This window comes from Numida meleagris, chromosome Z (assembly GCF_002078875.1).
Source record: "Numida meleagris isolate 19003 breed g44 Domestic line chromosome Z, NumMel1.0, whole genome shotgun sequence".
In the NCBI taxonomy this organism is placed as follows: Eukaryota; Metazoa; Chordata; class Aves; order Galliformes; family Numididae; genus Numida; species Numida meleagris.
Window position 1 is genome coordinate 17,626,371 of NC_034438.1, and position 131,368 is coordinate 17,757,738.

The 131,368-nt window shown below is 39.6% G+C and overlaps 4 protein-coding genes across 17 annotated transcripts in view; 3 read left to right on the top strand and 1 right to left on the bottom strand.

The window, feature by feature from the left end:
- MAP3K1 (mitogen-activated protein kinase kinase kinase 1) lies at positions 21,462-80,085 on the top strand. Of its 3 annotated transcripts, none has more exons than XM_021381656.1 (20): positions 21,462-21,673; positions 56,023-56,173; positions 57,891-58,094; positions 60,104-60,304; positions 61,207-61,323; positions 61,857-62,002; positions 64,319-64,440; positions 65,214-65,295; positions 65,423-65,600; positions 67,468-67,758; positions 68,183-68,304; positions 69,774-69,865; positions 70,105-70,294; positions 70,614-71,889; positions 72,870-73,022; positions 73,901-74,063; positions 75,193-75,324; positions 76,309-76,451; positions 76,892-77,023; positions 78,347-80,085. In XM_021381656.1, exons 2-20 carry the CDS (start codon positions 56,030-56,032, stop codon positions 78,494-78,496), a joined length of 4,038 nt encoding a protein of 1,345 aa, XP_021237331.1. In that variant the 5' UTR covers positions 21,462-21,673; positions 56,023-56,029; the 3' UTR covers positions 78,497-80,085. The 3 variants fall into 3 exon arrangements, with proteins under 3 accessions (XP_021237331.1, XP_021237329.1, XP_021237330.1); XM_021381654.1 differs by lacking the exon at positions 21,462-21,673 and adding an exon at positions 22,058-22,692 and having other exon boundaries at positions 78,347-80,083; XM_021381655.1 differs by lacking the exon at positions 21,462-21,673 and adding an exon at positions 42,169-42,206.
- Positions 81,028-88,321, top strand: SETD9 (SET domain containing 9). Of its 2 annotated transcripts, XM_021381667.1 has the most exons (6): positions 81,028-82,408; positions 82,607-82,971; positions 83,828-83,951; positions 84,852-84,967; positions 86,170-86,275; positions 88,187-88,321. In XM_021381667.1, exons 1-6 carry the CDS (start codon positions 82,266-82,268, stop codon positions 88,272-88,274), a joined length of 942 nt encoding a protein of 313 aa, XP_021237342.1. In that variant the 5' UTR covers positions 81,028-82,265; the 3' UTR covers positions 88,275-88,321. The 2 variants fall into 2 exon arrangements, with proteins under 2 accessions (XP_021237342.1, XP_021237344.1); XM_021381669.1 differs by lacking the exon at positions 86,170-86,275.
- Positions 92,732-116,544, bottom strand: MIER3 (MIER family member 3). Of its 9 annotated transcripts, none has more exons than XM_021381666.1 (14): positions 116,377-116,543; positions 115,581-115,605; positions 113,854-113,919; positions 113,221-113,345; positions 111,200-111,334; positions 109,260-109,380; positions 106,962-107,047; positions 106,685-106,757; positions 101,725-101,876; positions 101,213-101,294; positions 99,147-99,241; positions 97,016-97,143; positions 96,690-96,835; positions 92,732-96,603 (listed from the first exon to the last, which is right to left on the bottom strand). In XM_021381666.1, the coding sequence occupies exons 4-14, from the start codon at positions 113,317-113,319 to the stop codon at positions 96,146-96,148; spliced, it is 1,575 nt and encodes a 524-aa protein (XP_021237341.1). In that variant the 5' UTR covers positions 113,320-113,345; positions 113,854-113,919; positions 115,581-115,605; positions 116,377-116,543; the 3' UTR covers positions 92,732-96,145. The 9 variants fall into 9 exon arrangements, with proteins under 9 accessions (XP_021237341.1, XP_021237340.1, XP_021237334.1 ...); XM_021381665.1 differs by having other exon boundaries at positions 113,221-113,366; XM_021381659.1 differs by lacking the exon at positions 113,854-113,919 and having other exon boundaries at positions 99,147-99,238; positions 113,221-113,366; positions 116,377-116,544.
- The window catches only part of LOC110389670, a 3,607-nt gene continuing 1,134 nt past the window's right edge, over positions 128,896-131,368 (top strand). Inside the window, exons 1-3 of one of the 3 annotated variants that reach the window (XM_021380496.1) lie at positions 128,896-128,998; positions 130,279-130,461; positions 130,629-130,769. In XM_021380496.1, the coding sequence (XP_021236171.1) occupies positions 130,407-130,461; positions 130,629-130,769 (196 nt within the window). In that variant the 5' untranslated portion in view covers positions 128,896-128,998; positions 130,279-130,406. Of the gene's footprint in view, positions 128,999-130,278; positions 130,462-130,628; positions 130,770-130,837; positions 131,357-131,368 lie in introns of those variants that run through there. The other 2 variants (XM_021380494.1, XM_021380495.1) reach the window with 2 other exon arrangements.

Below are 131,368 nucleotides of genomic sequence, written 5' to 3' on the forward strand. Positions count from 1 at the left end.
AATTCAGAGTTACAAAGCCAGTTTTTCTCAAATCATAAATCCAAAAGATAGAAAAAGATGTTTGCTGTTGGGTGCATCTCAGTGACAATTTCCAGTTGTCAGAACATCTTCTAGCTGTTGTCTGAAAAAGTGCTGTTAACTAAAAGGCAAAGATGATGCCTTTCTGAGCTAATTTAAAATTTTCAATATTTTTCTGTGGGTGGGGAATTGAAGATGAAGATGAATTGAAGATTTTGAAAGCCAAACAAATGTATCTGTTTTTCATCCTGTAAAAGCTGGAATGTTGCTTTTTGAAGTGTACAAAATAGTAACTCATGGTGACTTTTCAGCAACATGTCATTTCTATTACTGGTCAAGCAGCATTATTTTATCCCATTTGCTTTTCAAGCACTTGATTTAAGTACTGACAGCTCAGTATGAGTGTGAACGCTGTTTCATGTTTCATAGCACACAAATACTCTTAAAGAAGAGAAACACAAGACTGTCTCCATTTTGTGGGGTAAGTTAGCTTGTAGACTTAAAAAATGGTTTTAAGTTATAGTTTCTGTTATTATAGAGTTATTACTGCAGTTCTTGTAGCATCAGTGGTCTCTGAATTACTGTAAAGATGCAGAAAGTCTGGCTTGAGAAAACTCAGGTATGTACCTAAAATTGCCACTGCCAGTCACTGCAACAGGACAAAATTCCCCCCTAAAATATTTAGACTGTAGAATTTCTTGCTGTAAGTAGATCATTCCTGTCAAAGAAGCTGGATTTCAGTGAAAAGAACAAGCATAAAAGTCTTTCATGTTTTGATGTCCTTGGTAGATTATGTTGTTTTCTTATACAATACCACATTTATAATTAATCATAAGAATTGCTCATGGTACGTTTTGTAGCTCTTAAGGCTTTTCCTGAAGGAGCTCTATATGAAAAGTTTCTGACAGCACTTCTGTGAGTTCTGACCAGTTTGAAATAATGTTCAATGCTCAATCTTTCTACTCAATTCAGAGAGAAAGTGTTTAACAGTTTTAAATGCATTCTCTGACCAATAAAAGATACAAACCTACAAGGGATGTGAATAGAATACATTACATACATCACCATCACTTTTCTGTTTTGTTAGAGTTCAAATTTGCTCTCCAAAACATGGGCAGGAACATCTCGAATTTTGTAAACTTGTGTTTGTGATCACAGCAAACTGGTTCAAAACATGAAGAAGTAATTCATGTACTCTTATGAAAAATAAGAATCAGACCTTTAGTCTGCCTGCCTTCTGTCTCCAACTGTGTATTTTTGTTTAACTATCTTGGTATTTTGTCATCTCAAATCTGTGTTATTTGTGCTGTGTTCTCTCCTTTCTCCCCTAAGTTTTGATTTGGCTGAATGGCTTAGGGTGTTGAAGGCCTGGAGGTAACTTCTTGTCTAAAGGCAGTGTAAGATGAATACCAGCACTCAGCACAGTCACACAATCCTGCTCTGGTTTGGAGGGCTATCCTATTTTGTCTGTGATTGGTGCACAACATCCTACCAGTTGAGCATGGTGCTCTTGCTGCAACCTTGCATCTACAACAGCACACAAGTTTAGAATATTGCACATCTTGCATCAGATTTTCTTGTGTTCAGGTTCACAATTTCACAAGAATTTAATCCAAAGTGTAATTTTGTAGTAGATCTAATCAAATCTGCTTCCAGATAATTTTTCATTGGAGACATTAGGGTTTTACTCCAAGTGAAATAAAGGGTTAATAATGTTTCATCATGCATGCGCATGAGGTAGGTTGGAGACCCTGAGGGCAACTCTGCTCCTCTTGGCTTACAGCTGCTAAGGCGCCTGTTACACATGGGGGCATATGAAGCCTTAAGCTGTGCTTTCAGTGGAGCAGCTTCAATCTGATGGGAGTGATGAGTTTCCTGAAAGATAAAATAGCTTTGAAATTCCAGCTAATCAAACAGCCTTTAAATCAAGTTAAAGAAATCCAAATATAATGCACTCTGTTAATAAAAAAACTAATCCTTCAGGATATGAAGATCTAAGTCCTATCACAGATTCATAGGCAATCATAAAGATTTTTCAGGGTAGAGTTCAACTCTGCATACACTTACGTGTTAACTACTTCCTGAGTAACTGTGACGGGAATTTTCACAGCCAGCCGAGTTCCCCACACAACAGGACATCAGGCGGCATTCAAGTACAGATATCACTATCAGCACCAGCTGCTTTAGCTACTTGCAACAAAACAAGTCAGTGATGAAACATAGTGTAAACTACCTTCAGTATTTTACAAAAGACACCTTGGCCAAAAGTCAGATTCTGACCTTTATATCCTCTTTTTCAATCAAGCAAGGTATGTTAGACTTTGAACAATCATATTAGTATGAAAAAGTCTTTATTTAGATTAAACTCCTCTGCTTTCCTCTATGTTTATACACATGCCTCTATATCTATACCCATGCATTCCTTATGTTTTTGAAGGAAAATTACCCTCCCTTTGCCTTTAATATGTGCCATAAGAATATATTTTCACACTTGTTCCAATGCATATTTTATTCCAAACTTTGTAATGAAGATGAATATTACCTTACTCTCTGCCTATGCCCCAAGAGTATCTGGTATATTGTGGAAGAGTAGGGCTGAAGCCAATATAGTCCAACAATAGCATTCAGACAAGGCACCCCATGCTGCGCAGCAGCAATATGCTGTAAGAACAGTCTGATCTTATATAAATTGTAAATTCCTTTCCCTGAACATAATGCTTTTCTGTTCATTAAACTGCCGCAAAAAGAAAGTGTTTTTGAGGGTTGTTCTGGGGGAAAAAAAAGTCTTTCTTTGATTATTTTATTTTTCTAGACATGAAGATAATTATTCCCACAGTTTCTGTTGGGATAATTGTTACAATAAGAAACAAGTTGAGAAGAGACAGGCATTAAGCCTGAAACATCCTCTGCTATGCCAAAAAGCCATACATGGTTTGGCAGAAAATAAACCACTTAAATTAGGTTCTGAGTCTCTTTTTCATAAAGTTGTTTCAGCCTTTAATAAAAGTACTCTGTTGATATTACAACTGAAGCAACTATGGCACTCCTTTATCTAAGTGTTACATCACAGTTTCTGAATACAGTGCTACTGATGAAACCCTTTTCTGCCCTAACGTCCCATATAGAAAGACTTTCTCTGCTCATGACCATTCCTTGGCCTCAGTCTGTCAGCTGTGTAGCAGCAGAGTTGTAGATATTTATCACTCAAGAAATTGAAGATGTTGGGCATTTAGAAATCCCAGAAATTAGTTACTACTGTGGTCTAATCAGAGCCGAACACAAAATTCTTCTATTAACCTGATCTAGTTGTCTGCAAAAGGTTCAATATCTTTACTTTGTATTTTCAGAAATAGTCAGTTGTCACCAACTTTGCTCTAAAGGTTTACTTAATTGACCATCTCTGTATGAAGCTATAAAAGAACATCAATAGTAATTCAAATGAATCTATAGAATGCTTTTCAATAATTTCCCTGCTTTTCTTACAAGTGTTGGAAAGCATGTCTCTTTCATAGTTTCTGAATAGGACATAAAAATGTACAGAGCCTTGAATGCTGAAAATAAGCAAAATCAAAAGAAAACTCACCATTTGTGTCAATAATCTTTCCTTTGGTTTTAGAGAAATGTGATGCTACAGACATATTTTGATCACTGGCACAGGTTTTCTGGAGAGATGGATGAACCCTGTGCCTACCAAGAGGCATTAATTTGCTCAGCCTTAGGTGAGCAGGTAGCTGGATCTGGTGATCTATTCTATTCCTATTCTATTCTATTCTATTCTATTCTATTCTATTCTATTCTATTCTATTCTATTCTATTCTATTCTACTCCACTCTACTCCACTCTACTCCACTCTACTCCACTCTACTCCACTCTACTCTACACTATTCTTTTTCATACCATTCCATTCCATTCCATTCCATTCCGTTCCATTCCGTTCCATTCCATTCCGTTCCATTCCATTCCATTCCATCCCATTCCATTCCACTGAGCTTGAATACAAAAACAAAGGATGTTTTCTTCACGTATTACTTGCAAGATACTAGCTGTTCTAGGGAAATGTAATAAATACATACACCCTGTCAGAACTTTGAATTCTGATAATCAAAAATGGTTTTGATGGAACCGTTCTTATGTTACAGATTCTTAAAATACATTAATGCATCATAACTGAAGGAATAATTAAACTCCGAATGTCCACTTTGCATTTACAAAACACACATCTTTCAGTACTAGGTATGCATAGCACTGTATCTGTATGATTGTGATCCATCTTCGCTGTCTTCCTCAGCTGCTAAATCTCTGCCAAGTTTCTCTGCTGGCAGTTTTACATAGTAAAAAGATTTGAAATCTGTTTGTGGTTGGCAATAATCACAGAAATAAGTTAAAAGATCCCAGTGTGTTATTTATTTTTAAAGTGTCTGGACAGCTTTCTTTCTCAAGTCAGTAGCACAAATCACTCTTTTTGTGTTTTGGGCTGAGCTTCATCCAACTGCTCTTTCATAACTACAGTTTCACAACACTAAGGGAACAGACAAAGTAGTCTGCCTTGGTGACAGCTGTTGCTATCAGTTTACATTTCCTTTTAAATATTGCTGGAAAATTAGGGTGGAGGGAGTTTGCTACAAAAAAATTACATTTTAGTATAATTAGTGTTGAATTAGAGAGGAGACTAACTGATAATATTGCAAGAACTTGAGACAAGTCACAATGGATAAAGCTTGATGGTGTTTTAAATGTCTCAGCATTTTCTCAGCAAGTGCAGGAGATTGCCTTGTGGGTGGCAGGCAGGATAGTTGAGGTGATGAGCGCAAGCTTAGCTGACAGTGGCCACATCATTATACAAAATCCCAAAGAAAGGCATGTGCTGCTGGAAAACACATATCCTCTGACTGTTGTGTCTGCCCTGGAAGTAGCTGCATTTGTTTCATGGCTTTCAGGAGCAGAAGAAGGCCTCCTCCTGAAGTGGAGAGGTCACCTGTGATGTCTATAGGTCCACATATCAGTGTGTATGCAAATGAAAGGATTTGTCCATCGTCTGCCTTTGCCCTGCTGTGAGCTATGCCGGCTAGTGGTCATGCTTCTTCTAAGGACAGATGATTCCCTGTCTCCCCACAGCAAGCAGGTATGATGATTTGTCTACAGACATTAAACTGGCTGCTTTCTCATTCTTTTTATTTACAGATAGCAGCATTTTAAGTCACAGATATGAACAAAGCTTTGGTGACAATCATCTGCATTGCCTTCCTCAAATCTTTTTGATGTTTCAGACTCAGATAAATTAATTTCCTCTGTGCAACGTCTTCAAGTCAGTAAGACTTTGAACTATATTTAAATGCACATAGTTACAGCATTTATTTACATGGTTCAGATGACAAGGAAGAAGCAACACTTCTTTTTGTATGCTCTGGCACTGTACCACTGAAACTCTGTATATACAGTGTGTATGTGACTGGTTCATAAAATGCAAGCAGATTCTGATTCTTGGTTTCTTAATCCTGTTTACTGGATCTTCTGGTGGGCAGAAGTAGGTTTAGAAGAGGCTTGTGCAGAAATGAGGTAATGCCTCAGTGTTCCACTGCTCTCTTGTAGGGTGGGCTGGGCCCAGACCTTCTTCTGCCAGCCTGTGTTGGTTTATGTTTCTACAGAGGCAATAGACCCGGCTTCTTAATGTGCTCCATGCCAGCACACCCTGCCCACCCAAATTTCCATGGCTTGGCACCCACAGCTGACAGAGCTGGGAACCAACATTTTGGGGTACAGTCTCCCCTGGGAGCATGAAGGCTCACCCCGATGATTTCCTACTGGGCTCCACTGGAACATGGTTGTGCCAAGGTCTCCTGCATGTATGCCATCCTTTGCATACATGTGCTGTGGGGCCGCAACAAGGCTTTCATTGGGAAGATTTGCCCTGGAGGGTGGGAATGCTTTGTAGGGCCCATCTGTCTGAAGGTGACATAATCAGAGTTAGGACAACAGGGCATATCTCCTGTAGATAGCAATGACTGAGCATGCATACTGGCAGTAAGTGGACCAAATGCAGTTGTTGTATTAGAGTGGAGCTGTGGCCATACATCAGGACCTTGTCAAGAGAGAATGTGGCTTTAGAGGTTATCAGGCAATGTCCCGTTGTTGCTGCCTCCTGGGCTAGAAACTGCTATCTCCTCTGTCATGCCAGTAGCTGTTGCTGCAGTTGCTTTTTAAAACCAACATGCTTATGATCTTACCCCAAAACAGCAAAGAAGTCAAAAGAATGACCTTTAGAAAAGGTTCTGATTCAAGAAGGGAAAAGGCATGCCTAAGGACAGCTGACAAGATGACTACTGACAATTTTATCTGTTCACTCCCCAGATGCAGGAATGGCTGAGATGTACGATGAGGTGCTAAACCAATGCAGTTTACAGCAAAACGTGAAAGTAAATGTTACAGTGTGATCTGCAGTTCGTCAGCAACTGACCTGTGAGCAGCTCAGCTTCTGTGCATGGAAAGCAGTGCCCTGAGTCACAAGCCTCAGTCATGCCATGTCTGCTAGAGTGTCAGCATTTTGGCAGAAGCTGTAAGGATTATAAGCAGGGTCACTGTACAGCTTTGATTTAGACAAACCACAGAAGAGATGGAATAGACACACAACTGTGGGGACAGAAACTTTTTGGATATCAAGACCAAGCTGCTTGGCTCAGAAGTTTGGCATTGTCTTGAATGGATCTGCTCCCAGCAGTGTAGTCTTCTGTAATGCGAATCCAGTTTGGACACAGAGAGTGCAGGATCTGAATGTGACACAGTCTGCAACTCTGAAAGATAAAAAAGGAAAATATATGTATTCTCCAGTGCCAGTGTTTGGATGTTTATTCTCCCCAAATGTTCTGTGGGGTTTTTTTGTTTTTTTTTGGGGGGGGTTGTTTTTTTAATGCAGTGAAAAAAAAAATCACTGTTCATAAAAAAAAAAAAAAAGAAAACCTAAAAACAACTAATAAGAAACCTAAGTTTGTTTAACCTAAGATGAAACAACAGAAGATCTTTGTTCGTACACCAGCACTTAAGGAAATACTAGATGCCAACAGTTATAAATCTCCAGCCTATTCCTGTACATATTCCTTTATGGTATGTTCTTCTTAAAGTTTATTTTCATTTCTGGTACAGCATTCTTCTTTAAATAGACATTGTCACAATCTATACATCTTTATCCCTTCTGAAATTATTTTGAAGTATGTTTCAGAATAAGAAAAATAAGATTATTGAACTTGAAACAACATGATTTCTTGCATATCATTTTTTTTCTGGAAGCATCAAGATGCAAGAACTGACAGTTTGCCAGCTGTTCTTCATTTGAGAGTACTACGTGCAGTTACAAAAATCAGTAGGACCATTAGGTCCTACTACTACTGAAAGCTGAAATGCCTAATATGTATCTGTTGCTAGATACATAATTTTATTTTTCAGCACAAAAATCCCAGAATTTTGAATATGTTCTCATATTAGCATCTTGCTACTCTTCTGTATCTGAAGTAATAACTTTTAGAGCTGTAAAATAACCTTAATGACTCCATGCTTAAGAAGAACAGCAAAGTGGGCAAGTTGAGGCTGCCTACTTGTGACTTTCTGTTGATGTATGCATATTTTTTCTAGTAAGATATTATTCTGTGAATGAGCTTATCAGGAGACACTGAATAAATACTACTGGCTTTCACTCTAAGCAAAATAACTTTGATAGCTTTGATAAATGTCTATCCTAATTTGGCTTTATTTTTGTTCCAGAAACTGTTCATCATGCTGACTAACTGCTCTGGGAAAATTGAGCAACACACAAAGATTGTTTGCAGTTGTATAGCAACAGATAGAAATGTTTCAACCCCAATATATTTGGGGTGTTTCCAAATAAGTGCGTTATTTGCTTAAAAAATAATTTTGCCCAAATGTTACAGCTATGTTCAAAGTAAAAAATCCCAATGACTTAAAGGTTGATGAAATTTCTCTTGACTGTAGGTGATCTCCAGATGTTTGAGGATGTAACAGACCTGAGCAAAGGAACTCTGTCTGCAGAAGGGTTTATTTCTTCACTTCAAAATCAGGCTCCCTTTTGACTTAATCTTTTTTAATACTCCAAGTGAAAAATCTAAGAAAAAATTCAGCTGAAATCAACACAAGGATTTTGTTCAGATGAGATGTTTCATTTCAAGAGTAATTGCCATGTGATAAGTTTATGTACTATATAATAACATAATTCAAAATGCACTGAAAAAAAATCAGAAAACAGTAGAACAGGACATTTAGACCTTATCAGAACCCATAAAGAGCTGCTCTACTCAAACAAAAATTCAGTTAAATATCTATATGCCAAACACTGATTTGAATATGATTATACTTCTGGGTAGAAAATGGTTCCCTTAATTCTTTCTGCCTGGCTCTAATTAGCATTAATGCATGGTATATATGTAAAAATAGTAGCATCGTATTAGCCATGCTCTACATAGTATCTAACATGGACGTTTGTACATTCTCTTGCTCTAGCTTTTCCCCATGACAAAAAAAGTAAGTGTCTTCCCAGTTCCAGTAAAGGTATTGATAATAAAATGAGTCAGAGGTTTCTTTCTCATCTCAGGCTCCAGTTAGTACTCTTCAAAAGTCCTGGACAAAAAAGATAAAGAGTTATAGATCACAGTGCCTGTACTGATCTGCAATTTCCCCACAGTTTTCTTTTTCCTAAGGGAAAGAAGAATGCCAAAATCCAGAAAGGGACTAACTATCATTTGTAACAAGAACACAAATTGTTCATCTGTAAAACTGGGTTAATGACTGTGACCTATTCATGAACTGCTTCAGCATCTCCTTCTACATAATACTGGAGTTAGCAAATATGAAAAACAGAATAATTCCTCTCCTAATATAACAGACAGCAAACTGTAATAAATCAAGCATTTCTATTTTGCCAAGATCAAGAATTTTACTAACTTGGCAATCATGCAGGATCTCATCCATTCTCAGTCTTTTTCAGACACCAGAAGCCAATCCAAATGTAACACCCATTGCGTACAGACCAAGTTTAACATCGCAGGACTGCTGGGCTGTTGTTTGGAAGGCCTCTCTTGAGGTTTTCTCATCCAATCCCTTGCTCACAGCAGGATACTTGCCAGCATTAAGCCAGGTCAGCTCTGGTGCTGTCTAGTTTGCTGTCCTCAAGGATGGAAATTTCACTGGACTGTGTCCTGTTTCAGTGACAGAAAAGAAAGGTTTAACAGAAAAAAAAACCTGCTAGAAGCCCACTGTCTGATAGTTCAGAGTTAGGGCAGCCTCGCTGAAAATGTAAGCTAAACCTGTCTCTGGATGGAAAGTGACATGACGTTCCTGTACAATCATATTTATTGTTTCTTGTTAAATTTCATTAAATTTGTTGTATGCTCATTCTTTTGCTGATTTATATTCTGTTACAGCACTATATTTTGTCTGTTAGATGGTTTATTTATCATCTGAACATCACTTCAGGGTGAATTTTCTGTAGCCGGAACGTGGCATGGGGGAGAGGCTCTGGACAAATGCATCCAATACTTGCTGTTACCTTGGCAAAAAGTAAGTTCTGAGAGATGGAGGCTTTATTAGGAATCATTGTATAAAAATACTTAAAAGTCCACAAGATAAGACTTATTATTTTGTGTGTAGCTTTTTATTTTCCAAGTTGATTCTGACTACTATGAAATTTCTGGTACATCATTACAAGGTTAGCAGAAATGTGATCCTCAAAGCACACCCACAGCAGGGAAGCTTGGAAACCCCATGTGGCTTTGTGGCTGAAGCACTGAAGTGGGCAGACACAGGTCTTTATTCCCTGCTTTTGCCCACAGTAGGCAAACTATTTCATCTGTTCCCCATCTGCAAACCAGAGTAAATGACAGTGACCTACTTTATAAAGTGCTTTGAGATCCATTGATGAAAAAAAAAATAAGAGACTTTGCAAATGCTAAATAAAAGAGCTTATTTCTGGGAAATTCTTTGTGCTCCAAGTGTTCACAGAAGAGATTGCTCTGATTTAAATATGTCCCTTTAGAAGCTGATTCAGTTAAATCAGTGCAATTTCTGGATACAGACAAGCCCGAAGAAAAAGCCTGAAGCATTAAGTACAGGCGAAAGGGAATGTACTCGTAGGCAGGTCCTGCAGAACAGAGTAAAATCCTCCAAAGCAAGCATTTAGGTTACGCTGGCTTTGACCAGCTCCCAGTTTAACATGGGATCATGCTGTACAAATGAGTGGAATAGCAAATGAGAGCCAGCATTTTTACATGGAGCTCACCCCCATTATCCCGCGCTATACTTGCAACTTTCTATACATTGTGTGGCCATGGAGAACAAATAACAAGAACTAAGGAACAACCTGTGCCAGACAAGGACTTCCTAGCATATTTTGAAGTAGGGATGATTCATTTTGGCAGCAGTCCAAAGCCTGCAGGGAACTCGGCCTGAAGGATGGTGTTGTTGCTGTCATCCTTCCTCATAGTTCCGTCTGGAACAGCTTAAGAGCCTTTTCAGCAGAGCATGCTGAATCAACTCATTCTTGGCCAGTTCAGTTTGGTTTTTGCTGAGCCCAGTGCTGGCAGAGGAGGGTGTGACCACTGCTGCCTCTTTATTCTGCAGGCTTCCTACCTACCCCCTTTGTCATGGTTTCTACTACCTGGATCCAGCAAAAATTGAACTATAACCATTCTCCAATGTGTATTGTACTGGATCTGTAATTTCTGTGTGTTCTTGTAAGCTATGTGATTCACTGTGACACAGTCACAAAACTCCTTCTATAATCATGCTATCAAAAATTATTAGAGCTTAAAACAGGAAGTAAGTTAAGTAGAACACGATGGCCTAGATGAATTAATTCAGTCCTGGGTGATTTTCTATTAATATTGGGGGAAAGTACATGTGTTTGCAGCAAAGAGAGTTAAACACACTCTGCGTTATATAAGTCTATAAAAATTTCAGCAAGATTGTCTCAGTGCTTGACTCCAAGAGAAAATGTATTTAGCCAACCTATCTTAATTGTAATCAATGGCATTTTGACTAAAAAGCACTAACTAAAACATTAGATCTCTCTCGTCAGAACACTCATCAGTGAGGCAAAGAGGCAGCCCAAGCCATGACATGGAAGCCCCATAGCTCATTTCTCTCCATTCAAGGAGATGTACTTGTGTCTGATGACCAGAGCAGAAAGTCTCACGCTATAATGAGCTTAGGCCAAGAGTTTTCTGTGTACTAGTAAGTTGTCTTGTTTGGTTGTGCTTTAGGAATTGTCACTGTCCACATAAAGTCGCAATATTCAAAGAATAACAGTGTTAAAGTTGTGTGGCAACCTCAAGGCTTTTCCTTAAGATGAATAATTTGCTTCAGTAGGTTTTCACATCAGTATTAATATGTAGGCTGCTCTGAAAGTAATGCCTCCTATTTTATTATGCTGGCCCACAACGTCAAAGGCAGATGTTGGTGGTATGACAGTAGAGGCTGAACCCTCCCACCAATATTCCATGACATTTTGTTGCCGTGTGACAGATGGCAGTAGACAGGTAGTCTGACAGAAAAGTGTCTGAAATAGAAGACAATCTGAAGCAAAGGTGTGTCATGGAATTCTGAAAAAATGGCACCCACTGACATTCATCAACACTTGCTGAACATTGATGGAGCCCAAACAGTGGATGTGAGCACAGTGAGGTGGTGGGTGTTGTGTTTCTGCAGTGGTTACAGTGATGTGAAAGACAAGCCACACTCCAGACAGCCATGCAGATTTTTCGCAAGTGCGGCGTGAAGGCTGATGTTCATCACTGGCAAAAATGCATAGCTAATGGTGGTGACTATGCTGAAAAAGAGTGTTTTGTAGCTGAAATTTTGCTCTATCAAATAGTGTTATTGTGTTCTCTGTATCTGTTGTAGTTTCCATGGAAGTAAGGCGTTACATTCAAAGCAAATGAGATACAATATGCCACGTGCCCCTCACATATTCCTTCAACATGGGATGAAACACAGTATTTTGAGTTATCCAGGTCTCACTAGGAAAAATAACTTCCATTTTTGAAAAGGCTTTTCTAAACTTGAACTTACCAAAGGGACAAGATCCAGAGCACTTAAATCTGGGGTCTGGGGAAGAGAGGACTTTAGGCAGATGTTGCTCTCAGTGGTCCCAGGGACTTCAGCAACAAATTAACAGCACTCTTCCCCAAGCATCTGCACCATCAGCTTAGCTGATGGACAAAAGCTTACATGAATGCTAAGGAGAAGTGGACAGATGCAATTTCTCCTCTGCAATTTCAGGCCTTTCATCTGTCCTCCTTTAGACCAATGAATGTCAAAATAAATCATACAGCAAACTTAGGCTTACTACCAAAATTTTCATTCATGCTTTCCCATCTTCTGTAGCTAGACTAGAATGTGAGACATCAGTGGAATTCAGACCTATGACCTTCTGAATATTCACAATAAAGCTGCTTTGAAAGCATCATACACTTCAATCTCAGGACAGCTTTTGTTGTCTTTGCACAGTTACTAAAATAATGTGATTGGAATGTCCTTCCATGTGCCATCATAGACCACAAATGCCCTCACATCATTCTGTAGATTTGACAGCAAACCTACTTTTGGCTATAGTTTTAATATAAAATAATTCACGGGTTTGTAAAGGTAGTCTAAGTTTCATACATAAATCTTTATTATTCCAAATAGCAGCAGCTTACCTCATGCTTTTTTAGGAGCCAGGGAAATGGAAAGGTTTGCTTTTCAGAACTACAGCTCTGGCTTTCATAACATCATCAAATGAAATTTAGCTTCTCTTCTTTCAGTACTTTAAAAAAAGAGGGAAGGAGGAAGAAGGCTTGAGTATATGTTACATGCTATTCTAATATGTCATCAATAGTAATTGTTTTAGAATGAAAAATAAAAAATAAAGACAATTTTAAGGCAAAAAAATACAAAGATACTGCTCATACAAGTTAGAGAAATACATGTTTTATTTTTGTTGCTTTATACCCACTCATATTAGGGTATATGCTAGGTTTAAAAAATAGGACCTTCATCTTCTGCAGCCACTTCCAACTGGTCACGCTTTTCCTTTGTAATTTTTCTGAAGTGATACTTTTCTGCAGCTTTCTTCATACACTGAATAACTTAGGATGAAGAAAAGATCGTCTGTGATGTTCTTGGATATATTTATTATGCAAACCTTTTGTTTGCATAACCAGCTTCATGTGGACACATATAGTGTACTGCAGAAGCATACATCTGCCTGTTGTGTTTGTGGCTGAAGATTTTCCTAACTAAAGTTTAGGACTGAAAATATCAGGAGATTTTTGGAAGTGAGGAAAAGAATTGACACTCTACTAGTCAGGGAGCTAAGAGAAATGGCTGTTGATTAATGATGCAGTGAGTAGCAATCTATTAAAATCTAACTGGTATAATGAAAGAGTAAAGGATTAAACTGAACTATGAGGCTATTCTAACATACAAAGATAAAAGTACCTTTTATTAGGATATAGGGAGTTTACTGTCTGCCTATAGTTTAACGGATATGGAGAGCTAAGCCTTCCTGACACTGAAATAAAATATTACCACAATTATAGGTGAATGCTTTCACTGGACAAAAACCAAATAAATCCTAGTTATCTGCAGTAAAAGGGAGAAGGAATGTCTGCTGCTACAGTTCATAGTAAACATAAGGAGTTAGTTATAATATACTAAGGAATCTGGGAATAAATCAGAAAGTCTCTGTTTTAGGAAGCTGAAAATAAGAAGAAATGCTACTTTAACTTCTTCACCCCATCTTTTATTTTTACAATTGGCATTTTTCCATTTTTAAAATGCACATTGTGTTGAAGTTTTGGAAGTTATTTGAAAAGAGCTTGCAGTGGTTCTCACTGTAGGCTAAAAGGTATGTTATTGTCATAACAAGGATCATCTTTTCTGGTTAAAGGAAAGCAATTTTAGAAATTAAAAGGCAGATAGTTCATGCACCTTTATGATTGAGGTGTTAGAGACTACATCACAAAGTTAGTATAACAAAATTGGTGTCAACATTTGTAAATAAAATCACCTCCAAATCTCATGTTTAGGGGATGAGAACCTAAAAGCGGCAGTTCACTTGTGTTCATTTGCTAAAAAAACTCAAGAGAAAGTAGTGTTATGTATTTTTGAAATGATCTGACTCACACTGTCAGTACCATGCATGATAAACTTGATTAGGGCACCATTCTTGAAAAGCTGTTACACAACTCACAGGAAGTGGTCTGCATACTCAATACATTCAACAGTAAAACGTTAGTTATGTTCTTGAGATTTGCAAGCTTATGCTCATAATTTGAAAAGTTTTGGTTTAAACCACAAGGAATGAGGAAGAGAGGCAATGAGTAAAAGATATATCCCACCATGGCATGAGCTAAATTAATGCCCTCCCCAAATTCACACAAACAGCATCTATCAAGGTCATTCTGTGCTTTTCAAGGCCTTTCATAGACAAAACATACAGCAAGTGAAGTCAGCTCAGTTTTATACCCTGCCAGTGTTCTTAGGTTTAATCAGCAGGATGAAATGAAATGAGCAAAATTAAAACTGCAAAGTATAAAATAATCTTTTAGACAAGAAGTATATATTGTACATATATTTTTACAGACATACAAATACATATATATACATATATTTACAATATGTATATGTATTTCCCTTATATGCCAATTGCCTTTTCAGATGTCAAAGACGATCAACTAGTACAACATCTATTTTCTGTGATTTCAATATCTAACAGGAGGAAGGCATGTATGTAGAAAGCAAAGTGGATTTATTTACTTATGATTTATTGAGAGGTGAAATTCATTAGTTCCTATAAACGTTATAAAAAATGTACACGAACGGAGTGTAACAAAGGAAGCTATAGTATAGAACAGTAGGAGCCCAACCTGGTAAATAAATCCTCTGAACAGCAAAAAAATTCAGAAAGTAGGTTTAAGCTGTGGAATCACTGAATCATAGAGTGGCTTAGGTTGTAATACACAGTATATTTTTTGAACTTTTTATCAATAAATCAGATCTCAAGATGGGTAAGTCATTTGTCCTATTATATTTCATTTTGTTATTTTTATTTTGGAGGTAGCTGCTCTTTCAATAAAGAAGTTAAGATGTTTAGTTTTAATATCAATGAAACAAATTCCTCAAAATTCTTCAGTGAATACTTCTTCTTCCAGAAACTTCCCGGGAAATTTTTCATGACTTCTAGGCTGTTATTACATGCACTTATGCATTCACAGAAAAGGTAACTGTCAAAGCAGTATAGCATTTTGCTTTAGAACAGGCAAATGCCTACTACTCATGTCCAGATATCTTTGGCTTTAGTGGATTTTTAATATAGATAACAGCTTGGAACATGCAATAAAGTAGTGTTGAAAGCATTACTCTCATGGGCTGCACCTGGCACAAAAGCCTGAAAGTAGTTTTGGACCTACTATAATTGCTGGAGAGAATAACTTATTTAAGAGCTTAAGATAAATATCAAGCTGCCTTTTCTAAAAGGAGGCAATAATAAAGATTTGGCTGTTCAAACATAAAAGATCCCATAACTATTTTTAAGGTCTGTGGACTCCCTGACACCATTAAAGCAAAAGGCTGTTTGATTTGATTTTGCCATAGTGCCAGAAAATGGACAGGCTTGGCATGAAGGGATCACACAGTGAACGAGGCAGTAGTGTCACTGCTGAGTTTTGTTATTCTCTCTGACAGCTCTGAGGGCCTTGGCAAAGCATGCTTGCTGGATGTAAGAGGAACAGTGTTGCCATCATGCTAGCCATCATGAATGCATACAGACAGCATTACTAGAGGGGCTGGGGGGAATGGGCAGAAATAAATAGGAGGAAAATAATGTGTCAGGCAGGATACCATTCCTGCACCCAGAAATGATTATTCAAGTTATGCCCTGGCTCTGGAGAAAGCAAGTAAGGTACTCTCTGTTCTTGGTGTTCTTGCCAATTCCTTCCCTGTCTAGTGATTATTAAAGGAGGCAAATATCCAGACAGAAGGTAGCTGTCAAGCTGTGTCTCTCTAGTCTGCCTCTCTTCTACAGGATCCTTGTACAGCTTCTGTGGTATGTGCTGAATATAGCCATCATGATAGACTGCTGATTTGCAGCCCACATTCTGCGACACATCAGTAAGACGTGGCCTCATTTCTGTTTTTGTCGATGGTTGGATGTTTTTCCTGTTGTCATGTTACTGTCCTTTAGTAACTGCAGTTTATGGTTGGTGCTGTACGATTATGCTGTTGGCAGAAGAAAGATGAAAGAGTAGCAGGCAGAGAGGAAGATTAACTGTGGGGTCCTCCTTGGTGGGAGTGAGGAAGAGGTCCTTCTTCCATATTGACCCTGCACACTCCCTTTCAGTAGGTGAAAGGGAGTTTCATATATTCATATATATTCATATATTGTTCTTACAGAACAAACAAGAGTGAAGCTCTTGCATCTATTCCCTTATAATTTGGAAATCTATAGCTTCCAATAGAGAACAGCTTCTTTGGTGTATTAGCAGCTGTGTTTATTCTCTGTGCCTTTGCATTACAGAATAGAACAATAAGCAACTACACTGGAAGAGATGTAACCACCAGTAGTAGCAGCAGAGTAAAGGAAAACTAAGCTACTGCCAGTCTCCTGAGTCTGAAATGGTAGATTTGCTTTCCTCTGGAGAGGGAACTGATAGTGGTGCTTAAAAGAGATGTAAGCGCTGATCAGGGTGAGAGCTATGTTGTCAATTTAATAGTAGGGAAGAATATAAGAAAAGGAGCTGATGGCTGCAGTAATTTTGGTAGCTCTACTCAAGTGATATATGAGGTTTAACAGGTGTTGCCTATTTCATTGCTATACTTCCTTTGAGCAAAGAATCACCTGGAAACTCTATAATATCAAATCCCTCAGCCTTTTGCCAGATAGATGAATGTTTTTGTTAGCCTGTTATAGTTGGGAAAAAATGGCCATTAAAGAATGATGATTTAAGGTCAGAAAAATACTCAGTAGCACAACCAGGAAGAATATCCAAATCAGATGTCAAATTGTTAATATTTTGAAAACTATCTGAGATGACAAATTTTGGTAGTTTTGGTTTTTTGGGGGGATTTTGGTAGTTAAAGCAAAAGGTACCAACTAGTGACAAAAAAATATAAGGCAACAAGGCAAGGCTATGGCTGCACAAAGACTGCAATCTAGCTTGCTAATTACTCCATTTCTTGTCTGCCTTTCATACTTAAATTGAACACTCTTTATGAACAGTTCTTTTTACTTTGGACAGTATGGTACATAAAGTGCACTTGATCATGACTACATACTAGAGGAAGAAAATCAATAACTGTGATGAATGTGACTAGACACTACCGAGCAAAATATCCTTATTAGTTCATCAAAAGAAACACAGAACTGTGAATACATACTTTGGCAGAAAAGGGAGGCTGTATGTAGAGCTATTTTCTTATATGATGTGTCTGGCACCTAGGTCAAGATATAATCTTAAGCTTTGTGGATCCAAAGTACATTTTTAACAGGAGTTCAGTTGTATGTGAGCTGAAATGTGACACAAGAAATCTTTAAACACCTTTTTGCACAGAAATCAATGTGGAAATTAATAGGTAAACTACACAGAAAAATAAATAACAGTAAGGCTAAACAATCTCATTGTCCTAAATAAAGCCAGGCTTGCCTGTAACAGATTCTGTTTCTCTGCAGCTTTCTCTCACTTGAAAAGTGATATAGCGTCCTGATCTTCTGAGGTAGAATTACTTCTAAAAAGAACACCTCTCACACTGTGAAGTAAAAGCTGAGCATCAGCAAGATGGCAAAGCATTTCTAAGCGCAACAGAGATGCCAGCAGATTCTCAGCAGGTCCATGGAAACAATGGAAAGGACCTCAGGCTCTGTGTCCTCCTTTAGTTCCTTGACTTCTCCATTACACATAGAAGTAAACAGAAAAGGATTGTAGCTTAGGAGAAGGTTTGCTTTTCCTTTCTTGCAATGGGAAGAATGAATGGAAGATTGAGGTAGGGATATGTTTTTCTAAACAGAAAAATAAAGCAGGGAGAATCTGTATTATGTATACAGGTACTACAGCACTTTTTGCATGTTTAGTCAAGACCAGAAGCTATGGACTGTGTTATCTCTCATATTTATTTTGTTTGTGGATGACGATGCCTATTTTATATATTCAGAGGCATGGCAGATTCCTATCTCTAGCATGTTGAAAATTGTTGGTTATTCATGACACTGTTACAGGTTTTGTGCAACAAGGAAACTCCTTGGCCTGCAAAAACTTAGTGTGTTCCCAAACAGAACTTTCTTTGTGTACAACAGTTGATGTTCCAAATGTTGCACGATGCTCATTCAAGGCCAAAGGCTTCTGTTTCATAACAAACACTGAGTGCCACTACTTACGGCTGAGGGCAAATTGGCTTACTGAAAACGGCTACAAGTCTCATATTACGCTCCAGAACTGTATTTTCAGCTGGAACACTGGAACTCAGCAGATTGGTAGACTGTGAAAGAATATGTGCAAGAGGTAACTCAACAACTTTCTCGGTTCCTCACTAGTTTTTTTTGTTTTTTACAGCCAGGCCAACTGGTTGTTGTATTTAACAAAGTTAAATACAAAAGGGTATTTAAGAGCTGATCATGAGAAAATACAGACCTCTGAATATTCAATTAATGATTTCAGAATTCAAAGGCTTCTAAGAGAGCCTCTGCCATGCAGTGTTTCTGTCTTGTGCATAAATCTGCATTGCTTACAAGCACACCATTATCTAGCACTCTGGAATGAGGCATGGCAGGTGTCTTCTCATTTGCTGCTGCATTCCCCTGGTTAAGGCAGAGTGGAGAGACATCCATTTGCAACAGCTGGGCAAATATAAGTATCATTGGCAACATGCATTTCATTAATTGGATTTAAAAATAAGGGGATAAACCCTTATAAGACAAGACACACTGAATACTGATAAGTAAATAGCAAGCCTTCCTTCTTAACCAAAAAGTAATTCAAAATCTTCAATTCAAATCTGCTGTAGACCTTCCTCAAATGGCAATGTCTGAAGATGGATAGTGACAGCACTTGTCCACACACTGGTGGCTTCTGCTGCCCCTTATTTCACGTTTTGCCCTGTTTTTCTCAGCTGCTTTCCAGAAACTGTTTCACCTCTGTGCACATGCACATTCCTCAGCACCCCATGACCACTCTGACATTTTGCCTCAGGTTTCCTTCTCCTTTAAGCCGCGTTGGAGCTTTGGCACTCTGGGAGAACTGTCCCTTCAGATTCTGTCAGACCAAAAGGGTATGCATTGCGCTGTTACCTCCTAGATTTAGTTCTATCAGAGATTTGCTCTTTTGCTTTTCTGTGTTCCTGTCTAACCAAGCGATTGTTATTCAAGGCTGTTATCATTTTCCATGTGATGAATGTTTAGTAAATTTGTAAAGCTGTTTTGTTTCTTCCTTTTCAGAACACTTTAAAATCACAAGGTCTTTTCTGTCAATGTGGTTTTATGGCACAGAGGAATACAGAGGTATAATTACGCGCTGTTTTTATTTCCTGTTGAAAGTAGTGCACATGCATGTCACAATGCCAACAACTGGTAATAATTTGGGTTCATTTACATCTTCAGAATTTGCATGCAACTAAACTCCTCCTGCTTTTATAAAACAAATAATGTTTTCTGTTCTTCTCCACTCTCACTGATGTCCTCAGTTTGATAATAAGGCTTCATTTAGGAACCCCACAGAAAACTGTCCCTCGTTTACTTACAGTTGATACTTGAAATAAAACAAGTATCAAATATGTATTTATAAAATTCAGAATGATTTACCTGTACACTCCTAAGCTGAACATTACAGTTAGATGAATGCTCATCCTCGTAAGATGTACCCTGCTTAAAAGTTGACAATGAATACAGCTGACTTTCTCACAGCATCCTTCACTGGAAAACTTGTGTGGCATCTTGACGGACCATCTAAGTGACTCACATAGTATGATCTTGAGGCCAAGATCATGTTGACGCTATCCTGCAACTACATGAAGTACCATCTGAAACTCTTCCCTGGGGTTGTCCTCCTGCAAGTCTAGAGGGAAATAATTTCCAATTTGTTCATCACATCCACCAGTGAGGACTCATTTAGGTCAGTATCCAATCATAACTGTTAAGGGAGGAAAGAGCATGTTTCTGTTAGAGGGCAGTTCTCACCCTACTGGTACTTCAGTGCAAAGCAGCAATCCAAGCAAACTGAACATACAAAATACCACTGTCAAGCTGCTTAGTGTTATATTTGGGGGATGCACAGCAAATTCTGTGAAGAAAGCCTAAGATGTTCAGCTATGGAAAACTGGTTAAAGTTTGGCCCAGTGGGCTCAGGAGAACCTCATGAGGTTCAACAAATCCAAGTGCAAGGTCATGCACGTGGGTCATGGAAACCCCCACTAGCAACACAAGCTGAAGGATGTAAGGATAGAGCATAGCCCTGCTTGAAAAGCACTTGGGGGTTGTTGGGGGTACTGGTGGATGGGAAGCTGGACATGAGCTAGCAATGTGCTTTTGCAGCCCATCAAAAGAAGCATGGCCAGGAGAGTGAGGGAGGTGATCCTGCCCCTTTGCTCTGCACTGGTGAGACCTCGCCTGAAACTATGCGTTCAGTTGTGGAGTCCTCATTACAGGAGAGACATGGATCTGTTGGAGCTTGTCCAGAGGAGGGCCACGAAAGTAGTCCAAGGGATGGAACACCTCTCCTACGAGGACAGGCTGAGAGCTGGGGCTGTTCAGCCTGGAGAAGAGAAAGCCCTGGAAAGACCTGATAGCAGCCTTTCGGTATCCAAAGGGAAGCTGTAAGAAAGCGGGGGACAGGGTCTATTGTAATAGGACAAGGGAAAAGCTGAAAGAGAGGAGATTTATATTGGATATTAGAAAAAAGCTCTTTGTGATAAAAGTGGTGAGGCACTGGAACAGGTTGCCCAGAGGTTAGAGGGTGCCCTGTCCCCAGAAACGCTCAAGGTCAGCCCAGATGGGTCTCTGAGCAACCTGATGTAGCTGTAGGTGCCCCTGTTCATTGCAGTGGAGCTGAACGAGATGACCTTTAAAAGTCCCTTACAACTCAAAGGATTCTATGATTCAATGAAATTGTACAACCTGCTGTATCCAAAATGACACCAAACTGAAAATGGCCAGGTATGCAAGGTGAGACTCAGGTTTCCTTTCCTCATCTCAGATTATATCAGCACTGAGAGAGGCAGACTTGTTTGTTGACAAAAAAGAGCACGTTTCTGAGAGTAATGCATTCCGTTCTGATCTTGCAAAACTTAAATCCCTTCTCCACAGCTCGGAGGCTGAAAGAAAAACCGTCCAATGGTGGTGGAGAAGCATCCGAGACGAGGCGGGATTCGCTCGGGCCTCCCCATGCACGGCCATGTGATGCCTGCCGCCTGCATGCCCCGTCCCACCCCTGGGAGCCACGGCAGGAGGTGCGCGGGGCGGGCTGCGGCACAGCACATGGGCGGGCGGGCGAGCACATGGAGGTGGGTGCGCCGCGAGCCGCTCAGTAGCTGCGGACATGGAGCGGACGGGTGAGGCGGCGCCCGCCGCGTGAGGCGGCCTCCAGGACGCTGACATCCCGCCGCGGGCTGCACTGCGGAGAACCAGCAGGTAAGCGGGGCGAGCGGGAGCACCGGGCACACGGCGCGCTGCAGCGGCTTGCTCCTCCCCGACCGCTCGCGGACAGCTGCGCGGCGCGGCTTGGAGGGGATAAAGGGCTCCGCTCCCCTCAGCCTCTTTTCCCGGGGCAGCTCCCGCTCCCGAGGAGGGCCGTGTGGGGGCGGGGACGCCCTCTCGCCCTCGGCTCTGGGGCGCGGCCCGCCCTCGGCCCTCTGAAGCGCGGGCGGGGGGCCGTGCCGTACCTTCGCCTTTGCCCGGCCCCGCCGGGCGGGTGCGGCCCTGCAACTGCCGACACCTGCGCGGGGGCGACCGGGCGGGGCGGGATGGGGCCAGGCTCCGCCCCGCCGCACCTACGGGCATCCGCCCCGCCCCGCGCCGCCCGCCCCGCCAATGGGCGCCCGCCCGCCCCCTCACTACGCCGTTTACGCAGGCAGCGCCGTTTCCGCAGCCCGCGGGAGCGCCGGCTCCCTCCTTCTTCCCTCCACCCCCGCTCGAGTCCCGGGGGCCCGATGTGACCCGCCAGAGAAAATGGCGGCGGCGGCGGGGAGTCGCACCTCGTCGTCGGGATTATCCTCGGGCGGCGGCGCGGAAGGGGCCGCCGCCGCCTCATGCGGGAGCCCGAAGGGCGGCGCGGGCGAGGGGAGCGGCGCGGGGAGCGGCGGGCTGCTGCGGGAGGCGGGCGGTGGCGGCGGCGGCTGCCGGGAGCAGCGCTCCGACTGGCGGCGGAAGCAGCTGCGCAAAGTGCGGAGCGTGGAGCTGGACCGGCTGCCTGAGGCGCCCCTCTTCCTCGCAGCCGCTCCGGCCGCCGCCTCCTCCTCGTCGTCCTCCTCCCCCTCGCCGGAGCCCCCCGAGGCGCTGCTGCTGCACTACCTGCCCGGGCCGCGCTCCGGCCCCGCCAGCCCCGCCGTCTCCCCCGGACGCGGCGCCGAGCTCCTTGAGCTGCCGGTGGGCAGCCCCGCGTCCGCTGACCCCGCCGCCGAGAGGAGGATGGAATCGTCCCCCGCCGCGAGGTGAGCGCGGCGCCGCCGCGGGACTGGGGCAGCTGTCAGCGCGGGGCCGGGAGCGCCGCGGGGCGCTGGGAGCGGCCGTGCCGGGCGGCTGCAGGCTCCTCGGGCCGGGACTGCCCCCGCCGCGCTCCGGGGCAGCGGAGCGTCCCTCAGCTCCCCGCGCTGTCCCGGCTGCGCCGAGCTTTTTTTTTTTTTCTTTATTTTTGCTTTATTTTTAGAGGTCTCCTGCAAAGTCTGGTTCCGGTCTGCAGCGTCCACGATACTGCAGAACGCATTTCTCTCGCTATGTGAGAGGAGGGAATGGCTCCGGAGCGGAAATGTTTGCTCTCTTGTTTCAGAGAGAAGTCCAAGTAGTTCTGTAGTGGTTACTGTAGGTAATACATCTGAGTGAGTTCATTCAGCACCCTTGTGCTTGTAGCTTTGGCTTTCTGTCTCCGTGCTTTAATTGGTAAATCCTGTACGTTCAGGCGTTACAGAACTGCTCGTGTGCACGTTTTGCAGATTTATGTGCGGGCTTCCTGGGTGGAAGCAGTTTGAGTGCCTTCGGCTTATGCTGGGGTAGCGCACGGAGTGTTGCGGTGTGCAGGCAGGAGGGCACAGCAGTGCGGTGTCGGTGTGCAGCTGAGCTCCTGCGGGTGTCTGGCAGGGTGCCGCGTGGAGAAGCACATCTGCGCTTCTGCTTTAATGCTGCCTCACTGTTTATTTGGCTAGTTGAACCTCATAAGATAGCTATTCCCTGTTTAAAAGATGACGTGTACTCTTTCTAGCTGTGCCCTACACCAGTTGAACCTCACAGATACTTTTTAAATGTTAGCTTATCGTGGGAGTACTGTGCTGAGAGTTGGCTTCTAAAGCAATGCCCTGTTTGTGTGAATTCTGACAAATCCTAATGGATTTGGGACTGTTTCTAGGGCAGTGCAGAAACACTTGATGTGGTGTGGTCCCAGCAGATAAGAAATCCTCTATAGTTACAGAAGGATTAGCAGAAATCTGAAGTATTCAGGAAGGGGAAAAAAATCATATGAGTTACGAATTCTCTGACTCTTAGCACCATCTTCTCTGTCAACGGGGCAAGTACAGTACATCTTTTAATACAACTGTAACTAGTTCTGTGGCTTTCAAAGAAAATGAAGAATTAGTGTCTGAATGCAGAACAAACTGGTGTCTCACGGTGGTATTAAATGTGAGTTGGGCTGGGTGTCAGGCTCAGGAAGGTCAGTCTACATCACATCGGTGCTGAAGCACTGACTCCTTCCATGCTGGTCTGTCCCACAGCAGCGATGACAGAGCAGCTGTGGATTTTTTCCCTTTACATGGGCAGTGCTGCTTACTTGTTAAGTACCTGTGTTTGCAAGTTACTGTTCTGAGTGTGTGTGTGTGTGTGTGAGTTAAAGCCCTTCTCCCCTCACAAATGCTCTCTCGCATTTGACCACAAATGTTCACAAATAATGGAGAAAGTTACGTGGCAACTGCTTGTTTCCTCACTGTATCAGTATGATAAACTCTAAGTAGCCTATCATGAGTGCAGTTTGAAGTATACTGCAGCATGAATTGTAGCTGTCCTTCAGAAATACTTTAGCATGTCTCAGCAATTCTGCATGTCCTGTTACTAGTTAGCAGATGTGGCCTAGCAGAGGAGTAGTTACCTAACATCAAGAACTTAAAATATCTCTCTGCTTACTGTGATAATAACATGCTTTAGCAGGAGGGAGTTCTTTGTACTTGAGTAGTAGTGAGCATGTTACATGTTAAATATTTAAGTGAGTGCATGCAGTTGTTGCTCAGACATTTATTAAGAGGCAAACTGAAGAATTTAATGTGCAGAGGTTTTCTGTTCTGTTTTTAAATAGAGTAGTTATACTTCCCCATAAGATCTACTGCTCATTAAATGATACAGTACTTGCTCTGAAGTCCCCCTGCCAGTCTCCTTGGTATTACAGTCTCTTTCTAAATAGACTTTCTATTTATGCTGGAAGACATGCACAAGCTTTAGAATGAAGCTGAAAAGTGATTTTTACACTTATGATTTAACAGAATAGTCAAAATCACCCTTTTCATTTACTCTTTCAAGCATTCTACTTGTCACAGGATCAGATAGTGTTTTTGCTAAAAGCTGTGACTCTTTAAGCTTTCTTTTTATAACATTGTAAGGGAGGGGAGTTACTTTATTGGGAAATGCAGCTTTGGCATAAAACACTTCAGACCTTTTATTCCTTCTTTGTGCTGACGGTATATTGATTTTGTTTATATAAGAAGATCATAGCAGTGAGGTCAGTGGTAGCTGTATTATGACTTCTTGTAATTCTAGCTGTAACATCTGATTTGGGCAGAAATCCACAATGGTTATATGCACCTCTTTTCACTAACAAAGTTTTTTTTTTAAACACTGAAACTGTTTAAATGATGTTTATTTGTGTCTGAAATTGGTGTGGATAACTTATTTGCATTCCTGACCACAGAATTAGTTATACTGCCATAACTGTTTTTAAAGAAACAAGCAGGAAGTGCTCTGTCTCCTCTGTACAGTTACCGTGCACCATATGACTTGCATGAAAATTCAGTGTTCCAATTTCAAATTGTATGTGCAAATACAGCAGGCGTGTCAGTTCAGCTGCAGGAAAACCAGTGAGGATATTTGTGCTATATTTTCTGCAGTTCCTCTTTGGCGCCTGCTAGAGACAGTAAAAAAAAAAAAAAAAACACTATGAAACCCAGGTTCTGACTACATACATGTGAGCACTGGTTAAAGCTTGTTAGTTTGGGATCTGCTTGTGACTTGTAGCACCTTTGGTGACTTGTAAGGGAGTGCATGACTGTATTAACAGAGCCTGTCTTTGGGCAATGGAGTGGGGACAGTGAGAGCAAGTACAGTTACATCACAGCCAAGATCTGACTTGTTCTTTTTTTTTCTTTCCTCTGAAATGACAACATTCTTGCTTTGTGTTCTCAAAATGTACCTACAGTAAAAAAAATATATATACATATATATTTATATAGCTTTCTTAATGTGAGTACTTTCAAGGTAAAATACAATTATGGATGTTTTACTGCAGTTCATAATGCTGGATATTTTCCACTGTCTGCTTAAGTAAGCCAGCATGTTCTCTGCTTCCAATTTAAGCTGAATCATACAGTGAGAGGAATTTCACCTCCTATCTCTTCAGCTCTGTGCTTGAAAGTATTTCAGGAAGAGGGTCACCCTCACTCATGTCTGATTTTTATCACTCTTAGTTATTGCAAGTGGTGGGGTTCTGCTTAAATGGCTTGATCTGCTATGGCAGTTTCTTTGTTCCTATGCAAAGTAAATAGATTGTAACTAACTAATCTGGAGCTTTCTGTCTGGTTGGATTTAGTGATGCTGGAGGTTCAGTCTTTGCAGTCACTGGCAGAGTCCAGATACTGTTACTGAGATACCTGAGTGTAGATGTGTGCACTTTACCTGCAGTTCCAGCACCTCAATTCCAAGATACTTTTGACTGTCCATTTTTAGTTCTGCAGATGGAGATCTGAATGTGCTGGAATATTTGTTTTGAGGTCAGAGTGAAGGCAGCAATGCAGCTGTGCCGAAGCGTGCAGCGGAGGTGCAAGCAAGCAGCTGGGGTGGGGTGGTGCTGGGAAGGCTGCCATTGGCTTTCACTGGCTTCCAGTATCTGTGAAATTTGGCTCCAGTTTGTTTAAAATAGAAATTATATGTTGCCACATAATTGTCCTTCAAATGAGCTTTCAAAGCTCGTACTTAGCAGTGACAATAAGAGAATGGATCTGCTGTGAGCTTTGGAGTTCCTAATGCCAATATTGGTGCTCCTGGAGAGAACAGAGCTCTCTGTGAAAACCCAAGGGTCATCTTATTTTACTTTCTGTCGGCTCTGCTCTCACTTGAAACACTAGAATTACGGCTCATTCTTCTGCTTGAGGCATAGTGGACAGAAACCCTTTAAGGGGGTCTTCATTACTTGTCTCTAGGTGACTAGGAAAAGGCTGTTAAGTGGTACATTGTTTTCTGTTGCTTCCGTCCCTTTTTATCTGTAAGCTCAGCCTCCGGATATTGACTCAAATGCTTCCTAGTTCCTGCCTGATGAGAACTTGAAAACCCTGCTCAGTAGTGAATCTTCTTGTTGAGTTTTTTTCCTGTAAGATAAGCTTGGGAGTTCTGTGCAGTTTTGGGTATGTAAGATTTTAATTTTGTTTGGTTTTTGGAAAATGGATTTTGTTAGATCTTGACTGAAAAATGTCCTAAAACCCACCCCTCAGCTCTATCACCTTGATGCTTAAGAAGCATCTTCAAATTGGTATTTTTTAACTTTTGTCTGGGGACTCAAAGAGGTTCTGAATTGTATTATTAAAAGCTATTACCATCATCATTCCCACTTAATTTTGTTCAGAAACATTTTGTCTTTTTTTTTTCAGTGCTGCTTAGCATCCAATGATGATGAATTTCAAGGTGTTCACAAAGCATGTTTTCCTCCTTCTTCTATAAACTTAGAATGTCATTAAGTATTCCCATTTATCTACTATGAGATGAAACAGAAATTCAAGTAATTACCACTGTTCCAGAGTATCTCAGCATATCTTTTGTGAAGTGTAAACTATTTGCATAATTCATGGATATTTCTCATCTGCCTTGTCCTAATATTCTGATTTGTAATGGAATGGCCACCATTACACCTGGGGACTTCAGTTCTTCCCTTGTATCTCACCCATGTTTTGTGCAGCTTTTATTACTGACATACTGCTGTTGATACCTGACCCACCCACCTTGTAACATATTGGGGTCACGGCAAAGGATGGGAGTGGAGCACTGGAGAGGTGGATTATGTCCTAGTCTGGACTGACATCAGACCAAATCTGATGTCTTGTTTTCTGAGCTCGTTTTATCCTTTTTTTGCACATCCTGTCATCTTGCTTTTGAGCACACTGAACTGATCCTTTGCTCATCTGTCAGCAGTGGTGATCAGGTCCCTTTGTGAGCTGTTAGTTATTCCTCAAAGGAATGCAGTGAATATTCCTCATTTTAACCACAAATATGCATTGCATCTCACTGGTCATTTCTGTCAAATGCACTCTTACATTCTGAGGACTTTTTTGAATATCCTATGTAACCATCATGCTTGTATCTGCAGAATTGTTCCTCTTGAATACTGAAAGGAATTGGTGTAACATTCAAAGTACTGAAGGAAATAAATCAAATTTGTGAAAATATCATTTTGAGAAATGAATTTGTTGGGTTTCAATATTAATGTTACCTCCCACTCTGCTACCAATAAACACCTCCAGAATTTTATTTTCATAGTTCTTTAAACAAGGAACTTCAAAAGCTACTGAATAATATGGTCTCCCCATTACTTTCAGGTAACATTTGTCTGAATCTGAAGAGTCATACAAAATGCAAATATCTGAAGTGTGTGATGATTCGTGCCATGACCTTCCATTTGCAGCTCATGTAGAGTTTACTGACGTTGTCAGACTAATACACTGTAGCAGGCAAGTGTTTGTTTATTGTCATGGCCAAGACAATATTCTAATAGCTTTGACTCATGACAGAGTAATTTCTGTTCACTAAATGTGTATTTTGAAAACACGTTTGTAGTCAGGGACAGTTCTATCAATGTATTACTCTTCTCTTTTTTAATTTTTTCCCATTTTTAGACTGCTGAGCTGTAGAGTATGACACTAGTATTGCATTTTTTTCTCTTGTTGCAAGTTAACTTTGCCACTAGATATGTAATCAGAATTGTAAATGTTCCTGTAAAATACATCTGAAATGTTTTTTCACTAAAGTAAATATCGATACAGATGCTTAGCTCATGACTAAGGACTTGTTTGCTTAATCTGTGGAAAATATTGAAGTTGTGATTAGCATGGAAATAGTGTTAATATGACTGATACTTTTAAATTTTTAAGAACACATTAAGGATCTGTAGTGCTTGCTAATTTTGCTGGTTTATTGATAGAAATAAAATGTGTGATGGTTCCTACGATCATGTGAGGTTCTTTCTGAGTAAGTTCAAACCTGAGGTGGAAGTGCAAACAACTGGCTTTTAAACAGTGGGACTGGATGGAGTTCCTCTTGGAACTCCAATATAAATATTAATATGCCTAAATTAATTTTAAAAAAGCTATATCAATAGTATCTTGTAGTTCTGGAACTTTCTATACAGAGCAGACATGAGTTTGTTGTGGTATATTTAGCTGTAAGCCCTGTGTTCGTTTGCAGTGAACAGTTCAATGCACACTGTGCTCTGCGGGCACACCAGGTGCCCCAGCCTGTAGGGAGCACAGGGCTTCCAACCGAAGTGTGGAAACGCATTCTTCCATCCTGCGGAGCTGCCTGCCCTGCAGCTGTGCCTGCTGGAACATGCAGAACAAGCTTTCTCCTCGTCTCAAGGATTCCCCTCACCACTTCTCGCACTCCACGTGACCTTGTTTATGCCACCAGACATCTTCCTAAAATTAACCAGGATCCCCTGTGATCCCCTGACAAGAACTTGTTCAGAGCTAGAGCTGTATGTTTCCTGTACCTCCCAGAGGCTCCTGGGAGGAATAGCAAGGGTATGACGGGAAGAAGTCTTGAAGCCATGCAGGTTGTTCTACATACTTGTTTTAAGTCCACGTTACAGGAAGAGGGAGGAGAAGGAGCTTCCTCCCCACCTTGTGTATGGGAGCACAAAATGAATCTCCTTAAGCCACACAGATCTCTGACAGAGAGCAGTGCAGATAATCTGCAGGGTTGTCATTTTAGGAATGTGTTGTGCCAAACTGATACAGAAAAGATGGGATGACTGATGCTTTTTGGTTCTCACTGTGAAATTTGATATGTAGGCTCACACTGAAAATGCCTTTTTTTTTTGAGAAAAGCAGACACTCCATCCCCATCAGCAAATTGAGTAATAAAACATTTCAGATTAAACTAAGAAGCCTCCCATCTGCACAAAGTAGGAAAGTGCCTTCATGTAGGAATGTGTTAAGTATTGTAGACAGACATACACTTATATCTTCAGCTTGCTGAGGGGGGAGAAATGTTAAGGTCTGGCAGAGTGTTTAGTTCAGGTGACACAGGGTGGTTCATAATTGGTGCTGTGCCCAGACATTTGGCTTCTGCTGGAGGTCAACATGCCTTTCTTTCTGTGAGGGAGCAGCAGGTCAGATGGGAGAGGATCAGTGGGCATTAAGGAAGCTCTTCTCTTCTAACTCTACTTGGAAATTCCATCACCTAGTTGCTGTTTCAGATGCCAGAGGACTTCTTGGCTCCATTCAGAAGTGTTATTGCTCATTTCGGCTTTATTGTTTGTAGTGAAATATTTGATTCCTAACAGAAGATGAAAGCTTTTTCCTTGCACAGATATTTCAGGGGCAGATATGTTCAAGTGACTCTCCTGGGAATAGAGATCATGGCAGAAGGATTCAAAAGTAGCAAAGCAGTAATAAGCAGGAGCTAGTTCCTTGTACCTGAGATCCACACTACTTCAGGCCAAGCTTTTTTTTTTTTTTCTGTCCAGGAGAGAAATAAGTCAAGGTTTGTAGACTGCAGTCCTAAACTATCCTTCAAATCCTGTTTCACCACCTCAGAGGGAGACAGACTTCCCTTTCTGAAAGGAAAAAGAAATGTGGAAGCTTTGAGCTGGAAGCTGACCTGTGAGATGTCCATGAGAGAGGTCTTGATACCATCTCATTCGAGTACTTGCATTCTCTACTCTCGTATTGACACTAGTAGCTTTCCCTGCCTATTGCTCTGTATGTAAGGCAATTTTACTAAGAATGTCACAGGCCTCTAGGAAGACTGGCGTTTGTCAGAAGGGCACTGTCTTTACCCAGATCTGTTGTATTTTCTCAAATTAAATGAAATGAAACTAATTAAATTGTTTTATATTCATCTTTGTTAACTCATTTGGAGTATAATTATGCTTGGCCTTGAAATTACAAAATACAATTGGTAATTTGCATAGCAAAATTCTGAAGTATAGATTAGCTCTTTACAGTATGCATTCATATTGTAAGAAGAGCAGTTTTGCTGTGTCTTCAGTCATGTCTTTTAAGCATGTGGTTTAGTTCCTGCATGTTCAGGTACAAGGGTAAGCCATCTTGTCCCAGCAAATATGCTGAAGCATATCATTCCCCTTAGTACCTCAGCAGAAAACTAGTATGCTGTGCAGTTTGCTTGTTCTGGCTTGTGTGTGTGGCAGTATTTTAGTTCTACTGCCAGTGAAGGTACCCAGTGAAGCCAAGTGGAGAAGAACAATGGCTTCAGTATTTTGAAATCAGTTATGTATGAATTGCATTCATATATTTTAAAAATTACTGCAGATGGAATAGATACCCAGTGCCAGGGCAGGCCACTTGTAGACCCTGGGAATCAAGACTGCTGGGAAGAGCACAGTCAGAGATTTTAGGCTTTTGGCTTCCTTTCAGCCCACAAAGTGGACTACTGAGCAGCTAGAAAGGGTAACCAGCAGGGAATCTTCCAACCTCTGCCGTGTCAACTAAGTTCCTATGGAACTTCATAAAATTGGGTATCTGACTTTTTTATTGCTTGATAAATATCTTTTTAAAAAGGAAATATTTCTTTCCAGGCTGCAGCTTAACTTACTCATAAGTATTTCCATTGCCTTTAGCAGTACTTGCAAATGTGGAAATACATTAAGAGCTAAATAACCATATGTGGCTGGGACCCGAAAGAAAACACAGGATTTAATGTTATGATTGACCTTCTAGTTAAACCCTTATGCAAGTCTGGTGCCTTAGAGGTCCGCCTGTGATTCTTTGTAAGCAAGTGTCCTCATCTTGTGTGTCTATCTGGTTTGTGGTACTGGCGCATCAGGTAGGGGTAGAGCAATGTTTGTCACAAAGTAGGTGATGCCTCTTTAATCCGGGTTTCATTCAAAGCCTGAATCCCAACTCAGGAAACCAGGACTCAGATTATCACTGTGTCCAAATGGAGTTGCATCTGACTCTTGAAGTGTTCTGAGTGAAACTTCTCTGCTCATCAGTGTCATCAAGCTACTGTCAGCAGGGCTCTGCTAGCATGAAGCCTGTTGTGTTTGCAGTAATCACTGTTCATGTTGTGGCCCCCAGCTGCATAGAAGCCTTGTGGGGGGTTTATAAGATGGGATGTTTCAGAGGTGACAGACCTTTTGTTCTTCAGGTGTCTTTCAGATGTTTCTTGGTGACTGCAATCTGAAGAACTTGATAGCATGGAGGTAAGAACTCTGCATGCTCCTGTCTGTGGTTCAGACAAGAATAGAGCTCCAAAGAGTGGGAAAACAAAGGCCTGAGGACAGAAGTGTGCCTGAAAGAAAATGAAGGGAAGTGGTTGAGATAACACATCAGTTAATGGGATACTAACATGAAGGAAAAAAGGGACTGAAAAAGGAGAAGCTGTTAACTGAAAGCCAGGGAATAAGGGGGTGAATAAGTAAGCTGGAGAACAGCAAGGCAGTGAATTGGAGAGAGGTGGCAGTAGGAGAATCAGTTATCCTGAGAGGAACTGAAAGTGGAAGAAAGGAGTTAAAGGATATGGAGTGAAGGCTTAAAGAGTGAGAACACAACTTCACAGAGTCTGAGAGGAAATGGAAGTACACGCAGAGCCTTGTGTGTATATGACTGGGGAGCTGGGAGGGATTTCAAAGGGTGCCTGAAATAGGAAAATTGGGGAGGAAAGCACCTATAGAGCTTGATGGAAGGAAGGATGTAAGATGTTAATGCAGCATGTGTTACAAAAAGCGAGCCCTCCTCATCTAGCAGGATCTCTGTAAGTAAATAAGTATTTAAATTTGGGTGTATTTAGCACTTTTAGATGACTTCTGTCTAGTTTGTGCTTGTAGTGTTTTGTTACATGCTGATTTGAGAACAATCTAAAAATTGTGTGTTTCTGTCCCAGTTAAAACCTGGATTTGAGAGATACAACAACAGTTGTCAAAGGAAGAATATGATTCTTTTTTTTTTTTCTTTTTTAGTTTGATATGCCCACAGCTTCTTTAACTAGTAGTAGCTATGCTTTAGGAGTCATAGGATTTTTGAGAAGATACCGGTTGTTTGGGCTTATTGGGAAATTACTCTGTGCTATTCCAATTCATAATTGTAAGGGAAAGACCACCACTAAACAAATTAACATTCCTCTGTTTTCTATTTTTACAAATATGCATTAAGTTTCTCTGATCTTAAGGCTGAAATGCCTGCACATCTCCTTGATTTGCACAACTGGTAAATGGGCTTGGAACAAAGCCAAAAATAGATGGGGACCTAATTTATGCAAGTGCTGCATTTTCAGATCTGAGAAACTGTCTGTGCAGAAGAGCTGTGCTGGTTCTACTAGTGGGACCAGCTGTGCTTTGTCTCCCCTCTGTGGGGAGAATATAGCTCATGTTACAGGAGCTGGTACCTTCAGCAGGGCATGCCTTTTTTAATTTCTTCTGAATCTTTGGGAGAGAAGATACCGCTGTCTCTGGATTTCAAAACACTTTTTTTTTATGTAGCCAATGTGATGACAAATTTATGATTTGGTGGAGGCACAAAGCAGGCCTATGGATCTTGCCCTAAAGAAATGCTTAAAACTAATTTTTCTTGCTTGAAGCCGCAAGTATCTAGTGGGTAAGCATAACTGCAGTTGAATTTCTCATTGCAGTTATGATTATTAGCCAATTTAGATGATTATTTTCATCTAAAGGGAGCCTACAAGCAGGAGGGGAGTCAACTCTTGACAAGGGTAGATAATGGCAGGATAAGGGGAAATGGTTTCAAGTTGAAGGAGGGAAGATTTAGATTGCATATCAGGGGGAAGGTCTTTACTGAGACAGTGGTGAGGTGCTGGAACAGGCTGCCCAGTGAGGTTGTGGATTCCCAGTCCTTAGAGGTGTTCAAGGCCAGGTTGGCTGGGGCCCTGGGCAGCCTGGTCTAGTATTAGATGTGGAGGTTGGCGGCCCTGCCTGCAGCATGGGGGTTGGAGCTTGATGATCCCTGAGGTCCCTTCCAACCCAAGCCATTCTATGATTTTGGTGTTTTCCAGGAACAGTTTGTCTGTCCAGACTTTGTTTTAGAAAAAGTAAGCTCACTTTGCAGAGCCAGCATCTCAGTTTTGCTTCTGAAGGTCCACTGTTTGCTTTGCTGCATTTCTGAGCATTATTGTGGTAAGGTTTCCATTATGATACCTAAGAGGAAGGGGGAAATGATACAATCTAGGTCTAGCGCTGTTACTCCCTTTCCATGTTCAAATAAGTGGCATGTTTTTATAACTGGGAGGGGAGAAAACTGGCTCTTAAGAGGGAAGTGACCAGTATAGCTAGTTCTTACCATGACAGCTTATGATAAGGATTTGTTGGGTTACTGTATGCTTCATTGGAGTAACTAAAATAATCTGTAATTACATGATTTTAAACATTTAACTCTTCTGGTTTCAGAAGTTATGAATGGACAGTCAGGGTATAAGTTTTGAGAACTGTGCTATTCCGTAATCGTACAGCATCTTGCTTGTATTTTTTTGTAGTTGAGTGGCTGGCTGGCTAATGCTTAACCCAGACATCCTAAGCAAGTAGATGGAAAGGCTCTCTTTTGAAGGTGTTTGCCTTTCCTCTTTGCAGCAGTGAGAGATGCATCTTGGGTCTTGTTGTTTGTTGTTAGAAACGTAACTTAAGCTGATTGTACCATTGTTTTCCAGCACATAACTATTTGACAATACAATCTTCATTTTTCTTGTATGATCTGGACTGAAATCAGCCTCACTCCAATTCAGTTTCAAAGACTGCTTCTTCCTTCTGATGTCTGAGTGGGCTTGGGGCTAGTCACAGATTCTGCATCCCATTGCCTGTAAGTTTAGTGTAGCAGTTAATCCAGTCAGTGACATCAGTCTTCAGCTTCTAGCTCACAGTCAGGCCACTTCCAGTAACTAGTGTAAGATTAACCTGTTGAGGAAAAGTATTTCTGTAAACAATCCATTAGCAAGACACCAGAGCATGACTTGCTTCATGCACAGACTTCCCCATCTTTGGTTCCAGTAGTATTTCCTGGAAACTAGCTTTTATTTCTGTTCTTATATAAGTGATGTAGTTTTGCAGTGATTTGGAAAGCTCTTGTGCGCCTGTTCAGAGAAATGAGCCTGCTGCTTTCTCTGCTATTGTCCCATTTTTGAGTGGCTGCAAGAAGACTGTGATACAAGTCCTCAAGATAAGAAGTAAAATGAGTTTAAGCTGTCTTTAGTCAACAAAAATGGTTGCTTTAGCTTTGAATGCTGTACTAAAACATAACAAGGAACTTATTTGTGTATCAAAACTTATGTTTTTTACATCTTTTTTGTACACTTTTGTCATCTAAAAGTCTTTAAGAATAGAATCCTTTTGAGTGACTTTAAAATCAGCATATTTCAAACATGTTTCAGTGACAGTAAATGTCTCCATGTTCTATTCATGCATTGATTTAACTAAATTCCTCCTGTAGTTGCTTAATACTAAAGCACCTTTCCAAGTTGCAAGAGGTTTTAATTTTTTGCACTTCTTTCCTTCTTCTGAGGTAGAACTTTTATTTTGTAGCAAAGTATAGAAAATAAGTAACGATTTTTTAATAAGAGCCTTAGACAAATGATGGGGTACGTTTCTTGATATATCATGTTAACATGAGTTGTTGTTTTTAACTCTATGTTGAAAGTCCCTTCAGAAGAGTCATGATGCAGCAGGGTGGTCACAAACAGGACTGTACAGTAGTACAGCTGCCAAGATCCCAGAGTGCTCCGTAATTGCCTGTTTAATTTGTTGCTTCTTTTATCTTTTCGTATGCTGAAGCATAGCAGAGTAAAAGCTGTCTTACTGGCACCTCTGGGAATTACTTCAGATTCAGTTGTTAGTATTAATTTCTTTTCTTCTATCCCCTCAAAATCAGATAGTATACATCCTAATTCTAACAGCAGGGAAGGAACATCTGTGTAACGTCTCATAGGCTTTCATATTGTTTCAACAGGTAGTGAATTCTTCATGTTTAAAATTGGGGATCTGTGTCCCCAAGTTAAAATGTTATGTTAAGACAGTACTGAAAACCATGGCAAAACAACTGACGGTCTCTCTGTTTGGAAAACTTGCCTCAAAGAGTGGTATTAATTACTAACAGCCAGTCTGATTTCAGTGGTACCTGAAACAACGTAGCATTTAAAAATTAATTAAAATGTTACAGGGCTCCAGAACTTGTAACTTTGAAGTGAGGATAGCTGCAACAGATTTTTCATCTTTGCTTTGTTTTATTTCAATATAGTTGCACTGAAGTTAATTTTAGCTGTTATTTGTTAAGGGAAGGCAACAGGTAACTACTTAAGTAGTCTTTTCCTATATTGTTGAAATGTCTATGTGACACGTGTTAAAGAAACTTTCTGGTTCGTTTCATATCTTCTAACCTTTAGTCTACTACTGATTTTTACATGGGTTCTCACATAGATTGTCGAAGAATGGACGACGTGCTGTGTACTGAGACATTTCAGTTGTATTCCCGCACGAAATGCTTATGAAACTTTGGAGGAGAGCTTATAGGGCAGGTCTGAAAACATCTTTCCAAACAAGAGTGCGTGTTCTTGAAGATAACTAGCTCCTCTTCCCATTTTCCATTAAGTAAAACTGCTACGGCTGTTTGCCTCTGGCCACTAAAATCTGTATGTTGACATAAGGTGAGAGTGAGCTGAATGTTGTGAAAGTAACTCTTTGTAACAGGGATTTGTTGTTTTGGTAATGGTGGAGGTACATAGCATTTCTTCTCAGTAAGAAGTGATAAAAATGTTTTGCTTTCATTTTACACCCTAATAAATGTAACTGCTACGAATTAATGATCCTTGTTTATTTTTATTCATATCCAGTTGGATTTTTATTCACTGTAGTGTCATTTAAGCAGTAGCTCGGCTTTTTGCAAAGTGACTGTCATGTTCTTCCCCACACCAGTACTGTCATTTTAAAAGATGGGTGTCATTCTGGAAGATAACACCTGAAGGCTCGTGCAAAATAAGTCACTCTATTTATGTTTGGTTTCAGTTTAGATTTATAGTTCTGTATTCTATTGCTGGTAACTGAACTGTAAATTTTTCTGGAGATGAATGCATTTTCCTATGTTTTCTTTTTTGAGCACTGTTTAGATTTGCTTATGCAGAAGGTGAAGGTTAGATTTCAAGTGTATTTGAATTCTACAGTTAGTTACTTAAAACTGATACAAATTTCAAAAGCTGTTGATGCTGTTTAGGAACAAATCTACTGAAGACTGTCAACCAGTTCCATCAAAGTGACATAGTTTATTCTGGATTTTTGTGTATTCGGTTCTAAAAAAATAAATGTCCTTACATTATGAATTTGAAGTTGGAAGTGATTAAGAGCCTTCCAAGAATAATGCCAGAATTTTACTTGTCTCAAAGCGCATAACTTGCTTGAGATGCCTTCTGCTAAACTTCTATATTTGAAAAGGGACTAGGTAGCATTTTGTTCACCAACCAAATTATTATATTAAGAAGTTGTATTCCTGCTCAAAGCCATGTTATAAGATTCAGTCAACATTAGTTTAATTTCTGTTAGACTATTGAGATAAGATTAATTAGGAATTTCAGAAGGCAGACTAAGACACACTTAGAGGTACAGATTTACTCAGTGTCTCTTGTTTTATATTGTGATGTTCAAACTACTAAGAGTTTTCATGATAATTTGTTAATAAATGGAAACAGGAACTTGCTGCAGGAACATGCGAACCCGCTTCAGAAAACCCTCTTGAAACAGCTGTACAGAAAGTATGAATTTTGTGTTGTGGAGCAGGTGAGGAACTCTTTCAGCATAGTAACAAAATGAAAGGTCAAAATTTACAAATTACCAGACTTCTGTACTTCTTGTATGAGAAGGTGGTTTCACAGTCAGCCTCTAAACATTTAGTATGCATTGTTAGGAGTTTGTTTCTGACAGCGGATGTGTAGAGAGAAAGAAAAAGGTCTTGGCTTTACTGAAACTCTGGAGCTAGTTCAGCATTGTCTTTTATGGTCTATTCTCTTTTTGCCTTTATTGTAGGCACACATTTCAACTTTGTTCCATCCATTGTTCTTCATTACATGAAGCAGTAGGGTAAAAGCTGAGGGAAGATATTTCTCTAATTAGGATCTGTATTAGATATTTGGAGGATAGTGTTTTTTCAGCTTTTTTTTCCCACATACTTCTAACTGAAAGTAAAGACCCTCAAGGAATACTTTTTTAATTAATTTTGTAGTTGCAAGGTATAGTAAGGTATAGTAATTAAATCTTATTTTCTGAACATAACCAAAATGTACTGAAAACTTCCCTCAAATAAATGAAGCCACTAGATGAAACCAATCTATTGAGATTAAAGAAAAAACCCTACGTTCTTCCTTAATTGTACTAATTTCTAAGCTTAGTCCTTGTCTTTTTTTAATCCTTTACTCTTAAAAAATATTTTTAAATGGTGTGTACTACCAAGGAGGTTGTAAAGTATCTGGTTTTATTTCTTTTTTCTGGAGTGAGTTCTTAAATTTTTAAAGTACAAAAAATTGCAAAATTATAGTTCGCTTTCATTACAGATATAAAAACCTTAGCCTTCAGGTTGCCGGGTAACTTTCCATCAGATACCGTTTGCATTGCATTTCATGTTTGAGTTAGAAAGGTGTTCCTAGCTATGCAAGGATGAAGACACACAGCATTTGCCATTAAGTGAGAAATCTAGAGGCCACTTCTCAAGAGTAAACGTTAAAAAGAAAAGCAGGAAAGAAATAACAGTTTTTAATTTTGACCTGCTTGGTAGATTCGGCATAGTATACCCTCCTTTTTTAATCTCTGAAAAGTTTAATTGCAATCAGAAGAGCTGGGGGGGAATCAAAGCAGATCTCTTGTTCCTGGGCAGTGACATAGTTGATATCTATCAAGGGAAATTTGGGCTCAGATAAGTAAGGATGCCATTTAAGCCTATGGTATAGATTGTTTTCACAAGTGAAATATGGCCATGTGATTCAGCTCCAGGTGGGGGGAGTAAAGTTGTAAGAATGATAGTAGTATGGCATACTCGCCTGTATCAGGAATTAACTTCACAAAAAAATGCTTCAGTGCTTCAGTCTCCTATCTCAGCTTATTTCAGTGCTTATTAATAAGGAAGAAGCTTACCGTCAAGCTTGGGCATGCATCTCTATGGAGCTAGTGCCAATTATAAGATACTTAAATAATTTGAAGACCATTTATTATAACCTAATGTTAGTTAGAAAGGTTGGGTGCACTTTCATGGAATAAGGTGCAAGGAAAGAATCTGCATAGGCTTCAAAAATAATACAGATGCTGTATTGATTTCCTTTAGTTTTCTCTGATGTTTTTCCATATTCAGTGTTAATTGTTTGCTTAGAGAAATGATTAGTTGATTTGCAGGGCATGCTAGGATAGCTCTGTTGTTTGATTTGATTACAAGTTCTATGTATGTTTTACATTAGAAGCCTTGCTTTTAATAAAGACATCAGTTTGTGAAGTGCTGAAGGGAATGAAACCTCCAGATAATTAACTTATCGTATTGATCGCAGTTTTGGTTGCTTTGGCTAAATTTCATGCTGCATTTGTTTGTGATAACACTGCATTTAAGTTGATGCTGTTATGTAGATGTGAATGCCTCTATGTGCTCATGTGGTCCTGGAATGGGGACGCAGAGCTGAGGATCAGCGTGGGTAGTTTGCTCTGTGTGTGATGCCCAGTGAACCTGAAGGTGGTGGCTGGCAGATGGAAGTCTGCTGCTCCTTGCGCAGTAACTCGCACCTCTCAGGTTAGCTAATGTTTTCCTTTACCGCTTTCATCTAGGTGCTTAGACACAAGAGTTCTTCTGTAAAGAAGATAATTTTAGAAGGGAAATGTTTGCATTTTATCAACAGTGAAATAAGTCATCCCCCCACCCCTGCAAACAAGCAGATCTGAATTTCTTGTTCCTAAATGAACTATTAAAACAAAAAACAAGAAACCCTCTAAGAATCATGAGATAAATTGCAGACAAGAAGAGCCTTGTACTTTGAGCTTTCCTCATGCAGCTGAATCTTTTAGTTCCTGTCGAGTTTGCCGTGCAGTTGATGGAAGGGGACTGAAGGCTTACTGTAAAGAATGCTTCCCCATGAATGTATTCTGTGGTTGAGAAAACAGTGCTGATCTCCATCTTAATATTTCCTGTTGTATTCTTAATATCTCTGTTTTAGTAAACTGTTTATCACTTAAGCAAGTCTTTAAGGAGAAGCTGGAGTGCAGCAGATCATACCAAATGCAAATGCAGCAGAAGAGCAAAATGCAGATCTGTGCTGATCATATGTATTAACTTCACTAAACTGGTTTGTACTTTGAGTCAGCTGTGTAGTGTGGTGTCCGTAACAATTCACGTAATGATATTTGTCACACACATTTCCCTTCTTGCAGTTGTTAAAGCAAACAGCTATATTTCTGCATTGTCCAAACCAACCACTTTGTTGTTTTGTTTTGTTTTCTGTTGTTTTTTGAATGTAAGAATCCATAGGAAGGGCATTGCTGCATAAAATGTGCTCAGGCATTAAGGCAGCAGTTGAAAATAATGACTGTTTCCCAGATTTCTGCCTCCCATGAGCTGAGATTCTGTGTTAAACAGGAAGGAGAAGGGGTTTTTCTTAGTCAGGAGAATCTGAATGCATGCAGCTGACTTCTGCATAATAAGTTTTCATTTCCCACTTCTGCAAGGAGAGGATTCCTTCTGCAGCCTTCATTAACTTCCACTAGTAAATTTGTCTTCATGCTGTCTGTATCTGAAATACAACTTTCATAGGTGTATCAAAACTTCTGCATTTGTCCTTTTACTATTTATGTCTCAGAGAGAGAATTGACATTCACCAAAAAAGATGCATTTAATCTACTCTGTTCAGGTGTTGGGAAGAGACTGCTGTTGGTTATTTATGCTTTCAGGAATTCGGGTTATTCTTTGTTTTTGTTTATCTTTAATTCTGATGTAAGCTTTCCTTCATAGTTGCGGTACCATTTTCAGTGTGATAATGAAACAGTATCAACATCCAGGTACATTAATCTATTCCTGTCAGCCTATTACTTGTTGAGAAAGTGACTTAATAGTTTAGATAGTTTTGCAAAGCAGGAAATTACAGAGCTCTTGTGCTTTGTCAGTGACTTCAATGCCTAGAGCAGGAAGAACTGCTAAGATCCCTAAGAACATGTTCCAAGAGAAAAACACATGGTGTCTCTCAGCTTCAACACTTGTAAGGAAACTGGTTTAAGTGGCTTAAAAATGCAGAAAACTTAGGAACTATGGTAAGCTATCAAAAATACGCATCTTCTGATCAGTTTAGGGATGATATCTTTTCAGAAGCCTTGGAGCAATCAGACCTTGTTTCTAAGACTGCGTTGCTATAGCATAGTTACTGTAGAGAAAAGCCTTCATGAACTAAAACTTGCTTTCCTTGCTCTGCTGTTTTGGGCTGAATGTATTTGCTCCCCAGAAGGTAAGGTAGTTCAGAATTCCTCACTGCCAGTTTGGTCTGTTGAGTGAAACATTCATTGAATTCAGAAGGTGTTTGGGGGCTATATCAGATGCCCTAACCTTAAGCTGTATGTGTTTCTTTATCCACCTCTGCTTTACAGGGAAAAAAGCCTTCAGGGAAACTAAGGTGGCTGGGTATGTATTGCTGGGAAATGCTGACTGTATGGCTTCTGGTAACATATTGGAGTTGAGAGTTCTTCACGTTGAGATAACTATGTTGTGGGTTGGGTTTTTTTTCTGTTATTTTGGAATGGTTGGTTTTTTGCCTTTTTTTTTTTTTTTTTGTAGTTTAAATGCATTTATGGATAATAGCTTTTTTGGTATGTTTTTCTGAGCATCAAGGAGAGCAAGGCCTGTCCCTTGTGTTTTTTTTCCCCAGAGCTATTTGAGAGTTAAAGGTGCCTGTGTCTGTGGGAATTCTTTAAACTACTGCATCTGCAGACCTCCCATTTTCTGTTTCCTGTTTGTGGGGTTTGTTCTCCAACCTTCTGTTGTATGCAAAACCACTGTAAAAACTGCATGCAATAAACAATGTGCATATGTATTTAACATCTTTATGTACTACAGTTAATCTTGGCTAATGGCAATCTTTTTTTTTTTTCTGGTTTTACGGTATGCTGTGTAAACTTTTTTTTTTTCCCCTGAGGTCAGCTTAATCTTTTTTAACATCTTGGGTCACTACATGTGACATCCTGTGGGTTTTTAGCATACAGCCTACATACAAACAAGGAGGTGAAAGTCTACAGCAGATCAGAGATCAACTGGGCAAACTCATGCAGAGGCATCCTCCTCTGATTCCTCCCTGGAGCCCCCAGTTGTTGGTAAAAGGGAGGCAGAGTTGGTGGGGAGGATTGCTCCAAATTTTTTGTGGTTTTAGCATGCTGTGCACAGGTAGCTCTTTGATGTAGGATACTGGGCTGGAAAGACTTTGTTGGATCTTATAGAATGATCTTTATGAAGATGCTTACATAGGAGGTCCTGTGAAGTCACAGGCTGCAGCTGTAAGCCCTGTGAATGTGCAGTAGCTATAGTTGCATGTAAGTAGATTCCTATGTTTGTCTTCAAATCATACTGTCATGCTTCCTTTCTGCCCTGAAAAGGAGTTCTTCCTACAAAAGCAGTGAGCAAAGGAAATAGATATTTCTAGGGGTAACCTCTTGAAAAGTAAAATAATAATAATAATGATAAAATCATATTAGCTGCTTTGAGAATATTTTTCACGCTCCAGGACCTCAATGTCTTTCTTGCGGTATTGTCTAGAATACACGTAACTTCCTGACTGCAGGTCCCAACCCTGCTATCTTGCGCAGTAAAGTCGGGTTGAAAGCCCAGGTTTTGGGAGGAGCTATTATACTTATTTTTACAGCTTCATTGTAGTAATAAAACTTTCTCCATCCTATGAGAAGAGAGTTCTCCAATTTGCTAAATTCAATTGCTGCGTTTGGGGCGTGTTCTCTATTAGAAAGTGTATCACAGTATGTATATGCTATGTGAAAATGGAAGAGCAAGAGATTGTGTCTGAAGGAATGACTGAAGCTTGTTGATCAGGAATGCTGTTGTCTGTTTTCCTGGGAAATATTTACGGGACTATGTTAAATTACCTGGGAGAGCAAATCCTGTTCAGTGCTATCCATTTTTCCTTTTCCCACTCCATCTTCAAGTTTGAAAGTTTTTAAAAGTCATATCCACAGCAGTGGGAAGGAGTAGAAATGAGTAATATGGATGGGGAGAAGGAAAAGCTTAAACTGATAGTGCTTTTGAGAAGATGGTGTGTGGAGTGGTTTTATATGAGTTACCTACCCATGTTAGAATAGCTTCTTGCCCCTTTGTCCTCTGTTTATTCTGAGCCTAAGTATTTGAATTGCCTGATAGGTTTCCACGATTGTTGTCACTCTTGTTCTAACGTTGGTACTTGATTTTAGTATGCTGGCAGTATTTGAGCAGCAAAGAGATCCTACTTATATGTAGTATTTTATGGACACTCTATTGTTTGATCTTTTTCTTTTTTAAAATACTCAGTGTTGTTTTCTGTATTTAAAAGCATTTTGAACACTTCAAAATTTTATATATTATGGCTGACATTTGGATCTGTAACCAAACTGAAAAACCTGGAGTACCCGTAGCAACAGTAACTTTTCTGTAGCAGATATGGAATGGCAGATATTGGGAATGATAAGAGATGAAATGTGGGTACCTTGGTTAAGATATTGAAGTGAGATGAAATCACATCAAATCTAAGATGAAGCAGACGTGATGAAATTGACCTTGCCACTCGAGTCTGCCAATAACATTTCAATACAAACGAGAATTTACCAATCCAGATCGGCTCAGTCCCCAGTGGTGCGTGCAACCACTAAATGCACATTTTGTTTAAGCCAATTCTGTCTAAAGGTCATAGCTGACTGTTATTTTGTTCATCTGCTGAAGTACAGACAGACTTGTCTAATTTCCCTTTTGTTGTAACATCCGTTAGTTAGAATATTTCATATAATGTCTGCTTTATTTTAGGGGAGATGGGGGAGTTAAAATTCAGAATTTCTATTCAACTATTCTTGTGTTTTCTAATGAGCTGACAAGGGAAAGTATTACATCTTGGGTCAAGCTATGAATGACAGATTTCTTAAAATGTAAGTTTTACAGAGATTCTTAAACTAAACATTAATATTTTCTTAATAAATTGATCTTTATGAAATCAAATTTAAAAACTGTCATCAGGAAAGTATCTTGGACTGAACTGTGTAGAAAACAATTTTCACTTGAAGCTTCACTTTGAAATCTACTTTCTTGTTGTAGTAAGCTATCTGCCTACAGTATATCACCCCTAACAGAGCTCCCATACCTGGAAAGGGGAGCAGAGCACTCCTCCTCCCTCTGAGTGCCTGATGGACTCTGCTGCAACTGTGTGTCTTTTCATTAAGGCGTTTCACTGAAGCAGGGACCCATAGCATTGGCTAACTTCTCTAAGAGGAGGTCATACAAAGTCTGCAATGGTATTTCCCTCCAGACCACATATGTATGGCTGTAAGCAAGACCCAGTTTTCTTATCTTTTGTCATTCTATAAATAGGATTTGTAGTGTTGATTGTGAATTAACTGTATTCAAACTCCCTGAAATCCTGTGCAGTTGCAGTGTTGTAGCATTGAAGTTGAATGCATAAGCAGTTATATGGGCAGAATGTATCTGTTTATTAGCGCGTTGTTTGTGTTAACGTCTATTTGTCAGGAAGGATACACGCAGTGTATCATGCTGCTTGCATCAGCATCTCAGGTTGTTCTGCCTTGCTTGGGGAGCTTGGCAGAACTAAGAAAATACTGCCCTTTACACAGGGCTTTGTGAGGCAGGCATGCTTCTTCATGATCCCTGGGTAAATGAAACACGCATCATACGGAAACTGGCATTGCTTACTCGTTGCCTATAGCTTTAACTTACCCTGTAAGCTGCTGCTTTAAAAATAAAAAGTAAAAAAATCAAAAAGACAATGCATGTGAAACTGGAAGTCAAAGTGGATACTTTATAAGGTTAAAAACATGCAGGGATAATTTGAAAAAAATACCTTTAATACAGGATCCAAGTTTCTGTAAAGCTGTTTTAAATGAAACACAAGAAGCTGTTTAATTCTGCTGCTGATTGAATCACAGTCAATAGTTCCTACTGTCTAACTAATAAGAATAACCATTAGTAATGGCACTGACAAGTAAGAAGCTGATGAATGTAAGCCATATATCTGTAGTTTGGCTTTACATCTTTTCAGATGATTCCATAAAGGCAGTAATTGGGAATGCTATTTTTTAGGGAGGCATGATGAGAAATGGGGAAAAATTATAATAGGGATGAGGATGTGTTTCCAGTTGACAGTGGACTTCTGTGCTAAAGACTTCAAATGTCAAAGACAAATGAACAAAATGAACCACAGAAGCAAAACTCGTGCTATTAGTCTACTAATCTACTTACTGATGGGAAATGCCTTTTTTCTTTTTTTTAAGCCCTCCCCCCCCCCAAAAAAAAAAGATGGGCAGGGGAAGCTATGTGAAAGAGCAGTTGAAAAATCTGAAAGCACGTTTATGTGTTCATACCTTTTCTTGGATGCTGTGAACATTGCTACTTCACTGAATGCTGCTGTCTCAGCTGAAGTAATGTTTGAGAATACTGTGTGGTTTATAGCTACTTCTTAACCATACCTTATCATGGGTTGGCTGCATGGCCATTCTTAAAACTAAATTTTTCCCTGATGGTGTTACTGATCTTAAAAGATAATTGATAAGTAAGCAATACCATGTTGGATGTTACCTTGAATGCTGACAGTTGATTTCTGACTAAGTCTTAATATCTTCGCAATATATTCTTTCAACATGGACATTTTTCTCAATCCAGTATGAAGCCTTGATAGTATGTTCTCAGAAATGAACTGTTGAACCATATACATAAAACACAGGACATAATGAATCCACAGGATAGCTGACAATGTTTGAGAATGAACAAAGAAGATAGATTCTGGAAGGTTGTACTATAAGGATGTAACTGGTGATTTGAGAAACTCTGAATAGAGATATTTTATTTTGCTGCTGTATCAGTAGTTTGGGTTTGCTCCTTCACATTTCTGTGGGAGTACGACTGTGGGCTCTAGTAGACACACTCTTGCTTAAAATTACTGTCCCTGTGTGTGTGTACCAGCACCGGGTGTTGTCATCAGCCCATGGCAGTGTGAATGTTTCAGTTTACCCCATCTGATATCCTACTTTTACTTGCCAATTAAAATTGATTTCATATTGTTACTCATCCAAAACGAAGTAGCTGTTCACTTGAAGTTATGTGACTGTATCACAAATACAAATGTAGGTATGAAGTAGTAAATGTTGTGAGGAGAGAAGGTAAATGTAATAAAAAGCTGAAAAAAGCAATTATAATGAAAGTATTTATGCATTTCTAGTGGAAGCCAAAGGTAAGTAACAGTACAGCAGCAAAACGGAAAACAAGGAATGCTAGAGATACATACACATTCATCACTTGCCCCAAATATCTTTTCTAGTACTAATGAATAAGGATCTCCTGTAACTTAAAATATGAGGTTTCATTCTAAGATGGAGTATTGCTCTGTGAAACTTTTAAAATGTGGGGTTGCTTACAGAATGGTTGAAAACAATCTTTCATACTCCATATGTGAGTTTATGGACAGGTAATTTGAGATAAGAATCTCAGAAATGTTTCTCTACCAGTGCTCCAAGTGTCTTATACACTTGGTGTGCTTCTCACTGAAAACACCTTTGCTGCTCATCTTTTAAACAGTTCTCTCAATAAGCAAGTAAATGCTTTTTTTTTTTTTTAGTAGTTCTTGGACGTAGTTTCAGCTTTGTAAGACTACTTCCTTATCTAAGACAGAATAGTCATTTCTTTTGTTCATTTGTGGGTTAGGATGAAAGAAAAAGCTTCCTTATAAGTTGCTTTACTGCTGTAGATGAGTATCAGATTCAAGAAAACTACCTGAGTGCTGCAGTTGAAATAAGTGTTTTTGAGATTTCTATCAAAAATATTACTTCCAGTTGTTTGACTTTTTTCCAGTTTTACAATTTTCTGAGCACCTTTATATGTCCAGAGAACCTTTATTCTTTGTTTGCCTGCTTGTTTAAAAACTTCATGTTTTTCACAACTCTTTCTTTGGAATCAGTAAAAAGGTGACATTCGTAAATTCATTTACTCTGATTTTACTTAACAGTAATGTATCTGAAAGTTTGAGTTACAGCAGTAACTCTCCAGTTCTGGAATACTTTCCTCTATTCCCATTCAAAGAGTTTTTTGGGTAGCTGTAAGAAATTGTTCATGGTTCTGCCAAACATATCTGCAGTGGGCACAATGTAAAGTTTGTTACTAACTTTACAACAATATTATTTTCAGTGTATTTTATTGCCTTAAAATTCCAGATGAAATTAGAGGCAGATTTGATCCAACTTCCATGCAGGTATATACACCAAAATATGTAGGTAAAATAGCGGCTGGGAGGCAGCTTTTCGTTTCACCCTGTGGTTATGTATTTCTGTACTTCCTTAGATACAGAATTGTTTTCAGTGTTCAAAATAGTATGGTGGCTTAATCAGTGTGATCCTTCACAAAGTCTTACGAAATGAACACTCTACCCAGTGTTGATGGAAAGATTTCTTGTAGGTGGAAAGCATGGAAATCTTGAAAAAGCCATCTTTAAATTGGAAAATTCTGTTAATTTCAAAAAGAAAAGCAAAAAGTGAGAAGCAGCCGAAGTGTTTGCTGGTAGACTGCTGACAGGCAGAACTGAAGACAATACTGCACAGCTCAGGTCATTGCTTGAGTCCAAACTGTTCTCTGACTTTTTGCAGTATATCTAGGCTTGCTTTTTCTGTTTTTTTGTTTCCCTCATGTATAACTTTCCCTGTACTGGTTCACAAAGCCTTTGGTCTAGAGAAACACACAGTGTGGAGCCAGTATGAAAAACCGTACCTCTACTGAGTAGGGAGTCAGGAAGCAAAGGGATGATGAGGCACTTGATGGCCCACTATTGAAGCCTGTTGAACGCTGGCAGTTGTCCATTGGAAGTCACTGTCTTAACCTAAATCTGAAGGTAATGAGGGCATTTTTACTTATACAAATCAGACTAATATCTTCTTTTAAAAAAAGGCATTACAATTCTATGTCAAGTACTAGTGCTCTGTCATGAATCTAGATGTAGAAGGACCATATACATTTTGGTAGATAAAAAGAAATTGTGCTTGCTGCATTTACTAATGTTGTTTCACAGCTAGGAAAAAAAAATTACAGCCAGCTGACTGAATAGCACTAACTTCTTAAATCCTCTCTCAATTTCTCTCCGAATGTTTATTACTGTTTCTAGTTACTGTTGCTTAGTATGTCTTCAGGGAGTTAGACTATTCTTCATATATTAGTGTGCTTTGCAGAATTGTAATGTATGTCTGGGCTCATGCATCTTTCTAGATGTATGTAATGTTGCTTTCATCTTTCATGGAGAAGTGCCCATTGTTTGTGAAACTTTTTCCCAGGTGCTTAATGTGCAAGAAGGTGTATTGTGTTTGGCATCCTGGAAGGGAATGGCACTTCTGAAACCTGCATATAGGGCCTTTCTGATCAAGTTCTCTTATATGGATCATTGTGTCCCTCCTCAAGTTGCTGGAACCATTGTAAAATGATGTTTCTATAGTGGTATGCTTTCATGCCGCTTTGTGAATGTTTTGGCAATTTCTGTCAATTTTTAAGCAAATACTGAAGATATCCCTTTGTACAGGCCCTTGTGGAAGGGATGTGAACTCACTGCATTTTTTAACTCTGACAATATGTTAGTTACTATCAAGAACTGTATTTCTAAAGAAGTATGCATTCTAAAAATGAAAAACTTAAATACATTGCATTCCTATGCCATTTTTAACAGCAAAGTTTCTAAATAAAAACCTCTATCAGAAATGCACTGAGGATGATAAGAAAAACCAGTATGTTTTTGGTAATGAGTGGTCCAAATACTTGCTGTCCTATAGATAGCCTCCTTGCCTTATTATCATAGGTGTATTTGGTTATTGCTCTTTGCTTTATTTCAGTTGCTTGAGGTGCCTTGCTAAGTATTCTCATCCATCATCTGATAATATTCATGCACTTATTTTCCTTTTATTTTCTGGATTTTAAAGAAGCTGAGTTGTTACAGAGACCATAACCATTTTTAGCCATAAGCTTGCAGAAGCTTTGAATGCCTTTTCCGGTCATTTTTTATCATGCTCTCTTGTTGTTATCTTACAAAAATAAACATTTTTAATAGCAGCTGCCATTGTTAGAGTGGGTGTAGTTACTGTATGCTTGGCCTGTGTCTAGACTAGTTGACAGACATCCCAGAATTGTCCTTCTCTGTTGCGTGGCAAGGTAGTGTTCTTCTCAGACAGCACATAGTATGTTGCAGAGCATGCAAGAGCATTATACATGCCAGAGTTTAGGAACTGAAGATCCACAGTCTTTGTCTTCATGGCAAGAGCATGTTTTACCTGTGACTTTCTGCTGATCAGAACTAAGCTGTCTGTGATGGATCTAGCATAAGGATGTAAGGAGTTTAGTTTGCACAGACATGGTAGTGTTTCTTCACCTAGCAGTTACTTAGAATAAACTGGCAGGGAATTTTTTACTTCACTTCTGTACCCCTGGAAAGCTTTTTGTGCCAGAGTCAGAAATATAGAACTGGCTAGTCCACTTTGGCTGCTGGAGTAAAGTTCACTGTACGCACAAGTCTTTGCAGGACAAGGACGTTTGAATAGCCTCTGATGGTGTCAGTGACACAGACATCTCTTGGCAAGTTTTAGGGCTTATTTAATACAGCTTATTACTGAATTCTTGTATAAATAGAAATCAACTCAGTGAAAGTAATTCCAGTGTAACTCATGTTTTTTTTTCTCTTTTCATATTTCTTGTCCATATTCTAAACAAACTAGAGCATAAGCTTGAAAAAGATGAATATCAAAAAACAAAAGCAGACACAGGCAAGATATGTAAATAAGAAAATAAACTGGGATGATTAGCATAATGGAGTTCCTCTTCATGCCTCCTAAATACTACCTTAGTCCAACTATTAGATAACAATTTGTTACAATTGCCAGGAGGATATAACCCTGAAACAAATACAACTCTGGATAGAAACCTCTGGAATCATGGAGTTCAAATTGTTCTTCAGGAAAAAAAAAAACAAGAGTGAACTTGTTAAAGTCTTTCAGAGTATATCGTGTCCTTTCGTAAGGCTTGGGTTGTTAGGTTTTATAACTTATCTTCAAGTCATTTGAAATGTGTTGTTTTTTCTTTGGTTTTCCACTTGCCTTGCTTACCATTCACAGCCTAACTAGTTATTAAGACTTATAAAAGGTAGACTGTTACGTTTCTTTCCTAGAAATAATGTTTATAAGCTTTTGTTTATATGCTCTCTCACATGATTTATTTTTATGATCTTCTTTTGCTGGGAGACCTTTAAAATTCTCATTCTAGCAGCAATCTTGGGACAACTGATACCATCTGATAATTCTGCAGTGCCAGAATGGTCTGAATTCCCTTTCTTGTTTATAGCTCCTCCAGAAATGATTTGATAGGTTCTAGCTTTGGAGAAATTGGTGTGGCTCATCCTATCCAAGTTACTTACATGTACACTTTATTTCCCCAACCCATTCAGAGTAGGAAATGCACTGCCTTCTTATCTCTATTATCTTAAGCTGATTCAAAGTATAACTTTTCTTTAAAATGTCTAATGTTGTTGTCTTCTGGGGCTAGGGATGACAAATTGTCCAAGAAACTCTTTGTCTCCATGCAGAATGCAAGGCATAGTCGTCCAACCTCGCAGTAAGCAGTTTCAGCTTCAAAGTAGGACCAGCATGAACTCAAAACAGAGTGAATGTTCCAATGAACTTGGTATATGAACATATAATAAATGATCTGCATTGAGAACTTTGCATTGAGTTCTGTTTTCAGTTTTATCATACCTTTTACGCCATCTTTCTGCTAATGATTTCAAACTTCTACATCAACAAGGATGACCTGGCATTTTCTAAGACTTCACCCATTACATTTCACCTAATGCATTTCTTGATTATGGTATGACAGACTTAAATAATTTGAAGCTGAAGTTCACTTTAGTGTTTAAGAGATTAAACTGTAACATGAATAAAGCATTTGATTGTTGAAAGTGGAGTTGAGTTAGGTGACTAGCAAATACTTGGTCATATTCAGCAAGAGAGAGGAGGGCTCCAGAGGTCTGACCTAGGGGAGAATCCCTTTCTGATATTCTACGCTTGCAATCCTATAACCTTATATAGATGAGACAGTTGCATAGCTGACTGACCATAAGCGTTCATATTGCAATCTTTGTTTTTAATGATGTTTCTGCAGTTTCTGGAGTAACACCTGCTAACATGTTATGCAGGACTCGCACATTCTCTTCTGCTGCCCCTGCATGAACTGGATCCTGCTTTCTGAGTATCTGGAGTTTGTTATATAATAAACTTACTGAATCTTTATCTAAGATGTATTAACACTCTTTAGATATGTCCAAATATATACTTTTTAAGTAAAGGATTAAGCTGCACAATCTAGTGGCCTTAGGTCTTGATCAATATAAATAATTGCATTTCCCATGTATGTTCTAGAAATTATGTTAAATAATGAAATAAGGTTTTTGTTGTATAGAGACTAGATTTGCTCTGCAAACCCACTGGTATGAAAGCAAAAAGTTTCAGAGATAATGTAACAGAACAGCTATTTTTACATCTTGAAATCAGCTCAGCATATGTATTCTTTTATGTGTCTGAGTTGGTATTGTGAGATTAGAGAAGGGATTAGAGAAACTTTTGAGCTTCTCATATTTGCATCAGGTATTGATGGCTTTCTTAGAAAGCCTGCAGAAGAGAAGCCCATTTCATAACCTTTGTGGCAAGCATCTGTTTCAAATAGAGGCCAGTATTTCCCGGCTTGTTTTGTAGGATATGTTTTCAATGGTTATGAATAGTTCCTATGACTAGTTGGCTTCAGAACAGGGAATCCAGCCATTATTTTTTTAATACTTCCTACAAGTTAGGAAAACGTAGGCAGATAGCATACCTCCGTAACTTCAGACATCTTCCGAAGATCAGAGTCTTCATCACTGGTTTTTCTTGACCAGGGCTTGTGAGATCCCACTGAATTTGATGTCTCAGTTGTAGAATTCTGTTGTGAATAGTGTCCTACTGTCAGTGAAATGTGTTCTTTGACAGATGTACGTTTTTGACATGTCAGTCTGTGATATGCTTGGCTGTAGTGGCCTTTGAGGGCAAGCGGCTTTAGAGGGAGAGAAAATGAGGGTCTGATTAAACTGAGTAAGTAATGAATATTACCAAGCTAGGGGAAGCTCAGCAAAATATTCATCAGTGATTCACATGAATGACATAAGAAGAAGTGACTGTCTTCCTAATGTGAGTGGATGGCAAACCTTAGATGCAGCGTACCATTCACTACGTTCTTCTTGGGAACTTCAGAGGACAATGTGTTGGCTGAATGAAGGGAGTCTGTGTTGTCCTCAAGGGAAGATGATTAAGAGCCACTGGAAAGGCCAAGGCAGATAGGAGAGAAAAAAAAAAAAGAATTCTGTTTATTGTCTCCCCTTCTGTATTTGTCAGCTACACTAACAGAAGAATAGAAGTTAGTTTCACACTTAGATAACATTTGGCTGAAATCCCTGTAGCTATTCTCAGAAGCCAGATTCATTAGTCTCTATGAAGTAGTGTGTTTATTGTTGTCTTGTGGCAGGTGTCATCTAGTTTCAGGTTGAAAAAGTTCCCGGTGAAGTTTTTCAGTTTAATGCAGTGTGCCGTACTTTTATGTTTTCCTTTGTTAGGATTGCTCTCTGACAGAGATGCTGCATGACCACTTCTTTCTTAAATATTTTACTACAGCTGCAATCACCCATCTTTTTTGACTGCTGCTGGTTAAATTTTTTTAAGTTACATTTGGTAACTTACTTCAGAGGAATACTGAAAAAAAATAAAAGTTGCTCAGCAGCCTATTTTTTTTCCCTCTCTGCAATTGAGCTTTAGTGGATATAGCAGACAGATCTTCCCTTCCAGACCTCTTTCCTGTTTTACTACTGCTGATAAGAAAATCTGGTCCAATGTGGTTATTGGATAAAATGGTTCTCCCAGACAAGATAGCAGAGAAGCCAAGGCTGTCAGTTTCTAAGCATTGAGAAGCCCAGGAAGATATACTACGGTTACAATTGAGCTTTTTTGGTATTTTCATATATATCCTTTGGAAGAAAAATACTTGCGGAGTTAGTGTTAAATTCACTGATCTCTTCAGAAGTAAAACTTCTGTATTTCACAACAGTTTGCTGAATAACATGTATTGCATACTTTGTGTTAAAATATTGAATCATTCATCCATAGAGAACCAGTTGTTAATAATCTGGCTGTTCAATTAGTGTTTGCAGGGCTTCAAAATCAAGACAGAAGCAAAGGACAAAGTTTTGCTTCCCATGCTGCATGAAGTGTTGCATTAGTCTGCTCCCATACAGTGCATTAATCTCACTGTCAGGAAATGTCAGGCTCCCTAGAGCAAGCAGAGATTTGTTTTTTGGCCTGCTGTCCTGTTTGTCGTAATTATTCAAATCAAGTACCACCTGGCAGTCACTTTCATTGTTACCTTGTCTGGAGAATAGGTTTTTCTATATGGAGATCAGGATGCCCTGTGCCTTAAAGGATCCAGTCCACTGTGCTGTATATACTGTGGTGGTTTTTTTTTTTTACTGTTCGTATTTTGTGTGAACATGCACTGATCTGGGGACTGACAACTTGGTTAATTGCCAGGTGGGCAAACTTCAGCTGGGCTGGAATAGATGAGGTTTTGTTTTAGGTTTTAAAATAATGAAGAGAAAACAACAACAACAAAAAAACCGACCGTGTAAGTTCAAGCTGCAAAATGAGGATGTGCTGCAGTATGCAGGGGACGTTTTGAAATAAGTATTTTTTTCCTATGAATGCACAGATGCAAAAATATAAGAATACTTACATTATAATTTTAGCCCAGCTTGAGCTAAAATATGAATTCTTTCCAGAACACTCTGTAAACTGCCAAAAGATAACCTCAGTTTGTTAAGCAAAAGCTCTCAGACTCTGCTGGTCTTCCCACCTGCATGGAAGAAAAGGACAAGAGGTCTTTGTGCTGGCGAGAGCAGATTGGTTTAACCGTCACATGAGAGGAAGATAGCTGTTTCTGCTTTTAGAGAACAAGTACAGATTGTGAGGCCTTCACTGTTGTGTTACATTGTTCATGAATTGGAGTCCAAGAGCCTCTAAAAGACTTTTTTTGTATCAGTTGGGAAGTTAATCGTGCCTATATAGACAAATGAAATACTGTGCCATTCTTTCACTGCTGCAGTAGTGTTTTCTGTGTTGTATACACTATATTCATGCAAGAGAAATGGTCCATGGCTAATACAAAAAGCAGGCTATATATTTTTAACTTGCACCTGTATATGTGTGTGTATTGCACATATATGTGCGTGTGTGTGTAAATATATACACATTTTTTGAGCTTTGCTGTTTTTATGCAAAGATTTGTCTTTGGACTTTTTTTTTAAACTGAAGATAAAAATGTGAAATCAGCCCAGTGTAAGATTAGACAACAGCTGTTTTTTCCCTGTTCTAAGCTTTTAGGCACATTTGGACTCCTCCTGCTGCTGTAATGTCTCTTCTGTTAATGAAGAATCACTTGTTCTTATGTCTCTTTCTTGAAAACAATAGTATAATTTCAGTGCAGAAACAAAAGTAATTTGTATGTCCCTTGCTTTAGTTTTGAACATAAAGCTTACCACTTGTCTTGGGGATGGGGAGTAAATTCTTTGGTGGATTGTTTTCCTATTTATAAACTCTTTTAAGTCTTTAATCATTAGACACAGTTCTGAGTCTAAAATCAGTTATTAATGGTAGATTTAGATGTTGCTTGAAAGAAAATGTACTTTGTTTACAGTATCCATCTGCTTATTACATTTCAGTACTGAACAGGAAGAGTTATTTCCTGCCTCAGAATACTTGGTTTCCTTTGTCTCTACAATAAGAGAAGAAAAAACAAGAGGGTTCTCTTTCTGATCAGTAAAACATTCTAATTCTTCAAAGTCCAAATTTGTAATAAATGAACCTCATTATACACTGCTTATTAACACAGACGTTGTAATTTTAACATCTTTTTATTCCAGGGAATGTTGTGAGGAGTGTGTTGTAGGTCATGGGGCATACAATACATGAATGCAGTTTTAGCTGCACGGCTAATTATTTTAGATGTTGAAGACTGCAGGTGTGAAAGCAGCAATTGTGATTATGCAGCTGCTTCTCATTGTAGCTAAATTATCTAGCACTATCTTCCTCTTTAGGTTGTGACTTTATTTTTTGAAATAAAACTTCATCCTGAGAATTGGCTTAATAAAGCCTGCATAAAGACAAGTAACATCAAGAAGGTGGGAAGGGATCATGTGCTGCTGCTTAAGAATGTGGTTTTCTGGGTGATTTAGCAGATAGCTCAACAGAATCAGGAAATCTTCTAGGCTGCTTGTATTTGTTTTTCAGTGGCTGAGATAATTTTTTTTTGCTTTCGTGTTGTTGCCAGCAGTTCCAAGCAGCCAGGTTGCTGTAGGTCAAAAAAGTACAATCCAGATGAATTACACTTTCATTTTACGGATGTGAACTTGCTGTGAATTTTGTTTTTCACTTGGAGCGCTTTTGAGCCATTAGCCACTGAAAGCAGTTTTCAGGGGCAGAAACCTTACTTTCATGACTTCTGTGCCTGGCACACTAGTACATATACTCTGTGTATTAGTTCACAAGCCCTCTTTTTTTGAGGAGGTGTTTATGTGTGGGAAGAGGCACTATAAATCGCCTGCTTGAGCACCCAGTGAAGATGTAAGTTTGTCAGCTTTCTTTTACGTGTGTTTTGTAAGCTATTTTAAAATTAAAAGTGGCGAGTTTTGAATTGTCAGTGCATGCAAGAGCCATCACAGCACTTCTGAAACTGCTGCAGAATAATCTGATATATAGGGTAATTTTTGTATTGATTTAACATATACAAAGATCTCTGTTTTCAGTGGATGTCCGATGTTACAAGCATGACACACGTTTTGAAGAAATGCACCTCAAAGCTGCTGTTCTGCAAACTGAAGAACAGTGCATTAGTTGCAGCAATTCTTAAAAGGTTTACTGCAGTGAGTTGGAAGTGATGTTGTAGTAGGTACATTGAAAGGAGAGGTAGAATAGGATGGCACAACGTTTAAGAATGCTATGGTATTAACCTTAACTAAAAATAACTGTATGACTGTAATTTTTTTCTTTGCTGTAGTCGTGACATGGAGAATAAAGAAACCCTCAGGGGGTTGCAGAAGATGGATGACCGCCCAGAAGAGCGCATGATCAGGGAGAAACTCAAGGCAACGTGTATGCCAGCCTGGAAGCATGAATGGCTGGAAAGAAGAAGTAGGAGAGGCCCGGTGGTAAGTGACATTGAAGGAAGGACATTAACTGTAACTATTATAAATAAAAGTTCCTTAAGTTTTTCTTTTAGAAACCTCTTTATCGTAAGAATTTGCAGCTCTTATTAGTGATCTTCCTGTTCATTTTTTAGCTGTTTGACAGGAAACTGTAGCTGACTTTCTGAAATGTACATGTTTGTTAAACTCTATTAAAAAAAACAAACAAATATATAGCTGTGCTGCTGATTCAGTAGTATAAAACTACTGTGGCAGTACTGCCCTCTAATGTCAGCAGCTGTTGTAGCTTTTTCTCCTTACATGAAAATGTCAGTGCAGAACTGCACAGTAGTGTTTTGCACTCTGTTCCTTTTTAAAGATTTTATTACTTTGTATTTCTGTAGCTTGAGAATGTTGAAATTTTCCAGGTGTAGTAATGTAATTGTGTGGCGTTTTTGTTACATGGAAAAAGAAAAATCACCCTGCAAGTGTACTAGAAGCTAAAAGAAACAAACAAACCTGAGTAACTCCTTTACATAAGTCTCAACTCAGCTAAAATTTGTTTGCCAGGCATCTGTTTTAGCTTCTTTGAGTATTACTTTTTGTATTAATAGCTCAGAAGTAATTTTAGAATGATAGAATCACAGAATATCCTGACTTGGAAGGGACCCACAGGGATCACGGAGTCCAACACTTGACTCCGCACAAGACCACTGAAAATCGAAATCTATGTTTGAGAGCAGTGTTCAAATGCTGCTTGAACTCCAGCAGCTTGGGGTTTGTGACCCCTGCTCTGGGCAGCCTGTTCCAGGGCCTTAGCGCCCTCTGATGCAGAACCTGCCCCTAATCCCCGATCCTCGCCTGGCACAGCTCCATGCTGTTCACTCAGGTCCTCTTTCAATGAATTTTATTTTTATGATATTGCAGGCAGATCAAACCCAGTACTTATTAAACACAGTTGCAATTCTAAAACTAACTAATGCTGGGTAACTAATAGTAATTAGTTGCATATGAGTGTAGTTGCATTAACGTGACTCCCTCTGTGACTTGATGGGAATGCTCAATTAAACATCATCTGATGCATTATGCAAGTTTACTGTATTGGTAACTTTCTGTAATAAGAGTGCTGAAAATATTTAATGTACAAAAAATCCAATACCTTAAAAGCTCTAATAGAAAAGATTTTTTTTATTTGAATTTTTTCATTGTATCATGGTTACTGCATTCCTTGAAATTGATTCCCTATTTAACCTGCTTCCTTTGAGGTGTCTGGGTTTTTAGTATAACTTTCTGGCTCCAGGTTCTGTTATTACCGCTTTAATGTTTAGGTTTTTCTCAAGTTGTAGCTGTGGTTAATTATAATTTGCCCATGAACTTACATTCTGACTTTCCAGGAAGGAAAAAGTATTATGGCAATCTGTAGGGGAAAAAAAAAAAAGTTCGCTTTTTAAATACTTCTATATGCTGTTTACTTTCATAATCCAAGAGCAATATATTTAAAAACAGCAACAACAAAGGTTCCCAAAAAGTTCTGATTTGCAAGTAGTACGCATTCAATGTGATGATGTTGTAAAGTGAATCGGCAGTGCTCAGATCATGGGTAAAAATGTAGGCCTTTACTCTCTCAGACAGCATGAGGCCACAAGCTAATTATATAATGCTAGCAAAATAAGTTTTGATGTATTTGTATTCTTCAATATAATTAAATATTTCTAACACTTACGGTTTAATTCCTGCCAAGGTGGTGAAACCTATCCCTGTGAAGGGAGATGGATCTGAAATGAACAAGCTATCTCTAGAACCTCAATCTGAAGGACAAAGCACTTCTTCACCCACGCAGAAAGGAAGGCGTAGTCCTTCTCCTAGCAGTTCTTCTTCATCATCCTCTCGGACTGTTAAATCTGAATCACCGGGTGTTAGAAGAAAAAGGGTATCTCCAGTACCTGTAAGTTGCAAGCTGTGATGTAATGACAGAACTGAGTATGTTCTGCAATCTTTTGCTTAAAAAGAGGCCATTAGTACACCATCCTCAGTGATTAGAAGAAGATGCTGATATAGTGGGGTTATGACACAGCATCACTTGAGAGATATGCAGAGCATATATCATGTTACATTTCTCTTATGCATGGAATTTTAGTCTCTGCTCTTAGGTGTGTTTCTTCTTTTTAATTCTGTCATCCTCTCAGGAGTTTTTCTATAGGAAATAAGGAAATACAGGCATGCATGTGTAGTGAAGACCACCACATCTGATATTCCGTTCGTAACTTGTCACCCTGCCTGCAAGGACTACTTTCTGTCCCCGGTCACCTCGTCGCATTTACACATCAATATGATGAGCGGCAAAATGGCGTTTATTGTTAAAAGCTACAGAACTATATAGTATATCTTATCTTTTACTAGACTGTTCCAGAAGCTCACGCAGGCCCCTGGCCAATCATATTGAATATCCCGCTCTGGCCACTCTCTTCCGAAAGGCCATACACGGAGTTGTTATACACCTTGTTATGAAAACAAAGAAGGACAGTCTCTCCTTCTTACGTCACGGGTTCAAGTAAAGTAGGTGAACCAATAGCAAGCATATGAGGAAGGACCTTCCCCGTTACAGCCCGAGTACTCCATAACATGCCTACTACCACATGCATGTTCTCCTAGCTTGATTTGAACAAGGAGGTGCTGTGAGTTTGTTTTTTCTGTAGTTTTGCATGTCTGCTTTCCAGACAGGAATATTCCTTTGAGGGTAGGATTGTTGATTAGAGTAAGAGCCCTGTAGAAAAGAGTTACCAGTATGCTACTTGTGATCCTCTTTTTGAGGACTGATGTTTACACAGAAGTTGGGGATGTTTTAGGTATGTGCATTCTTAAAAAATAAAAGCTGTACTGTTATGATCAAGAAAATATGGAATTAAGTGTTTTAAGCATTTAGAACTCACTTGATTAGAGAAGCTTGAGAATATGATATTTTGAGGAATAATATTTAACAGATATTACCAGCATACTCATTCACAGCTGAACTTGCTGGTTTGTGCAATTAGACAAGGAATAATAGCTTTCACTGTCCTATTGTTCTAAACAAGGTTTCCAAAATCACTAAAATATGTACTGCTGTTCCACTAAACCTAGAGATGAAGATCACATGGTAAAGCACCGTAGAACAACTTTTTTCCTCTTGATGAGAGAAATTCAAATGTTAAGTTGTTCATCTTTTTGTTATTAACCTTTTTAATGAAAAAAACTTGAAGACATCTTTTACTTAAGTAATGGAGGTTAATTGAATTATGACCTTCTGCATTGTAACTTATAATTCAGATTGGATCTGTATCAAAGCAGGAGTTTAGAAATTGGATAGAATCATGAAAGCATTTCATAATGTTAGAAACATGAAGAATTTAAATGAAGACACTTGTAATTAAAAGATTTTGACTGTTGATTTTTGTTTTCCATTATCAAAAATAATCTTCTGAGCCAGTAGTTGCGCTAGTGGTGTAAAGGATAGGGAGCTGTATTCCTTTTCCTTTTCTTTGAAATTTCTTGAAGTCAACTCCTCATTGGCTTGAATATTTGTTTTGTACACTGTAGTCATAGGATTTCATCACCAATTTAATATATTAGCATTATAAACTTACTTAATAACTTGTTGTATTGAGTCACAAGCTGAAGATCTTCGTGTTGAATTATACCTGCCAATTTAGTAGTAATAAGGTAAGGTTATCAGTGAAGACATGTATGTTGAAGCAACTTAAGATTCCTGTTCTGACATAATGCCAGACAAAATTTCAGTTACAAAGTTTTAGTTTTTCTTCTGCACTCTAGTTCTGATTTAGAAGAAGATTACTTTCTTTAAATTCCTGTAGTCTAATCAGGTTATAGTTTCTTCGGGTCTAGAGGGACTCACCATTCTGAAAAAATACATAGAAACTTTCTACTGTCATGAGTATGATGGAACCACTTGTGTAGTTTCAGAGTGGACGAATAACACCACCTCGAAGAGCCCCCTCTCCAGATGGCTTCTCTCCATACAGCCCTGAGGAAACAAGTCGTCGCGTCAACAAAGTTATGCGAGCTAGGCTGTACCTGCTGCAGCAGATAGGACCCAACTCTTTCTTAATTGGAGGAGATAGCCCTGATAATAAATACAGAGTGTTTATTGGACCTCAGGTAAGGAACATTTGTGCTGTCTGTGGCTTTTACTAATTTATAGTTTATTTTGGAAAACTGTACAAAAACAAGTTAGATAATTCACAAGTCTGTGGTAATCATTCTGTAATGTTTGAAAGATGTGATCTGTGCTTATATAGCATAACGATCAGCTTGTATTTTTGTCAGATCTGTGTCAAGTACTATTTTTGTTCAGGGTCCTCTTAAGAAAACAACTAGTTAAAAAAGTCTTCACTGATGTAGGAATAAGAGATATATAGGGTAAGTGGCTTCTTAAATGTCTTATTAAGCATTTTTTGCTAAAATGTGGCCACTTAATTTCCTAGTTTCTCAAAATGAAAAGCTTTCTTTCCTTTATTTGTGGAGTACATGTATATGACAAGCAATGTCACAATTCCTCTAATGCAGTGATACTATAGTTAATATCAATGAAGAGGTTCTTTTTTGAGACTTTCATAGTACCACTGTGATTCTGCATTGGAGATTGTCTAGGTTTTGGTGTAAACAGAAGAATCTGATTTAAGTTTATGTAGTTTATGACTACATGCATACATTCCTTTTAGCATGGAGAGTAGTAGCAACTTTCAGTTTATTTAAAAAAAAAAAAGAAGAAGAAGAAGAAGAAAGACCAATACTATAATTGTCTGATCTTTTTCATATATGTTCCTGAATGATGTTTTGGGAATTCTGTAAGGCCATGTAAGATGGTATTTATGTCCATATATGAAATACTGTTTTGCATTAAATTATCTGTTTAAAATAAAAAACCACCACCACCAACAACAAAAAAATTGGTTTAATGGGCCTTCCTAATATACACCTCCATGATGCACCTCAGTGTGGAAAAATGATCCATGTAACTATAAAGTCAGTGAAGTCCTAGCATGTGCTTTTCTTCTCAGACATGTAGCTGTGGCCGTGGGACATTTTGTATTCATCTGCTCTTCGTTATGCTGCGAGTGTTCCAGCTTGAACCCTCAGACCCAATGCTGTGGAGAAAGACACTGAAAAATTTTGAGGTAATCAATGATCTATAGATCTAATGGCAGATCTAAAATATTGCTCCAGGTAAAAGTCTTTAGGATACTATCTTAAAAATGCTGAAAAGTATTGTATTTCTAAGCAACAAGATTGTGATTTTTAATTGTTTTTGATTTAGTCTTAAGTGTGGGTAGAAAAAAAATCTGCAAATTAAAGGTGTAACTAAAAGGGTTGGTAGACCACTAAAGTGAATGATTCAAATCTCAGATTTTCTAGTTAAACTTATATCTATTTCTGATTAGTTGTGAGGTAAATAGAAGGAGGGGTATTCAGATGTGTTTCCTTAAATCTTTTAATTACTCTTAACAAGTAAATAGATTTTTACTGTAAATAATGTTTCTTGTGAACTATTATAACAAGACTTATGAACTTCTGCTACTTCTGCTGGTAATGTGTTATTGTGAAAGTCAACAGATCCCTTTTAGCCGTAGTTAAGCTTCCATAATGTTGCCTTTAAATATAAGCTATTCATAGTATAAATACGACTGTTGCTATCTTTTTCTGATGTTAGGTTGAGAGTTTGTTCCAGAAATATCACAGTAGGCGTAGCTCGAGGATCAAAGCTCCATCTCGTAACACCATCCAGAAGTTTGTCTCACGCATGTCAAATTCTCATACATTATCATCTAGTACTTCTACATCTAGTTCAGAAAACAGGTTAGTATTTTTCTAAAGGAATTAAAAGCTTTAATTTTGTAGGTTTTTTTTTCTAATTTTGAAGGTTTAGAATCACCTACATTCTTTTTGTTCAAAGCTACTTTCATTTCAGGCCATGTTAAATCTTTATATTTGCAAACTTATGCATATGTTAGTCATTGTGATACGAAACGGGCATATTTGCTTTATACCTTTCTGTTTGAAAGTTGCTAAGTTAAGAGTTATTTTTACCCTTTATTAGTTTAGGAAACAAACTTTAGAAATGTGTTTATATGTAAGACTGAATTGTATATTAACTTCATACACTTTTATTTGTTCACATACAGCAGTTTGCAAATGTTGACAAGTGAAGAAACGGGATTTCAATTTATTCTCTTTTCCTAATAAATTGATACTACTTTGGAGATACACTTGTGCATGTGAGAATACACTGAAAATTTTCTGGGTAAACACACTTGTGTGCATGTAAACACATACTAAAATATGTATGTAAACATATGCTCACGTGTTTAAATGTATTTTCAAAGAACTCTTCATGAAAAATGAGTGATTAAGTTATTTTGAAGGGAGTTATTCAACTAGTATGATTTTTCTATTTTATACTATGTTAAAATGTCTTTATTTCAGTTTTTTTTTTTTCAGCTATTCGGATGCTCTCGCTTGTCCTTTTCTTGATTTTGCAGAGATCTTGTTTCTTGAAGAAATAATCTGTGATTTGAATTAGTGGGTTGAGTGAACAAGACATCCTCTAGAGATGCCAAACTACAGATGGCAACCAGAACTGAGGCTTTCTTAAGTGTAAAGTGATACCTAATATAAGGACTACCTTGATATGTTAGTGATAATACTCACATGGTTAGATGAATATATTCAGACAGGTTTATAATTCTGATGTACAGACTGTGACCTTAGTTTCCCACTGTCTGTTTTCCCAAACTGTGTCATTATAAATAAATTACATAAACAAACCAGTCAAATACATAAATTACTCTAGCACCATTTATCTTGTCAGTTCCTTTAATTCTATACCTTGTCTGGAGAGATGTATTTCTTTCATTGGGATGGCTTTATTGAATTGTGAACTTCACTAATTCTTGTTATCGGCAGGATAAAATATTTTTCAGCTACTTACCAGTATACCTCGTAGCCACTGTGTAGTTCCTAGCACTACTGGTGCAGTGAGACAGGTTGCCATTTTGTGTGTCTGTGTTTGCATTACAGAAGTACTGGAGAACATTGGGCATCAGATTCATTTAAGACAAAACTTCCTTTAGTTCCGATGTTTGCTATGATTTCCAGTTAAATTTAGTTCAGTGCTAGTTCTTTAAAAATAAGTTTTAAATTAATACTTGCGTTTTTGTACATGCTGTAGTGGTTATTTTTTCCTTGAAAAATCCACAAAAATAACATTGCAGTGGAAAAAAATTATGTCAGCAGTTTGCAAAGAAATAGAAACAAATGTGCACAAAATAGTTTTGTTTTAAAAACTACTGTTGCTGAACAAATACAGGATTTCTGCAAACTTCCAGACATACACCAACTGTTACTTAAATCGGTAGTATGGATAATCAGTTTAGTACATTCAAGAAATATTCCAGAATGTTAAATCTGTTTTCCACTAAATGTTATCTAAATTTAAAATATTTTTTTCTTTTGAAATCTCTGGTTACAGTAACTTAAAAGTGGGGGTAAATAAAATGGAGTTAACATGCGGAATAGGAGATTTTTTTAAATTAATTTACATGAGTTATGTTGGTATGTTAGTATTTATGCAAACCTACTACATGGGTTTCTGTCAGTGTCAGAGACTCAGATGGTTTTATTGTTTTTTACATGTGCTCATCAAATAGTCTTTAGCCCAATACAGAAATCTGTAAATACAGTCTCACAACTCAATGCTCTGAAAGGAGTTATGATAGAAAAAAAATGTGCGTAGCTTTCAAAATCTCAACCTTTTTAAGTTTTCAAAACTGAATACTAATTGAAAAAGCAAAGCTTAGTTTGTTTGAGGAAGCCTTAGAAGAGATAAAAATGTAAGTGCTGGACCTTTCTGTCAGTTAATATCTGAGCTAGTTTGGAAACGTGTCATACATTTTGTGACTTTTCATTTCAACAAACTGTAATCTGTACTCTGCGTATTCAAAAATTTGGTTGCTTATTTATTGAGACCAAGGATTATGAAAGTTATTCTGAGTAGCATATAGTCATTTAGAAGTGACTGTAATTTAATCTTTCTAACTGCTGAAACCTGTTCTGAATTCTGATAGGCTATTTTAACAATCACAAACATATATATATATATTTTTTTTTTAATAGTATGAAAGATGAAGAAGAGCAGATGTGCCCCATTTGTTTGTTAGGCATGCTGGATGAAGAGAGCCTGACTGTATGTGAAGATGGCTGCAGGAACAAATTACACCACCACTGCATGTCAATATGTATGTTGTCATCTTTGTCTTATTAAATTCTGGCAACTCTAAATATGCAAAAGTATACAGTTTAGTGTAATCTAGTGTGAGTTTTGTAGATTTTGTATTTAAAAGTGGGGAAAAAAATGCCCACAAAACCAGAAACCTGCTCTTTGGTGATGACTGTAGCTCTTTGTGAGGCTTTGGTACCATTCAGATACCACTGATATGCATATTTTTATCAGTTATTCACAAATCGAGCTTGTAATTTAGTGCTTTGAGAAGGAAGTTAACTGCAGGGCTAAAAGTTAGATCCTTTATTTACCTGAATGAAAAGACTGTCCAATTAAGGTAAGGTTAGGAGCAGACTTTTACTCCTCTGTGACTTGCCATTAGAATGCATGAAAGTCATCCCCTCTAACCTTGGATTATGTCGTGAATTAGGAGTACTTGTACAATCTACATTAAGTGAAGTATATAAATAATTTGCTTCAACAAATAAACTTCAGCGTCTTGTATGTTTGTACATAAAAAAGATACTACTACTATTAGAGGCATGAAAAGACCCGTATTTCAGTTCATAACTTTCTATTGTTTACAATTACAGTGCCAAAGTGAAGCATTTCTGTTTGCAGAAATGTTTAAGTGCACATGTTTATCGGAGTGCTTCACATGGTTTAGTTTAGAAGTTTCAGTTAGAAACTGAATTTTTTTCAGTAAAACTTAGATATATATTAATGCCATCTTCTGGTTCTATACGCTGGAAAACTGGTAAACATTGTTATCCTGTTGCATTTATCCAGGGGCAGAAGAATGTAGAAGAAACAGAGAGCCACTTATATGTCCTCTTTGTAGATCTAAATGGAGATCTCATGATTTTTACAGGTAGGCATTCAGTCTGAATGTAACTATCTGTTTCTGGATCTCTAGATACATTCTTAAATGTGGTGTTCACCTTGGTCAGTGCTTCATTTGTTAATCTGTGTTCTTTGCTGTTGTTGTTAATCTGCAGTCATGAATTGCCAAGCCCTGTGGATTCTTCTGTTCTCCATGTGATTCAACAACAAACTCAACAGCAATCTACAGTTGGATCACAGAGGAGAACCCAAGATAGCAATTTTAACCTTACTCATTATGGGGTCCAGCAGATTCCTTCTGCCTATAAAGATTTAGCTGAGCCGTGGATTCAGGTAATTTTACAATGTAAAAGAAGCTTCAAATGTAAAAACTGATTTTGAACCGTTTTGCTAAATTTGTTCTTAGCAAATATAATATTTGCACACAATAAATGCAGAACGACTTGCATTTCCTTCAGAAGAAGCTATGATCATTGAGCTTAATGGCCAGCAAAGAAGTAGGGTTCCACAATATTCGTTCCTACTACTGTTATTAATCACTGTAGGAGCTTTCTTCTAAAAAAGCTTGGAATAAGAGGTATCGGGTTAGGATTTGGAAGCAACTAATCTCGAGTATCTTGTCCATATAGGTATTTTATTAGTTCTAGGTTAACCACCAAACTGGGCTATATTGTGATTAAATTATTTGCCTGAATTAAAAAATGACTCTGAAGAGGACTGATCACTTGTTGTATATTTTAAACTTCCTGAGGTAGTCTAGCAAAACATTATTTGACCACCTTCGTATCTTATCATAAAAATCATAGAACAATTTGGGTTGGAAGGGACCTTAAAGGTAATATCGTTCCAACACCCCTGCTGTAGGCAGAGTTGCCACCCAGCAGATCAGGCTGCCTAGGGCCCCATCCAACCCAGCCTTTAATGCCGTGAGGGATGGAGGCATCCACAGCTTCTCTGGGCAGCCTGTTCCAATGCCTTTCCCCCCCGTGAAGAATTTCTTTCTACTCTAAATTTACCCTTTTTTTTAGTTAGTCGTTACCCCTTGTCCTATCCTTACACTTCCTGATAAAGAATCCTTCCACATCTTTCCTGTAGGCCACCCTTAGGTTGCTGGTCTCCCTGTAGTCTTCTCCAGGCTGAACAACCCTAGTTCTCCCATCCTGTCTTCATGGAGGAGGTTCTCCAGCCCTTTGATCATCCTTGTGGCCCTCCTGGACCCTCTCCAACAATTCCATGTTCTTCTTGTGCTGGGGATCCCAGAGTTGAATGCAGTACTCAGTGTGGAATCTCAAAGAGCAGAGTAAAGGGGGACAGTCACCTCCCTCAACTTGCTGGTCATCATTCGTTTGATATAGCCCAGGATATGTTTGTCTTTCTGGGTTGTAAACCCAGATGTTGCTGACGTGTGCCAAGTTTTTCATCCACCATCACCGAGAAGTTCTTCTCCTTGGGGCTCTTTTCTATTCATTTATTGCCCAGCCTATATTCATGTTTAGGATTGCCCTGACCTAGGTGCAGAACCTTGCACTTAGTGTTGTTGAACTGCATGTTGTTTGCAAATTGAGATACAGCCATGATAGGATTCTGATGTATGACTGTCTAATCTTGGCAAGATTCTAGAGTATCCATTAACAATTCTAAAAATTATTCTGAATCCTGTCAGCTTTATAGTTAATTATTACTGGAAAAAATACCTGCCAATTTGCTTAAGAAAAATAGTTTTCCCAGTGTTTTTGTTTTCTTTTTTTGTTTTCAGACTTCATCTTGGGCCTCCTGTTGAAGGTTCTTGTAACAAAAGTAGTACTCCTAATTTTGCTCTAATTGTGCAAGGGTCACATAAATACAGATACAGGATAATTTGTTGCCTATGTTTCTGCTGTATCTTTTGTCAAAAATAGCTGGACCTGTTTTTCAGGTTTGTTTATATCATTGTCTAAAACCAGACTGCATTACTGTGTAATTGAAGTATAGTGAATTAAACTAGCCATACCATCATCCACCCCCCACTTGTCCTTGCAGAATTTTTGGAGAGCTGAAGACTCGTTATTTATGACAGTTAATTTAGATCATAGGTTTTGGTTTTTTAAGATAGTATAACCTCTGGCCTATAACTTCTGGCTGACAGATGTCTTACGGTGATTTTTCTCCAGTTGTGATGTTATTCAACTTAACTCATATAAGGTTACTTTCTATTTGGCAGGTATTTGGAATTGAGTTAGTTGGCTGCTTGTTTTCTCGAAACTGGAATATAAGAGAGATGGCACTTAGACGTCTTTCCCATGATGTTAGTGGTGCTCTATTACTGGCTAATGGTGAAAGCACTGGAAATTCTGGAAATAGCAATGGAAGCAACACAAGCGCTGGAGCTTTGGGAATAGTGAGTGGGTCATCTCAGGCCAGCGTCTCAGGAGATGTTGTGGTGGAATCTTGCTGCAGCGTGCTATCCATGGTCTGTGCTGACCCTGTCTACAAAGTGTATGTTGCTGCTTTAGTAAGTAGTTGTTTACTCACTGTATTCTAGTTTCTTCATTTTTGAAGGGATAGGAGATGTATGAAGTCAGGAATCCTAATTATTGTTGTTAAGCATTACGTGTGACTTGACTATTAACTACCATCTGAAAACAGAATGGGTAGTCCTCAGCAAGAGTGCATTGGCATGTCTCCACTGGCCAAACATACAGAAATGATTATTACTGGCAGTAATTGTATGACTGTGTCCTTTCCACTCTCAAAAAATATATTACTAATTTCAACAGTGGATACCTATTTAGCTGTTTATCCGTTTAACATTTCAATAATATTTTTAATTTATATGAAAATTATTATAAATTATATTAACTTATATGAAATTATTCACATTAATTAAAAAATGTATAGCTAATCTCATATTTACTGATTTTTCTCCCTTCTCTTAGAAAACCTTAAGAGCCATGCTGGTCTATACTCCTTGTCATAGTTTGGCAGAAAGGACTAAACTACAGCGACTTCTTAAGCCAGTTGTAGAGACAATATTAGTTAAATGTGCAGATGCCAACAGGTATGGTGACCCATTAACTTCAAATTTATTTTGGGTTGTTACTGAAATGTCTTGAATCTTCATCTGTTGATATTTTGTGTGAAACAAGAAGAGCATTTATAAGATGTGGTGAAGTAAAATATGTGAATGATAAGTGTAACTGTACCATAATATGGTTTTGTTAGTTTAGTTGCTCCAGCCAACTTCAGTCTTGAAGGATATAGGTTTTGAGCACATCTGATTATATTTGTCCAGCATTTAGAGATCTTAAATGATGCTTTGCTTTCCTAAAGATCTTTTCCCTTAAAAATTAAGAAAGATACGTTGGGTGAAGTCATCAGCCAGGCTTTGTCTTCCTGTCCTGAACTACTCTATCTGCTCTGCCAGACCAACCATTTTTTCAGCTGTAGAGTTGCAGAATATAATCACTGTGATCATTATCTCTTCCAGTTTAATTCATCATAACCAGCATTTCTTCTAAAACCAGCTAGAGATGGTCCCTCCCTCTACCAGCAATGGTCTAACAGCCAAACATGTAAAATTTAAGAAGAGAAATTAAACTGTTCCTTTTGTTGCTGGATTTCTGAGTTTAGCCTGTGCTTACAAGAGCAGAAGGTCCTAATGTGCAGCTGATTGATTTATTCTATAAGAGATGGTTGCCTAAAGTTTCTAAGAGCTTGGGAAATGGGAATGTACTGAGAAACAGGGAAGCTGCTTCCTATTTTGTTTATTTGTTAGTGGTATATGTGAAGTTCCTGGGAATGTCCTTGTAAAAATATCACAACTGTTGGTAGCTTACAGATACTGAGTTATACATAGGTTACTCCAAAACTAATGCCTCCTATTTATTTCCGTGGAAAAAACAAGCATACAAAGAGCATAATAGCACTATTTCACTGAACAAATTCTTAGCAACAAAACACTATTTTTCAACATAGTTACTACCATTAACTGTGCATTTTTACCAGTTATGAACAAATGCCTGCAGGCCATCTTTGTGAAAATCTGCACCAGCAGAGGCGACCCGCTGTCTCTACTGTTGACGCACACCACTCACCACCTCACTATGCTCATATCCACTGATCTCTATCACTGTTCAGTAAGCATTGGTGACTGTTAATGGGTATTTTTATTTTCCACATGGAAGAATTCAGTGACGCTTTTGCTATATACATACTTCCATGTCAGACACCATTTTGTCAGAGTGCCCCTCTGCTGCCATCTGTCACACAGCAACAAAAATTAGCAGGACATTGGTGGGAAGGTTCAACCTCTACTGCTGTACCACCAACATCCACCTCTGACATCATGGGCCAACATAATGAAATAGGAGGTATTACTTTCGGAGCAGCCCTCATACAAATGAATTGGAATAAAATGAAGTCAATATCCAAATAAAACTCCCAGCAAATGATTACTCAGATGTTAAAATGTTTTTTTTCTGAAAACCATCAGCTAAAGGATTTACTTTTGGTTTGAATTTCTTGTAGTCGAACAAGTCAACTTTCAGTCTCAACGCTACTGGAGATGTGTAAAGGACAAGCAGGAGAGTTGGCAGTTGGGAGAGAAATACTTAAATCTGGTAATAATAGTTCTTCATATATAAATGGATTATAATTACAAGCAAATATACTGAAATTTTTTAAATTAAGTACAGAATTTATCCAAAACCAGCATGGCAAAGAGAATCATGTTGTTTTTTGGAGTTTGGGGTTGGGGTTATTTTGGGCACAGATATAATTCCATATAAAACTGTTGTGATCCTTATGAAATTTAAATTATGAATATATCTAATCCTTATTTTTATCAACTTTTTTTTAGGGTCCATTGGTATCGGCGGTGTTGATTATGTCTTAAATTGTATTCTTGCAACTGAAATTGAATCTAGCAACTGGCAAGCGCTACTGGGGAGACTTTGTCTTATAGACAGACTTCTGCTGGAATTTCCTGGTGAATTTTATCCTCACATTGTCTGTGGAGATGTTTTACAGGCTGATACCATAGTAGGCAGGTACTTGCTTATACTGTTTCATTAATATCTTCATAGTTGATTGTGTTGTTGGTGGTCTCTTCAAAAAATTGTGGGATGATGAATTCCTGTAAACAAATATTTACATGCAAAAGTGCACCTACTTTAGAGTAACTGGTAGCCATTTTCAGTTTCTGACCTGTCCAACAATTCTGAAGCAGCAATGCAAGCAGTAAGTCTTTTTCCTACTGCAGAACTGACAGCTAAATACATGGTCTTGAAATGGCTTTCTTAGCACAGGCTAATCAGAGCATATCACTTCATAAAACATTTTTTTTAATGTATTTATTTTTAATTACAGGTATAAGAAACTTCTTTCCCTCTTAAATTTTGCCTTGCTGTCAATTGACAATTCCCACTCAATGGTCGGTAAACTATCACGGAGAGTATTTTTGAGTTCAGCAAGAATGGTGGCAAGAGTGCCTCACGTTTTTGTAAAGCTGTTAGAAATGTTGAGTGTGACAAGCTCAACTCATTATGCAAGGATGCGTAGACGTCTGATGGCAATAGCAGATGAAATGGAAGTTGCAGAAGCCATCCAGCTAGGCATGGAAGAAATACAGTCTGGGGAATGTCGACATGAAGACTTTCTGCAGCTACCTGTACCAGATAACTCTCCAGAAGCTACAGAAGATAATACTCCTAACAATACTGTCCAGTTATCAGGGAAAAGTGGGAAAGGTTTAAGTGACAAAAAACTGAGTGCCAGTCCAGAGGACATTTCTGAGACACTGGCTGGCCTTGCTGTGGGACTTCCTGTTTCATCAGTAACCACTGAGCAACCAAAGCCAGCTGTTCAAACAAAAGGAAAACCCTACAGTCAGTGTTTGAACTCTTCTCCCTCATCAAGTCATTCCCAGTCACTATTCCCAACACTTCTCTCTCCTTCAAACCCATCTGTACCAGCTGGCACTGTAACAGATGTCTCTAAACTCAGACCTCAGGGGTTCATTCCCTGCAAAGTCCCCTCACCTTCTCCTCAAACACAGCGGAAGCTTTCCCTCCAGTTTCAGAGAAGCTGCTCTGAAAATAAAGAACCAGATACGCTTTCTCCAGTTTTTACCCAAGCCAGGCCATTGCCATCTAGTCACATACACAGGCCAAAGCCATCACGACCCACTCCAAATGATATGAACAAGCAGGAAGAAACTTCAAAGAACAGTATGACACTTGACCTGAATGATACTGCACAGTGTGATGGCAACAGTAGTAACAGTAGTGCAGTTATACCAAGTGAAGAGACGGTGTTCACACCAGTAGATGAGAAATGTCGGTTGGATGTTAATGCGGAGCTCAACTCCAGTATTGAGGACCTACTTGAGGCCTCCATGCCAACAAGCGATGGCACAGTTACATTCAAGTCCGAAGTTGCAGTTCTTTCTCCTGAGAGGGCAGAAAATGATGATACTTACAAAGATGATGTAAATCATAATCAAAAATGCAAGGAAAAGATGGAAGCTGAAGAAGAGGAAGCTTTAGCTATTGCTATGGCAATGTCAGCATCTCAAGATGCCCTGCCAATAATTCCCCAACTACAGGTCGAAAATGGTGAAGATATCATAATTATTCAGCAGGATGTAAGTATACACATGGGAATTCAGAATAAACTCCTAAATTCGGGTTCCATAATTTAAGGTGATGATGGTGTGTTTTCAGAGTTACACAAACACAAATTGATCCAGTGTCCTCTCCTGTAAGTTGGAATATAAACAGTCTACAAGTTGAGGGTGCCACAGAGTCCTTCCATGGTTATTAACTAGTTTAGAGAAGGTATTTGGAAAGGAGATATGTACCTCTCTTTAAAATAGTGAAGAAGAAAGTGTAAAGAGGGGGAAGCAGAAAGTGAGAGTTAATTTTTTTTAGGAATAAAAATGTACTGGGTTTTAGTGTTGATTTATTTTAAAAGCCATCACGTAATACGAAATTAGTTTCTGAAAGAAAAAGTAGAGTAGGAAGAGATCTTCCTATCAGCATATATTGAAGGTGAAGCTGCAAGATAACTAAGAAATCTGAAGAGAAGTTCATTGTTTGCAAGAGTTCAAATCACAAGAAATAAGAATAGAGAAAGAAGCTTTATGAAAGCTCACAAAATGGTCAAGTATATTGACTTGAGGAAGTAAGGTACTGCGAGACTACACAGTAAAGGCAGCAGAATTGGTAGTGTTGCTGGAATGAAAGAATTATTTTTTGTGATAGCTTACATGAGATAACAACAGGTGAAGCAGGAGTAAATTAAGTGGAAAGTATAATTTTGGTTGTGCTAGGTTTTTAGAAATGAGATAATGAATAGAAAAGTCTGGGTCCTACTCATGTTTTTGTATCTTGCCTTTCACTTCCAGTTAGTAATGCAGAAGAAAAGCTCTGTTTTAACACACAGTAGAAATGTGTGGGTTGTGGAAGGACATGTGTTCATCCAAAATATGTATAATATTGCAATATAAGTAACTGTAAGGGAGAGAAGAAGCATATAAACTTGAGTATTGAATAGCCTTCAAAAACATAAACATTTTAGATGCATGCTAATAAAGAAATAAATGATTTGGAATTTAAATTGCAGACACCAGAAACTCTGCCTGGACATACCAAAGCAAAGCATCATTACAGGGAAGATGCAGAATGGCTTAAAGGTCAGCAAATTGGTCTTGGAGCTTTTTCTTCCTGCTACCAAGCTCAAGATGTAGGAACGGGGACATTAATGGCTGTAAAACAGGTAAATCTTTCATATTCTTGAATGTATTCTGCTTCTTTAATATTTCTGTGGGACATTCATATATGTAAAAGCCCTCTGCTCTCACAAACTGTTCCCTCTTTCTTCTGCTGTCACTTGTACTTACCTAACACATAATACAAACTCTGTGTGTGGTATTAACATAATATTCTCAGGTTTTTCTTTCTTTCTTTCTTAGAAATACTCTACTTTCTAATGTACATTTTGAAATATGTGTAATTGTTTTACTACGGCCGTTTTCATAGTTCTTCAAATGCATTTTTTGTTTTTATCAGATTTGCAAATCTGCGACAGAGGTAGGAATGGAGCACAGATTGCTCAGTTCCAAAGTGGTGCCCTGTTGGCCTAGTTTAAGCAGAGGAAAGTGAAGAGGGAATTTCCCCACTCCAGGCATTCTGTTGGTGTTTTCCAGAGGACTGTTCTTACTTCTCTATGACTGTCTCACATAGAGATTTATTCTCAGCAGAAGGGACTTTGAGATTCTTTAAAAGAACACTTGCAGCTTTTGGGTAGTGAACAGAGATGGAAAGACATCCATTCTCATTGCTGTACCAGTGGGTAAGAGGAGGGGACACAAATACAGAACTTGCAATTTTGTAAGGTAAATCATACAATCATAGAATCACAGAATGGCCCGGGTTGGAAAGGACCATAATAATCATCTAGTTTCAACCCCTCTGCTGTGGGCAGGGTCACCAGCCACTAGACCAGGCTGCCCAGAGCCACATCCAGCCTGGCCTTGAATGCCTCCAGGGATGGAGCATCCACAACCTCCTGGGGCAACCTGTTCCAGTGCGTCACCACCCTTAATTAATCTTAATAATTAATATTATTAATCTTAATATTGTATTTCAAAACAGGTGACATATGTCAGGAACACATCATCTGAGCAAGAAGAGGTAGTGGAAGCACTGAGGGAGGAAATACGGATGATGAGTCATCTAAACCATCCTAATATTATTCGCATGTTGGGTGCTACCTGTGAGAAGAGCAACTATAACCTCTTTATTGAATGGATGGCAGGTAAAAAGCTACGTGTGAAAAAATAATGAAAATATGTATTGGCTTGGAACTTTGTAGTTTCATACTGCAAAATATTCCATGGATTGCAAATTTATGTTTTCATTACTGATTCGAAAATTTGTGCTGATTAAAAAGGAAATAATTACTTACTAAATGGTCTAAGCTGTCAGAGCAGTATTCTTACTGTGAACCTTTTTTTAATTTGGAATTTTCCATGACTAATTTGCAGTTCAGAGCCCTTAAGAGAAATGTTATTACATTTTCCTCAATTTCTGCATCTAAAGGAGGATTTAAACTTTGATAGACACATATTTCAGCTTTCTGTTTCCAACTGTTGCATATTCTGTGTATCTCTAATTTTAAATGATTATTAAAAATAACTTTTTTTAGAAGGTTTACAGTTCCTCTCACTTGGTTGTTTCCCAGACATTTTCTTTAAAATCGTGTGAGGAAAATGCAAAGGCATTTGAGAACTTGCAGTAAATTTTTAATAATATGCAGCAGGTAGGATGCTTCAGGAAAAAACGTTCAAATATTAAATCTGTTAAGTGATTTTCATATCCTTTTTTTGAGAAGGAGCTTTATTTTATGAATTGAATTATATTGTTCCATTCTGGTTATCTAGAATACATTTGGTGTTTTATACATGCTTATTTCCTATGCAAGAAAGCATTGCACCTTAACTTACTTTCTTTGACATAAACCACTTAGCAATACCAGAGTGTTAACAAGCAGAAGCTCAAGTATGTGTTCTTTTCTGCATTGTGATTGTAATTTTTTTTTCTGAAATAATAGTACTTAGGTAATAAGTAGTTGGGAGCTAACTTTACATTATTCAGCACCAAGTTATTTTACATTACTTTGAAGGGCATGGTGGAAAATCCAAATCCTTGAGGATCTATATACCAGTTCTTGATATACTAATACTTTAATATATCTTTTAAGAATAGAATTCTTTTCTTAGGAAGTGTAAAAACCTCTAGCATAATAATATGCACAGTTCCAGGCAGAAAGTAATTAAATAGTCAAGTATGTTTCTTTTACCTAGAGAACTCCAATTTTAGGAGGGAGTACTACATTCTTCTATCATGAAATATAAATGTTGATAAATTCTATTCTTATCTTCTAGGGGGGTCAGTTGCTCATTTGTTGAGTAAATATGGAGCCTTCAAAGAATCGGTTATTATTAATTACACAGAACAACTGTTACGTGGCCTTTCTTACCTCCATGAGAATCAGATAATTCATAGAGACGTCAAAGGTAAGAATTACTTAGAATGTCTCTTAAAGCTTAATATTTTGAAAACAGCATCTCTTTGGCTTGAGACCTGTTGTTTCTCTTGGATACCATCTCAAGAATCCTATCTCTGTTGGGTTTGTCTGATCATACTTAGGAACCTTCACAGAAATTAATCAAAACATTCATAGCATTCCTAGGGGGATACTTGCTACTTGTGCCAATTATTTAGAAAAAATCAGTTTTCTGGATTTGTTCAAATAAAATATAATGTTGCCATACAGCTTTAGAGATCAGTTAGTTAAATTAATGTAAGTACATACTGTGAATTGATAGTAAAGTCTGTGAACAAGCCAAAAGAAGTCAGGTTTCATTGTATAAAAACATTTTGGGTTTTCTTCCATCATCCTAATCAAACATAAACATAGTTGTGCTGTTTGAACACAACTTGGGCTTTACTGGGAAATCTCAGTTCTATTAAAATTCCACCTTTAGTGTTGGTATAGCTGTCCACAAATAGGAGTTAGTTCCAGATAAGCAGCAACATAACAATAGTAAACACACTTGCCTTTTAATGTTCTTCCTTGAAATAGGAAAACTTTCATTTGCTGTCTAGTTCTCTTTAAGACATCTCCAATCTACCTAAGGACAAAATAAGTTTAAAATTCACAACATAGCTTCAGACACTGAAAACCTCCAGGGTTTTAAGTTGACATTTTCTTTCATTACTTGAGCTCCAGACATTGTTCCAGAATTCTGTGTTTGCCCTGCTTTGAAAGTTTGATTGCTTCTCTAAATCTCCTATGGCCTCAAGCTGTATTCAGTAGCATTTGGGCATAACAAAAAAAGGTGACATTATTACACTTACCCTTGACTGTAAGATTTCCTTCATTCTGAGGGTGGGGAACGTCAACCCATTCATAGTTTTGAAATTGGAAAATTGTCTGTTCATTCTTTTGCCTTTCAATAGAAAGCCAACTAGCAGTGTTTTTATTATGCTGTTGACAGGTGCCAATTTGCTAATTGACAGCACAGGTCATAGATTAAGAATTGCTGATTTTGGAGCTGCAGCCAGGTTGGCATCAAAAGGAACTGGTGCTGGGGAGTTTCAGGGACAGTTGTTGGGAACTATTGCATTTATGGCACCGGAGGTAAGAAACCAGTTTTGGAAATTACTTCAAAAAGCTGTTTGAACTCTGTTGTCTAATTCATACAGCCAAGTAAAAGGGAACTGCTATAAATGCTTCTAATGAATTTTAAATATACTAGTTCTAAATAGTAGGAGTGATTCCAACATAGTAATAGTGATTTCTCCTTCTTGTCAAAATTGTTACATGTGGTTCGTTGAAAGATATTTCATGATTATTTGACCATTTGGTCAAAAGACTGCAAGATTATTTGATTTGTCCTTCAATCAGGCACTATATTTTCTGGATCTCTGCAGCTGTCTAAGTTTAATGGCATTTACTGATCACTCTTAAGATAAAATGTTAATCAGAATGCACTTTATTGATTAAAAAAATTCTTTTTTTCTTAAAGTTAGGAGACTTTGCTGTAGGTAAACTGAGCTTTGATTTGTCTGTCTGTTCAGGTTCTGAGAGGTCAGCAGTATGGCAGGAGCTGTGATGTGTGGAGCGTTGGCTGTGTTGTTATAGAAATGGCATGTGCTAAACCTCCCTGGAATGCAGAGAAACACTCCAATCATCTTGCTCTGATCTTTAAGGTAAGGTTCTTTGTTGCTACAGTGGACACTAAACAATTATCATATGCAGCAGAGTGAATTTTATGGAAGTAAAAGTAGTAGAACTTGATGCAATGGCCCTTCTCTACACTGGAGCTCTTAGTACAAAAGAAATACTAATATCATACTAGTCATTTTGACTAATGACTTTTCTTTCTGAGCCACCTACAATAATATTTAGAAAAAGCTTTATTCTAATACACCTAATGCAACAGGGAAAAAAAAACAAATTAGGAATAGAGTTAATCAAATCTTCTTCCTGGAGTCAAGGGTTTGAACTGTTTCTTATGATCCTATAAAATATGGCAGTAAAATAAGTGTTTCTACTAAAGAACGTTTCTGTTTATATTCATATTTCATAGTGGGGAAGAAAAAGTAAAATGTGATGCTCCGTGACCGGATTTCGCTGAAAGTTACCTACCATTATGCCATTCTGTATATGAATATTGTCCCTCCCTTTTCTAGGTCATCCATATTTCTTACTAAAACCAATTAGATATATAGACATATACATACATCTGTATATAGTCTTCATTTTAAAATCTAGTTGAACTATAGGCTTGAGTGAAGAAAATACTCTCACAGGTAAAGAAAGTCATCAGCATCTTCACTGGGATGAGTAAAGAAGGTGTTTCCAGACTAGCAGAACTAGTACAGTAGTATTCAAATAAGAGAGAGAATCATCTTAATGAGTTGATGTCTGTGTGAATCTGATGGTGTCACTCAAGTGTTCTCAATCATTTTTCTCAGTCTTATCTAGAGAAAGTAAAAATCAATATGATGGGGAGCAACTTGCTTCCATCTGAGAAAGATCGAACGGAGCGATATTACATAATATGTTAAGCTAGTTACGTTCTCTTGCTTTGTCCTTACTACATTTCTGCTACCACCCTGAAGGACAATCTTATCTCTATGCTGGCTTCTGCTGTGCCAGTTAACACCAATGGCAAGGAGTAGACTAAGGAATACTCACAACTGTGGCCTGAGAGCCCCTTCTTATGTCCTGCCTTGCAATTGGTTGCTGCAGAATACTGGTGGAAGAATCAAAATGAGAGAAAGGTACAAGGAGAAAGGCAGACTGTGACAGGCATGTGTTCTTGGGGAAAGAGTCATAAAGGGAACTTGGGACCCATTTTATAAAGTGGCAGAAATTAATGTCCTATAAACTGCCGTGGGAACTATGCTGAGTGGATAAAAGCAGATAGCATAACTTTTCAGCTGAAAATGATCAGCTTGTTTATGGTTTGAGGGGAAGAGGTGGGGCTTTTAAGAGTCACTGACTTCTAAAGTTTTCCTTCTGTTCAGATTGCTAGTGCAACTACTGCTCCATCAATCCCTTCACATCTGTCTCCTGGTTTGAGGGATGTGACTCTCCGGTGTTTAGAACTCCAACCTCAGGACAGACCCCCATCGAGGGAGCTGCTGAAACACCCAGTCTTCCGTACTACATGGTAGCTACTTATGTGTAAGACTGATACACTGAAGAAGATGCTACTGAATATAAAATAACTGTCTTGCAGTGCAGTTAAGCACAGCAGCTTGTATTGTTCTGCTGGCCTTGATGACAGATACATCATGGACTTAAGGCCAGTGGAGGACCCTACCTAAGTATGTGATTGACAAATGGAGATATTTACCTAAACTCAGTATGCAACATTTCACAACTTGTGCAGAGATTTGTAAACTGTGCCTTTTCAAACACATGGCTCTATGTCAACGCAAAAGCATTTTTCTTTAAATCTGCATGATTATTTAGCAGTTAAGTGATTTTTATTTTATTTGGAGCACTTTTTCAGCAATATTAGCAGCTGAGGGGCTCAGGATCTATTTTAATATAACAATCACTGTTCCATTTCACATCATGTAGATGTAAGCAGAGGATTCTGCAATTAGGAAGTTCTGTATCTGTCTCTGACTATACAAATCTCTGTGTAAAAAATCAAAATGTTGATGGACACTTAAAAAAAAAAATAGCCTTCCTTAAAGCAGGCAGTTGTGGTCCACTGTGCATTTACTGCTGGCTGTGTAATTTCTTTTGAAATGAAAGTTTTGTGTTGTCATTGTATTTTTAACTTTCAGGTAATGGGGATATTTTAAAATAGTCTTTAGAAAAAGATGCAAACTGTCACTGAACATCTTGCTGACACAAGTTTTAAAACCAGATTTGCTGGAAATCTGAAATAAAATGCCATCCTCAAGTCAGTGTTTAAGGCTCTGACGGTATAGCTTATTAAAAAATAATAAAGATTGTTCTGCGTGAAACAGTTTAGATTCTGAATCATGTGAAAAGTTGTTTAGCCTTCTTTTCATGTGGCAAATTATGCAGAAGTTATGTCAAAGGTGCCAGACTCAGTTTCCATTGAGGTTTACAGGAGAGGTTCTGTACTTCAGTGGGAACAGGCGCCAACTATGAGTAAATCTCATTCTTTCTGTAACAACATTGAGGTCACGTTCTTCAATGATAACAATTTTTACCTGCTGTTTTCCTTCTGCCATACATCATCTATTTACTGTAGCTGTTAGTGATAATTTTATTTGAAAATGTTGGAAAAAAATATTACCATAAGAAAGGTATTTATTTTAACAAGAAATGATCTTGGACTTGAAAAGCAAGATAAAGTAAAATGTGAAGTAAAGCTTCACCTGTAGTGCAAAACTTGTGTTTTTAGCAGGTGTGTTTTTAAAACAGATTTTTAAAATTATTTTTAAGGCAGGTTTTTAGATTCTGATGCATGTAATTCTGAAGGAAAATGGCAGCTTTTCTTTTGCTTTTTTATGATGGGGATCTTTTTAAATCGAATATTGATTGTGTTTAATCCTTCAAAAAATACTGTTCGTGTTTTAACTCTTCAGAAGCCAGTTAAGTTGTTGGACTGAAACAGAATTGGTTATTTTTCAAAGACTCAGGATAAACTAAATAAGCTATAGTACATTTAAAAATGTACAATACAAATTGGAAGTGAAACATCTTAAAGATAAGTTTACAGGAATGATAGTGCTCATACTAAGTTTAAAAAAAAAAAAAAAGCAGTGTCATTAGTTGTGAATGTGTTTCTTTTGGAAATTTTACATTCCTTTGTTTTGGAAGATTGGCAGACTTTGAAGAGTTAAAAAGATAATACCGAAATGTGAAGTTTGGTAGCTCTAACTGTTTTGTACTTGACTTTTTTTTTTTTTTTTTATCACTTTAGAATTTCTCGTTCTAATAAGATTGTTTCCAAGTCTTTCTTATGTGCAAGCTTTAAAGGATGCACTCTTGCCAATTCATGTACTGGAAGATCAGTTGTCAGATTAATTCTGTTTCTGGCAGATCTGTAAACTGTATAAACTGATGAACCTCAGCTAATCAGTATTACTTTGTAGATCACCATGCCTACCACATTTCAAACTCAAACTGCCTCTAGCTGTCCAGATGCATTTTGTTTGAGTTTGTTTGCGTTTCCCTCAGCTTGCTGGTAATTGTGGTGTTTTTAAAATGCAGATGTGATGTAATATTCTTATTTTCTTTGGATCAAAGCTGGACTGAAAATTGTATTGTGTAATTATTTTTTGTGTTCTTAATGTTATTTGGTACTTAAGTTGTAAATAACGTCTACTGCTGTTTATTCCAGTTTCTACTACCTCAGGTGTCCTATAGAGTTTCTTCTACCAAAGTTCACTTTCACAATGAAATTATATTTGCTATGTGTCTGATTCCTAAGATTTCCAGGGCTTAAGGGCTAACGTCTATTAGCACCTTACTGTGCAAGCAAATTTTACAGAAATCTCTGGGTTAAGAAATTTGGCTTCATTGTATCCTTTGTTATTTTAAATATATCAAGATATTTTAATTAAAAGTTTTTACCCCATTGAACCAATTTTATATAGTATAATTTGTACCTATTTTGGTGTTCTTGTCTTTATAGTAAATAAAAGTTTTTGAACAAATTTTGTCTTTCATTTATTGCAATGTAACTACTTTGAGTCCACCAGTGTGAATAAAGTGTTTCTGGTCCAGCTCACTGTTTATACACGCATCTCGTGTACAACACTTAAGGAAACATCTTCATTTGCAAAAGGTGTATTCGGCTCTTCCAGAAGGAAACAGTAAGTGAAGCTGGTTTTGATTTACTGTTGTTTTACAAACGGTGGAGGGTAGGTAGGGCTGTGCTGCCCCTCCTGCACCTACCCTACCATCCCCGGGCTGTCTTCTCAGCGGGCAGTGTTCCGTGCTGAGCCGCACCACGCATGCGACAGTCCTTTTTTAGGAGCCGCAGCATACCGTGTCAAATGTATTCTCTCATTAAGGCACGCAGGTGTTCAGAGTTTGAGTGGCGAGCCGATCCGTTTTCAGCACCGTTTCCGAGGAAGCCCAGAAGATGGCAGAGAAGCGGCGTCCCTCGCCGCGCTTCCCTTTCCTTTCAGTTTGCAGTATTGCCATCGCGCAGTTCCTGCTCTCGGAAGAAATGTGCAAGGCCAGCAACAGCACTTAAGACCATATGGAGTAAAGCAAGAGGCGATTTATTTGCGCATGCAAGGTTCCGAGACGGAAACTGTGTTCCACCTGTCTCCTGCTGGGCTGGGCAGCACCTTGAACTCGGGCGAATGGGGTGCAAGCCCCGGCAGGCTTTTCTTTCCTCCTCTGCCCAAAAGCAATTCCCAACGCAGCTCCTTGTCAGCATTTTCTGGACGGGTTTCTCAGGAAAGTAGTATCTACACTGTCACGGTTTTTTTTTTTCCCCAGTAACCTTTCACCTGGCCTTCGGCAGCCTGTAACTACAGCTGCAGGTGGGGGAGCAGCATCCGAAGACAAGTTTTAGGGCAGCAGATCCTCAGCGAGAGAAGGGAGACCGATCCCGCGCGGCGCTGCCGGAGGAGGCGCGGCGGCAGGGAACCCCTGTGCGGCAGAGCCCCGGAGGAGCCACCGGGTGCAGCCCGGGCACGGGGGACGGCTCCTTCGTGCGTCACGAGGCACCAAAGAACTCGGCACGGGGTTACGATTGTAACACACGGCGTTGTTTTCTCATAACTTGTATAACCCTTCCTTCCCTGAGGACAGGTCATTTCACTCCACAAACGCGCGCTAACGCCGCCTCTCCCCGCGAGCACCGCGCTGAGCTTTTCCGGCACACCCACGCCCCACCGGCCCGGCGGCACGCAGCGCGCTGACCGTCCCGCCCCGCCGCCAATAGCGGCTCTGCATGCAAATATCGCCGTGCTGCAGGGCGATGATTGGCAGCGCCGCATGCGTGGGCGCCGCCGGCGGAGCACGGCCGTGAGGGAGACGGCGGCCGGAATGGTCGTGCTGCGCGGCCTGCGGCGGCGCTGGGAGGCCTACAAGTACCGCTTCGTGCCCTGGCTGGCCTTCAACGTCCGCCGCCAGCGCAGGTGAGGCGGGGGTGGAGAGCGGAGGGGCCGCTGCGGGAGGCCGCCGGCGGGGCGAGGTGCGGTCGAGGCGGTGCTGCCCGGGGCGGTGCTGCCCGGGGCCGCGGGTCTGTTTAAAACGATAGAGCGGGAAGCTCTTCTCTATCTTACTGAAGAAAAATGCAGTCTCTTAGGATTTTCTCTATCTTGGTTTCTTTTCAGGACACTTCGGTACGTTCCTGAAGGCTCCCAGGACAAAATCATCTCCGACGAAGATGTCTTTGAAACGCTGCTGAAATTATTTACAGCGCTGTTCGTAAATGACTTCAGCAGGCAGGCGCCTGCCCTGGCCCTGCTCCCGGAGGTTGAGCATAGGTACTCGCAGTTACGGAGCGCAGAGCTGGAGCAGGCGGCAGGGAGTTCGCGGAACCGGCAGAGCCAGCAGGTGCTTAGCCCGGACGAGGTCCTGTTCCGCACGCTGGGGTTCAGCGTCACTCGAGACCGGAGTTCCCTGCTTTCTGCTGGGACCGGAGTCTTTGTTAGCAAAGGCTTTGTGCCGAAAGGGACGGTTGTGTCCATGTATCCTGGTAATGAGACTTTCTTACTTCTGCCTGAGTTCACGTCATTTCCAACCATCTAGTTGTAGAATGCCGAAGTGCTATACTAAATTTTATTTTACAGGTTTTGTTCTGTCATTCTGTAACAGCATCACAAGTTAGGATGGACGAGGATATTTTCTTGTATGTTTTTCAAAAAAGCAAAGCACATCAGATGAGGAAGGGAATCTTATTTATAGGAAAATCATTCCAGGTCTGACTTTTCTGTTGCTAGAGAAGTTGTTCCAGATTCTTTAAACACAATTGTGTGGGTGCAACTTCAAGCCGGTGAACAATTTAGGTTAATTCTTTGGGGATTCTGTTTTGTATATGTGCCTGAAAAAATGGCTCCGAGGTATCCTCACGGGTGAGCAGACAAGTATGTACTGGAGAATGAAACTAAAGCCCTCATTACTGGAACTCTGTTCCGTTAAGCATCATTACAGACATGCATTTCTCCACTCCTGCACTTTTCTTGGATCTGTATTTGCTTACATTTCTGAAAACAGTTTGTAATTCTGTCATTACTCTCTGAGGCTGATCACTTGGCCATGGTGTTTTACCCACCACTCGCATAGACACTGTGCACAGACCTCCTTCATGATTTCCACCAGTGGCTTCCCTTTGGATTGCCTCCTCTGATGTAGATCTTATCACAGAAAGATGTATCTTTAGATGCAAAGAGATACTAAAGATAACGGCTTGGAGGCTTAGAGTCAATGTCGTGAGCTGGGAGAATCGATCTCAAACCCCTCGTGTCTCTGAGTTTCTGTGTAGAGAAGACTGAAAGATGTTGTGGGTCCATTCTTATTTTTCTTCGGAAATAATCATATCTGTCTCGCAACAGGTACAGTGTACAGAAAGCACGAGCCCATCTTTTTCCAGTCGCTTTGCAATCCATTTATTTTTAGGTGCATAGATGGTATTCTTATTGATGGGAACGATAAAGGACTGTCAAGATCGGTGTACAGGTAAGCAATCAAAAAGGGGAATGGCACTCAAAATGGAATTTTAAAAGGTAGTACAAATAGTGTCTGTTCTCTTGTCATACCCTAATTTGAGTTATATTTGACATGTTATCCTCTTCTGTGTGTCTCATAAAACAAACAGCACAAGGGTAAGGGCTGCTGGTTGTGATGTTATGTGTGTATTATGATGTTATCTGTAATGCCAGCAGGAAGCACTTTGATGAAAATGATGTTACAGGGGCAGTTTCTTATAAAGACAAGAGTTAATAGGAACAGAACATAGCATAATTTTCTTTTTAATTCTCTTTACTCAAATCTGCTTAGTGGATGGGGAAAAACAGCTTCCATACGGACTTGGTAAGAGCGAAGGGGTGAATCTGGCAGCTCCGTGTTGGGGCTGCAGATGGGCAGCACGCGAGGGAGCAGCAGCCTTTAGAGTAAGCATGGAGCTGACTGAACTGGGCTGCCCTAGCTTATCTTAAATACAACTTGCAGAATTCTTGTGGAGCAGTTCCTGTGTTTAAATATGGCATGAAAATAAACTTGGTAACAAGGAAAGAAGACCTAAAATAAGGGCTAGCTGATAACAGCTTTGAAAGCCAAGAATAAATTTGTTGTTGGTACTGTAATGAGCCTTCACATCTTTGGAGATCAACAAGATGTATTGCTGCTCCCGTGACAGTGAAGTTTGATGTGGATTTCTGCAATTGTACATGGTGCTTTCACGCTTGTTCTTCTGGCATTCGGGAGACACTGCACACTGGTGGGAGGTTTAAATGTACTTCTTAAGGTTTGATCAAGGGATTGCTCCCCCTGCTTCCACATGGCTGTTTGTACAGGTGTATGCACGCGTCCCTTGGTAAGGACGGAGCGGGGAGACATTAACACCGTGCGTCCTTTCAGGTCTTGCAGCTGGAGGGATCAGCTTGGCCCCTTTCAGATGAGTGATGTGAGCTGGCTCACGGCTGCTCCACAAAACCCACTGGCGGTGGGACAGTATGTGAACAACTGCTCCTATGGTAAGTTACCACAAGGGTTGGGTTTGCCTGTATGGGAATAGATTAGTTTGCAGGTGGCACACAGAATCAGATACTGATGGGTGATGGGAAGCAGAACTGCTGCTTAAGATAAACACTTGGGAGATTGTTTGGGAAGCCTTTTGTGAGAACTGGGCATCAGAATCCTCCAGTGCAGCAACCCTTCAAATATCCGTGAGCTTTTCTTGCTGACTCCCCTAGCATCTCCCTGAGGATAAGCAGAAAGAAAAGCGTGCATCCCCAAATGCAAGTCAGCGGGAAGGGGTATCTGGCAATGGAATTTTGGATTGAGGCAGTATGCAGAGTTACAGATTGAGATCCTGAGTACTGTTCCATCAGACTTCTTGAGAAAACTGTGCGTGAAGTGACATCTAGTGTCGCTGTACAGTTTGGCCTAGAATAATTTAAGAAATAGATTAAGAACAGCCTAAGAAAGGAGTGCACAGATTCTAATCATTAGTGTTAGAGTAGTGGGACATGAAGAGTACTATTTTATTTTTTCTGCCTCACAGTATGTGTTAGCCCTTACGTTTGAGGGGGTGAACCAGCTGACTCATGCAGATGGTCGTGAGATATAGAAAGTTTAATGGTTGCTATACCTAGCCTGTAAGTGGCTTTCAGAGCCTGCACTATACCTGCTATCCTGTGTAACACAGAAAAGTTTCTGGAGTAATGAACCACAGACTGACTGGCATAAAGACCAAGCTCTCACATGAACCTCTTTTTTCCAGTCCTAACATCCATGTAAAGAAAATTATTATTTTGCTACTGCACAGATAGTGATTTTCTTCATGGCTGTCTTTGACGCATAGTTTGTCAAAATAAACATTGACTCCAAGATAGCTTTTTTTTTTTTTTTTTTTTAAACATAATAAGTAAAGGTCATAGATATCAACACTGTAAACTGTCCCTGGTGCTATGTGTCCTTTACCCCCTCATGTCTGATAGTCATCCTGTTTAATGTAGTGAGGATAAAATAACCTTCAGTAGCTGGCTGTGTATCTTTTGTGTAAATTCAAAACAGGACTCCAGATGAGTGTAGTAGCTCTTGTCAGGGTGTGCTTTTCAGTCTTGATGAAGTGTCTGGTACTTTTGCAGTATTTATTATTTTCACACAACTTTTACACCTATCTAAGACTTACTGAGCATCATAGGATCATTTTTTTTCTTTTTTTTTTTCCTAGAAAAAGCAGCCAATGTATGTTATCAGGAGTTTGATGTGCCAAGACATTTTCCTGTAGAACTGAAACAGTATCTTCCAAATGTCGTCTACAGCCACGAGATAGAGAGGTTAGCAGTGAGCCGAACAGCTCATAGATTTGTGTGATACAAAGCGTGCTGCATGTGTAGAAAAAGAAAAACATGGTTGAAGGGAATATTAGTCCATGAGAAGATGGTAAAGAAGATTTAGCTCTTGGAATAGACACATTTAAAGTAACTTACAAGACTATTCTTTTTGTTCTTTTCTTCTACGTGTTTGCAAAAGAGATCAGTATAGCTCTGACTTCATGATTTTACAAGCAGTAATCTTGCACTAAGGTGGGATTTTTCTGAATCCCATTAAGCACGTTATATTCCACTTATGTTACAGTAATGTGACTTTTCAATATGTGTTTCAAATTTAGTTAGTAACCTGCAACCAATCAAAGCTCTTCTAAGGCAGCTGAGACTTCGGTTTCTCACTCCCCTGTTCTCCGTGTCTTCTGCTTATGGAAGGAACATTTGAAGAATCTAAAAGGAATTTGTACTGAGACAAATTAAATGCTGTGCAGCATAAAGGGGCATGCCTTCTGGTTATGCTGCACAATTCAGGCATCCTTGTTACAAACTGAAATTCCACCTCTTCTAGAATTTAAAATATTTTGACAGCTGTAAGAGACTTTTGGTTGGAGATGTGAGAAAAAGTGACAATTAGATTAGTATTTGTACAGTGATGTAGTCAAGAGTATCTTTCAAGCTGCAAAGAAGTGAGTTGTAAATGTTGGTTCTGAATTTAAACACTAAAGAATTTGCACTTTTTAGTCCTTTTGCTACTGTGGGAACCACACAGTTCTCTTCATCTGAAGGATGTGTAAGGACTTTAGAGGTGGTCATTCAGCCTTTTAATCTAATTCTGGTGCTATATTAAAACTCTGAAATTCGGTTGTTGAGTGTTACAGTGCATACTGGAAAAATGATTCTTCTGATTGATCGTAGAATCATAGAATCAAGTCTAAGATTATTGATCTTAGACTTTATTGAGGCAAGGTTATACGTGCACTTGTAAGCTGCAGATAAAGAAATGCTAGTAAAAGAAGAGGTAAGATGAACTTTAAGAAAAGCTGGCTGTTGTACTTAAAGTTTGAAAGCACAGTGAGGAGAACTAAGCCATGGGGCTGCTTTTGGATGGGGAATTTTGTTGTCTTCCTTGGCATCTGTCCAAGAAAATATAATCTCATCAGTTCTCGCAATGCCCAGCCACTAGAGAAGTGATCCTGTCCTCTTCTACAAGTGTTCTTCTGTCTGATACTGATAAATACAGTTCTAATGATACTGCTAATCTGATTTCTAAATCATTCTCCATTGTAAAAGAGTTCTTAGTATTTGTTTGTCTTTGTTGTTGGTTGATTTGTTTCAGAATGGTCTCACTAATTTTTTTTAACAGAGGAGATTATTTGGAATGATGCTATTCTTTGCTTTCATGTTCCTCAGCATCAGAAGAGTGTGCCCTCTTTCCTAGAACAGATTTTTCAGCTTTAGGACGTGGTCACTTACTTAATGATTCTTGAAGGAAGTTTCAGACAGAGATTACTAAATTATTCTATAAGAAGACTGTTTGGCAGCCACTGATTTCATCTTGGGGTTTATGGAGGGTTCTGTCATTGCTGCGTGTTCTAGCAGGTTACTTGTCGAAGTTCAGAGCTGTCTGTCTGGGTTTTGTTTCCATGCCAGTGGGTTTAGCTAACTGGCACATGTGAGTGTGCACGTCTGAAAAAGCGTTTTCTGCTCCATTAACTTTCCTGCTATATATGTTTTCCTCTGTCTGGATTAGTTCGTTTCTTTTCTGAGTAATTGTGTGAACGGAAACATTATTTGCATACCCGCATCAGCTGCACTTGGCATTGATACCGGTTTTGATTCTGTTTGCCTGTATTTCAGAGTTGTTTTCACAGGCTCCCTGCCATCTAATTGTTCATTTCCATGTTTTGCTTTTCTTTTCAGTCACCTGAGGTGTGTAGTGCTTGTCACTCTCAGAGACATCAAGCGAGGAGAAGAACTTTTTTCTAATTACTACACTATTGTCAATTGAATTCATAAATTTGGAACTGTCAATAAAATACTGTTTGTGTACATCAAGCTTCATAAGCATTTTTACACAATGAGCTCGTAATTTTAACATCTAGAAAGCAAGCTGCAGGCCTGTGTTTCCCTGAGTTAGTCCACAGTGGATGCAGTAGAGAAGGCTGACATCACTGGGTTTGCAGCTAACTGCTATGTTTATTGCTTTTCAGCTGTCCATACAATAGCTTCAGCAAGTGAAAATGTTCAGTTAATGGCATTTAATCTTCCAGTTTACACAGTTGTCTCTGTCTCTGCTGTGGTTTTGTGCCGCAGGCAGCTCATTGCTTTGCTTCCCTCCACAGCAGGATCAGGGAGGGAAGGGGGGAAAAAGGCAGAATTTGTGGGTTGAGGTAAAAGACCATATAATAGGACAGAAAAAGAGTGGAAAATAACAATAATAGAAAACAATATACGAAATGAGTGATGCACAATCAGTTGCTCAGCACCTGGTGACTGGTGCCCGAACACTGGCCAGCCAGCAGCTGCCTCCCAGCCACATCCCCCAGTTTTATTGTTCATTGTGACATCGTGTGGTATTGGGCCTGTTTGGGTCAGCTGCACGGGTTCTGTCTCTTCTCAGCTCCTCACTGAGGCTGAGGAGACCTTGGCTCTGTCTACGCACCACTCTGCTACAGCCAAAACATCAGTGTGTTATCACTGGTGTTCTCATTGTCATCCACATATGACATCGTACCACCTACAAGGAAGAAGAATGACTACGGCAACCAAAACCAGAACACCGTGGCTGTTTTAGTATTTTTCCATTTTGTTTCCCGTGCTTATATCACAAAGTTATCTATGGATCTGTGTCCGTGACGGGGACAGCAGGCCCACCAGCCTGGAAAAAGAAAAGAAAGGGGAAAAAAGTGTCAGCGGTTTAAGGGCCGGCCCGGCCCAGTCCCGTGAGTAATGCGGCAGGAACCCGAGGAAAAAAAAAAAAAAAAAAAGGGAAAAGAGGGAAGGGCAGGGGAATGGGTCTAAAACAAAACAGCGGCAACAGTCTGAGGAGGAACGTTAATTTACTAAATATGATATCGAAATTGAAGCCAACAAGTCAAAACAAAGAGAGAGAGAGCCCAAAGCTGAGCCCTTACTCCATAAGCTGCAGGGGGACCACGTGCTTCTCCACTGCATACGAAGAAAGGAACTCCAGATCCGCCAGGCGGCTCCAGCAGCCCCTCCAGACGCAAAGACCCCTGGGGCATGCAGCCCCTCCCTCCCCCTCCAAGAACCAAGCACCCAGAAACGGCAGTCCGCAGAACCAGAACATTAACTCTTCAGCTGCCAGTGCTTTACATGATGTTACGATGTGGAATACCGACAACAATCACAAAACCATGACAGCTTACAATGGACACCATTTCTGAAAAGTATTCCTCTCATGAAGTATTCCCCAGGTAATCCTCAGTAGGTTCTTATTCTGGTTTTCATGGAGTTGATTCCACTCCCTTTGGTATGTGCTTCCTTTCAGAAAGCATTTCAGTGCAGACTGTTGTCCAAACCTTTTATGAAACCTTTCAGAACTGTTAATGAGGAGTTGTGCCGTCATGGAGAGCCTCTCCCTTCAGCTAAGCCTGCTTTGAGATACAGTGGTGGCCCTTACTGTGACTTCACGGTGTGGTAGCAGGTCAGAGCAGGTGGTGAACGCCAGTCTGCTACTCACTGCCCATTGCTTGGAAGACCCCTTCTGTGCTGAACGGTGTCCTTCCCCCATCTCATTCTGGAAGGAGGATATGGGGCATCTCAGTCTGTACAGAGGAGGAGTTCTCAGGAGTACCCCAACAGGGTATTCCCAGCAAGAGACATGCGGCTGGTCTCAGCAGGGCCTTCGGAGGAAGGTCAGCCAGTGCAGCTCTGACTTTTGGCTTCTGAACTCCAAAGGTGAAGCTCGTAACAGCTGTAACAGTAATTCTAACCAAGAGCTTAAGTTGCTCCTTGGATTCCCTGTTGATTTGAGATGGCAGAAAAGCAGAAGTGCTTAAAAAATCAGAGTAGCTGAGCTGACAAACCCAGCAGGAGAGCTGTAGGTGTCCAGGAGGAACAGGCCCACGGGAAGAGGGGAACATGTGCCAAGGATGAGAAACTCACTTTAAGGAAACCAACAGTTCTCAGCCAAGCTACTGCAGCCAGTGCAGGGACCAGCAGGCAACTGTACAGCAAGCAGGGAAGGAGCTGCAGAGCTACCAGAGCTACCCAGGGCCTTGCACGAGGTTACTCCTCCGTGGCTCTGGCACCCCCGGCAGCCTGCTTAGGCACGAGTGTGTGCAAGCGGAGAGAGGTGGTTCATTTACACGCCAGCAGTGGAAGTACTGCTGACAAAAGGGAAGAACAGAGAACAAGTTTGTAAGCGCTGAGAGTTGTTTCTTGCACTGCTGAAGGGCATATATGTGTGTATAATGATGAGTATATTTATATTCACTTATATAATAAATATGCTGGGGGTATGTGTTCCTGTACAAATACACAAACAGCCAGCTGGGACTTGTTCAGGGGCTGCAGGTCCCCTCTGCAGCCAGGCAGCTCCCATGGCACTCCTGGGGAAGGGGAAGGCTGTCAGTGTGGTGAGCACTGGCACTCATCCATCCCTGCTCCCTTGTTCTCAAAGCCTTCAGTCCTTCCTGCTGCTGCTGGTCTGACCCCGCCATGAGCCATGGCTTGCCAAACATGGTAACAAAAACAAAAAAGTGAGGCTTTCCCCTTGTTTTGCTTTCTGCTGTTGTGGTGAAACGCTTCACAGAAGGCACAGAAGGAGCTAACAAGCAGGCAGCTGTGTTTGGTAGCTGTGAATTGCAATGTGACTCACTGCATCTTGCAAAGCCACACTGCAGGATGCATTCATTTTCTGTATACAGGAGATGCTGTACTTACTTACAGCAGGTCCAGCTCGCTTTGGGAAGCTGTGTTCCTGGCTGCCTCATCCTTCCCTGTGCCGGTTCTGGGGCTCAGTTAATGACACTGACAAGAGCCGATTCAGTCACCACAACAAAAGGAGGTGGTTTTCTTCTGCCAGGTTCATGAATTTAATCAAATGTCCCCACATGGCAGCAGGTGCGTGAGAGAACTAAGGCAAAGGAGAGGGTGTGGGTCAGCAGCCACTGCATGGGAGGAGAACCACGCTGCAGGGCAGGAGCATGAGGCAGCAGGAGGGCAGGCTGGCGCTGGGGCAGGCCTGCCACCTCCTGCTCCGCAGCACAAAGGTTTGCTGTCACCTCTGAATTACTTCACAGAGGGGGAAGAAGGGACAAGAACTGGTAAGAAGTGCTAAACCAAACCATTCGCTGGGCTTACTTCTCCAATCTTTGCCTCTCATTTTGTAGGCCAAACGAGGACTTATACACGAAATAGTGAAGTTCCGTAAGGACTGTACAGGCTACTTGTCTTCTTAGTGGTAGAAGTGGATATGTCCTGAGATTATTTAAACAGATAAATAGTTAAAGTAGCTACACATGGGTTGACATTTTGAATTACAAGTGCTACAACCACGTTTAAGACTCCACCATTGCATGGCCTAAACATAGTTACTTCAAAAGAAGTATGACCTAGGAAGAGCTGGGCATTATGGCTTTTGTTTTGTTGCCCCTCTCCCAGTTTAATGACACTGATCTGTACACCAAATCACTAGAAAAAGGGAGGTGTGGCCTGTCACCAAAGAGTTTTGGGTACTTTGTTTTGCACCTTCTAACAGTCATTAGAAATGGCACAATTCACATCTCTTCATCTCAGCTTGTGGAGAAAGGAAAGTGCGGCTCATTAAATTACTTGGCAAATTATTCCTTTTGCTGGTTAGATTTCTAATCAGCTTGTACTCCTGGCAGGTATGCTTTTTATTAAAAATCCTTTCTTTACCTGAAGCTTTATTGTTCCAGTCATTGCAGAAATGAGCACACTAGGCCTAGGAAGCCTCAGCACTAATTCTGGTGCTTGATGGAACTGCAATTACTCAGAAGTAATGCAGTGCTTTTCAGAGTTCACGATCATTTTCTTGAGGGAAACACATAAAAAGCAGTTCAGGTAGATTGTCCAACTTAAGCATGCCAACCTAACCAGAGCAGATTTTTTCTTACCCATTCTTGTAATTGAGCCCGATGAGTTGCTCCAAGTTGTGGATTCAAGGATTTGAGCAAGTTTTCTGGTACAGCAAACAGGAATGTATTCTGCAGAGCTTACCATGCAGTGTGAACAGTGAGTTAAGCTGCTGTGCTGTGTTCCCTGGAAGCTATGTTTAAGCCCCATCTAAGATTTTGCTGTGCTTAAGGCATAAGATTTGAGGGAAATCACTGCTTACTATTTTACCTGCAAATCTGCTTGTTATATTTGTCACTCCTGCTTTACTGTTACACTATCTGAACATGTGTTCGGTTAGTGCTAAGCACATCTGAAAATGAAATAGCAAATACGGTGCAGATGCATGAAGAGCTTTACAAGAAAGGTTTCCAGACATTTATTTCTGGAACTGTACACCAGGTATTAAAATACAACAAATACAAAATAATGCTCAAAAAAATCAGTGTTTATGTACAAATATTAAAACCAATGCAACGATAGCAACTTCCTCTTGAGCATCTGACTGGTACTACAGTGTGTTCCGATTGTCACTAAAGTTTATTGTTAGGCTCCTTTGAGAGTAACTGGGATCTTTGCTTCATTAAGAGGACTACAACCATACTGTATTTTACAACTGATAGTATTTCCCTTCTTTTTCAGTGAAAAACAGGAATTAAAGAAAAAAATAGTAACCTGGTAATTATTTTATAAATTATATTGTATTTAGTTTCTTGATCTGTAGGCAATGTGCTTGTAAAGCTGGGCAAGCAGTGACCCCGTTGGTCAGTTTATCCATTAGTTTACATTCAAAGTTAAAGTATTCACTAGAGACTTTGGTTAAATTACATACTATCCTTATGTTCTACTGAATCTGATTTTTTCACACATTTTTGACCCTCAGGTTTAAAAATTAAGAACAGAAAACAACTGCACAATTCATTGAACCTAATTGTACACAATTTAGTATTCTTCAAACAGTATTGTACATCCTTCAAGTAAATTCAGCAGTTTGACCATGACAAGAGGAAAACATTTTAAAATCTATCATGAGAAGATGATGCATGACTAACAAAAGTAAAGGTATTGCTATAATCACAGCACCAGTTACACTTCTAAATGAATCAGCTATCCTCGTCAGGCTCCCTGTATGTAAGAAGGATACATTTACCAACACTGCAATTGCCCATTATGGATTTTTGGTTTGTTTGTTTGTATGAAGAAAAAGTGTGGCAAAGACAAAGAATTTATCACAGTTTGTTACAAGAATTGTGCTCCACCATCCAAGAACCAAGGCAATGTAACTTCTTCCCATGCTTGCAATTCAGTTATCTTCATGCTGACTTTCAAAACACAATTCTTTTAATAAACAGTAACAAGTTCTCCATTTAAATGTTTAAACTGAGAGAAAAATAAGTAAGTCCAGCTTTTAAAAGAAAAATTCAATAAATAGCTATTTTACATGGATAAAGTCATAGTGGTACAAATTTATGAATGTCACATCAAGCATGCACAAAAATTTTCCTATACACAGAAGTAGTCAGAAAATATTGAAATAGATATCTAAAAAGATATGAAGAATTTACATATTTACAAAATCTTGCAAATTATTGCCTCATTTTAACAAGGAATTAAAAGTAAACGACACCAGCTAGCTAGCCAACAGGCTACAAAAGATCAGCATTTAAAAACCTATTAGACTAGCTGGAATTCATTTTTCTCTCATATCATTCTCTGAATTTTGGTCAAAAGTCTTTATTTAAATAACTAAAGTGTCCATTCAACTTGCTGACAATCCAAACCTTAGACAAGTCTCTGTCTACATTAAGATCCCAGCAATGCATAGATAAACTGAATATATTACTGCATCAGCTAATGAGAATGGGCATGTTCATTTAAGTGCAACTGGTATAAGCATTCAGTCACCTCTCTATAATGATTTTTATACACACCGGCCACTCACTGTAAACCCATACATAAAACTTGAATGTATAACAACAAAGGATTATGGGCAGTATTTTACAAAATTACATAAAATATGTTGATTCATCAACAAAAGAAACAAAGTACAAAGTTCAGCACAAAACACAGCAACAAGAAGCTGACAACTTGGCTAAAAAATGTCAGAGTACAACACAGGGCCAAGGCTACCTGTTATTTACTGTGTACTTACCAGTATTACATACTTCAGATGTGTAAGTTAAAAACTCATTACAAAATTATCTATACTTTTGTCCACTGTGCTAAACTAATTTGTTTTTAATATGGTAAATGTGCTATTGTGTAAACACTTCAAAGCAATCTTCATTACAATGCTGTAAAGAAAACTCCATACTCTGCATCCACAACTCAGGATGTCAATGCAGTTCACAGTATGCATAATAAATACCCTCTTCCCTTTCAAATATTAAAGTCACTACTTTCTAGTTACTCAGCATGACCTTGAAGCAACTATTTCAAATATCAACAAGGCAAACTTAACCACTTGAATAATGAAAACAAGTTAGTGGCAATTAAATTTGTAACAAGAGGAAAAGCAGTCATCTTACTGAAATAACCTTCCCAGCTTCATTAAAAACTGCATGTTTTATGCTACAAAGTATCTTACAAGACAATACTTGGTTTGGTTCAACTCTACCTCAAGAACTAGAACAAGCCGTTGCAAGACAAAATTTCTGGATGGTTGAATCACATTCCATGATCAAAACAAAAAAAATTACTGAAGTAAAACAGCTGCTTTTATGTGAAACATTTTTCCTCATCCTTTCCTATTTGACCAGAGTAGCAAAGGGCCTTTTTTCAGCCCATGACCTTGCCAAAACAAACAAGTGCAATCCACACAAAAGAAAGGCTTTTAAATATATACTTCAAGGTTCTACTACTTCTACATAAACTAGACAGTCCCTCTAACACTTTGAACTGCAGTGGTCCAAATAATTTGTCTTCCAAAACATAGACTGTTGAGTGGTAAATCCTAAGCCTGCAGACTGCAGCATTATGCAACATCAGCTGCCTTAGGAAAGTTACATAATTACACCTTTCTTCCAAGATGTGGACAAAACCCACCAGAACACAACAGCCTAAAACTCAATCTGTTTAAGCCAATAAGTTTAAAGTACACACACAACTTCTGGCAGTACAATTACTTTTGTACGGTAGCCCTGGCCTGTACTTTTGCAACAGCGTCCAAGTGTAGGTCTCCACACTTTACTCATGGTCAGTTCCTTGTGCTAGCTTCCACCAAGATGAACTTGCTGTTTTGTAAACGGAAGTGCTCTAGTTTAGTATCACATGAGAGAAGGTTCCATTTAAAAAACATCCTTGTGTGTTTGTGCAGTTTAAATTAAAGAAGCCTATCCCTGCCTTTATAAGAAAAAAAAATGCTACATTGCACAGGGATCAGGATAGGTACCTGTAAACATTGTTATTCCACTGTATTTGTTACAGCAAAAGTAACTTAGGCTAAAAAGCCACTCCAATCAGTTCAGAACTTCTGTGCTGGTTTTGAATTGGTGGCCTCTGTCTACAGGCTTTAAAAAAAAATTGAAGCAGAGCTTAAAGCTGCACCACAGAGTTCTCTTAGTCGCAAACTCTGCCAAACATCATACAACATTTCCACATTTATGGACTGAAAAAAGAAATTACTCTTGATAAATCAAGATATAGTTCTATACATACAAAGACATCACTGATGTCATAAAGTTCAAACTTCCAGTGAAAGACTAAGCAAACCTGATAGCTCCCATCAAGTTTACTACTACTGCATAATGTACCCACTGTTTGTTCCATTTTCCACAGTCATTCTGAATGAAGGGCGGTGTGTTGGTGAAGAGTGTGGGTGTTGATGAAACCGTTTGTCTCATTTGAAGATAGACTGCTGAAGTCAGCCACCGAAACAGCCATTTTGGCACTGGTAATATGATGCGTGTGGTTCTCAAAGTCCACACCAAGGTTATTTACAGAGACATCGTTCATGAAAGATTCTGGGACAGGAATTCCCATTTTCAATCTCTTTGCAGGTCTTTCTGTCTCTTCACTGCACATGTTCATCGGGTTTAGCTCTGAATGATAAAAGCCAGTCTCAAATAAATTAAAACAATCACTTTCACCGTTGCTTGGCAAGTTAAGCAATTCTTCTGTTCCAACAGGCACATGATTAACTGGTGCTCGGGGTAAGCTGTCCATAGGGGGAAAAGCATCTTCCAGGCAGTTCTCATCTGAAGTGTGGCAGACTGTTGCTACACTATTTGTCAATGCTGGAATAAAATATGAAACCAACGTAAATGAAATAGTATTTTATGAAATCACAAGATAAAAGATTTTTTTTTTTGCCTTGATTTACCTGTCAGCTCATTGGCAGTGATGGAGTTCAGAATGCTTAGCTGTTGATCAGGAATGGTTTCTGTTCGACTATTAGATGTTAAGGCTGAAGAATGCACTGCTCCACCAAGGGCTTCTGCTTCATCTACCAAACGATCCATGTAGTCTCTAGAACAATAACACATCCATGATGGGTTATTTAACATGAAATCAAGGCGTAGAGTGATGATGGATTTAATTTCAGTTACCATACCTACTGCAACATCACACTGCAATGATGGGAGGGGAAAAAATCTTCTACATTTACAATTTGCAACTGAAAACATATTCCAAGAACATTTTACTTACGTAACTCCTGGATGATGATTATATCTCTTCTTTCCAAATCTTGTTTGCTGAGCAAAGTAATCGTAACGTTCTGACTTTTTCCACATGTAATAGAAAGCCACACACTCAGCAACTGTTCTGGTTCTTACCTGAAGGGAGGCAAGAAAAAATGACAAGATTAATGTACAGTCATTTTGTCATTTCCCCAGTTCCCATATCCCTGAAATACTGCTAGCTTCACTTAGTGCCTGGAACAAACCAATTAAGAGATCTTAAAAGAGATCTGCAGTTTCAAATAACTGTTTATCTGTTCTACTGTATTACATTGCTGTGTGCTTTTTTAATAGAATGAAACTATATTTAAATCTGAAGGATTTCCGTGCATGACCTACAGAACAATTTTTAAACTGTAAAACAGACTCTCTTAAGATGGAAAAAGCTCATCAGATCAGTGACCTAAGAGAAGTGAAGCAGAAAAGACCTGGGTACCAATTCCTTTCAGGAAAGTCAGGGACTGCTGGGGCTTTGACAACAGAAACGCACAACTGTAAATATTTAAACAACAAAAAAAGAATTGTTGTCTTGCTGAGAAGGTATTAAGGACTCATAAAACTCATTTTGATCTATGTTAACTGTTCATCTTATTCACCAAAATAGGCACTGCTACGCAAAGTCAGATTCTCAGAGAAATTGTTACTTCTACCTATATTCTTATAAACTACAGAATCATAAAATCATTTAGGCTGGAAATGAACTCTAAGACCATCAAATCCAATTGTTAACCTAGCACTACCAAGTCTACCACTAAATCACGTCCTTAAGCACCATATCTACATGTCTTTCAAATGCCTTCAGGATGGGGCCAACTACTTCCCCAGGCAGTCTATTCTGATGATTCATAACCTTTTCAGTGAAGAAATTTTTCCTAATATCCAACCTGAGCTTCCATTGGTGCAACTTGAGACCATTTCCTCTTGTCCTATCATTTGTTGTTTGGAAGAACAGACCGACCCTGACCTCGTTACAGCCTCTTCTGAAGCACCTGTAGAGAGTGACAAGGTCTCTCCTGAACCTCCTTTTCTCCAGTCTAAACAATCCCACTTCCCTCAGCTGCTCCTCCTAAGACCTGTGCTCCAAACCCTTAGCCAGCTTCACTGCCCTTCTCTGGACACTCTCAAGGGCCTCAATGTCTTCCTCGTAGTGAGGGGCCCAAAACTGAACGGTACCTGAGGTGCATTCTTTCTCACCAGGGCTGAGTCTAGAAGGACAATCACTTCTGTAGGCCTGCTGGCCACACAGTTTCTGAAACCTGGGCACACAGCTGCCTCATGTTCAGCTGGCTGTCAAACATTACCACCTTTTCTGCCAGGCAGCTTTGCAGTCAAACTTCCTCAAACCTGCATCGCTGCATAGGGTTGTTACGACCCAAGTACAGCACCCAGCATTTAGCCTTGTTGAATGCCATGCAACTGGATGCTGCCCATCAATGCAGCCTATCCAGATCCCTCTGCAGATCCTTCCTATCCTCAAGCAGATCAACACTCCTGAGTGGTACTGTCTGCAAACTTACTGAGGGTGCACTTGATCCCCTCATGCAGATCACTGACACAAATATTAAAAGAGAACAGGCCTCACTTGTGACCGGCCTCCAACTGGACTTAATTCCATTCACCACAACTCCCTGGGCCCAGCCACTCAGACAGACATCTTAGCCATGAGCAGCCAGTTTCTCCAGGAGAATACTTCAAATCATGTGCCTTGCTGCATGTTGTAAAAATTATTAAAAAAAAAATTTTAATGATTTATTTGTATCTAGTGAATTACTATTTATTGGTAAGGTCCATTTAAAGTCTGAACTGCTCAAATGTTTACCATAGCACAGGTTAAGGCAGATGCTGAGCAGGACTAGCTGACTATTGTTCAACAGCAACCACAATGCTGTAAGGTTTACCTAAAATATGGCAAACACACCAGCCTCCTAAAGAAAAAGAAATCCTCAAGATGGTATCGAACTATAAAGGAAGTATATATAAAGTTTGGAAATATCATGATGTCAGCATGTTGGTTCTTATTCCACACTTCTGCATGATTGTCGCAGATGGTCAGCATCATATCATCTACCAATTCTTTCATTTAATTGTAAAACACTAACCTTGTTTTTTTGGATGAGATGAAAGTCTTTACCATAAATGAGAAGTGCATGTTCAAAACTTCTGCATTCTTCTTCTGTCCATGCTGTCATCTCTTCTAAACAATAACAAAAATAACATGAAGAATTTATTTTTGATCAAAAAACTTTCTACAGAGAATAAAATAATTGTGTTGCTAATGCACAAATAGGCGAATGCACTCTAAAACTATAGGTCAGTTATCTGGACTCATTTATTTTATATACTGTACAGATATCGTCTCTGAAATCTAGCATTCTTTTTTATAAAGACTCATGAAAGTTTGATTTCTAAAATCTTTCATCCTTGATGGCAAAGGACATTCAAAAACTCTGATTTGTTATTTCTTAAGAAATTTGTCATCAAATAAAACCAAGGCCTAAAAGCATCACCATGGGATCAGTGAGATTATTTCTCTGAAGTATTTCTTTTGCATACAACACAAAGAGCAGTGACTGTAGGAAAGAAGAGTAACAATCTGTTTGATCCAAAAACATGCAACTGAATTTTAGTTTTACAAGTAAAAAAAAGCTAAAAAAACCAACATGTAAACGAAGGGTTAACATATTGTATGGTTCGCCATAGCTTTTCCTAATATATGATCTAAGCAAGGTAGTTCAAACTATTTGAGTATGTCAGTTTTGTCTCAAGTATTGTTGCTTTCCTATCCTGATTATGACTTCAGATTTAAATAAATAAAAGTACAAATAAAGGAGAGATTTTCATAATGATAATTCAAAAAACTTCTGTTCAGCTGTCATTTAAAGTCATTCAGGGAAAAAAATCACAACATCTCAAAACATTTCTGGAAGCAAACACTGAAACAAAGACCTTTCTGCTCCCAGATGAAGGTTGAAGAGAAGATCCCCATGTAAAGTCTCACAGTTAAGAAAATATCTCAGGAGATGTGGATTTTAACTCTCATCATGAGAGCAGCTGTGAACTTCAGCAGGTAGCATAGATCATAACATAATGGTAACTCTAAAAGACAGGAACTGATCATTCTTATCTTATCATTCTTTACTGTTAACTTATAACTTATCATTCTTTACTATTTTTAATGAGGATACTCTAAGTCCCATCTGACCTGGATGGGGGTGAGGAGTGTAAGTACACAGTCCTTACAAAACAGGGCTTCTGAATCACAAACAGACACAGCTATTTTTCAGTCCCAGAACAGGAAATTAAATCCTGGAGAGGTGGGGGATTTAGGACATTGTATTTCTACTGTCTAGCTGTCTTCTTGCACATGAGCTTTCTGAAGCAGTGCTCTGATATTCCTTATAGTTCCATTCAGCTGTGTCTTAAATACTCAGATTTCACAGTACGTAACTTGTAGACACTGAAGTTCCCTCTACATTCAGTTCTGAGTAGGTAATATTTTCAAGACTTGATACTCTATATCTATACTTACATACAACAGCACTTACAGTCCACTTCTGCTCTATGCAACATATACATTAGAAACTAAGACCTTTCCTCTCAAAAACAAACCCCGATTTTCTTATAAAGGAGCAAAAGATTTAAATGCAAGCAAGACAGAAGTTCATTTCTTAACTCAAAGCTCTCCATATTCTACCAAAGATCTACAGAATGATATGGTGGAATCAATTTAAGTTGATATAGCACAATGCTGATGCAGTGAGGAGGAGAGTGGGACTCATCTATTTTGCCAGCAATGTTTTCCTCAATCTGGTATAAACGATACTAGATTACAGTTGACCACGATCTCAAAAAGGTACTATAATGTGAGCGAGAACAGCCTCATGGGAGAAAAATCACATCTTCCTGCCCATCCCGATGTACTATTCTTACAACAGCAGCAGAGGAATAAAGCAAATAAAAGGAGTAAAAGCTGATCTTACATAAAGATGCAAATTTCTGCAGTAGAAATTTTCAGATAACCAGTCAGATCATACCTGTCTATGCTAAAGATACCATGGGATCAGAAATGCCTGTCAATCTGTTTCTTACTCCATGTTTTTCTACACAACTTTTAAAATTATTTCTTTAAATACACTTTTCTGAAAAATCAGGAACTATTTCTTACCCTGATGTGCCTTTCCATTTGAACAGTATCTCTCAATTGCTTCTTTAACGTTATGGCTACTCTTGAGAAGTTCATACAGTGCCTACAAAATAAAAGAAGTCAGAGTTTGTAAACATCAAACCTAAAATTACAGAAGTAGCTTTTCAGCGATCACATCTCGTGTCAAAGAGAATTTGTCTTCATAGATGATAAAAACATTGAAGTAATAGCCAAAACGAAAACCTTCTCAGAGTTGAAGCAAATATAGAACATTATAAGCAATTATTAGAAAATCTGAATTTGTCAAAAGCATGGCAATCAGAAGCATCACAACACTGCCAACAAAATTTGTGTAATTAAGAATTTTTAAAATCACAAATAAGATCCTGATAATATCTAACTAAAATAAATCAAATAGAGAAACAAACCATCAAAGAAACTGAATACTGCTACCTTTATGATACAAGCAAGGAGGGAAAACATGCTAATTACAAAGCAATGTGTTACAAATAGAACAAGGATACAAAACGTACTTGTTCATTGTCCCGTGTATGTAGCCCTTCAGGAATTCTGCCAATTAATTTTCCGTTTCCTGTTCTTAAAGAGGTTTCAAAAAGGTATTCTTTAACTCTACTTTCTGAGATCACGTCAGGTTTCCAAAGTAAATGGTCTTCATTTTCATACACTGTTAAAACAGAAATCCATTAACACCAAGTATGACATTTTAAAGACTATAACATAAAAACCTATTTCACAAAGACAGAGAATACAGAGAAAATCAAATGTCGTGTCACTTGTAAATTGCAGCTCGCTTTTTGCCCAAAAGCCTCAGTTAAGAGACAGACTGCAGAATGGTATGGCGAAAAGATTCTGGTTCCATGAAAATCCAGTAATGGACTGAACTCTTCAGTCTACAGAAGACTAGCTTATTGACTGACAGATGATCAAGTCAAATTATAGAATCATAGAATCACAGAATTAGCTAGGTTGGAAAAGACCTACAAGATCACCTAGTCCAACCATCCACCTACCACCAACATAACCCCACTAAACCATGTCTCTCAACGCTATATCTAAACGTTTCTTGAACACCTCCAGGGACGGTGACTCAACCACCTCCCTGGGCAGCCTGTTCCAGCGTCTGACCACTCTTTCAGAAAAGTAGTATTTCCTAATGTCCAGCCTAAATCTCCCCTGGCGCAACTTGAAGCCATTCCCCCTCGTCCTGTCACTAGTTATAAGAGAGAAGAGGCTGACCCCCAGCTCACTACAACCTCCCTTCAGGTAGTTATAGAGAGTGATAAGGTCTCCCCTGAGCCTCCTCTTCTCCAGACTGAACAATCCCAGCTCCCTCATCCGCTCCTCATAAGGCCTGTGCTCCAGACCCCTCACCAGCTTCGTCGCCCTCCTCTGAACACGCTCCAGGGCCTCAATGTCTTTTTTACAGTAAGGGGCTCAAAACTGGACACAGTACTTGAGGTGGGGCCTCACTAGGGCTGAGTACAGAGGGAGAATGACTTCCCTACTCCTACTGGCAACACTATTTCTGATACAAGCCAGGATGCCATTGGCCTTCTTGGCCACCTGGGCACACTGCTGGCTCATGCTCAGCCGAGCGTCGACTAATACCCCTAGGTCCGTTTCCTCCATACAACTTTATTAATTATGCAAGCGTATGCATCATCTTCATACAAATCCACAAGCATGCTCCATTTTATTCAGCTGTGTATCAAGTTTACATGGCGAGGTTTCAGTAGTGAGGGGCTGCAGGGATGGCCTCTATGAGCAGAGCTCACCAGCTGCCCCATGGCAGATCAGAGCCAGCTCCAGCTGCTCCAACAGAGACCCACCACTGCCAGAACTGAGCCATGAGTGATACTGGGTGTCCTCTAAGAGAGCAGATTTAAGAAAGGGAAAACAATGTGCAGCAGCTAGGAAAGAGTACTCATAAAAGGCGAGACAAACGGTCCTACAGACTACAAGGTCAGTGAAAAGGAGGGAGAAGAGGTACTCCATGTACAGAGCAGAAGTTTCTCTGCACCCTGTGGAGAGGCCCATGGTGGAGCAGGAGATCCTGGGGAGCTACTGCCCATGGAGACTCAAGATGGAGCAGCATGCTGCGGAAGGATGGACGTCATATTGCAGGCATGGGCCAGTACTGGAGCAGTACTTGGAAAGCTGCAGCCTGCAGGAAGCCCGAGTAGATTTAGTTTGGGAAGTACACTGTGGAGCAGGGGCAGGCAGTGGCAGAGACATAGCGTCATATTCTGATCACAGCCCCATTGTCCATTCCCATGTGTCAACTGCCAGGAGGAGGTAGGACGGGGTGGATGGGAGGAAGGCATTTGCTTTTAGTTCTTGCTGTTCAAGGAATGCGAGATAAGGAGGGACTAGAAAGCAAGATATACAAGAAGTTGCTGAGACAACTAGAGCTGTTTCGTCTGGACAAAGCTGTAGGGAGACTTCACTGCTCTCCACGATTTCCTGAAAGAACAGTATAGTGAGGTAACTGCTGGTCTCTTTTCCCAGGTGACACGTGATAGGAACTGAAGACATGGACTTGAGTAGCTATAGGGGAGATTTAAATTGGACACTTGAGGGAAGAATTTCTTCACAGAAAGGCTATTTAGGCACTGCAACAGGCAGCCCAAGAAAGGGTGGAGCTACTGGTGGAGCTACCATCTCTGAAGGCATTGGAAACCTGTGGATGTGGCACTCAGAGACAGTTTAGCGGGACTAACTAGTGCTAGGCTGATGATCTTAACAGTCTTATCTAAATGATTCCATGACAATTGAGAGATGTAAAGGGCAAAACGTTGACTGGATATTGTCTGAGAATGTAATGGCTGTGAAGAATTTATCACACAAAAGTTTTGAAGACTACCTCTTGTAATGTGGTAAAGGTGCAAGGGGTGGACTGCGCATAAATTGTTCACCTTGTTGGTGTTGCCATGATATTATATTGATTTTCTGCGCAGAGAATTCTTTTTACTGGTGTAGGTGAAGTCTATGAAAGATTATGATGAATGTGCTAGAAATGTATTTTAATGATAGGTCTTAAACATGCCTTTCATAGAGGTGACAGGTGGAATGTATTGGAGATATGTGGCAAGGTTTTGCAAGCAGAGGGCTGGAAGGGTGCCCTCTTGGGCAGAGCCCACAGTGGCCCCATGTCAGACCAGCACCAGCTCCAGTTACCCCAGAAGGGACCCACTGCTGCACAGAGCTGAGCCACGAGCAATACTGCATGTACTCAGAGAGCAGATTTAAGAAAGGGAAAAAACTGTTGCACAACAGCAGATGGGAGGGAGGATTGAGAAATGAGAGTGAAACAGTCCTGCAGTCCCCAACGTCAGTGCAGGAGGTGCTCCAGGCATGGAGCAGCAACTCCCTGCAGCCCAGGAGAGGTCTGTGGTGGAGCAGGCTGTCCCCCTGCAACCCACGAGCACCACATGCAGCAGATCTCCTGTGCAGCCATGGAGGAGCCCACAGAGCAGCAGTGGATGCAGCTGGAGGAGTCACAGCCCATGGTGAGATCCCAAAGCAGCAGGCCCAAGGCTGGAAACGTAGCCTATGGAGAGGATGGTGGGCAGGAGGGCTGGGGGAGCTGCCACCCCAGGGACTTGCACTGTAGCAGTACAGTCCTGAAAGACAGGCCTCGTAGTACAAGTAGTGTTGGAGCAGTGCTTGGTGAGCTGCAGCCTGGGATTCTGTATGGGAAGCCCACACAGGATCAGCTGGAGAAGGACAGCATTCCATGGGAGAGACCAACGTGTAACAAGGGCAGAGAGTGACCTGAGACAAAGTGCTATGGGCTGACTGTAGTCCCCAGTTCATTCCCCTGTGTCGCTCAGGAGGAAGAGATTGTACAAAGAGGTGGGAGGTTTTTGTAGTTTGTTCTTAATTCTCACTGCTCTAGTCTGTTTGTTACAGGCAAAAAATAATATTCATCTCCCTAGTATAAGTCTGTTTTGTCTGCAATAGCAATTGTTGAGTTATCTCCTTGTCTTATCACAATTCTTGAGCCCTTTTTCATCCTATTTTCTCTCCCTCATCGTTTGAGGGGGAATGAGGGAACAGTGAAGTGGAATTCAGCTAGCCATCAGTGCAAAGCACCATAAGCTGTTTCCAACAAGTAATCTATGCTTCACAGTAAAGGAGTGTAGCATAATACTTGAACATTTTGAATATTATATGGTAGGGGGAGAAAAAGAGAAGGAAGTGACAAATGTACATTTTGACAAATTTTAGATGAAAACGACATAGCAGAATGGAATTTAGATCTGAAGATTGTGATTTCTTTTTCTGTTTACTAACAACAAAATACTGTAAACAACTTGTACATTGCATATTTTACAAGCAAACAAGATGTACAGTCCTCCTTCGTAGTACACTGAAATCAGATACACACCTCTTAAGTAGCATATTTGACGGATGGTAGCTTAATGGCCATATAAAAGAGTTGGCCTGAAACTTTGCCAGTCTGTGCACACATTTAAATTCTAGATTAAGCTACAAATCTTTTACTCCAATCAATTGAAGTGATTAACACTGCACATAATGCTTCATGCATTCTCTTAGCAATGCAAAGTCAGTTATTCACACAAAAGCACAGTGGCTGTTACTATGGAAGAGGCAAAGAGGATTCTCAAACCTCTCATAAACTGCAGGAAACAACATAATGCAAAGGTGAGAAATAAAATTACCCCTGCTCAGAACTGCTGTTATGGCATAAGAATACAAACAGCTTTCAAAGAGACACATTACAAGTGTAATGTTTACAGAAGAACCAAAATGCTATTTACCAATTCTACCAGCTGGGACTACATAGCAAAGATATAATCCCATTTGTTATAATAATACCACTTCTTCATGGAGCACAGACGAGGCTTTCACAGAGTGACTTTTTACATTAAGGGGGACGATTTCTCAATTACTGCAGTATAATTCCAAAATTCTAAAGCCTATTTGTCACAGCACATGCAATGTTCCAGGGCACTGTGTTCAAGAAACGTTTAGATATAGAGTTGGGAGACATAGTTTAGTGGGGTTGTTGGTGGTAGGTGGATGGTTGGACTAAGTGATCTTGTAGGTCTTTTCCAACCTAGCTAATTCTATGATTCTATGATTTCCAGCCTATGCAGACAGGTCCAACTCCTTAGAATGCTGCTGATGCTCAGATTCAACCTCCTTTTCTTAATTAGCCAAGATAATCCAGCATTTCCATGCCTAATATTCTCAAGAAATGTCCCTTGGGCTCTCCAATCTGAGAGCTACCTCATTGCTGGCCATGTACACAAGACTCGCACCGGTTCATCTCACAGATGACAAAATGTATTACAACCTACATTGTCTCCTGTCATTTTCCAGTATTTTTAATGTCTCTGAGATTTTAACTAAGACATTAACTACACTCAAAATGTAAATTCTATTTTTCCATCAAATGCTGTACTGAAGCATATGATAAAAAGTAGTATAGTCAGAAAAACGCACCTTTTTCATTATCACTGTGTTTGCCAAGGTAAGGTGGAATTTCAGCTTGATACTGTGAACCAACCATTATTTCCTGAAGATGTAACAAAAAAAAGGAGAATAATATTAGCTTAACATTTTTCATATGGAAGCATAAAAAAGTGCTATTAACTTGGCATTTGGCAGAGAATTCCACAGTTAAGGTATTACTTTAGACATATACTGAAAATCTTAATGTATTTTTCTTAAAGTTTTTTTTTTTTTTAACTTTTTGTCTTCTTGAAGAAATAGTTATTACCTTTCTCAGATCTTCAGATGAGTTACCGTTGTCTGCTTCTACATCTTCACCATCTGATTCTTTATCTCCATCACATGTAGTGTTTGCTTCAGACAGGAAAAAAAAGAAGTTCGGTTTTAGCTAGGCAAGTCTTTACTACCTACCAAAGCCCATAATCAGAAGTTTTAATTGAACTGCATATTCAAAATGCTCTTTTAAACAAAACTGCCACAACATGTAGTAAAGATGGAGCAGCAATAACAAAATAGAATAAGCAAAAAACCAGCTCTTTGATGATTGTTTTCTAAATTTTTTCTTCCCCTTGGGAAGAACAACAGTAGAGCATTCTGTGTAATTCAAATACAGTACTTTGATGACCAAATCTTATTTTAGAATCTGGAAAAGAGCCTGGTACTGACTTCTGAAGTAATTCTATTTTCATAGATGTGTAATCCCTTCTAGAATGGAAGCAACCGCTATAATAAGACAAAAGCCACTTTTGTCTTCTCAAAGTACAACATTTTCAAAAGCAGGGCTGTAATTTCAACTTCATCATGCATAACTAGAATCATCAGCATCAAAGACTATACCTAACACTGTACAGACTGAAGTTCTTCTTTGGTCATTATTACAATCACCAGTCTATTCCCTTCTGCTGTTAGAAATAGCAGACAAGGAGCTGCGTGGATTTACAAAAATTGCAATATGCCTAGATAATTGCATGCAATTATTTCTTTCCACTTGATCAAAATTTAATAAAAATACCTATATTAAGTGATAGAAATGCTTAACTTAATCTTATCTTACTATTAGACAAATGAACAGGGAAGAGAAGAAAAAAGAAACTTCCTGTTGCACAGAAAACTAGTACTTCCTATCCTGAATTAGTGGGTATTTGATTTTAAAACGTCCAATCAAAAATTCAAATAGAGAAAGAGTAACATCCTCTTGTTGGTAGCTGAAAACAAAGATGACTGTTCCTTAATCCTAAGCAAGATGAGGGGCTAAACATTTTTTTTTCCATAAAGCTGCCACACTTCCAGAATCATACTCATTAACAGTTCACGAGTAAAACCCTAATGCCTACATTTAAGTGCCAGCAAATCTGGGCTTTGTTTGATTTTAAAAAGGTATTATAATTTCTAAGGTTTTAGTATCTCTCTTTCAACATGAGTATCTTCAGCTACAGCATCAGCAACATGTTAAGAACTACAACTGTAAGTGACTGAGCGAGCACATCATCTTTATCATTCTTGTCTAGAAAGATGAGCTCCCCCAGAAATAGCTTAAGATTGCCAAATTAAAAACATGATAAAATTCTTCACATTGCTCTAACTCCAGTACATCACCAAACAAACAAACTGCAGTAAGCAGTGAGGAATACCCGGGCCAGGCTGGGTAACTCAATCACGGGTTCTCAAAATTTTTCCACCACTGCTTGATGGGTAATGCAATTTTGGTGGTCAAGGGTTCGAAGTCCCCATCCTATACAAAACCACTTTCGTTCACCCTATGAAGTCCTATAGAAATGTGCTGTTATGTGTGAAAGGAAATAATAACAAAGAAATCACAGCCTTATTCACATCCTCAGGCTGAATGGAAGACTAGGTTTAAAAACAGCAGCTAAATTTTAGTAGAGAAACACTGACTTAAAAGAATTGGTAATATATTCACGTTATTCATTAAAATAGTGAAAAATCACAGTGGTTTTCAACATCACTTTAACAAGTAATAGCAAAAAGTTAGTGTTGGGAAACAGCTTTTTGTTGGTTGTTGTTGTTTTTTTAACCTCAGTGCTAATGAGACCCAGCATTTGGGTAACTGACTCCAACTCACAGAAACTACAGAATCAAAGCTGGAATGCCCTAATGAGCACGTTTTCCCATTACTAAAGAAGTTGCTCTGGATTTTTCTTTTTCTTTTTTTCTTTTTTTAAATAAAAGAAGAGAAGCCATAGCTTTTACGAGCAATTTAAATGGTGGACATGACTTCACTGTGAAACTCAATTACTTAGATTTCATAATACTTGATGCCCGTATCACAAAGGAAATGCTGTCCACAAATGACAAGTTGCAACAAGTTAGGATATTTTTAGAGATATTAGTTGCTCTTTTTTTGCTTTGAGAACAGTATCAAGTACAGGTCTTTCGGGTAATTACTAATAATTGAAGATGGCATTCATGTACAACATCCTACAAAGCACTGTTTCTCAGCTCCCAGTAAAGTCAGTAGTACTCCGCAATTTTTATACTTTAAGTTAGTAAGCCGTATACAGTGCCTGGACTGTTCTGAGTACTATCATAAAATTAGTTTTCCTACACCGCAATGGCCGAGGAAAGAAGTCTGTAGCCTCATGTGAAGTAACCGACGGTGTCAAGTCATCAGCAGAGGACTGTGTTTCTTCATCATCACCCGACAAGAGGTCTTTAGCTATTTCTTCCTGTATCATTAAAATAAAAATAAAATTAGAAAAAAAAAAAACCTCAAAATGTTTATAATAAGTATAGACTGGTGAGCATCTAGATTCATCTGAGATGTTTCTCCAACTGCTTCCAACAGAAAACACCAGAATTGCCTCAAAACTTTAGAATTTTGACATTCTTTACATCACAATGAAACTTAAAGAGGCTGTTACCTCCTGACTCTGAAGAAAAATAGAGTTGACAGGCACTTTTGCTTGCTTTACAGAAAGTAGACAATCTTATCTTCCCAAAATACAACAAAAAACTGAAGTATCCATCGGTTAAAAAAGACAAAAAGAAGAAAAGAAAGAAAAAGCTCACTTCCTCCACTAGCAGACATGTTTGAACTGAATAGAAGTTAGGAAGGGAAAGAACTGCATTTGACAACAAGTCGACTGCATTTTTGTAGCCTCAACACAATTATGAATCCCGATAAGAATCCGAGAGCCATCATTGTACCCTACTTTCTGTGTAGTTTACCACTACATCATACTTACAAAAAGTAAATACATAAATGCACACTTACATTTTCTACCTACAGATTTTATAATCCAAACTACTAATTGCAAATGCCTTACTACAGAATATAAGATTTAAATCTCAGAAATCAGTGTTAGATAGAAACAGAAGTTTCAGGTTTTTACATCAGTAATAGAACATACAGTCATTGCAGATAAATACAATCTTTCTCTCATCCCCCCCAGGAATCCAAGATGCATCCAAATGATACACATCTGAAAGGAACAATCCAAAGCATCCAGAAGCGTATTATCAAGTTATCCACATAAATTTTGATACACAATATGTATGTTGGAATCCAGAATTATTATTTCTGCATGTTACATACTCTAAAATAAAATGTATGAGGGCTGCTCCAAAACTAATGCCTCCTATTTTATTATGCTGGCCCATGACGTCAGAGATGGATATTAGTGGTATGGCAGCAGAGGTCAAACCTTACCACTTACATTTTGTTGCCATGCAACATATGGCAGCAGAGGGGCAGTCGGACAAAGTGGTGTCTGACACGGAAGTGCATCTGAAGCAAAGGTGTGACTGTCACTGAATTCCTCCATGCAGAAAAAATGGCACCCATTGACACTCATCAACACTCGCTGAACGTTTATGATGAACGAAGAGTGGATGTGAGCACTGCAAGGCGGTGGGTGGTGCATTTCAGCAGTGGTGGCAGCAGTGTGAAAGATAAACTGTGTTCCGGATGGCTGTGAAGATTTTTACGAGTGTGGTATGGAGGCGCTTGCTCATCGCTGGAGAAAATGCATAGCTAATGGTGGTGACTGTGTTGAAAAAGAGTGTTTTGTAGCTGAGAATTCGCTCTATCATATACTGTTACCATGCTCTTTGTATCTGTTCTCATTTCCATGGAAATAAATAGGAGGCATCACTTTCAGAGCAACTTACACATATCTTTACAGAAAAAATCCCACTTCTATTTTGAAAAAAAAAAAAAAACACCCCTTTTTCTTCCCCCACCAAAAAAGCACACACAACCATACTCTTTTAGATGTGTTTTAAAATCATAGTTAGCTTATTCTGAATTTGAACACACTACCACTGAAGTTGCTATGCATTTCTAAGTGGAGTAAGTACAAAAGAATCAGATTTTCAGTGTCCTTGAAAATTAGTGCATTCAGAATAATATAGTAATTACTGATTGTATATTGAAATTGACAAAGATACATATTTTAAAACGTAAAGAGATACTGAAATGTAATTGGAGGTCACCAGCATTTCTGCTTTTATATTGTAATACTGGGAAAGATAGTTCTAACCTACTTTATCTAGAGTCATATCTGGAAGTTCATCTGCAAGTTCACTCGGAGAGCTATCCGCACTGGAACCTGCCATAACTGGAATTGTCGGTTCATAGCCATAGAATGCCAGCAAATCCTCCAACGGCATGTTTCCTTCCTAATACAAGAAGATTTACAAACATTTCAACACGTTACCAAATACCTCTGAACAGTTCAGACCTGAAAGGAAAAGATGTATTTTGATAGACAACAGTAAAAGAAAACAAAACAAAACAAAAAAAAAAAACAAACCAAGAAAAAGTTTTCCTGAAAGCAGGAAACTTAATTCAAGATTTAAAATATTTTCAGGCACAGTACTAAAATAATTAATCACTGTCTCTCTGGGGACTTCACTATTTGCCATCAAGCTATCCAAGAAACCTCTTTACGAGATGAAACTAAACAGTATTCAATTATTAAACATTCGTTCCTAACCTGATTCATACTGCACAGCATGATTTACCCATATTTCTTCAAGACAGAAGATACCCTAGAAACACAACTCCTTTAGAAGACACAAATGCTGTAAAACTGAAACACTTCAGTACTACAAAATACTTACAGCTGCATGTGTGCATTCAAAAACCCACAGAAGTAAACCAAAATAACAACTTTTTATTCTTCGTTTCCATTTCCCATATAGCATATTTTATAGAGACTGCTTCTGAGAAGGTAGTTGACAATTCAGAAGGCAAAAAAAAAAGTCAAGAGAAAGGCTGGATTTATGTTTTTTTACTAATTGTTTTTGATCAAGTGATTTTACTAAATATCGCATGTGCATCCTAAAGACAATTAATAAAACAATGAACTGTCGAGAGTTGCCTTATTCAAGCCATCAAAGAATCAGAAATATTTTCTGATATTCATATACCTTTAGAAGTTATGTTACCTTAAAAAATTTCTTGTTGAACTCATATACAGGTTAAATTACTTGTTTTCTTTAGTCAGTTAAGGTTTTAGTCCTGCAAAGACTTTTCACAATGGATATACGTAAACACAGATCCAAGTCTTTCAGGATCCAGACCTAAAGTAATGAAATGTTTAGGACGAGTGGTTCTTGATTCTTTTTCCCTCTATTATGGAGGCAATAAGACCATTTTGTGGAGTAATCCAGTTAAATAAATAAACTCCAGTTTAACCATCAGACTTAGCAAGCTGCTTAGTTATCTTAATTGCACATTCTTAATCAGTAAGAATATAATTGTAAAGGTAGCACAACAAAAACTAAGGAATATACTGTCAACTCCATATTTAGAAAAAAAATGTACGCGGGCTACACAAACACAGCTTTGTATTTGAATCTACAAAATACACTGTTTCAGAACTCTTTATCAAAATCTGCAGTTATGTTGAGTGATTTAAGTGGGTCACTGAACTGTAATGCAAGTAGCACCAATTTGTGGGCGTTCAGCATTCAGGAGACATTTAGAATGGGTGATCCACTGACACAGATGAGCAAGAGGTGTAAAGAGGAAAAATACATAATTAAACTGCATAAAAATACAACAGGAAAAGCAAACATGCATGTTGGTCATTCTGTACAACCACTGAATGCCAAACCAATGAAACTCAGACAGAAATTTACATAGCAAGAGAACATTTTCATGCCTGAAACACGAATGTTTTCCAGATTAAAAAAAAACACAACTAACCAACATAATGAAATACATCATTACTACCCAAAATGCATCCAACTTCTAAGTTACAAGTAATAAAAAGTGGTATTAAATAATATGACTCCAAAACCAGTTTCAGTAATTTCCCTCCAAAGTTTGTGTGTTCTTAAATGAAAAAGAAGCTGAATTTAACATAAAACCTTAGAAAATCCAGTTCAGCCTTTTTGTGTAGATACAAATGATATATCCTGATTTTTTTTAAACAAGCTGCAAATACATTCTGCAGGACACTACATTACACAATACAAACTGAGGAATGGATTGATTCTTTTTTTCAGTTAAAAAAAAAGGTACAACACACACGGACACTTGAAAAAGTCACTCTTACCTTTTCTAAATCTTCAATTTCAGAACCAAAATTTTTACTTTCTTCCATCATTTCCTCTTCTTCAAGAGTTCGCTCATCATCATAATCATGTACCAGCATTTCAGCAGAAGGGTCAAAGTCATGATCTTCAGATGATAAAGAGCCAACTATCAAAAAAGCCTAATATGAGACAGATCTTCTACAACATACTAAGTTACATCACAGAAACAATTAAGATTGCATAAATTCTTTCACATGCAAGGTCAGAATTCTCAGTAGAGTAACTAGAGCAAACTACCAACTGTCTTACAAATTCAGCTGTTTCAGCTGGCATTCCCTCCTCATGTTTACAAGGAACAGGTACCATTTTCTCTCTAGCAATATAGAGTACTTGGAACAACTATCCAAATTACTGAAACAAAGTTTCAGAAAATACAGAAAAGACTGTTCAAAGCATCCTTGAAGTTATCCTTAAAGATTTCAGATTCTGCAAACATGTAAATTGTACTTTACAAATCAAAGAGACTGACATGTAATTTCTGATTCTGTTTATCATGATTTGTATGGTAACTAGCCTAGTTTTTCACTGGTACATGGCTAACTTAGCTTATAAATCAACTTCCTACTAACAGCAAAATAAAGACTGAGACTCACTTCAGGTTAGTTAAGCCTCACAGGTGAGATCTTTTATTAAAACTAGCTCAACTCTTAGCACTTCATCTAGAAAGAAAGAACAAACATGGCAGAATCTCAGGAAATATAGAGTAAAATATACTGGACATAACAAAGTGTTTCTAATAGATGACAATAATCAATCAGTCATTGCGATACTTCTGTGGTCAATACCCAACAGGATATTCATAAAATAATAACAGTACTTTTTCTTGATTTAAGTGCATTTTTTCAGCTGTTGGAAAGGCTAACGTAAGATTCAACAGGTTTTATAGATGTGAATACTCTGGACTGCAAAGTCAATGTTCTGCAATGAAAACTACTGAAATACAATGTTGTTCTTTAACGTTCACTTGCTTATAGCTTTCAGGATGGAGAAAATAAAATTACTGGGATATTGCTCTTTCACTTCTAGTTTCCTCCTCTAGTTGTTACACATTAGTGCTCTGTTGCAATCTTTAGCTTACGAGCAGCAGAAAAAAAAATATTAAGAATTACTCCCACAGAAGAACTTCTTTAGAGAATCAAGAAAATATCAACAAATCTTCAATCTTCTTGTTAAAAAAATGAAAGCAGTATTTCTCAGTGCATTGCTTCTAGACTTCAAAGAGACACTTGAATACACTAACACTTCTGAGTCTTAAAGCATCTAACTAATTTTTCAGTAATTGTGCTAAGCATATATTGCTTACATGCAGGCAATTAATATAAACTTTGTCCATTTAGCTTGCTCAAGACAATATTGTGCAAGATCGTAATACCATGCCATAAGGAAACATTCAGGCCCCAAATGCTTGTTATTCACATGCAATTCATATTACGGCCTCGTGGATCACTCAGCATAGCTGATAATACTAATACAATTACAATAAATACATTACATGTTGGGTATTTCTCCTGTTGGCTCTTACATCCTGATCCCGCAGCCTTTCAAGAACTGACAGCTCTCTTTATCTAGTATATATTTACCCATACATACACATATGCTCACAATTCTTGTTTCTAATTGCTGTTCTAACTCATTTTATGTTTGAATAACTGAAATGGAAGGTTGACACAACTCTCAGACTTCAGATAAAAAAGTCCCACTCAGCAGCTCTAACACTCGATATCCAATTTAAAAACATACTCAAGTAACATTAAGTCATTAAGTTAAGCTAGAGTACTTAAACAGAAAAAAAGAACTAATGTGGAAAGCCGTTAGATGGAAGCAAATGCACTCCCCAAATACGTATTCATGAACAGCCTTGCTGATATTACACACATTTGCTTGCGTAAAGGAAAGTATTCCAAAGAACCTCAACAGTGGTTCCAGCTTCAATAATTGTGTGTAGTTATGCTTTTAAACACTTTCTGATATTATGAAGAAGGCAAAAATTCACATAAACTTGCAGTTATCAGTGAGAAGCACTCGCTCTCTCTCAGTCTCTCCTGACTGCATGGCTTTCCTAAGGTGCTGACTGAAAAGTGCATAAAACTTTGTTTTCATTTTGGGTTCCAAGCAGCCAATTGCTAACTGCGACTGGAATTAAGGGAAGAACTCCACAGCGCGCATCCCTCTCCTTAAAACCAGGCAGGCGATTAGTTACGTGAATGTGAAGCGCTAGAAAGGCTACGAGGCAAGAGGGGATGATTGCGGGAAGGAGCAGGAGGACAGCACGGTGTGTGGCGGCGAGCGGGGTGCCGGGCCGGGGCTGGCGAGGACGAACCTGGGCTCGAACTCCCAAAGGAAGCCTGCGGGGAGAGCAGAGGGGCGCGCGGGTGAGAATGGGGCCGCATCCCATACAGCAGGTCGAATTCTCCATTCCATGCTCCACCGTCGCTCCTCTCCGCCCCGAGCTCCCCTCTCCCTTCTCCGTCCCTTTCTGCCGCTCTCCCTGCGCAGGCCGCCGGCCTCTGCCTCCCGCCCGCCGGCCCCTGCATCCCACCGCCCGCTGCCCTCCCTCCATCGCTCGCCCGCGCCCCACCTACCGCTCCCCTTCCCTCCGCCGCCGGCCAGAGGTCCCCAGCACCGCACTCGGCTCGGCGCTCTCGCTGCCCTCGTCCCTAGCCCGGGCGGGACATGACAGCGGCAGGCAGCGGCGGAGGCAGCCGGACCGGCCGCCGCCTCTTCCCCGCTCGCAGCCCGGGGCTCGCTCCTCCTCCCTCCCGCCGGTCATTTCTCCGCCGCCCGCGCTGCGGCGGCGCCGGACCGTCCCGCGACCCCCGGGGCTCCACCGCGGCGGCCGAGCATCTCTCGGCGCCGGGCCCCGTCGGCCTCCCGCGGGCTGCGAACCCGGCACGGCGCAGCGCCGCCCGCCGCGCGGCCTAGTCGCGCAGTCTCCCGTTGCCCCGGCGCCGGCCGCCCCAGCGGCCGCACCCCGCCCCGCCGGGCCCCCCGCGCAGGCGGGCCGCCCCGGAGCCTCCTCGCAGGGATGGCAGGGCGGGCGCGGGGGGCCGGGCGGGCGCAGGGCTCCGCGGGGAGCCGGCCGAACCCCGGTGCCCCAGCCCGCTTTCCCCGCTCACCTCCGCCATATTGGGACGATCGGGCTGAGCGACAGCGCTGCGCCGAGTGCCCGGATGGGGCCGCTAAGCCAATGGCAGCCGCCGAGCCCCAGCCGGAGCCGGCCGGGAGGGAGCGGAGGGACCGGCGGGACCGGGCTGGAGCGGAGGAGGCGGCGCCGGGGCCGGAGCCGCCCCGGGACCCCACCCCCGGCGGTACCGCGGAGCTCCCGCCCAGACCGCCGAGAGCGCTCCGCCCGCCGCGCTCCGGCCCTGCCCCGCCGGAGGGGGGCGCTGTGCTCCCGGCGCAGCCAGGGGCGTGAGAGGCGCGGCCGCGCGGGGCTCCCGCCGCCTCCCGGCAGGTGTCCGCGCCCGGATCGAGCAGGGGGGCGGCTGCGGGGACACGGCGGCTTGTGCAGCGTTCTGCCGCGGGGGGCGGAGGCCCGAGAGCCGATCTGCTTCTGTTCCCGTTCGGTACCCGGCTGCGTTACCTGCTGCTGTCTCCGTGTGCGGCACAACGGAGAACGAGTTGCGTCTTCGTTTTGAACGAAGGAACGATGCTTGAAGGAAGCAAGGCATCAAAGCCTTCATGTCGTGCTCTCGTTGATCGTGTAGTGCGGCTTAAGAAGAAAAAGCGAGATTTACTATGCAGCACGTTTTCCCTATTTAGAAGTGGGTACGTTATATGTACAAACAAATATCTACTCCATTCTTAGTGATACGTTTTGTCCTGATACACAAGAAGTGGGAATCTGACCATCCTCAGCTTGATTGTTGATCCCCAGCTGTGAAGACAAATGTTTTAACTTAGGAAGTACCGTCTCTGCTGCCAGCCAGCACAGTGCATGCCACACTGATACTGAGCAGCGATCCACCCGAGGGGTAACGTTCGGCAGCAGTACACGCCTGCAGAAGGGCTCCAGGTCTTGGTCCCATCCTGAGCACACAGGAGGCCAAATGCTGGGCCCTCAAGTGAATCTCTTGCTCACAGGGCCCCCCCTACAATCCCATACCACCAAAACCTTGCCATTTAACCCAGTAGATTCCACCCTCACCTTTGTGATTTGCTTATTTAAGGATTATCATTAAAAGATACATTAATCACAACCTTCACTCATATCAGCAAAATAGAATTTCCCACACTAAAATCACTGTAAGATCACACACTCTAGCCCATGTGCCTTCACCGAAAAAAACAACACATTCAACTCTTAGGTGGTAAGTTCTTCAGAACTGTTTGATTCTCAGTATCCAGTCCATGTTTTGCCAATTTCCCCATTACCATCCTCATCTCAAACTGAGTCCCACACTGGACACTGAAAAGGACTGCGTAGTTTCACACTGATGAGCTGCTGAGCTGCAACTCCCAGCTCTTTCACTCCCTCTCCTCAAAGGAATAGGGGAGAAAAGACAACCAAAAAAGGGCTCAATAGTTAAGATAAGGACACAGAGATTGCTCACCAATTGCCATCACAGGCAAAACAGACTTAGCACATGGAAACAAATATACTCTGCTGCTTATTACTGACAGACTAGAGCAGTGAGAGCTGAGCTTGCAGACAGTGCAGAGATCCCAAACCAATGTAGGTACTTAAGCAGCAGAATTCTGTGCAGTTTTATTTATTCTGCTGGCACCTGTTGCTCCTAGAAACAGTGTAAATTAACTTGGACCACATGCTACACTGCTGAGTCGGCTTCAATTCCATTACATAAAAAATTCAGGTATCTCTGAACTACACAACAGCCCAAGGTGTAGGCACATCTACTCTTGATGTACCAGTGGATATGATGATTGCAACATAAAAATTGCAACAGAAAGGCATTTTCTTAGGAAGTTGTCAATTTCCTGAAAAAGTTGTTACAGTCACTAGCAGCTCCAGCCTCATCCTGTGATCTCTTTCCTTCCTTCTGAAGTTTTATTTGCAGATTAGGGAGTTATCAGGTTAAAATGAACTATGAGCAACAGATAGGCTATGTCAGATACACTGCATGTGCTCCCAACTTAAAAAAGAAGGAAGGTTTACTACTTTATTCTTATAGTTTTGAATGCCCTTATGAACCACTAATGCTCCTCACCCCTTTCCAGTTTTGTTCCCTCCAGATACAGCAAGCCCAGTTCTCCTCTCTGTTCCCTCAAAGCCTCAGCTTCAGACAAAATAGTTTCAGATCAAGAGAAGAGCACAGAAAGTCACATGAGTGGTAGGAATCCCCAATTCAGGGAAGAACATATTTGGTTATATATTCATCCTCCCAGTAAGAATTCTCCTCAGTTTGGTGAGACTGTGTATTTCCTAATTTCTGAAGTGATTACTTCATATTCTTTTATCTGTTTAACATGATAAATTTTAGAAGTTATGTTGCATGCAGATTTGAAGATAAATCCCATGCTGTTAATTTAAATCTTAAAAAATTTAAATCTTTTATCAGATTTACATCCAAGGGAGGGTTTATTTTTTTAACTGTAATTCAGACCACTTTGATAAAATAATTGGAACTCATAGCTCTACCACAGCAGGTCATTAGGTGTTTTCCAGAGCTGTCTGCAGTTGTAGGAAGAATTCTGGAAAAGTGACAGTGCTTAGAATTGTTGTTGACATGGGGCTGCAAAACAGGGGAAAAAAAAGAAAATGTAGAACTCATCTGATTCTAAAGTGTATTGTCACTGAGATCTGGGAGGGAAACTGCTCCAAGACCACCTCCCCAAAGGGAATATCTTGCAGGTAAATCCATCTGGAATACACCTGTTCAGTAGTTCGGTGGCAGTCGTGTTCCCAGTTCCCTTCCTTCGCGCTTGCTCTTAAGAATACTACAGGGTTCAAAAGGTTTGTCACTTTCAGTTTGACATTCTCTTTTTCCAGTAGGACAGCTTGGTATTTCAGCGTTCTGCTGGGAGACAACCAATGGCCTCCTTTTAGTTCCAGGACAGCTGTCACCATGTGTGGCACAAGTACTGTCGTCTTTTGTCCCAGAGACAGCTTCCAGCTTCCTGTATCAAGAATAGGTCAGTGGCCACCACTGCCCTAACACATGATGACCAACCCTTGCTGATGTTATCAAGTTGCTTTAAAAAGTACCCCACTGGTCTCTTCCGAGGTCCTAATCTCTGTGCCAGGACCCCTGGGGCAATGTGCAGCCTTTCATGCACAAACAGTTCAAATGTTTTTTTTTTTCTTACCAGTCTGGCTTTTGGCTTCAGATGTATAGTTACTGCTTTGGCCTGCCTTGTTTGTCTTGGGCTTCCTGCAGCCCACATCTGTGGAGTTACTGTGTTCTCTACCTCTTCAGTTATTTCAAATTCAGGAGGTGATTCCTGCAACAAAAAGACCTGGGCCTCCATGGCCTTATCCTTAGGAATATGTACTTGAATTTTTTCCATCAACAAATGTAATTTGAACTTTTGTTTTGCTTAGTATATCTCTACCTAAAAGCAGCACAGGGCATTCAGGCATCTCCAAAAACTGATGAGCCAATAACCTCTCCCCGATCCTGAATTTTAAGAGTTGAAATATTGGCCTTCCTCCCTGTGGCACCACCAACAACCGAGGCTGTCTGATTAATGAACTGCCCTTTACAAGTATTAATAACTGCGTATAACTCCTGTATCTACAAGAAATTTGACATCAGCTTCCCCCTCCTTCCTGTAACCAGGGGCTCTGTTGGGGATAACTTTGAATCCATCCCCAGCCCCCTTCAATCTTGATCTAAAGTCAATATTTTTTTCTGCCTGCCTCAGCAGTCCCATGAAACTTGTTCGTGTCTGCTGCTCTAATTGCTAATTTAGTGGGTAGTTCCTTTTCCAGTGACCCCTATTCCTGTATCTAGCACACTGATCCCTTTCTAAGTGCTATCTCAGTGGTTGTTCTTTCACATATTTCCTTGTGGTCTTCCTCTGTCCATTTTTGTGATAGAATCGTCACTAATAATTTTCTCTCCCGATCTTACTTTTCTTTCATTTTCCTCTCTATATTATATACCTTCCATGCAGCTTCCTGTAAGTTACTCAGAGATCAGGAATCCTTCTATTTTTCTGTAATATGTGCCTAATGTCTGGATTCCGCTGCTCCACAAAAATAGATACTGGTTGTGCTGTATCCCTTCCTTTTTCCAGATTCACATCAGTGTATTTCCCAGCAATGGCAACTAATCTATTGAGAAAGACTGATGGGATCTCATTCCTGTCCTGCACCACTTGGTACAATTTAGACATATTCTTTGCTTTAGGGATAGCACGCCTCATCCTGCATGAAATCAATCTCTGATATTTGGTTAGTAATTCCCATTAACTCCAATTATTTGAGTCCCACTTAGGATCAGCTGAGGGAAAATGGTTGTCCACTGCTCCCTGTTCTGCTCTCTGAGCATGGATTCTTTCTGCTTCTTCCTTTGCCTTTGCCAAAACTACACTTCTTTCCTCATCTGTCAGCAGCGTGTCTAATAACAGTAAATCACTCCAATCTGGATCTTGAGTTCTAATGACAGTGTTCATCACCTTATCTACTTTATCTGGGTCCTCTATGTATTCTCCTGACAACTCTTTCCATGCTCATAGATGTCACCGAAAATAGCACTTTCTCCATTAACAGTCTGCTGGGTCCTACCACCTGCCTCAAAGGGACCTGTACCACCCTCAGAGTCCTCCTCCATGTTTGTCCTGCTGTGGGACTTAAATCATCTCTCTCTTGCTGACTTAATTCATCCTCTTGCTGACTCTCATCCTCCTCTAGACTTAGATTTAGTTTAAAATCTGTTTCATCTGTGCTTGGCTGCCCCAAACTTGAGCTATGTTCATGTCATGGTTTTGTGATTTTCAGTTATTGGTATTCCACATCATAACATCATGTAGTGGATATACCTGGTTCTCAGAAGAGAAGGACTACTACATTCCCCACGGCACTTTGCTCCTCTGTTACCATTTTCCAGCCGGAGGGAAAAGATAAAAGCTCGCAGTATAAAAACTTGCAGATCACGAGACCTCGTCCCTTTTTCCGCCCGTCTCTCGTCTTGGCAGCACCTCGCTCTCCAGCCGTCTTATCGTTGGTAGTAGAGTAAGGCCTACCTTGATTTTGGGACATTCTCTCTCTCTGTATTGGATTTATCAGCTTAAATTGTAATTATATTGTATAATAGTGTGTTGTTTTGCATTCGGATATCTTATTTAGTAAATTAGTTTGTTTCTCCTCAGATTGTTGCCGCTGTTCTTTGCTCTCAGGGCCATCCCCTTACCCTTTTCCCCTTTTCCCTTTTCCCGGGGCGTGGGCCCGTGGATCCCCCGTCCCCTTCGTCACGGAACCGGGCTGAATGCCCGTAAACCATTGACAGTTCACTTCTCTGTATTTCATTTCACTTTGCACCCTTTTGCTCCTGTCTGGCCTTGACTGCAGTACCCACCAACCTCTTCTTCTTTTTCCCCTTGCCGATACCTAATGCATGGTTTACTGATGCTGCTGGGTGAGCAGCAGTGCCTACATGGTTTCTTACTATACTTTTCTAAGACTGGCACTATGTAGTGGCACAAGCAGGGCTGCCCCCCACAGCTCAGGCTGCCCAGGGCCCCATCCAACCTGGCCGTGAACACCTCCCAGGATGAGGCATCCACAGCTTCTCTGGGCAGGCTGTGCCAGTGCTCACCACTGTAAGAATAAAGAATTTTCTGCTAACATCTAATCTAAATATCCATGCTTTTAGTTTAAAACCATTCCCTCTTGTCCTATCACTATCAGACCATGTAAAAAGTCAGTCTCCCTCCTGTTTATTAGCTCCCCTTAAATACTGGAAGGTCACAATGAGACATCTCTGGACTCTTCTATTCTCCAGGCTGAACAAGCCCAGCTCCCTCAGCCTTTCTCCACAGGAGATGTGCTCCTGCCCTGTGATCATCATCATCATCATCATCATCATCATCATCATCATCATCATCATCATCATCAAGGGCCCACTTCAACAGCTCCATATCTTTCCTGTGCTGGAGCCCCAGGCCTGGATGCAGTACTGCAGGTGGGGCCTTATGAGGCCAGAGCAGAGTCAGAAAATCCCCTCCTTCACCCTGCTGGCCACCCATTTTTTCATAAAGTCCAGGATATAGCTGGCCTTTTAGGCTGCAAGCACACACTGCTGCTCATGTGCAGCTGTTCATCTACCTGGACCCCCCAAGTCCTTCTGGCAACACTGCTCTCTATGAGTTCTTTGCCTAGTCTGTACATATATTTGGGATTGCCCCAAACTGAAAAATCTTCCCTATCTTGTCCAATGATCTGTGATGAGACTCCTCACTCCCTGCGGGGGGATGAGTGTAGGGATGAGCCTCATTCATCCTAAGATCCTTGATCTCCTCAGGAAAGGCAACATCCTTAATAAAGCAGCTTTCTGATTTTCTGGTCAGTACAACATGTCTGCATGCTGACATGTGACTTCACTTGTGATCTAACTGAAAACAACTGAAAACAACTGTTCTCAGTGCCATCTATGTGTAGGAAAACATGAGTAAGTACTTCCTGTGTATGCCTTACTGCTGGGCAAGGAGGAGCTTTTTAAGGAAAAGGTAAGGGTGTGATTAAACTGTAAACAATTAAGAACACGACAAAAAACAATTCTTGGTAAGTATAACATTGCACATTGCTAATTTTCATTCTATAGCATCAGCAGATTTGTCACATTACAGGAAGGAATAACGTGTTTTTTCAATGTCTCCCAGAGTATACACATATATTCACATATACACAGGCACAGCCATAACAGCTGCCATACTTTTAGCAGTGTTTGCAGGAAACTTGATTTTATTTAAGAAAGTAATGCAACTAGGCATTCCTTCAAAGTTATTCTTGTTTTGGAAGGAATGAGGAGGAATGGTTCCTAAACAGGAAGCACAGTGCTTTTTGTTTGCTCATTTCCTTTAAGGCAAGTGATAATAATTAGCAAATTTATGAGAAACTGCATCACTATCTTTCAAAGAGTTAACAAAGATAAACAAGCAGTTATATCCTGCAAATGTGGAAATTAATGCACAGAAAAGTTGAAAAACCCAGCCAAAGCCTGATGCGTGATCAATGGCAGAAATGAAAACCAAAACAAGGCAATGCTGATGTAAAGTAACAGCATCATCTCTGTAGACTGAGGTTTGCATTTCAGCAATTTGACATTCTGACTCATTTTCCCATTATTTACTGCATCAGGAGTTTCTAAAAGTGACATGCAAAAATGCCACTGTATAAGAGTGTGAGTATTGCTTGTGTTGGTCAGGTGTCCAGTCAGAAGCCTCTGAGTTCCCAATTCTGAAGGAGTGAAAGAGGGCCTCTGTGAAACTTGTTCAGTGGGATTTGGAGAAGAGCATTAGGTATTCCAGAAAGAGAAGTCTGGGAAAATACTTCAGTTGTGCTTGACGTTGTTTCCCAGTCTTTCACACTACCATTCTCCTTGTATATTTTGCAGCATTTAAGATGAGAGAACCATGTAAGAGATAGGAGAATCTTCTGCTGCTTGTTGTTCTTCATGAAAGGAAAAATAGAGTCAGAAGAGCAGCTGAACAAGAGGTAGATTTCACTCTCTTTAAGCTTTTGCATTTAGCATTAGAGTATTTGATCTTTGCTGGGGCATTTCAGCCAATTAGAAAACTGAAATGCTTCAAATCTCTCTTGAAAATACATGCAGGTGAATCTTAGGTTGGTTATATGTGGTGCAGTTTCCTCTCTCCAAGGATGACTGGTCGTAAAGGAAAGGAATTGTGAAAGCTGAGTCTGCTGCATCATTCTCTGTGGGGATCACATCACAAAACTCTGAAGACCTTTGAACTGTGAGTTAAATCCCACAGTGTTTGATATACAGGACAGTATCCAGGCTTCTACCAAACAGATCTAAAAGTAGTATAGGTCTGTATTTTATGTATGTATATATTTATGGGTAGGGATAAATTATTCTATGGATTAGACCAATTAACATAGATGAGAAGATACTAACAGATGTTTGTACATGCAATTTCTTTATCAGGTTTGTATATGGAAAGAAATTACACCTACGCTGGGAAAGATTCCTAAAAGTAGCATCTGTAGTAACTACACATACCTTAAAAAACACAATAATTTGTATGTTGAATTTGGATAAAACTTGTAGAAAACCATTTTGTTCACTTTGAAAGGAAGTGAAAATTTCTGAAATGAATTTAGTCATTAAAAATTGAGGGAAATAAAATGATAAGTTGGTCTCAATACTGATTTTAAAAGGAAAAAAAAAATGATAAACCATATATTGATTTGGCAGTGAAATGAACCTACACCAAATCATGAGATTTGTTCAGATTTAATTATGTGCAAGATTCTATCATCATAATGGTCACCTGATCTCTTTATGTCAAAACTAACATGCTCTAAGTTCACAAATGAGCTAGCTGCATTTTAGAGAAAACAGCATTTTCATTTTGTAGAATAAAAAAAAGAGAAGGGTAAAGATAAGTAGCTCATGAAAAATAGTAATTTAGTATTATATGTTCAGTTTATAATTGTTTCAACTTGTTCCTTTTCATCTAAATCATACTTCGTGATAAATAGTTACTATGTTGAGTTCTTTGTGAAATTTAGAACAGTGGTTATTCATTAGCTGTTGCTTTATTTTCCTGGGTGAACCAGTGTAGAAGTTGAATATGTTTGCGATTTACTTGCTTTTTATTTTTAGAAAAGGTTTAAGTATGACTTTATCCTTAAATAGAATAAGTATCATATAGACAGCATTTAGTCAGAGCATATTTGAAGAACAGTTGCACCCTTTTGACCTCCATCTATTAGCTGGATAATTTGCTAAGAAGATACTGGTGCTTAATGTAGAAAACCATTAAAAATAGTTTTATAAAAGCATTTGGTTTAATATTACTAGTTGTTATTGCTAATTTATTATTACTATTTATAATAATATTTTATTATAAATAATATATTTATAATACATTCTATTATTATTACTACTTAATATTACTAATTAATATTATTTATTAATGCTTTTGAAACAGTAGTAGAGATGGATGTTTTTACTGGTAAAAGGGATAAAGCTACTGGTGAGGCTGTTTTTGATTGCAACATGGGTGAAAAAAAGTTGAAATGAAGACATAATTCATTTAAAATCTTGATGTTTAATATCATCTTTACCTTGCAGTTAGTATAATAAAATGATGTTCTCTGGGTCCTTATACTGGCTTTTTAAACATTTTGATTCTTTCAAGTAGAAACAATCGTTATCTTTAGAAAGATAAACTGATAATTATTACAGGACAGATTTTTACTTATCTATCATTCAAAATAAATGCCTCTCTATTGCTTCAAATTATTAATTCAGTTATCTGCAGCTGTGCTGAAGTCTTTGCACAGACTGAATGCTGTTACCGTCAAAGTCAGCGCTAGTTTTTATATTAAGGTTCTTGAGAAAAGAACAAACCAGCAAACTCTTATATTTTAATTTTTGGACATGTTTAGCACTTTCTGGCTGTACTGAAGTGCACTGGACACTGAGATGCTTGGAGCTCATGAAAAATCAGACAATTAGAGGCTATGAATACTATAATGTAAATAACAATATTTATTTAATACATTTAAATCCCAGTATCTTATGTGTCTAAGCAGACTCATTGAAATCCTGAAACAACTTGAAAAGCCATCTTACCTTCTTTTCCTGGAAGGGATAAGAGATATAAATAGATAAGCACAAATTCTTTATACTTTCGTTCATTGTGTTACTGCAAACAATAATGACTGCATGTTGCTATGCACCGTTGTATAATACTTACATTCTTTGATTTTGTTCCTTAAAACATTTAATATTGTGAACATGCACTGGAAAGATATTTAAATCTTGGAAACAAAGACTGTTTGTTGAACTGTTTTTGTTATGACAAATTCTTGTTGAGCTTGGAACCTGATTGTACTCCCGTACTGAGAAAAATATACATTAGGACTGGGTTTTGCTATTGATGTTAGGCGGCCATTTTCTGTCTAGTTTTTAAATCTTAGGCTCACTGCACCTGAAACTTTCTGGATCAAATCTGTATTAATAAGGTTTTAAACCTGTTACATGAATATTTTATTTTATTCTTCGGCCTAATTCTCTGGTTGAGATCAATTGTGTACTTGGCACACTTGGTTTTTAGTACAAAGTTAATTATTTTGAACATCTTGGAGTGAAAATAAAATGTGTAATAGTAAATAACAAAATACATTTTCATGTTTTGTTTTTAGTATTTGCCATATTAAGTTTCTGAATGCATATTTATATATGTATCTTGTATTCTACCTTCAGAACAAACTAAAGGCAAAGACATTTCAAGTGCCTGCCAAAATACACTTTAAACTTTTGGTCTCGTGCTTCATCCCAGCAACAAAATTTGTGAGCAAATGATTTAAATTCATTACTTTTTTTTTCATATTAAAATGAGCTCTAAGACCTGTACACCTGTATTTAAGTATGAATGGCTGTTACTTGGTGGGAATTAAAATTTTCTATTTTCATTTCTGAGCATTTCTAGTAGATTTCTGATTCACTGTGTTTACTGAATACTTTTACACACTGATAAAGACAATACCTAATTGTGGCATTAATCTGCACTACCTATCTCTGCACTTATCTCTGAGTATGTAATTTGATCTACACCAATCTGAACCTTAAATATAGTATTGAGAGTAATAATTTTGAATGGAAGTGTTAAACACATTTTTTCCCTCATCATATTACCAGAGGTACCTTAGTCATTCAAAACCACTAATTCTTAGCTTTGTTCTTATAACTCAGCCACTGTCTAAATTCCACATTAGTTAAGTTACTCTTTGCTTGTATCAAGGTTTAGCTTCACAAACATGCGTAAGTACCTGTGTCAAAAATCTGGGCCTTTTGTTCCAAGTTTGAGGTTGGACATTAGGAGAAACTTCCTCTCAGAAAGAGTGGTCAGGCACTGGCATAGGCTGCCGAGGCAGGCAGTGGAGTCACCATCCCTGGAGGTGTTCAAGAAATACATAGATGTGGCACCGAGGGACATGGTCAGTGGGCATGGTGGGGATGAGTTGACGACTGGAACTGATGCTTTTAGGGATCTTTTCCAACCTTAATGATTCTATGATTCTGTCAGTTTGCTCATCAAAAAAGAAGTGTTAATATGGAGATACTGCTCTTTCTTTTTTTCTCTTTCTATCAGTCTCTCTCTTCATTTACATCTTACATGTCATCAGAACCACCTAGAGTGGTTTCCACAACAGAGGTGTTCTGCTCAGCTTGCCTAGTTTCAGAAGATGTTTTTGCTAAATTTAAATCACTTTAATGCTTTAACTTCTAATGCCTGATATTAAGTTTCCTCTGCTTGAGGCGAGATGTTTGTTAGCATGGTGCATTATGTTTGTGTGTGGATGGCACCAAACTTAACTCCCACTGTATCCAAGTCTATGCAGATTCCCATAGTCTGGATGACACTGAGGCTTTTGTCTGTTTTATCTTACTAAATGCAAGTAACAAAGAGCAATTTTAATTTCTATACTCTGAGTAACCATGTAGGCATTACATTCAGAAATGACAGTACTGTGTTGATGGATCTGGAATGCTGATTTATACTTTTACATGAAAAAAATAGGAAAGTTGTATAAAAAGCCAAACTATGAATTCCCTTTATTTGCATTATTTTATTTTACACGGTGTGTTTTCTGTAAGTGATCATCAGTTTAGGCAGTGGCTTTTTAATATTTGTCATGGGTTGATGAAGTATCTGAAATGCTAATAGGAAGCACGGGGATGGAGTGGAGAGTTGTTGGCAAGAGAGGCAAACACTGGAAGGAGCAGCCAGTGCATTATGAGGGAGAGTCTCCTGGTACAGCTGGTTTCAGGGATCTGGAAAATGAAGTATGTACTGGAGAGCCTCAAGCCTGCATTTCAGAGTCATCTTGTAGGAATGGAATGTTGTTTCTGCATTAGATATCAAAAAGAGGGAATTAATCTGAAGAAGTAGAGCACAATGTACTTTGTAACTTGCCCTTAGAAATGGCTAGTTTGAAAAAGTGGAAATACCCTATATTTCAGTAACATATTTTAGAAATATTGAATTATGTGATTAATTCTCACTTGTGAAACTGTAATAGTTGTGAATAGTATGGGTATAGTATTATGGACTAGAAAGCATATTTTGAGGCTATTCTGTTCAGATAAGAGACCCTCAATGAAAGAAAAACAGACTTATCAAACATCTGAGAAGCCAGGGCCTCCACACAAGCCCGAATTGACTCACTCTGTGGGTACGTTGGGATGCAACATGCAGGCATGAAGATACCCCCCTCTATCCTCCTTCCAAACTTATCTCTATCCAAGGACGAGCAGATGTCCGAGTGTTGAGTGAGCAAATGTTTAGAAGTTAAATAATCAGCAATATACATGCTTAGCTAGCAACTATTTATGTTTAGCCAGTATCAGTATGTTTAGTTGAACGTTGGGAAGATTTGTGAACCTGAAGTACTCAGCCAATGAGGAACCAGGGGAGGAAAAGATAAGCACCGGGTAATAGGGCATAAAAGATGGAACACTGTCTCTGCAGGTGCACTCCTGCTTGCAGGACGCCCACCGCTGCACTTGCGAATAAAATCTGCTTTTATCAGAGATACCGTCCTGATAAATTCTTCGGATATTTCCAACAGTCTGTCAGGTAAGGTCTGTATAATGGATTTCTTCCTAAATTTGTGGTCTAGGTTATCACTCACTCCTTTATGCATTCTGTTCCCTAGCCCTCCCTTGGCCGTGGTAAGCAGAATAAAAGCATATGCTGCGTTCAATTTATTTTTGATTCTTTAAAATGTTCTCAGGTACAAAACCATATTGGCCTGATGACTGTTCTGAGGCTGTTACTCTCTTCTGTGCTATACATACTTCCAGGTACAATTTGGCTTCAGAAGATTAAATAACATATTTTACTATAAAAATTGCTAAAAATATTGCTTGATAAATTTGCTTGTCTGGCTATTTTCTGTCTTTCCTCTTGCTCTTCGTGAATGACAGTGACTACATTTACACCAGGATTTCTTCATTGGTGAAGAAACCCACATGGAATCTATCAGTGCAGTTTGATTATTCCCCACAGAACCATGACTGGCTGTATCAGAAGAATCATGCTTCTGGCTGTATAATGTCTGTCCATAGCAGGAGAGCCAGCTGGTACAATTACACTGAGTATGACAGAAAAAACAAAATTAACACTGCTGTGCCTTCAGGCTTACAAAAATTCCATTAAACTCATCATCAGCTTTGAGGAATGGTCTTGCAGACTAGGCTGGAACAACATGCAAACTGACATGCGTTGAAAGAGGAGAAACCTGGTTTGAGTTTTGCTACTGGGGTCTGTAAGGTCAGGACATCAACCCCACTGCTTGCAGGACCCTGCTTTTTGTGAAATGGCACTGGCATTCTGTGTTCTGCTACGGAACAAAAAGAAACGTGAATCAAACCCATTTTCCACTACTGCTTAAAGGCTGTTTTCTCAACAGCTATCAAGGGTTTGCTGTGGATACTGATATTGATGTGGATATAGTCCCAACGAGGAAACAGAAGGCTCACAAACGAGCATCTCAAACTGAAACCTATTAGGAGAGTTGATACAGGTGAATCTGTAGTCTGCTGTTGATTGTCACAGCACTCTCCTGGCACCTGCAGTGTGTAACAGCAGAGCCAGAGAATGCTGTGCAGAGTGAAGACTTCAGCCATAACTCACCTGGATGAATTGAAAGATCACTTCAGTTCATTAGTAGCGCCTCTGGTGCATGTTGTCAAGGTGCACTGACAGTGCTTTATTGACTCTAAGTGCTTTGGCGTTACCTCAGCTCAATTTCCTAATCACATCTACTCATCGTCTTACAGGATTGTATGTGTCTCTTTGGGTCTCATATGCAACCTTTTGATTAGAACTCTTTTTGGAATTTCCTATGTTTGAAGCATTCAGCACCACAAGCCCTAAGACACATGGGTTACGCTCCTGCACCCTGCCTGCAGCTCTGGTCAAAAGTTTGAACAATTTAAAGGATGAGGAAGAAGAGTAAGATTGCAACACAGATGGGATTGTGATGGGAACTGAAAAACTCCACCTTAGCCCTTGGAAATTGGAGCTGGGGCAGCCTGGTGAGAATTGACTGGTGGGTAAATGAGTCTATGGTGCTTTCTGAGTTTTTTTTTTTTTTTTTTTTTAAGGGTGGAATTTTCATGCATCTCTCTACTTTCCAGCTTTCTCAGCTGTTTATTTTTGCTTTCAAATACTTTAATTTTTGGGAGCGTGTGTATGTCCGCAGCGCCATTCGGAACCCCACGGTCCGCCCCGTGCCTGTGGCCGGCATTCCGCGTCGTTCCACTCCTACTGAGAGGAAACTGCCTGTGCATCGAGCAGAACCGAGTAGAGGAAACGGCTAATAAAAGTAAATACAGAAGGCTCTGTAAGTGCTTGCCAGCATCCTTCCTAATGACATTTAAGCCTACTTTTGCGTATTTAATTTTTCAATTTTTCATTTAATTAATTGCAGAATAATTAGACTCGCAATGGCAATGAGATTTCCAAGCTGCTGGGCGCCATTTCAGACACTGAGCGCAGCCCCGCCGAGGGTTGCATCGCGCTCTGTTCGGAAAGGCACGCGGCTAGCGGTTGCGATCCACGGGACGCGCGTTCCCCCCCGTGCTCAGGCTGTTGTTCCCCGCTCACCCAAGGCTCGGCGGCGCGGCGCGGCCGCTGACTGCGCGCTCCGTGACGGCGGCGCCGGGAACTCCCGTAGGCGGGGGGAAGGGGCGGAGCATGGCGCGCGCAGGGGATTCCCCCGCCGCCCCGCGCGGAACGTTCGGGATTGTTCCCGTGACGTCACCACACGGGAGCTCCCGCCAGCGGGGGCGGGGGCTGGGTCGCACACCTCGGCGGCGGCCAGGGAGCCCCGCCCCGGGCTCCCGCGGGGTCGCGCGGCGGCTCTCGCGAGGTTTGATCGCGCGGAGCGTTGCTGCTCGGAGCGGCGCCATTTTGGGAGCGAGGCGAGCGGTGTGTGTGGCT

Coding starts and splice junctions, on each gene's coding strand:
- MAP3K1 (XM_021381654.1), top strand. CDS start 22,073: ATGGGCGCCCGCCCGCCCCCTCACTACGCCGTTTACGCAGGCAGCGCC. Junction 69,866..70,104: donor GAGAGAAATACTTAAATCTG/GTAATAATAGTT, acceptor ACTTTTTTTTAG/GGTCCATTGGTATCGGCGGT. Junction 76,452..76,891: donor TTGCATTTATGGCACCGGAG/GTAAGAAACCAG, acceptor CTGTCTGTTCAG/GTTCTGAGAGGTCAGCAGTA.
- MIER3 (XM_021381657.1), bottom strand. Junction 111,335..113,220: donor AAATTGAAGATTTAGAAAAG/GTAAGAGTGACT, acceptor TTCTTGTATTAG/GAAGGAAACATGCCGTTGGA. Junction 106,758..106,961: donor CATCTGAAGATCTGAGAAAG/GTAATAACTATT, acceptor TTACATCTTCAG/GAAATAATGGTTGGTTCACA.
- SETD9 (XM_021381667.1), top strand. CDS start 82,266: ATGCGTGGGCGCCGCCGGCGGAGCACGGCCGTGAGGGAGACGGCGGCC. Junction 82,972..83,827: donor GGTTGTGTCCATGTATCCTG/GTAATGAGACTT, acceptor GTCTCGCAACAG/GTACAGTGTACAGAAAGCAC. Junction 86,276..88,186: donor TACAGCCACGAGATAGAGAG/GTTAGCAGTGAG, acceptor TTTTCTTTTCAG/TCACCTGAGGTGTGTAGTGC.